This window comes from Mustela erminea, chromosome 7, assembly GCF_009829155.1.
Source record: "Mustela erminea isolate mMusErm1 chromosome 7, mMusErm1.Pri, whole genome shotgun sequence".
NCBI classification, from domain to species: domain Eukaryota; kingdom Metazoa; phylum Chordata; class Mammalia; order Carnivora; family Mustelidae; genus Mustela; species Mustela erminea.
Window position 1 is genome coordinate 11,240,678 of NC_045620.1, and position 121,896 is coordinate 11,362,573.

General features: G+C 44.6%; 1 protein-coding gene across 1 annotated transcript; it reads left to right on the plus strand.

Moving 5' to 3' along the window:
• Positions 1 to 44,079: 44,079 nt before the first annotated feature.
• B4GALT5 (beta-1,4-galactosyltransferase 5) lies at positions 44,080 to 120,110 on the plus strand. Its single transcript, XM_032350382.1, has 9 exons — positions 44,080 to 44,443; positions 100,866 to 101,000; positions 109,887 to 110,000; positions 110,843 to 110,967; positions 111,956 to 112,072; positions 112,693 to 112,880; positions 113,582 to 113,704; positions 115,921 to 116,022; positions 116,957 to 120,110. Exons 1-9 carry the CDS (start codon positions 44,329 to 44,331, stop codon positions 117,102 to 117,104), a joined length of 1,167 nt encoding a protein of 388 aa, XP_032206273.1. The 5' UTR covers positions 44,080 to 44,328; the 3' UTR covers positions 117,105 to 120,110.
• Positions 120,111 to 121,896: the final 1,786 nt, after the last annotated feature.

Below are 121,896 nucleotides of genomic sequence, written 5' to 3' on the forward strand. Positions count from 1 at the left end.
CCTGCCCGGTCCTCGGGAAGCGCAGGACCCAGACGTTGGTCCTTTGGATGTGTGGGAGCAGGGCTTTCCGTTGGCTATCATTTAGTCTAAACGACGCTCCACCTCACTGCAGAGAAGGGTGGGACATGTGGTAAAGCCTCAGAAAGTTGTGGGTTCCGCTAAAAATCATTTCTTCTCTTAACAGTAAAGAGAAGGCAGGAACATGTATGGGGAGGGGGTCATTCGTAATCTTGACTCAAAGCATCTGACTCAGAGAAGCTCTGCAAAAGATACCTGCTATTGCTTTATTTATTAATTTATTTTTAAGATATTTTATTTATTTATTCGACACAGAGAGATCACAAGTAGGCAGAAAGGCAGGCAGAGAGAGAGAGGAGGAAGCAGGCTCCCTGCCGAGCAGAGAGCCCGATGCGGGACTTGATCCAAGGACCCTGAGATCATGACCCAAGCCGAAGGCAGAGGCTTAACCCACTGAGCCACCCAGGCACCCTGTTGTTTTATTTTTACTTTATTTTATTTTATTTTATTTTATTTTATTGAGAGAGACAACATGGGCAAGCCGGGGGAGGGGCAGAAGGAGAGACAGAATCCCAAGCAGACTCCCTGCTCAGCATGGAGCTGATGCGGGGCTCGATCCCAGGACGCCGAGATCACGACCTGAGCCTTATTCAAGAGTCAGACGCTGAACCGATTGAGTCACCCAGGTGCCGCCTCAGTAGGTATATTTGAAAGATGCCCATAAATGCTGGATGCTGACACCACCCTGCACTGGACTTTGGGATCAATACAGTAAAGTTTAAATTTTTATTCTCATGCCTTCCTAGGCTGTGCAACCTTGGATAAGTTACTTAACCTCGCTGAATTCTGCCTTCATCATCTGTCAAGCAGGGATAAGGGTATATTCCTCATTCAGAGTTTGGGAAAAATCAAATAAAGCTCAAACACAATGTTCAGCTCAAAGAGAGAGTTCAGTAAAGGGTCATTTTATCAATAAGAAATGTGTATGGTGGGTAAGAGAATGACTCGGAGATCAGACAGACCTGTGTTCCAATGCAGACTCTCTGCTTCCCAGCGGAACACATTATTTAAGCTCTCTGTGCCTTAGTCCTCTCATCTGTGACATGGAAGCGTTAACAACTGCAGCCCGCGGGATGGTTTTGAGGCTCAAAGAAATGGCTGGTGCCTAGAAACCAGCCTCTCAGAGTTACTCGGTTCCCATTCCCACTTGGAGCTTGTGGAGGAAGAGGGGAGGTCGAAATTTCGGCCATTGCTGCAAACATGTCGTGTGAAGAAGTAATAAACAAAAGACTGAGGGCCATATGATGCCATTATATGAAGTGCAAAAACAGGCAAAAGTAATCATCAGTGTTGGAAATCAGGGTCAGTGTCACTGTTGAGGGTGGTGGTAGAGACTGGAAAAGGTCTTCTAAGGGATTGGGAATGTTCTGATCCTGGTCTAGGGGCGTTGCCTTTGTGAAAATACTGAGCTGTCACTTAAGTGTGCGTTTTTCTGTACGTATGCTACATTTCAATAAGTTTCCTCCAAAAAATATCTGTGGTCTATTGGAATCCGTTACTGGCCGAGGGGCCAAGGGGCACAGGTGGGAGCATTGAGCCTTGCCGGCCACTGAAGTTTCTGTTTTGACCCGAGGTACCGGCATCAGCTTCCCTAAATGCTCCACCCCTGGAGCCTCTGGCCACAAAATTCCCCTTCACCCTGTGATGTGTTCTGATTACCATATCCGGGGCCAGTCCGGTGCCAGCCAGCCTGAATGCCCCTGTTATCAGCTCCTGGACTGCAGGACAGACTTGTTTCAGCAGGGAAATTTCAGTAAGTCACTGTGAACAGTAGCCTCTGATCAATCACTGATCTCACAAGTGGGATTCTTGCTCTTCATTCCTCCTTTCGTGAATTCAAACGCTTTTTGGGTGCCCACCCTGCGTGTAGCTCTAGCAAGTTTGTGTTTGGTACAAAGATGCTTTATTCATTCATCTGTTTATTCGTGCAATACATATTAACTGAGCACCTACCAGGCACAGTGCCAGGTGCTGGGGGTGCCTCTGTGTGCAAACAGATGTGGTCCCTGCTCTCTCTGTTAGTGGAGGTTTAGATGGTGACCAGTGTTATGGAGAAAAATTAAGCAGAGAAGGGTGTATGGAACGCGAGACACATTCGGGGAGGTTACAATTTTTGTTCAGGGAATGCCTCCTTGAGGAGGGGACATTTAAGCAACGACTTAAAGAAGGGGAGGACATGGGCCATGTAGGAGAGAACATTCCAGCCAGAGAGGAGAGTGCGGAGCTGAGATCGGAGAAGTTGTAGGACATGTGATCTCTCGGGTCCTCGTGGGCTAGGGTGAGGATTTTGGCTTTTCCTCTGAATAAGACAGCAGCCATTAGAGGAATTTGAGCAGGAAAGGGATGTGGCCTGATTCTATCTTAACTTGGGGTTTCAATTAGAGAGTAAGTTATTGGGGGAGGGGGAGGCAGTTAGACTAGTGACAAAGCTGCTGGAATAATCCCAATGAGAAATGATAGTGGTTTGGCCTGGAATGATGTCAGCAAAGAAGTGTTGATTCTGGATGTATTTTTATTTTATTTTATTTTTATTTTAAGAGAGAGGGATGGGGGAGAGGGAGAGAGAGAATCTTTTTTTTTTTTAAATAAAGATTTTATTTATTTATTTGACAGACAGAGATCACAAGTAGGCAGAGAGACAGGCAGAGAGAGGAAGGGAATCAGGCTCCCCACTGAGCAGAGAGCCCGACGCAGGGCCTGATCCCAGGACCCTGGGATCATGACCTGAGCCAAAAGCAGGGACTTTAACCCACTGAGCCACCCAGGTGCCCCTGAGAGAGAGACTCTCAAGCAGGCTCCACACCCAGCATGGAGCCTAATGTGGGACTTGATCTCACAACCTTGAGATCATGACCTGGCCAGAAACCAAGAGATCATGACCTGACCAGAAACGAAGAGTTGGACACTTAGCCAACTGAGCCACCCAGGTGCTCTGATTCTGCATGTATTTTAAAGGTGGTACCAAAAAGACAGGTTGGGCTGGATATGGGGGGCGAGGAGGAGTCCAGGATGGTGCACAGATTTTTGGCCTGGGCAAATAGGATGGAAGAGACATGAACTAAGATGAGGCTGGTCGGGTGAGGCAAATGTCGGAATCTGGATTTGGGGTATGTTCCTTTGGAGATAGCTGCTAGATATCTAAGTGGAGATGTGGAAGAGGTAGATGGAAACCTGTTACTGAAGTTCAAGACAGAGGTGTTGGCTGAAGACATACATCTGGGATGTCAGTGTTGAGATGCTATTTCAAGCCAGGAGTCTGGCTGGGAGAAGCTGTCTGCGGACTGAGCTGGGGGGCACATCCAACAAGGTCAGAGCTGTGGGGTACATTTAGCATGATCAAGGTCAGAGAGATGAGAAGCAAGCAAAGGAGCATGAACAGGAGCAACTGTCACTAAAATTATACTGGCCCATTGGGCTGAAAATAAAAGCTGACCTTGGAATGGATTGTACCCAGATGGGATGCACTCCAAGATACACCTTTACAAAAAAACAAGACAAATGTGTATATTTCTATGATCAGAAAATATGTTTTTTTAAAATTTTGTTTATTTATTCATTTATTTATGTAAGAGAGAGAGCATGTACGAGTGGGGAGAAGGGTAGAGGGACAAGCAGACTCCCACTGAGCATGGAGCCTAACGCGGAGCTTGATCCCAGGACCCTGAGATCATAATCTGAGCCAAAGTCAGATGCTTAACAACTGAACCACCCATGTGCCCTCAAAAAAAAAAATATATATATATATATTTTTATTTATAGGTATATATATTTATATTTATAGGTATATATATTTATATATATGATATATATATATCATATATATATATGAATCAGTCTGTTTTTATATATATATATACATATATATATATAATTTTTTTAAAAACCATCACAGACTGATTCAGGCAAAAATTAACAGTGAATGCTTTATATATATAAATATAAATATATATTAATATATAAATATATATCTATATATGTATTTATAATATATATATCTATATGTATATATTTTTAAACCATCACAGACTGATTCAGGCAAAAATTAACAGTGAATGCTTTATATATATAAATATAAATATATATTAATATATAAATATATATCTATATATGTATTTATTTTATATATATATATATATATTTTAAAACCATCACAGACTGATTCAGGCAAAAATTAACAGTGAATGCTTTGGGGCACCTGGGTGGCTCAGTGGGTTAAAGCCTCTGCCTTTGGCTCAGGTCATGATCTTGGGGTCCTGGGATCGAGCCCAGCATCAGGCTCCCTGCTCAGCGGGGTGTCTGCTTCTCCATCTGCCCCTCCCCTGGTTCACACTAGTGCTCTCAATCTCTTGCTTTCTCTCTCTCTCTCTAATAAAATAAATAAAATCTAAAGTTTTTTTTTAAGTTAATGTCATAAAAGACAAAGAAAAGCTGAGGAATCATTCCAGATTAAAGAAAACTAGAGACCTAATAACTAAGTGCAAAACATGGCCTTGAGCTGGATCCTGTCCTAGAGAGAAACAATGATTAAAGGACATTATTGCAACAGTTGACACAGTTGGAATATGTTGTATCAAGATAAATTTCCTGAATATGGTAACCATGCTTACTTATATAAAATAATATCCTTTTCTTAGGAAGTGTTTGCTGAAATTTAAAGGGTAAGTGGTACATGGTGTATATAATCTATTCTAAAATGGTTCAGAAAAATAATTATGTTTTTTAAAGATTTTATTTACTTGAGAGAGAGATAGAATGAGTGGGGGGGAGGAGCAGAGGGAGAGGAATGAACAGACTCTGAGCCTAGCACAGAGCCTGTTGTGGGGCTCAACCCCACCACCCTGAGATCATGAACTGTGCTGAAATCAATAATCAGATGCTTAACTGACTGAGCCACCCAGGTGCCCCCAGAAAAATAAACATTAATAATGAATACATATATTCACATGAAAGAGAGGGTGATAAAAACAAACATGGTAAAATATTTTGAAAATTGGTGAATCTGGATCGTAGGGATACTGCAATTCTTAGAATTATTCTTGAACATTTCTACAAATTTGAAACTATTTTGCGACCCACAGTTGTGGTGTGTCTGGAGGAGGGGTAGGTGGGGAAAAGAACAAGAAAGAAGAGAGATTGACTTTTCACCTTTTGTACTTTTTACAGATATGATCTAGCACAATAAATAAGTAAAAAGTGAAAAATAACAGAAGTTCATGTATTAGGCACATATTCTAGGTGTTGTGTGAAGTCACTTACACACGTGAGAGGATTCTCCTTTATTCCTTTTAATCATGCCCATTACACGGAGGAGGAAACTGAGGCTTAGAGAAGGAGGTGATTGGACCAGAAACAGAAATTAACACAGGTCAGTCTCATTTCAGAGGCCTTAAAATCATTTGGGCAGGATCTTTGCCCTTAAGGAGAGGAGATTTCTCAAAACCTTCTTCATTGTTTAAGAAATAAAAAAGCATGACTTTGGTTCTGCGGATATGCATTGTCCTCTATGAAGATTATTAATTTGGGGTGTAGCTATTTGCCCAATTAGTCATTCAGCAGACATTTATTGAAAATCTTTATTGGGTCCAAAGGCAGGTTTACCATGATTTATCAGTCCTGGTAGGTACTAGGAGTTATAGAGTGTTCTGGAGTCAGCGAAGGGCAGCTAGGGTACTATCAGGAGGCATTTCTAAATAATTGCTCAAAGAGATCTCAGGAAATAGGGTCCCAACTCATCAAACATCCAATAATGTGAGATGAGCTATTTTTTTCTTTGTCAATAAACACTTTTGTACCTATTTAATATTTACAGCTTTGTATTTTTTTTTTTCTAAAATTGCATGAACTTCTGGGCGCCTGGGTGGCTCAGTGGGTTAAGCCGCTGCCTTCGGCTCAGGTCATGATCTCAGGGTCCTGGGATCGAGTCCCGCATCGGGCTCTCTGCTCGGCAGGGAGCCTGCTTCCCTCTCTCTCTCTCCCTCTGCCTGCCTATCCATCTACTTGTGATTTCTCTCTGTCAAATAAATAAATAAAATCTTTTTAAAAAAATAAATAAATAAAATAAAATAAAATTGCATGAACTTCAGAACCCATAACCATCAAGAGTCAGAGAGGGAGCTCCGTGAAGCTCTGCTGGGGGAAGTAGAGGCACCGTGGACGGATGGTTCCTGAGCCCATGACCCAGGGAGACCCAGTGCCCGTCTCTTCCTCTTTCTTCACAGTTTGACTGGTGATGGATATTATTATTATCTGTTTTCTTGCTGTCTCCAAAGTGACATGGGGAATGAGATCGCTCAGCAGCACACGTGTGATCATAGTAGATTTTGTAACGACTGCTCATGGTCGGCTAGACATCCCTCCACATACTTCACCAATGGGACAGTCCCACGGGGGACATAGGACTGTTACTGTGACCTGCATAAAGCAGAGGATTGACTTGTGACTTTAAGGCTTTATGGAGATACAATTCACATACGATATAATTCACCCATTTCAAGTGTACGATTCAATGGTTTTTCACATATTCACAGCTGTGCAGCCATCACCCTAAGAAGAATATTTTCATCATCCCAAAGAGAAACCACGTCCCCATGATCAGTCACTCGCTGTTTCCCTTCCACCCCTGACCCCATCCCAGTCTCTGGCACTCACTAATTTACTTTCCATCTCTATAGATTTGCCCATTCTGAACATTTCATATCCATGGGATCATAGAGTATGTGTTCCTTTGGGGCTTTCCTTCACTTTGCCTGTGTTTGGGATCCATCTTGTGTCACAGTTTCATTCCCTTTTGTGGCAGAATAAGACCCCATTGTACAAATAGAACACTTTTTTTTTTTTTTTTAACCCATTCATCAGTTGCTGAACATTTGGGTTGTTTCTACTTTGGGCTATAATAAATAATGTCACTATAAATCTTCTTGGGTGTGTTTTTGTGTGGACATGCGGTTTCCATTCTTGGGTTTATTCCCGAGAGTGGAATTGCTAGGTGCTATGGTTGGTAATGCTATGTTTAACCTTTGGAGGAAATGCCAGACTGTTTCCCAAAGAGGCTGCACCCTGTCCCCTTCCCACACAGCAACAGACTCTTGTCGTGTGACTCACTTTTGCTGTGTGACTCTGGTAAGTTGTGTCAATTCTCTGGACTTTGGTTTCCCCATTTTTGAAACAGGGATGCTCTGTAGCGAAGATGAAAAAGATGTGAGGTTTGGAGCAAGTCTTCTCAATCCTGGGCCTCGGTTCCTCACCCCAGTGTGACATGGGGAGAGCCAAAGCATTTCCCTCCTGGGGTTCTTCTCAGGAGGAAAGGAGACTCAGCTGCTAGGGACAGGACACAATCTATAAAAGGTGGTCGTAGACCTGGTTATAATGGGATTCCCCTCTTTCCAATTGAACAAAACTGGCCTGAACATCGTGGACTATGTGCCCAGCTTGTCTCATAAGTATTAATGCTCCCTTGACTCTCAAGTTGGAATTCCTTTGCCTTGTGAAACTCTGGAAGAGTTCTTATCCAATCTGGGACCATCAGCTGACATTCAGGAATCCACAGAGTGGATCAGTAGGGTGACATGGTCTGCTGATGAATGACACATTTGCTGAGATACAGAAACTGTGCCAGGCTTGAAGCCAGAGAGTGTGAAAACCCCATGACTGAGTCATGATCTTGGGACTGGGATGCCCGGTGGGGAGGTGGGGGGAGGGGTTTGGGGCAGGGCCTGGCTAAATTTGCAATTCCCTAAAGGCCTCTGGCCTTTCTCTCTGACCTCATCACTTCCGCTCCCTCCCCACACAGTACCCGTGGGTCAGACTAAATCACTCACATTTTCCGGAACAAGCAATGTTCTCCAGACCTTTGGACATTCCATTCCCTCTGCCAGGTGTACCCTTTCTGTCCCTTTTCTCCCTGTCACCTGGCATAATCCAGCTCATTCCTGAGTTTTCAGCTTAGAGGTCAATGTCTCCAGGGAGCTTTCTATAGCGGGGGATCTTTTATCTTGCTTGTACAGCGTTGGTTTTTGCTGGATCAGAAAACAGCCTCTCCATTTCCTGTTAGGGAACCAGTCCCTCCCCCACGCTTATCCATGGGGTTCAAGGAGGAGGCCCTGGTTCTATGACTGAGCCTGACCCATGAGCATAGCCTCCACCCCCCACAATGGTTTGTCGCCATTACTGCAAGGAAGGAGGAGGTGCCCACTGGCCGTCTTTGCCAACAGGTGCAGGAAGCCTATCTGAAAGTTAATTCCAAACAGAGAAAAGCAGAGGACAGAGATGGAGAGAGAGAACGAGAGAGAGGAAAGAGAAGAGACGGAGATGTATGGTCCCCCCCCACCCAAGACTTTATTTATTTATTTATTTGACAGATGGAAATCGCAAGTAGGCAGAGAGGCAGGCAGAGAGAGAGAGAGGAGGAAGCAGGCTCCCCGCTGAGCAGAGAGCCCGATGTGGGGCTCGATCCCAGGACTCCAAGATCACAACTCGAGCCGAAGGCAAAGGCCTAACACACTGAGCCACCCAGGTGCCCCGAGATATATATTTTGACATCATTTGAGCCCCTGGATCCAGTCACACGTGAAGGCAGTCTTATGTCATGATTTCTCATAAACCAATGACTCCCCCCGCCAATTTATTTCACTACTTAGTGGGTATTCTGTCACTTAAAACCTAAATACACCTGACTAGTACTCTCTGGCCCCCCATAACCTCTGGGATGGAGTGGGTAACTTTCGGATTTTCAAAACAGCCTATTTCTCCATTTTCATTGCACTTAATAGATTGCGTTATAACGATCTCTTTGCTTGTAGCTCCTAGGACGCTCAAGGAGCAGGTGTCCCACGTTTACGGCTGTGTGGCTAGCACCTGGTCACGCCTGGCAGGTAAGAGCATCTCAATAAAATTGATTTTAATTCCTATTTTAAAAATTGCAAACAGTTCGTGATGGCATACATTCAAACACACACGAAACAATTCAAAACTTTTCTATGGACCTGCATGGATACATACCAAAGAAGTCTAGAAAGAGACCACCCGTGAGTCCCAGTGTGAGTTACCTTTCATTAAGGAGACAGTGCTCTTGTATCACTCATTATTAAAAATTAATTAAAAACAAAGCTGAACAGAGAAGCATGTGCTGTTTGTAATACTGAGTGCATACAATTCAAAAGAGTTACCTTGCCCCCCCCAATAATATGTGTTGGATAAAGGGATAAAAGGCATAACTATACAGAGTTGGTGAATAAATGATTGAATAAGGAAACAGCTCTGTCCAGACAGACTTCAGCTCAAGATGCCCCCCTTCTTCCCCCCAGCCCAGTGGGCCAGCTGGTTTCCCCGAAAGACTGGGCCTGAGGCCAATGTTTTATTTCTTTCTGGGATGGGCCCCTGTCTGGGAGTCCTTTTTCCCTAGAGCCTCGGAGAATGACTCATGGGGTTTTGCGTGAACAAGGAGTCTGCTAGTGACTGGAGGGTCACCTTCTGTTTCTTAAGCAGGTAGATTCTGAGTAGATGCTCTAGGTTGTCAAGGAAAGGGGGGGTTCCTGTGTGTCTGCGTGGCCAGTGGCTGCTTGCTGTTCCCCAGGAAACAGTCTCCAGCAGACTTTCCGTCCCCAGTTGTAACAGTGGAGAGTCTACTGGCCCAGACTCTGGGCTCAAGGTTCAATCTTGCCAATTAACTTGTTGTGGGGCCTTTCCCAGCTATAAAATGAGGGAGGTACGTGGCAGACACTGATGGGTACCTACCTAATAACCATCCACTCCTTCTTTCTTGCTTATAGAACCTCAGTTTGAGGGTGGGGAGCACTGGATGGCCATGTGTTTAAGGGGAAGACTGGGCCTGTCTTCAGCCCTAATTTTCTGTGTCTGGGTACACACACCCATAAATCTTACACAGCCTAAGTGAACCACAACAACGCTATAACATCTACTTGCCAGTACTGGGTTTAGGCACATGATGACATTCTTCGCACTTCCATGCGGCTTTGGGCTTAATCTCACTTAAACTTTTTGGCCTCGGTTTCTCCTTTAAAATGGGAATGGTTCTTACGCGCCAATGTTTGCTGTGGCCCTTGAAAATAACCCAGCTAAAAGGCGCCAGGTACAGGAGAAGTTAGAGAGTAACAGTTCCTAGACACTCTGTTGGCTTCCTTCTCTGTTTGAGGACACCTTGGATTTTTTTTCCATAGGTACTCAAAGAGTGACGTTATTTTTTAATTTTTTTTTTAATATTTTATTCATTTATTTGACAGAGAGAAAGCACAAGTAGATGGAGAGGCAGGCAGAGAGAGAGAGGGAAGCAGGCTCCCTGCTGAGCAGAGAGCGCGATGCGGGCCTTGATCCCAGGACCCTGAGATCATGACCTGAGCCGAAGGCAGCGGCCTAACCCACTGAGCCACCCAGGCGCCCATGAGTGACGTTATTAACACAGTCTGCCCGTCCAGCTAATCCCATCTGCGAAATGTATGAATTAGTACAATATAAGCAGATTTTGTTTGATAAAAAAAGTAATTTCAAAACATTGGGGGTATGTGTGAGGCGAAAGCTGTTAAGGACAAAAGACAGGAGCCGTGGAATGCGGAAAGCCGCTGGTGTCCGGAAATTGTTGCTATCTGGAAAGCCACCTTGTGGGATACACAGCTGGTGGCTCCATCCCGAAAGGTTCGGCGCGATGGGGCTGGGATGGAGCCGGGACCTCTGTTAACGAGGATTGAATCAGTTGGAGAGTTTGGGACTCTTTCTGAGTTTGGGACTGTTTTTGTGTGTGTTTTTTTAAAAAAGAAGATTTGTTTATTAATATATTATTTTAGAGGTGGGAGAGGGGCAGAGGGAGAGGGACACGGGGCTTGATCTCATGATCCTGAGCTCATGAGCGGAGCTGAAATCCAGAGCCGGACGCTTAACCGAGTGAGCCATCCAGACACTCTGTGAATTGCTTGGTTTGGACGTTAACACTAATCCCTGACTTTGTCCGTTACCATTTAAGCAAGTCCTCCTGTTTCCATACCCTGATTTCCTCATCTGTAAGATGATGGTGATCTTATCAGCCTTGGTGGCTTATAGGACAGATTAACAATGGTCCTCAGATGGGGTGATTTTGGACCCCAAGGGACATGCTTTAATGTCTGGAAACATTGTTGGTTGTCACAGTTGGGGGAGGGTGCTACTGACGCCTGGTGGGTAACAGGCCAGGGACGTTGCCAAACATCCTTCAGTGTGCAGGATGACCCCCCATGACAGAGAATTATCCAGCCCTAAGTATTAATAGGACCAAGGTCAAGAAACTCAGGGGAAATGTATTAATGTGCCATGAGATTGGAGGCCAAGGAGACCATTCTATTGCTTTAGCATAAACACAGTTGCCCACACATAAAGGCCTTTTCCAGTGCAGGGAGATGGAGTTAAGTGGGTGTGTGGAGAAGGTTGGAGAGCCAAAGAGAGCGCCATTGTTCTGTGTTGCGTGGTGATGGGGGTGGGTTAGTGGCAGTGGTGCCAGAGTCTGTGTGTGACTCACTGGGAGAAGCCAGCGGGCTGGCAGAGGCTGCGGTATGTGTGTGATGAGCTTGAGTCCTTGTGTAAATGGTATCCACAGCTCCATGCCAATGGACGTAAGTTGCTTATTGCTATGCTTTATATAATATTAAGGAAACATCAGTGGTGCCAAACCAGGGGTCATTTGGTCTCCTAGGGGACATCTGGCAGTGCCAAAAACATTTGTGATTGTCACAACAGTGGGGGCCCCTGCTGGTATCAAGTGGGTAAGGGCCAAAATATGCTCCTGAACATTCTACAGTGCAAAGGACAGGACCCACCCAATATGATTTGGCCTCAAATGTCAATAGTGTAGATGCTGAGAAACCCCAGTTTATACTAGGATACTGTTGCCATTGGGGTCTACAACCACCCCCCAAACTGCCAGGGGATGATGGGGTTTGGGGGATAGAAGTGATAACTTATGTTCGGACAGGTTAAGCAGCCCCTGAGATCATTTGGGAGATAGAAGGGGGCCCTAGAGGTATTTCACAGTGTTTCTTGAGACCACACAACATGACATGACTTCTGCCCTCTGCTGACTACAAGGGCATATTAGAGAAAGTTCATCTCAGCTCTGAAGAAATGTCCAGTCAGCCAAATGACAGACACTAAGGATTCTGAGGGGTACAGAGTCCTGATTTTGATTCTGTGAGACCAGCAAGTGCCTTCTCTGTTCTGGTCCTTCATTTCTAGCTCCACAAGTCCTGGAGTCCCAGGGCTGAGATGATTCAGAAACAAGGTGGTAGGGTATACAGGATTCTGGAAGCTGGTCAGAGGTTCTGGCATCACTGGGGTTCCCAGTGGACGACCGAGAAGGTACAACAATGAGGACAGAGAGTAGGCAGAAGGCTTGGCTACCTTTTAGTCAAACAGGACGTGATGAAGGGAAAGAGAAGCTTGTTCGGAGGAGGAGAGAGCACAGAGGTTACACTTCTCCAACTGGAGTTAGGGTTTCAAGTGACATGGGGATGGCGGCATTGACCAGAACCCTCTTGTCCCAAATGGGGATGGTCGGTCACCCTGCTCCAACTGCCCATTTCCAATCTCCTGACCTGGCCATTGTCAGAACCTTCCATGAACACTGGCCTAGACTTCATCTCTTTGAGGACTTTCTTAGGTCTCCAAGGGTCAGTTTGTTCTTGCACACTTAAAATTATGGGCAATTAACGTTCCCAGGAGTAGCTCTCAGACAAGGACTAACAGGAGTTGGTAGTTAAGCCCCTCAGTGCCCTCAATCCTACAATGGGAAAGCTCCGAGATGCATGTTCTACACTGGCTCCCAGAGTTCCCTGATGGGATTAAGCTCCAGTTGCCCACAGTGATAACTTGTTCAAAAACATCTTGACCTCCTACATTTCCCTGTCTCATTCCCTCAAGCCCCTAAGGGTGCTACCTGGGATCATCTCCCAAAGAATGTACTTGCACTTGAAATCCTTGTCTTGGGGTCTCCTTGTAGGGAAGCCCAAGCTAAGGGATGCAACGATCTTCCCTGTTCCTAGGTCTCCATCCCTATATGCTGGAAGTGAGACTGACCCCACCAGGCAACTCCAGAGTTGCATCTGCCCATTCACATCACCATATATCTTTGGCTACTGCAACTGGTTCAGGGATCACTATATGACCCCAACCCCAGGCCAATGTCAGCTTCTTCCTGGACTTCTGGTGAAATAATTGAGAACAAGAACATCTTTCAACTGTTCAATTACTGGCTTGGGGGTTGGCGTTCTCTGCCAATGAAGCCACCTCAGAGGACAGTGGTCCCAAGATGAGGAAGAGAAGTCAGATCCCGGTGGCCATCTGTGCATCCCTGGTTCCAGTGCGGTGTAGACATAATTTTACATGTCATTTATTAGCATGGGATGTCCTGAGCGCTCCTGTTGCCCCACAGACAGACCAATTTCCCGTTGCTACAGAGGCGTACTCTCCCTATCTGGCCCCTCTGACAAGGTATGCAGTTCCTGGGTTTGGCTGGGAAATAGTTCTTGCCTGACTGTTTCGAGTTGCTTTAGCAACACTGTGGAGCAAGGGGCGTTACCAAAGCTTATGGTGGTGGAATAACCTGATTGAGAAACTAACTACTTTTCATTTCCTCCACTCTGGAGTCACTGGGAAAGAATGAAAGGTATTTCCCCTCCTCTTTGCCAAGAAGGTAGCTGGACTTGGTGATCAAAAGGTCTGGATTTCTTTTACCCCTTGTTAGGATAACAGACCACCCTTCCCCAAGGTCCTAGAGGCTCCGATGGTGGTGGGCAGGACCACCTATGTTAGGGGACTTGGAGGAGCTGATTCCAAAGTAGAGTTTCAGGTCCCAACCCTAGGGGGACTCAGTCTTTGGGGACCAGACCAGGGAACTGACCTTTCAAACACACTTCTCCGAAGGTTGAGAAACTCGTGATTCTTTTACTTGTAAGTGATAGAAAACAGATTTGAAACTGGCTTTCCGCAAAAGAGGCAATGTATTGGCTTAAGGACCAGGTGAAGGTCCTTAAGGACTGGGTGAAGCAACCCGAGAGCTCTGGCTTTAGGGCTGTCTGGATCCATGAAATCAAATGGGGTCGCCAGACAGTCTCTTGCCATCTCTTGCCTTGGTGTCTTGCCATCTTGACATCTCTTGCCACCTCCAGTGTCTTGGCTCCATCCTCAGACTCTACCTGACAAGATGGCAACCAGGAGCTCCAGGCCTCCATTCTGCCAGGTACAAGTCTGGTAGGAAAAAGGGGGTCATTTCCTGAAAACTCTGCTGTAGTTCCAGTATCCATTCTGATTGAACTAACTTAGGTCATGGCCTGTCTCTGAATCCATCACTGTCACACCAGGAAGGCCATGTTCTGATTGTCTAGGCTTGGTCACATGCCTCTGAGGTAGAGATAGCCTCTCCCGAACTACAGGGACTGGACCTGTGGAGGGGACGTTCCCCAGAGAAAGACTGAGTGGGCATACATGGGAGAATGAATGCTGGACAGGCAAGACAATGGTGTCCAACGTAGAGTCCCCGGTATAGGCCGTGTATCTCGAGGGCTCTGGGCTTCTTGGCACTCTTGTGGGTTTAAGTTATTCTTTGGTTCAGATCATGAGAAGAGAACCAAGACACTCACTCAGGAAACAACCAAAACCATGAAGTAGACTCTGTCGATGGCTTCATTCCCCTTCTTCCTTGCTATCAGAGCCTAATTTTGTTGGGGTGAGGAGCAACATGTAAGGCCCAGAGAATGAATATTTTAAAAGATTTTATTTATTTATTTGAAAGAGAATGAGGTTACAAGCAGGGCCAAAGAGTAGAGGGAGAAGCAGACTTCCCACTGAGCAGGAAACCCAATGTGGGACTCAACTCCAGGATCCCAGGATCATCACCTGAACCGAAGGCAGATGCTTAACCGACTGAGCCACCCGAGCGCCCCGAGAGAATGAATTTTGACTGATCTAAGCCAACCATGGCAATCCTTTCTCCATTTGTCCTAGTCTTGGGGTAAGCATGGGACCCAATTCTGGCCAATGAGGCAGCAGGGGTAGTTTGTGGAGGGCTTCCAGGCAGGATTTCCTCCCTGTTAGGAGAGAGATGTTTTTCGGGCTCCTTGCTCAGCAGAGAGCCTGCTTCTCCCTCTGCCTCTGCCTGCCATTCTGTCTGCCTGTGCTCGCTCTCTCCCCATCTCTCCCTCTGATAAATAAATAAAATCTTTAAAAAAAAAAAAAAAGAGAGAGAGAGAGAGATGTTTTCTCCCCCAACCCCTTTTCTTTCTTATATACATTTTTCCATCCTTTGGACATTGTTGTGCTAGAATGTGACCTTTGGAGCTATAGCACTTACTCTGAGGCTATAAGGGAAAGGCAAAAGGAATCCTCAAGAAGGGGACCCATTGCCCTAACACTGAGAGGTTGAAATAGCCAAACCTGAAACATCTTACTCATTGATTTATTGTTACCTGAGATAACAAGGATCAGCCTTTAAGGCTGTCTTGATGGAGTGTCCGGTTACCTGCTGTCCAAAGTGCCCTAACTGGTCTACCTCTAGACTACAAAAATGGAAGGCCAGGAAGGCAGAACAAAAAAGGCCACCACTTCTCTGAGATTTTTCTGGTTCTAAAGCCGATCACACTTCTCTCATTTGGCTCTTTATTCCATTATGAAGCTCTTCCTGCTGATAAGCATTAATAATTCATCAGGACCCAACTATTCTGGACTGAATTTTGTCAACTCCCTCATAAGTCCCAAAATTGCCTGAAGCCCTGTGCGAGCCTTTACCACGGAGAGGGGAAGACTGGGCTGACCTAGGAGCTTGGCCTCTAACATTTTAATTTTTGTTTTGAATCCTTTAATTTGTGAATACTATTAAAGATACAGAAGAGTTAGATGAATAAAAACGGGACAAAGAGGACCTCTATTCCCTTCACCTCAATGTGCCTATTGCTAACATTTTACTTTCTGTATTTTATCATTTGTGCTCACTCTCGCTGTCTCTCGCGCTCTCTCTCTGTTGACACACATTTTTGAACCGTTTGAGCATAAGTTAGGTATATCATGGTCCCTTACCATTAAGTACTTTTGGTGTATATTTGCTAAGAATAGGAAAATTCCTTAGAGGACCCCAGTAGTTATCAATATTGGTACTTTTTTAAAAAAAGATTATATATCTATATCTATATTTTCTAAGATTTTATTTATTTACTTGACAGAGAGAGAGCGATCACAAGCAGGCAGAGGCAGGCAGAAACAGAGAGAGAAGCAGGCTCCCCACTAAGCAGAGAGCCTGACATGGGGCTCAATCCCAGGACTCTGAGATCATGACCTGAGCTGAAGGCAGAGACTTTAAACCACTGAGCCACCCAGGCGCCCCAAAGATTATATATATATATATATATATATATTTAAAGATTTTGTTTATTTATTTATTTGACAGACAGAGATCCCAAGTAGGCAGAGAGGCAGGCAGAGAGAGAGGAGGAAGCAGGCTCCCTGCAGAGCAGAGAGCCGATGTGGGGCTCAATCCCAGGACTCTGGGATCATGACCTGAGCCGAAGGCAGGGGCTTTAACCCACTGAGCCACCCAGGCACCCCAAGATTATATTTTTTAAAAAGATTTATTTATTTGTTTGAGAGAGAGTAAGAGCAGAGGGAGGGGTAGTAGAAGAGGGAGACAAGCAAACCCCCCGCTGAGTGGAGAGCCCAATATGGGCTTCCATCCTAGGACCTTAGGATCATGGCTTGAGCCAAAATCAAGGGTCAGATGTTCCACCAACTGAGCCAGCCAGATGGCCCGCCCCTCCCCCCCACCCCCACCCCACAACTTGGTACTTTAACATTGATAAAATTCTTTAATCTACTGTTTGTATTATGATAAAATACAAATTTTACCAACTGCATACCAATTTTACTAACCGATCCACTAATGTCTTGAAGTGTTTTCTTCCCTCCAGCTCAAGATCCAGTCAGTTTAGGGCTCAATACTGCATTTAGTTGTCACGAATCTTTAGTTTCCTTTAATCTGGAACATTCACAGTCTTTCTTTGTCTTTTATTCTATTGACATTTTTCAGTAATACTCTCCTCCACCTCTGGTCTTTTTTAATTTTTTTTTATAATATTTCTATTTTGGAATTGTCTGGTATTTCCTCATGATCAGATTCAGACTGTAACTTCTCAGTCTGGCCTCTAATTTTGGTTCTAACAGAACCTGGCCCTAAGACCCCAAGCAATCTGTATTGCCTCTTTGAGCATCAGTTTCCCTATCTGTAATAAAAAAGAATTGGATTAAATGATGATTAGAACCCTTCCCTAAGGAGTCTACTATCATTTTTATATGACACCAGCCCTCTAAATTCTTTTCTTGCTTCTCAGGGCATGTGGGTGGCTCAGTCAGTTAAGCATCTGGCTCTTGATCTCAGCTCAGTCTTGATCTCAGGGTCCTGAGTCCAAGCCCCAGGCTGGGCTCCACGGACTGGGCATGGAGCCTACTAAAAAACAAACAAACAACAACAACAAAATAAAACTTTTCTTGTTTCTAAAAAGAAAAAAAAATGAATAAGAAGAATTAATAATAGAAGTAAATAGCTATTGTAGGGACGCCTGGGTGGCTCAGTCGTTTGGGCATCTGGTTTCGGCTCAGGTCATGATCCCAGGGTCCTGAGATCCAGCCCGACATGGGGCTCCCTGCTCAGAAGGGAGCCTGCTTCTCCCTCTCCCTCTCCCGCTGCCCCCCCCCCCGTTTGTTCTCTCTCTTTCTCTCAAATAAATAAAAATCTTTAAAAAAAGAAAAAAAGAGAGATGTATTATAGGAAGTGGACCACCCACAATTATGAGAGGAGTGAGGAAGTAAAGGTTTGGAGGAGGACTTGAAGGATCAGAAAAGAGTCACCAGTCAAACCAAGAAACCAAGTGTGCCCAACAGTGGAAGTAAGACTGAGTTGGACAGGTCATGTGACCTTTCTGGACCAATCATTGCTGAAGGGGAATGGGATCACTGCTTCTGCTTAAGATGGGTCATGATTTATCTGCTGGGGCTGGAGAGCAGTCCACCCTCCAAAGATCAAGCAATCTCTACCCCTTAGCTGAGCCCCAAATCAAGGGAGTTACTGGAGAGATCTATAGGAAGCAGTTGCCTCTGTGAGTCAACAGCCAAGCATCTGGCTATGGGCCTAAGATAGCTTTCGGTCAGCAGGACTAACAGGAGAAAGAACTGGAAATGGCATAGTGAGAGCAAAGACAACTTCACCAGTCATAAGAGCAGATAATTACAATCTAGTTTGATAAGGTTTTCTCTTTTTTAAGTTTATTTATTTCTTCTAGAGTTCTCTATACCCAATGTGGGCCTTGAACTTACGACCTGGAGATCAAGAGTCACAAGCTCTTCCGACTGAGCCAGCCAGGTGCCCCTTAATAAGTGTTTTAATAAAGGCTAGCATAAGGTACAATAAGAGATGTAGGGATTTACTGAATCCAGTCTAGAAATCAAAGAAGTCTTCCTGGAGGAGACAGCACTTGCGCTGAGGCCTGAAGAGTAAAGAGAGAGCCAGATGAAATGGGGGGGAAGAGTAGAGGAATTAGCACATGCAAACACCTAGAGGTGAGGTAGGATATCAGAGGACTAAAAGTAGCTCAGTCTGGCTGGGGCCCGAGTATGAGGTAAAGAGGGGCGGAGTGAAGGCCTGGTGCTTGTAGGTCTTTATAATGAGAAGTTTGAACTCTGTCCTGAGAGCAGTGGAAAGTCATGGAAGGACTTCCTGAAGCAGGAGAGAGGCAAGTGTCGAAAGCAGGTGTTAGCAATTTGAAAATGGGAGGATTTTCTGAATGCCTTCCTTCCTGGGAAAGTCCAAACACCTCTATGGGAACTCTGAGCTCCGCACCTTCAAGGGTTTGCCGGCTGTGGTTTCCTTCCTCCTCCTCCTCTCTTTCCTTCTAGTCCCCCCCCAGGGAATCTGGGTAATAGAGTATCAGTAAAGTGACCACATTGGGTGGGATATTTTCACCTGCCAGTGACAGCATGTCCGACTAACAGTGGGTTAAGCAAAGAAGAAATGTAATTATCTTTCATAACAAAAACTCTGGAGGTCGGCAGTTCCGAAGTTGTTGCAGTGGCTCGATGGTGTTGTCAAGGACCCAGGCAGGCTCTTCTCAACTTCCTGCCCTTCCTTCCTTTCTCCAGTGGTTGGCTTTTGGCCTCAGACCCAATATCCATCACAGCTATGGCGGCCTCACATGTCATTTGATCATGGGACACGATCAAAGCAGGAAGGAATTGATGGGGACAAAAGGCCTTCACCCTCTGAAACTCTATCTCTTCAATGAAATGAACTGCCAGATTTCCCCTGACCTTCCCTGGACAAGAGCGGGATCACGTGCCCATTCTTGACCAATCACTGCTGAAGGGGAAGGAGATCAAGGCTTTGCCAAAGACGGGTCATGACTTTTATCTGCTGGGACTGGAAAGCCACCCACTCTCCAGCGATCAAGGGATTTCTACCTCTTCGCTGAGCCCCAAATCGAGGTTCTTTGGGCATAGAAGATGTGGACGTGGGGTGGGAATGCCTGTGGGGCAGCTAGGGGCAGTGCGTCAGTTCATGCCCTCTGGGAAGCAGATGCTAGGATGGAGTGAGGTTTACAGGGGTAGGAGAGGTATTATGATTGTGAAAAATAAATAAAAATAAATATGAGAGAAAACAGAATTGATTGAAGGAGCCTCAGACTGCCATGCAGATCTGCTAAACCCTTGTCAACTCCATCGGGGCCCCAGAGCAGAGACTGTAGGAGCCCCATGTTGGGCGGAGATGGCCAGCCCTGGAACCCTCCCCTGCTCAGTCACTGATCTGGGGCTATTCTGGAAGAGCATGTTGTTGGCTTGGAAGCTGAGACAGATCCCAAAGATGCTGCAGCCAGGGGCAGTCAGCTAACCGTATTCTTCACAGGCGAACAGTGGGTTCTTCCTAAAGCTGGCCCCTCCAAGACTGTCCTAGGGTGTCCAGCGTCTGGCCTGGCTATGCCCAAGGAAGTCAGATGTGAGGTGACAAATCCATTTCTGCCCAGGGCTAGCATTGAGTTTGACAGAAAGGTTAGAAGAACAATGGAAAGATGAGGCTCAATTCAGAAATTGAGTTTCATTTAAAAAAACAAAAACAAAACCAGGGGTGCCTGGGTGGCTCAGTGGTTAAGCCTCTGCCTTCAGCTCAGGACATGGTCTCAGGGTCCTGGAATGGAGCCCCACATCAGGCTCTCTGCTCAGTGGGGAGCCTGCTTCCCCCTCTCTCTGCCTGCCTCTCTGCCTGCTTATGATCCCTCTTTCTCTCTGTCAAATAAATAAATAAAGCTTAAAAAAAAAACTTTTTCCCAGAGAATACTTTTATTGTAGTAAAATTAGAAATTGCACCTTTGCAAAAAGAAGAAGACAAAAATCAATCATAATTCTTCCACCATCCATGAAAGACAATAATAACTACCATTTGTAGAATGATAATCATGTACCAGGCACTGTGATGCACCATTCATATTCATAACCTCATTTAAATCCCAGCTCTGCCACATGAATGAGTTACTTAGTCCCTCTATGCCTCAGTTTTCTCATCTGCCTTATGGGGAGATGCAATAGCATTGATCACGTGGGGTCGTTCTGTGGATTCAACGAAGTTAATCCATGGGAAGTGCCTGCAACATTGCCTCGCTCAAATAAATGCTCAATAAATAAATATTAGTTATTATTTTCCTTGCAAGCCCCCATTCCTTTATCTAAAATTATGAAAATTTTTTGCAAAAGCTGCGAAAACCAATAGTTTCCCCACAGTCTGGCACCAAAACTCATTTGGGAGCAAACCCTGACCTGCTCTGAGGTTATTTATAATCTTGTCAAGCCTTCTTCATGTGAATCAGCAGTCATGGGTTTCAAATCAATGTGTTTGATTATGGGATGTTCTAAAATATATGGCATATAAACTACATTACTTTTCTAAAATCCAGAAATTACTATATTTTGAAACACTGGTCATCCTCGTGACAGCTCTGTGAGATGGGTGCTATTAATATCTTCATTTTATTGGTGAGGAAATTGAGGGTCCAAGGCATTATTTGCCCAGGGCCCCCAGCGAGGAGGTGGAATCTTGAGATTTTGGACCCAGGAAGACTGATTCCAGAGCTTCTGTTTGGGGTGTTTTTTGTTTTGTTTTGTTGTGTTGTGTTGTGTTGTGTTGTGGTTTTTTTTAGGCAGTTTCCTTTATGGTAGGATTTTCCAGAGGCTTTCATCTGCTAACATGCTCTGTAAATCTCCAGTAAAGGACTATAGAATGCAGCATTCTCTAAACTCATGGACTTTGAATGTCAAGGTCGTTTTTTCAAGGCAAGCCTCCCAGTACTAACACTGAGACTCTGGGAGGCCTCCAGGAGAAGATAAGGAACCCCGGGCAAATCAGGAGCATGAAGGGGCCAAACCAGATACACCCAGGCAGGCAGGGGAGTCCTTGTTACTCCCTTCCGGTCATCAGTTAGACTTTGTATGACCTTGAAAAAAAGAAATCCCACCTCCTGACTTCTAAAACAGATGGCAAAACCATCTCTCAGGTCCCTTCGCTTGTCAGCAACATTTTCTCTACTGTCTTCAAAGAGGAAGCAGGCTGATGCATTTAAAACAGTCATTCAAAAGAATGTCAAGGGGCTGTGGCTGGTGTTAAGTTTCCTGGAAATCCTTTGGAACATCAGGCTGGGCCCACTGAGCTGCGCAGTGGTGGGAAGTTCAGGCCGGAAAAATTCTGACTGTTTCTGGAACTTTGCGTGCTGGGTCCCAGATCACCTTCCGACCCCTGAGTAACTGAACTTGTCAACATTTCTTCTTTTGCCATCCTAAAGGTTTCCCGGAGACTATTTCAGCAAGGGCCAGGCTTGTCAGATTAATTTTATTTATTTCATGCACATAAAAGAGATGTAAAACTCAATTGTTCCACTGACTTTTGAAGTTTTACTTTCTAGTTTTTGAAATGGGAAAAGCTGACTCAAGGTCAACAAAATTCGAGCAGAATAAAAATATCCAGAAAAAGTGAGTCTCCCTCTCATCGGCTTCTCACTGCCTTGTTGCCTCCCTCTCCCTGTCCCAGGTGGCGTCCCCCGATCCCACATCCCCTCCACGTAAACCTCAGATGTACATAAGCATAGATGTTGTATCTTTTGACATCTTTTTGGCTCTAAGTACAAAACAACAACCAACCTACAAATGAATGCCTTACTTGTAAGATGTCTGGGTGTCAGTTTCAGAGTTGGTTCATTTAGGAGAGCCAGGATATCATCAAAGACCCAGATTCCTTCCCTCCCTCTTCCAGCCTCCTTAGCAGTACGAACTTTGTCTCTGCACCTTTGTGTCTATGTTAGGTGAGTCAGTATGGAGGCCATAGGAGGGTTCTGGAAGCCACTGCTATGCCAGGACAGCAGGCTGTACCTTCACTGTGCTTGGAAGAGATGGACAGCTTCATGATCACACCCACTAAGCCTCAACTGAACAGAGTCCCCAATTTAGCTTATCTTTAGCTGATCCCCCACGTGCCCGTGGCTCCCCGATGCCACCTGATGCCGAGGCAGGGATGCGGGGGAGTTGTTGAAACAGCAGACTTGTTAATTGCAGTTACAATACTTTACTTTTGCAGGTATAACGGAATCATGTGGTCCTGTAGCCACATTGCCACACTGCCCAAATGAGGCACCCTGAACTCTCGTCTCCTTCACTTCATGGTATGTACACCTCTGGGTTTACAGGAAAGCCAGGCAGCACCGGATGTAACAAGTGAGTCAAAGAGAAATCAAGAGTGATTCTAATGAGCTTTTGGCTTTGAGCAAACATGGGTTTAGTAAGGGGGAAATAGATTTGGGGGGTTCAGGAATCAAAAGTTCGATTTTGACCACGTTAAATTTGAGATTTTTATTAGACATCAACAGGTAACAGGTGGACACTTGAAACAGGTGCTTATTACCTCCAGACTTTTTGATAAGTAAATAGTACATGTTTTGTTTTGTTTTGTTTTTGGTGCTTATAGCCAAAAACATTCTTAATAGATATAATATGTGCATATACATATACATATATATGCATGTATATATATATGTACATACATACATATATATATATATTCTATATAGGTATATAGGTATCTATCTTATCTAAAATTTACCTGGAAGGTGGGGTGCCTGGGTGGCTCAGTTAACCAAGTCTGGCTCTTGATTTTGGCTCAGGTCTTGACCTCAGGGTCATGAGATCAAGCCCTATGTCAGGTGGTGGGGAGTCTGCTTGGGAGTCTCTCCTCCTCTCCCCCTGCTCCTCTCCCCACTCACTCTCTACAAATAAATAAATAAATCTTTAAAAAAGGGAAATAAGGGGCTTGGGTCATGGTCCCGGGGTGCTCGGATCGAGCCCTGCATCGGGCTCTCTGCTCAGCAGGGAGCCTGCTTCCTCCTCTCTCTCTGCCTTCTTCTCTGCCTACTTGAGATCTCCGTCTGTCAAATAAATAAATAAAATCTTAAAAAATATATATATATAAATAAAATAAAATTTACCTGGAAGGTGATATATGAACCTAGTAACAGTGAGTGCATTCTGGGGGTGGGGGTACTGGGAGCAGTGGGGTGGGGGAGGGAGAGAGAATAATTCTGCTTGTAGGAGGAAACGGAGGCTCAAATGTAACTTGCCTAAAGCTACACAATCTGTGAGTGACAGAGCTGCCATTTGAAACAGAGGTTGGGGGGTGCCTGGGTGGCTCAGTCATTAAGCGTCTGCCTTCGGCTCAGATCATGGCCCCAGGGTCCTGGGATTAAGCCCTGCATGGGGCTCCCTGCTCGGCAGAAAGCCTGCTTCGCCCTCTCCCTCTGTTCTCTCTCTCTCTCAAATAAATAAAATCTTGGAAGGAAGGGAGGGAGGGAGAGAGGCAGGCAGGCAGGAAGGAAGGTAGGTAGGTGGGCTGGCCGGGCCCCAGAGCCCAGGCTTCTTCTATTCTGACAGACTCACTCCTAATGAGCCCCTCAAGGATAAAGCCTGGTCTTCTCACCGTCCTCTCCCTGGGCTGGCTCCTCTGTGTGTCTCCCTGTGGCATCTCCTATAGCTGAACATCAATAACTGCCTGAAAGGGTTCCTGTCTGTGGCTGGGAAAGGCTGTGTGCACTCTTCTCCCCTCTGTTATGGAAACCACAAATCCTGTGGCTACAGCTGCAAGTAAAAATCGTCCTGGAAGGCTCCCACCCTACACACCTGCCCCCAGTGGGTGACTGTCTCTTTCCTTTCTTTACGTAAGAATTAGGGCTGCTTGGGATTCTGGTTGAAGAGGCCTGGGTTCTAATCTCTGTTCTACCACTGCTGATGGAGCTGTGTGTCCTTGGGCAAGTTACTTACTTTCTCTGTGTCTCACTTGTCTCATCTGCAAAAGTGATATTAAAGACCTCAGAGAATTATTGTAAGGGTTCAATGAGTCAACATCGTACAGGAGTATATTGCTTGTTTCTCTGTCTGCCTGGCTCACCATTAGTCTACCTGCATTTGTCTTGCTTCACATACTCCTCCCTACAGGGCCTTAGCACATGCTCTTCCCTCTATCTAGAATGCTGTTCCCTTCCCTCTTTGTCTAATTAATGACTTTCGCTCCTTCAGACCCTCCAATCTTTGACTATCACCTTTGTGAAGGCAAGATCATTTTTGCTCTCCATAGTGGGCCCAACACCCAGCCCGAACACATCTGGCACACGGTGGGTGTTCAGTAAATATTTGTTCAGGAAGTGAGTGAACATGGACAAAGGAGTTAAGGGATCAGTTCAAGTTAAGTCATTCAACAAGTGTTCTGCAATGAGGATCCTAAGTACCTACTTCATTGTATCATCGTGAGGATTAAAAATGTTATGTAGTTAAGATATCTAAAGGGAAGCCTGGTAGTACCACGGAATAAGGATTACTATTAGCGCTCTTTTGTATTATTATGATGATTGATATTTCCTGCAGGTGTTCTCGAGGCTTCCTGGTGGGAGATGGCTCTGCTGGTCTGCTCTGTCTGGATGCTCCTCCAGGCCCCGCAGAGCCCCATCCGACAGCTGGGTCCCCTTGCTCCTGAAAGCCTCCTCAGCCTTTCCCCGGGGGCAAGGCTGGGTCTTGTCCTGAGGAAACAAATTCCTGGCTTCTGGCAGTTTCTGCGACTTGGCTTCAGTCTCTTTGTAACTTACCTCATTCAGGTACAGAGCACTGAGGACACATTATGTGGAGTCTGGCCAGCCCATTGCAACCCCTGGTTTTGCAACAGGTGTAGACGCCCTAGGAAGCCATGCTTACAACTACACAACCCTGCCCTCCAGCCAGAGTTGACTGGATGAAGCTGGGGACCTGATTAAATGAGTCAACCGCATCCTTTCTCCTGAGATTGTGGGATTATGATCTAGTGATTTTTGTCAGCTGTTGTTTAAGCAAGAGGTTGCACGCTTCGGTGCTGTGAGGCAGCCATATTTGGTCGTGGGCTTGGGGAAGGGGGGAGAGAGAAGAGCAGTAGAGATGAAGGAACCTGTGGGCTGAGTGATAAATGGACACAGAAATGGATGCCATAATTCCAGGTGACTTTTCAGATGCTAGTTCCAGAAATGTCTGAAGCCCGTGCACTTCCTGCCCTTGTGTTTGCCATGATAACAACGGCTCTCACAGGAAGACAGCTGGGTGGGCTAGCAGACACCTACTGTCTTCGCTTTTCAGGCATCCTGGCTTCAGCATTCAGGGCCTGACCACTGGGCTGGAGCCCTCGCCATGAGCTGTCTCTGTGCCTGAGACTCGCCCTGGGAATTCCCAAGCCTGTGGCCCGTCTGCCCGGTTACTGCAAAGGCCGGTCCCGCGTGATAGACTGCAGTGTCTCCTCAGATGGCCTCACAGGGCACCTTGCCAGGCCCTTTTTTCCTCTGGAGCCTGGCCTAGCTCACACAGGCCGCTCTGTGAGGCTGTGGGCAGGAGGCCTCTCTTGCCAGAAGTGTTCAGTTACTCCAGTGACATTCAATTGTTCCAAAGAGAAGAGGCCTGTATTTGGCAGCTCCTAGACCTGGATTCCAGGAAGCTCTGCCTGACTCCTTTCCTGTTTGTTTCCAATCAGCCAGTCGGCCAGTATCACTTTCTACCAGGTTGCGTAAGTCCACAAGCTGCTCTCACTGTCTCTCTCACTGTTGTCATACCACTCTGAGCTCACACTAGCCTGGGGGGAAGACACACGGCATATCAGCAGGAGTTTGGTGCTGCCCAGATAGACCCAAATTGCAGCTTGGCCCCGCCAAGTTTCCAGTTTCCAGGGATGTGTGACATACCCTAGAACAAAGATCCCAAGGTCTCTGCCCAGAAATGAGAGCCCTAGGATGGCATTTCAGCCCTACAGGAAGGACCCAGGGCCGTGTCTGTCTCCATCCTCTGCAGAGTAGTTTGGCAGGAGCGAGGAAAGCTGAAATTGGACATGCAACTCTGGAAGAAACTGCTTGAGAACTCAAATCCTGCCTTTGTCACTTATCAGCTATGTGACTTTCCACAAATGACTCAACCTCTCTGTGCTCAGTTTCTGCATCTGCACTCTAGAGATGATAACAAAACCTCCCTTATTGGACTGTAGTAAGATGTAAGTCATTCGACACATGCAAAGGGCTCGGTACAATGTCTGGCACATAATAAAGTCTGAACGAGCCCAAGAGATTATTATTATAATTATAACAATAACTATTAATATTAATATTCATGAAAGAAAGGTCATATTTATGCCCAAGGAGATATGGATAGTAATATTCATTGCAGCACAATTTTTAATAGTGACAGATTGAAAACCACCTGAGTATCTCCCAGTAGGGAATGGCTAAACCAATTACGGTACATCCTCACATCCCCACTATGGGTTTCTGTGCGGCAGTTGAGAAGAATGGGGCAGAGCTATATGGCCTGATATGAGAGGACTTCCAAAATATAGTGTTCAGCCAAAAAAAGCAAGGATACAAAGAGCATGAAAACTCATGTAAAACACAAAAATGCAAAACAGTCTATCAGTAACATACATATGTAAATACGGGGGGGACATCTAGAACAGTTGTCACCAGCCATATGTAGCTATTTACATTTAAATGTAAATTCATTAAAATTAAATAAAACTTCAAATTCAGCTCCTCGGTGGTGTTAGCCACACTTAAGGTGCTCAGTGGCCACATGGGGCCAGTGGCTGGGAGCTAGCATATTGGACTATCTCCAGATACATAGATGTAGACTGTCTCCATCACTGTAGTACATGCTGTTGGATGGTGCTAGTCTGGATGGTTTAAAAAAAAAAAAAGCCAAATTGAGGGAAAACTCCTGCCTAAAATAAGTAACTTGGAATAAACAACAATAACAACAAAAGCCAAATTGATAATAATAATTCCTTTGCCATGGATGGAGGAAGGCTGGCAGAATATTATTTATTCCTTTTTTTTTTTTTAAGATTTTATTTATTTATTTGACAGAGAGAGATACAGCAAGAGAGGGAACATAGCAGGGGGAGTGGGAGAGGGAGAAGCAGGCTCACTGCTGATCAGGGAGCCCAATGCGGGGCTCGATCCCAGGACCCCAGGATCATGACCTGAGCCAAATGAAGGCAGAAGCGTAATGACTGAGCCACCCAGGCACCCACTCATTTATTCTTTTCACAGGTGTTCATTGGGCGCTTGCTCTGTGCCAGGCACTCTCCTCACACTGGGACCTGTGCTGTGACTACAACAGACCCAACTCCCTGCCCTTTTGGAGTTGTTGTTCCAGTGGGTAGTACGTTTAGGAGAAATAGGGGCTTTGGTGGAAAACAGAGCAGAGGGTACGGATGAAGAATGCTGGCAGATGGCCCAGGGTGATCATTAAAGACATTTTTTACACCTACCTGCATTTTTTTTTTTTAAACGAGGAGTCTGCCTTATTTGTGTAATTAAACATTTACCAAAGGAAACAAAAGTACCTCAGCCCTGCAGAGAGGAAACCTGGATTCCCGCCCCAGTTCTGTTCCTAACTCCCGCACTCCGTGCCTCGCGGCTTGACCATTCCAGTCCTCCATTTCTTTCCCCTGATGCACATTCAGCAAGGGCTCTGAGGCCCCGCCAGCTCTCCATCCTGTAACTGAATGCCTCCCCCCACTTTGTGCACCTGTCCCGGAAGCCCGTGGCCCACTGGTTGGAGATATTTGGAAGAGTTAACAGGTAAAGACTCTGCAGGAAACGGTTGCGAGAATCACAACTGGGGTGCCTGAGTGGCTCAGCCGGGTAAGCATCCAACACTTGCCTTTGGCTCACATGATGATCTCGGGGTCTTGAGATCAAGCCCCACCTAGGGCTCTGAGCTCAGTGGGGAGTCTGCTTAAGATTCTCTCCCTCTCCCTCTGTCACTACCCTCTGCTCTCCTGCTCTTTCTAAATAAATAAGTAAAATCTTAAAAAAAAAAAAAAAAAAGAAAAGAAAAGAATCATAACAAAGTATGGACAGGGGAGGGGAGACTGGGAAGGGGGAGGGACAGGGGAGGGGAGACTGGGAAGGGGGAGGGGAGAGGAGAAGACCTGCAGCCAGCTTGAACCTCCATCGGTCTCCCCTGAGGGTTGCCTCTGGGCACCCAGGTTAAATCAACACAGAGTTTCTGAGAAGTTCTTATTAGAGTTGTGCAGACAGACACTTTGTAATAATAGCTAATATTTACCGAGCACTGACCATGCTCTTGGCATCCTACATACGGATTAACTCATTTAATCCTCACAACTTTGTGGAGGTCAGTATAATTTATCAACCTCATTTGGTAGGGGGAAAAAATACCGCGAGGTTCCAACAAACTAAATTACACTGAGTGATTAGGTGGGGAGGCTGGGCTTCAGCCCAGGGGCTAGCCTCTACAGCCCTTGGTCTTAATCACTGTGCTTCTCACCTGCTTATAGATAACTAGAATATAAAACTGAAGAAATAAAGGCTTTTGCTGGTTTAAAGCAGTTCGTGCATGGGTTCTGGGTGCACAGACCAAGGGGGCATTAATTCTGATTGAGGCTGTTGGGTCTTCTTGCTTTTGCTCTCATCAGCCCCTCTCTAGAATGCAAAGGAATCCTAAGTCAGACTATGGCCCTCAGCTCAAAATGCTCATGGCTCCCACCTCTTGTGGAGTAAAAGCCTTACTGTGATTCATCAGGCGTTCTGTGACGGCATCCCCCCCCCGCTCCCCCCGCATTACCTCTGCTCCCCTTCCTCCAGCTGCCTCCCAACTCCACTCCTCCCTGCTGCCCCAACTCACCACCTTGGTCCCTCCCCTGGGCTCTGAAGCTTCCTGGTGGAGGTCAAGCCAGAGCTGAGCCTGGCAGGTGTATAGGTGTGTGTGAGCTTAAGAGAGTGGGAAGGGCAGGGGAGGGTTTCAGGGAAACTGTGTGTGTGTGAGGGGGTGGGGAGATAGAGAGAGAGAAAGGCAGAGAGCGTGGAGAGAGAGAGAGAGAGAGAGAGTCAATGAGAGAGAGAGAGAAAGGAAATAGTTCATTCAAGCAACATAAAAGCAAACCACCAGTGAGATCCATGTTCCTGAAAAGAAACTGAGAGATCACAAGTAGGCAGAGAGGCAGGCAGAGAGAGAGGTGAGCAGAGAGCCTGATGAGGGGCTCCATCCCAGGACCCTGAGATCTTGACCCGAGCCGAAGGCAGAGACTTTAACCCACTAAGCCCCCCTGGCGCCCAACACTGTCATTCTTTTTCCTACTCTGCATAGTATTCTGTGATTTGATGGGTGACGTTTTATGCTACCAGTCTCCTCCTCAAGGACAATGGGGTTGTTTTCCTTTGTTGTTGTTTGTTTTGTTTTGTTATTCCAACCCATGCTTTCCATAAATAATTGCATATAAATGTCATCTCACTCTCATGCAGGACAAACTCGTGGAAATGGAATTGCTGCGTCAAAAAGGCCTATGCAAGTATTATTTTGATAGATTCTGCCAATTGCCCTTCAGAGCGGTTGGGCTAGTTTATACCACACCGGTATCAGGAATCCTGAAGGTGCCCTATGGCCTCAAACTCTTATCAGGCTTCCGGAACTTTGCGTGAGAGATGGACCGTGGTGGTTTACATTTGCATTTCTTAGAATGAGAGCAGAGGAGCGGTTTTCCCTTCTGTTTAACAGCCATGTGAGTTTCCTTCTTTATGAACTGTCTGTTTCCTTTGTCCTGTTTTTTTGCTGTTGGACTGTTGTCCATTTTTCTTATCTAAGAGCTCTTCTTATACAAAGGAGAATAGCTCTTTGTGGTATGAGCTGCAAGGATTTCTCTGTGGTTTGTCATGTGTGTTTTGACTTTGCATACAGTGGCTTTTTTTCTCTTACCCTGTTTTCGCCATAAAGGTGTTTTTTTTTTTTTTTAACGTAGTCAAATTTACTAATGTTTTCTTTTATGGCTTCTGGATATTTTTAAAAGAGATTTTATTTATTCATTTGAGAGAGCATGAGAGAGAGAGAGAGCATAGGGAAAGGCAGAGGGAGAGGGGGAGGGACTCAGTAGACTTCCCACTGAGCACAGAGCGGAGGCGGGGCTCCATCCCGCCACTCTGAGACCAGGACCTGAACCGAAATCAAGACTCAGATGCCTAACCGGCCCAGCCACCCGGGCACCCTTATAACTTCTGGACTTCTAATCATAGTTAGAAAGCCCTCTTTCCTATTTTCTTGTCATATTTTATAGTTCCATTGTTTATATGTTTTACAGTTCAGCCAAATGTTATCCTACTTCATGTCTCCTTCTGTAGCTTGCTGTTTTCTTGCCTTGATACATAGAGAAGCTTTAGTTCATTCACTGTCACCGCTGCATAGTATGTCATCATGTGACCAGTAAAACCGTATTTCTTTTCTTTTTTTTTTTTTTTGGTGTTCTGATTCTTTTTTTTTTTTTTTTAACCCTATTTCATTAGCTTATTCCTCTAATAACAGAATTTAGTTTGCCTACAAATGTTCACAGTCAGACTCAGGGCTGCAGTGAACACCCGGTATATATCTCCTTATTCTCACTTGCCGGAGTTTCTTTGGAGCACAGACGTACAAGTAGAATTTCTGTCAATCTTTGGATGTAAAGCAGTATCTGATTCTGGTTCTAATTTGCATTTCCCTGATTAATCTGGAGATGGAACATCTTTTCATATGTTTCTCATGCTCACAGAAATGCCTTTCAAATCCTTCCATCCTTTTTCATTGGGATGATTATCTTTTCTTTCTTATCAATCTATATGAGTTCTTTATAAATTCTGGATTTAATTCCTTTGTTTTAGTGGTTACGAGTATCGTCTCCCAGCTTGTCACTCAATTTCCCCCTTTGTGAGGACTCTTGCCATAGAGGAAATATTTCAATTTTGATGTACTCCTATATATTAATCTTTTCCTTTACAGTCTGTGCTTTTGGGGCCTGGTTGAGGAAATAGCTCTCTCTCCAAAGTCTATGTGTTCCTTTCATTGTTTTTAGAGTTTTTGAAGAGAAAACATTTTTTTTTTTTTTTATAATCTAAAATGATGCCACAGGAGACTGAGATGCTTTTATGTTTGTTGAAATGGGGTATGGGTTAAGAAAACCAAGAAACAGAGCTATAACCTCTGCCCATCCTGTGGCCTCTAGCTCTGGGCAGTATTACATTTGCTGTCCTGTGAGTTGATTGATGAGGGCCGGGCTCTGGGGTGTTAAGACCCTAGACTCAGATTTTCCCTCACTGTCTTTGATCAACACTCCTCTTTCCTGTCTGCCACTCTGGGGCTTAGCTGTGGCCATAGCTCCTTGCTTTGGCCCCCATTACTCTGCTCCGAGTACTGCTGCTAGCTCAAAGCCCTCCCCCGAGACTCAGAGGATGTGTAGGGGGAGGAAGGTGGAAAAACAGAAACAGCTGTTTTTCCTTCCTGAGACCATGACAATATCTGATTCTTCCAGACACCTGCTACAATGTAATGTCCTTGGCTAATTGGCTTTCCCTGTTGCTGTCATGGCCCTTCCTTTCCCCTAATCAGTGGTGACATTTGGAGCCCTGTCCATCTCTTGGGAGATTCCCAGCTTTGGAATGTCAGTGTTCTGGTCAGGACCCAGGCTGGACAGGGCAGCAGGTGGCTTGGAGATAGGAGTCCTGTGACCTTCCAGCAGGAACTTTCCAGCACCTTCCCCATCTGGGGCCACTTTAGGATCTTGCTGGGCTTTTGGCATGACTTTTTAAGGCCCACCCATATCCTATTAAGGATAACAAAATGCACTCTCATGACCCATTAGATACAATTAGATGTAATCATGTGAATTCAGAAGCAGTTGACTAGTTGGCCTAATATTATATTTTGTAGACATTTTAATTAAGCTGATTAATTTCCATTTTTGCAGCTTCCTTTTTATATTCTGGAGTCAATATTGTTTTTAGGTCTAAAACATTGTTATGTTCACTTGAAATATTTGGAGCCTCTGGCCTCGGGTGTCCATTGGTAAAACTGCCCAGTGCCCAGCTTTCCTTCATAAGGCCGGGTTTGCCAAGCCCACTACAGCCCACAAAATCCCCAAGCTTTTGCCAAGCACCCTCCTGTGTATTAAATCATGAACTACTTCCAGATCATTTTATATGTAACACTGGAGGATACTTACAGAGATTCTGTGTCCTCTTTGTTGAATCAAGGAGTATTTCCTGGACCCCCTTCATCTGTGTAAGATCTTGGAATGCGTTCTGAACCCTCTCCTACATATCAAATCGTGAGTTATCTGCAGAATACCATCTTGTACACAGTTATGGCCTCTATGCACTGCCTGCCCCCTCCTCATGTGGAATTGAGAAATATTTACAGAATTCCCTCCTATCTGTAGCAACACTAACTTCGTACAGATTCCTATGTTTAGGACCATGGAATATTTATAGAGCACCCCTATTTTTTTTTTTAAAGATTTTATTTATTTATTTGACAGAGAGGGAGAGATCACAAGTAGGCAGAGAGGCAGGCAGAGAGAGAGAGGGAGGAGGAAGCAGGATCCCTGCTGAGCAGAGAGCCTGATGCGGGGCTTGATCCCAGGACTCTGGGATCATGACCTGAGCCGAAGGCAGAGGCTTCACCCACTGAGCCACCCAGGTGCCTTGAGCACCCTTGTTCTAGGTAGAGTCTGGGGAGTAGATACTCTTCTCCATGTAGAATCATTCATTGTTTGCAGAGCCCTCTTCAGGATCACCAACAGGTTACAAAGTGTACCGGGAAATCAAGGAAGATCTACCTAGCCTTATTCTGTCTATAGAATTACATAATATTTGCAGTCTCCTCCTAGGTGTAAAAATCCTAAAACGTTTACAGAGCATTCCCTGTATCTGGAATTTTAGGGTGTTTGGGTTAACTTTTCTTTCCTGTATATAGACTTATGAACTGTTTTTGAGGAACACCCTCATGTATACAGAGTCACGGAATGTTGGCAGAGCTTCTTCTTGTGGATTGAATCTGATATGATTTTTTTTTTTTAAGATTTTATTTATTTATTTGTCAGAGAGAGAAGCGAGCGAGAGCGAGCACAGGCAGACAGAGTGGAAGGCAGAGTCAGAGGGAGAAGCAGGCTCCCTGCGGAGCAAGGAGCCCGATGCGGGACTCGATCCAGAACGCTGGGTTCATGACCTGAGCCGAAGGCAGCTGCTTAACCAACTGAGCCACCCAGGCGTCCCTGAATCTGATATGATTTATAGAACTCCTGCCTCTACAAAATCACTGAGTGTTTGCAGAACCTCTTTGCTTATCTTTATGGAAAGTCTATAGAGCTTCTTTGTCTGTATAGACATAAGGAATTTTAGCTGAACCCCCTTCTTCTGTGTCAAATCATAGAATGTTGACTGAGCACACTACTGTGTAGAATCATAGAATTTACTAAGCACACTCCTTGCTATACAATTTCAGATGTTTACATCCCCACTTACACATTGGAAAGAAGGAAGAGATACAAAGGATCACGATCACATCCTGGAGGGTCTTAAAGGTCAAATGAAGATTAGGCTTTGTTCTATAAGCTATAGGGAGCCACCAAAGTTTTTGATTACTAAAGCGACATGATGAAAATTATGTTCTCGGGGCACCTGGGTGCCTCAGTCAGTTAAGCGTCTGCCTTCAGTTCAGGTCATGATCTTGGAGTCCTGGGATCGAGCCCCACATGAGCAGGGAGCCTGCTTCTCCCTCTCTCACTGCCTGCCATCCCCTCTGCTTGTATTCTCTCTCTCTCTCTCTGTCAAATAAAGAAAGAAAGAAAGAAAGAAAGAAAGAAAGAAAGAAAGAAAGAAAGAAAGAAAAGAAAGGAAAAGAAAATTATGTTCTCTGACCTTAACATAGTGAAGGAAGTACATGAAATCAACTAAAGAGTAGTGGCTTAAGAATAATTTTTTAGGGGTGCCTGGATGGCTCAGTCGTTAGGCATCTGCCGTGGGCTCAGGTCGTGATCCCAAGGTCCAGGGATGGAGCCCCTCTGTGGGCTCCCTGCTCAGCAGGAGGCCTGCTTCCCCCTCATCCACTCCCCCTACATGTGTGCTGTGTTTGTCAGATAAATAGATAAAATCTTTAAAAAAAAAAAAAAAAGGAATAATTTTTTAAACCAGAGGTGCCTGGGTGGCTGCCTTTGGCTTGTCATGATCTCAGGGTCTGGGATGGAGCCCCACATCCAGATCCCTGCTCAGCAGGCTGTCCACTCGCCCTCTGCCCCTCCCCCACCTTACGTGCAGGGCCCTTTCTCTTCTCTCCCTCTCTCAAATAAACAAATTTTAAAACAAAGCAAAAATTAAAGTACTGATTGATTTTACTAACTGCAATTATCTGTAGTAAATACTCTGATAAAAATAAAGACTCATTCTCTACTGCAGGGATTAGCAAACTACAACCCAGAGGCCAAATCTGGCCCGTTACCTGTCTTTGAAAATGAACTTTAATTGGAATACAGCCACATGAGCTGTTGTACAATCACAGAATTAAGTGGTTGTGACAGAGCCTGCAAAACCAAAAACATCTGGCCCTTTACAAAAGAAGTTTGTTTTTCTGTGCTTTAGTGGGAGGAGAAACACCCTGACTTTTTTTTTTTTTTAATATTTGGATTTTTGAGGTTTTTAAAAATTTTCTCACAGCCGACTCAGTTGAATTCATAAAGTTTCATTTACTCATTCTTTTAAAGATCTACATTGTGCCAGGCCTTAATTTAGGCACTGGGCGGCAGGGGTGGGGGCGGGCAAAGGTAGATAGGAGACGCCGTTCCTTGCCCTCAAAGAAATGTATAATCTAGCCAGAGATGTCACATAATTTATAAGATGCCAGCTGTGTGACCTTGGACCTTTTTAGATTTCAGTTTCCTCATCTGCAGTTGAGGACAATGATAGTACCTGCCTTGTTTTTGTAAGGGTTGAGTGAGTTACTGTGCATTAAGTGCTTTAGAACAGTGCCTGACACTGAGTAAGTACTATTTAAGTGCTTCCTCAAATATGTGCACGTCCTTGAACAGACGTCCTTGTGTATACATACATGTAAAACAGTGTGACTAGTGCTGTGATAGAGCCGTGTAGAGTCACTCTACACAGGAGAGCTGTTCACTTGTGATATGTGTATGTCTGTATTTATGTTATACTTCAGTTCTAAACAAAACACAACAGGGGTGCCAGGTGCTCAGTGAGTTAAGCATCCAACTTTTGATTTTGCCTCAGGTCATGCTTTCAGGATCATGCACTGGTGTGGAGCCTGTTTAAGAGTCTCTCCCTCTCCCACTACCCCTCTCCCCCGCTCATGCATTCTCTCTCTAAAACAAAACAAAACAAAACAAAACAAAACAGGAAAACCTTAACAAGTACAAAATCTGGGGGGTAAAATGATGGCCACCAGGGCTAACTGGATTTAGGATTCAAATTATGTCATTAGGATTCAATTTCTTGTTGTTTGCATCAGTCTCTTTCCATATGCCAGCTTCATTGCCAGGCTCCACATGTTGATAAAATGGCTGCCATTGCTCCAGCCTCACAACCTTTCATATTTAAGTCTAGCATGAAAGAGAAAGTTGGTTTCTCCAAATGCACACATTTAAATATCTAGGAGTTGAATCTCATTGGCTCTGACCAGTCTGTCCGACCCCCAACGGATCACTATTACCAGAGGAATACAGTGTTCTGACTGACCCAGCGGGCTCATTATCATAACAAGTCTGAGGGTGGAAATGGAGTCAGCAACCCCAGAGAACCACAACCAAAAGAAGGTTGTTCTTTTGTGGATAACAAAAGCTGTTCTGGAAGGTGAATGAACATTAAGTAGCTAAAAACGTTTAACAAATGCCTGGTACCTAGCCCTCGTTCTCATCATTTCTGGTAGCATTTATAAAAATGCCTGGCACATAGTTTGGTACTTGATAAACATTTGCTGAATGAGAAAATTACTTTTTGGCACACCTGGGTGGCTCAGTATGTTGAACATTTGAGTCTTCATCTTGGCTCAGGTCTTGATCTCAGGGTTGTAAGTTCAAGCCCCTCACTGGGCTCCACACTGGGCATGGATCCTACTTCAAAATAAAACAAAACAAAGCAAAGCAAAATAAAACAAAAAAAGAAAATTAGTTCTATCAGCTAATACTTCCCAGGAGCAATGCTTATGCCTTAGGCCTTCCTGTCCAGGACAGAAAAGACAGTGGCAGAATTTTTAAAAGGGGTATAAATCAGTCTTTGATGGCAAAGACATTTTATAGCCCTCTCTAGAATCAACATTCTTGGAAGACTTTTGCTGACTCTTTTATACCAGTTCCTCATATCTTTCTCTCTGCAGAGGAGTTTCACGGCAGAAGAACAGAGCCTTGGAAAAGTCGGATCATAGCAACTGTGGGTGAGGCAGGAAGTCACAGGAACCCTCACTCACTGCTGCGGGGAGTGTAAATTGGTACACCCATTTTGAAAAACAATTTGGAAATAGTTTAGTAGAAGATGTGCAAACCCGATTACTCAGTAAATCCACTCTCATATGTATGTGCTCTGGAAAAACTTGTCTACATGCACAGGATATGTGTAGAAGGGTAATATCAGGGGCGCCTGGATGGCTCAGTGGGTTAAAGCCTCTGCCTTCGGCTCAGGTCATGATCCCAGGGTCCTGGGATCGAGCCCCGCATCGGGCTCTCCGCTCTGCAGGCAGCCTGCTTCCCGCCCCTCTCTCTCTGCCTGCCTCTCTGCCTACTTGTGATTTCTCTCTCTGTCAAATAAATAAAATCTTAAAAAAAAAGAAGGGTAATATCACTGTAGAACAAACCACTCTAAGCTTAGTGTGTAAACAAGAACTATTTTATTATGCTCATGGATGTGGAAAGGGCACAGCAGGGACAGCATATCTGGGGCTTCAGCTGGGAAGACGGGTCTAGGGTGACTTCACAGCAAGGGCCTGGAATATCTAAAGAGTCATTCTCTCTCATGTCTTGGGATTGATGCTGACTATTGATCAGAGCACCCATCTGTGGCCACTCCATGTGGCTTCCTCAGAGCATGGTGGCTAAAGGTTCCAAAGGTGTGTGTCCCAACCAACAAGTCAGAAGCTGTGTAGTATCATTTCCACGTCTTTTTATTGGCTTGTAAGTGATTCATAATCCCACCCAGATTCAAAGAAAGGGGAATTAGAGAAAGTTCTAGAAGCGCATGAAGATGGGAAATATTGCTGAGACCATCTCTGGAAAATGCACTCTGCCACAGAGGTCCATTGCAGCAGTGTTTGCATTAGGCCACAGGCCCTTATCCAAATCCCAGCGGGCCAGATGTGCTTTGATATTGTGAAGGTCACAGAATTTTGAAAGGTTATACGGTACATACACTGAATATTTATATAACACCCCTTGAGAGGGATAGGTCAGTCTGTAAACAAAAAATCTACATATTTCCTCAGTGGAACGTATGAATATTCACACTGAGATAAAGATTATAGTTAGCTTTCTGTCTATTGAGGTCAAGTTTCACCACTGAAGATGTTTAGGCTGGGTCAGGTCTGGCTGCTGAATAAATTATGAAAAGCCTTTTAGTCTTAGGTTTTTTTGGATTTTGAATTTTAGCAAAGGACTGATGGGCCCGTAATAGTAAAAAAGGAAACAACCTGAACAGATAGATATCATCATGGAAGAAGAAAAGTGTGGCCTTGTTATGCAGTGAAATGCCACATACTAGTGCAAATGAGTAAAGTCGAGCTACTTGCTTCACTGTGGTTATAGCTCATAAAAATAATGTTGAGAGAATGCGTGTTGCAGAGAAGTATATTCATGATCAGTTAGGGTAAGCCATGATAAGCCGCAGTAGTAAACAGCCCCTGTATCTCAGAGGCTTAAAACAAAGCTTTATGTCTTGATCAGGATGGGGTTGGGGGTGTTTCCTCCTCACCCTGGAACTCAGCTGGTGGGGCATCAGCTCTGCAGAACATTGGTGGTTACTGTGGCAGAGGGAAAAGAGTGGCAAAGGAAGTACTGCCTGGCTGAAGGTTACTAGGGTGAGCCCCCCAGTCAACACTCAGTCAACGGGCATTCCTGGTGCAGGAAGCGTTCAGTGCCAGGGTTCTCGGACACAGAGAGCAGTTACACACATGTCAATGATCTTTATCTGCTCATGCCTCTGGGAGTTTGAACTGAGATAGTCATTGCTCTGTGATGTTATCATACTACTGGTGATTAGTGTCGGTGGATTGAGCAATGGCTTCCTAGGGGCGGATTCCTGGAACCTCCAGTAGAGTCAGAGAGGGTAGGAAGGGCATGGATTCACTTGTGACCTTACTCTATGCTGTGGGTCTTTTTCTTTATGTGTTTGATTTGGGCAAGCCTGTTTACTGGGTGCTGACAAGCACACATGAGACCCAACTTGTGCTCTCTGGGGTTTTTCTCTAGGGACCTCCCTTTCTTTAGGTTACTCCCCTCCTCCAGAACCTTCAAGGGCTCCCTATGGCCCACAGGAAAGAGTGTGAGAACAGCAACAGTGACTGAGTACCTGCCGTGTGCCAGATGCTTTACAGATACTATCGCAAATCTTCCTCGTAGAAACCTCTGGAGGAAGGAATCAGATGTGGAAATGGAGGCTCAGAGAGGTAGAATGACTTGTCCAGATCATAGGGTGAGAACAAGGAAGGGGCAGGACTGGCTGGTCGCCAGATCTTTCTGACTCAGTGCCCCCTGCTGAGCCACAGGGGTCAAGGCACCTCCAGCCTCACCCCTTTTCTTTCCCTTGTCCTGGGGCTGACAGGCTGCTCCAACCATGCGCACCTCCTCTCACTGCTCCTTGAGGCAGCCTGTCTCAACTACCCTTCAAACACCATCTAGAATCTCACGGAATGCCTCCCCCTGACTGTTGGCACGGGTCCTGTCCCTACCATCTTGTACCACAGTTACCTATTCTCCTGTCGGTCCTGCCACTTGGACTCCGAGAACCTCCTCTTGGGCCCCTGTGGACCCACCAAGGCCAACATGCTCAGAGCACACCTGTGATTTCTTCATTCCTCCAGCAATTATTGCCACCTACTAGGTGCCTGGCACTAGGTGCTAGATGCAAGGATATAGCACAAAAGGAAACAAAATCCCTCACATCATGGAGCTTATATTCTGATACAGGACACAGAAAACAAATAAATAAACAGATACATGTATAATATCATGTCAGGGATGAAAAGTACTATGAAAATTAAAAAAAAAAAAAAAAGCTAAGTAAGGGGAGAGAGAGTTCTGGCATGGAAAGGTATTTTAGAAGAAAGGTCTCTTCGGGGGGTACCACCTGAGCAGAGACCAGTATGCAGTGAACTTGTTTGACCAACGGCTGAATGGGAGAGGAGGGAACGAATGAACGGACGCATGTTTGAGCAAGCTGGAAACCTAACATGAGACAAAAAGGTTGAAAAAAGTCCCAATCTTTCTCAGTACCGTGTTATTTCTGATAGGACAGGAGTGAAGATTGGTCATCAGTACCTAGCCCAGATGTAGGAAGGCTTCTCTGTCTCTTTTTATAGGGGAACAGCAGAATTCCATGCCCGCCTAGGCTAAATTGGAGGCCAAAGGTGAGGACATTTGCTTTGATTTGGTTGCATCTCACAACTCCCCTTCCTAACTGGAGCCCATTTTGTGAACTCCAGAGGGGCCAGACCCTCTTTTTCCTCGTGGGGTCAGAAGTGTAGAAGTCCCTGAAATATTTCCAGACCCCACCCCCCAGCCCCCATGCACCGAAGAAGGCGATCCTAGGAGTGCCATTTTATGGATGGGGAATGAGGGAGTGCCGGAGTGCCGGATTCCAACGGAGTCTTTCAAAAAGTCAGGTCAGCCTGCTCTCAAGGCTGGAAGTACCTCTTCCCCTAGGCTTCCAGAGCACTCAGTCTCCCGGCTTTGCCTCCTGCCTCTGCGTCTGCTTGGCAGAGTCACACTTTCCTACTACTGTGCCATTCAAAGAGGGACTTCCTCAAACCTTGGAGGCAGCTCTCCCTCTCTTCCTCAGAACCACGTCCCACAGATGGTTTCAAGGTGTGCTTTTCCTTTGCATTTTCAGAAGCTTGAAGCAGCTTTTCATTGGTTTATTGGCCATTTAGATACCTTTTTTTTTTTTTTTTTAAAGATTATTTATTTATTTATTTATTTGTCAGAGAGAGAGCGAGCGAGAGCGAGCACAGGCAGAGAGAGTGGAAGGCAGAGGCAGAGGGAGATGCAGGCTCCCTGCCGAGCAAGGAGCCCGATGTGGGACTCGATCCCAGGACGCTGGGATCATGACCTGAGCCGAAGGCAGCTGCTTAACCAACTGAGCCACCCAGGCGTCCCATTTAGATACCTTTTATGAAATGCCTGGTAAAGTCTTTTTTTTTTTTTTTTAACTTATTTGGTTGTCAGTCTTGTTGTCTCTGTAAGTCGGTGGGTTTTTTTTTTTTTTTTAAGATTTATTTATTTATTTGACAGACAGAAATCACAAGGAGGCAGAGAGGCAGGCTCCCCACTGAGCAGAGAGCCCGATATGGGGCTCGATCCCAGGACCCTGGGATCATGACCCGAGCCGAAGGCAGAGGCTTTAACCCACTGAGCCACTCAGGTGCCCCAAGTGGGTGGGTTAAAAAAAAAAATAAATTCTGTATGAGTTCTTATAAGCTATGTATTTCTATTTCTTTTTACAGTGCTGCCTGTCATCTTCCTTACTGGTGCCTTTTGATGATGAGAAATTATTATTTTATTTTATTTTTTTAAAAGATTTTATTTATTTGACAGACAGAGGTCACAAGTAGGCAGAGAGGCGGGCAGAAAGAGAGGGGATAGCAGGCTCCCTGCTGAGCAGAGAGCCCCATGCAGGGCTCCATCCCGGCACCCCGGGACTATGACCTGAGCTGAAGGCAGAGGCTTTAACCCACTGAGCCACCCAGGCACCCTGAGAAATTCTTATTTTAAACAGCCCTTTTTATCAAAATTTCCCCTCTGTTTAGTGTTTGGTCCTCTGACAAATCTCTGCCCACCCCAAAGACATGAAGATATTCTTCTTCATCTAAAAGCTTTTTTGTGACCTTTCGCATTCAGATTTACAATCCATCTTGAAATGATTTTATGGATAGTATAAGTTAGGAGTGAACAGTCTCTCCCCCCCCCCCACGTGGAAATCTAATTGATCCAGCACTGGTTCAGTTAAACAAAAACATTGCATAGTGACGTACAGCTGTTCATTGTATCATTCGTTCAAGTTCTCCATAGGTTAAAAAAATGTTTTAAATAAAATGTTGGGAGAAATTATGAAAAAAAGGTACAGACGCTGCTGTAGGTAAATAAATACTATGGGAATAAGTCCAAATGCAATGGATAAGTCTTAATTTGATATTGTTGAGAAAAACAGCTATAAAAGACATCCTTCAGGCAATTGGGGAAATTTGGGAATGCACTGGCTATTTTGGCCTATTACAGTGTAATCGTTCATTCTCGTAGGTGTGATATTATTATTGTGGTTATGTAGGAGAACGTAATTTTTCGCTGAAGGATTTCTGCATGAAATACCACCAGTAAGGCAACAACTTACTTTTAAATAATTTGGGAGTGGGGTGGGATCTGGACTTAGGAATATAGAGAGATAAATCTGGAAAAATGATAACACTTGCTAAATCCAGGTGGAGAGTGTACAGGTGCTGCTTGTACCGTTCGTTCAACTTCTCTGTATGTTTGAAAATGATTACTACAGACATGGCGGGGTGGGGGGGCCATGGTGTGTGTCCAACAAGAAGTAGTTGCTGGTCAGATTATTCCAGCTACTTTGACACTTCTGCTTGAGGGCCTCAGCTCAGCGATTTCATTTATTCTAAATCATATGCCTGCGGCTGTGGGCAGCACTGGGTCCATTTTACAAACAATGAATAGAATCTGAGGGGTAAGTGACTTAGCCTAAGGTCACACAGCCAGCTGAGACCAAGCCAAGATTTGAACCCCAATGTGAGTCAAAATTCTCTGCTTTTCTTTTTTGTTGTTTATGCTTCTTCTGGCCCATCCCACTTCCTAAGGGTGTTGGTCAGGTGAGAGCCAAGTGCATTTACTATGTGCTTGACTCTGTGTGTATTACGCAAATCCTCACAACGACCCCATGCAGTTATTACTAATAATAACCCCCACCTTACTGAGAGGTACAGAGAGGTTAAGTAACTTGCCTAAAGTCACTCAGCTAAGAACGGAATAGCTAGGAGTTGGGGAACCTAGACGGCGTGGTTCTAGAGCCCTTGCTTGAAGGGCAAAACACCGTAAAAAGTAGAAATCACTTTAGGAATAGAAAGCAGGATTATTGTTGGTTCTCAAAGAATCCTGAAAAGTCCTCTCTCCTCCTGACAGCTTCTGCCATTCCAAGACAGCCTCTTCAGGTTTGAAATGTGCCTACACAGGGAATACTTTCCTTCCCAATTCAGCTGGGAGCTTCCTGAAGCTGGGGCTAGTTTTTCTGGCCCTCACTGTGAGTTTGTAGAGACTGACTACTGTCTCTGGAGGTCTTCTGGCCTGGGGCTGATCTTAAAGCATTGCTGTGGTTGTGCTCGCACACTATTCTATGGAGTAGGATGCCAATTTACCTGCAGGATGAGAATTAGGAGCCCCAGGGCATGCTGAACTAAATTACCACCTAGTGGTCGCAGGTCGGGTGGCCTTGGGAGACAGCTCAGTTTGGATGTGATCCCTTACTGCTTCTCCGTCTATAACAAGAATAAGAAGAGCACACATTTTAGGGCTGCTGGGGCAGTTTAATGAGATAAGTGAAGACCCGCGTCTTTCAACCCAAGCGTTCACGTTGATAACTGTTATCATTACACTCCTTATGGTTCCGCGGGATGTGGACCTTGCCTTGCCTAGGGATCTAATCTCATTCCCACCGCACTGCTTTGCCTCACTAGATTTTATCTATCCTGGCCTTGGATAAGCGGGGACAGAGGAAGCTCTTTAACCTCAGGGCCTTTGTGCCCGCCTTTCGCCCTTTTACGTCTCATCTCAGGTCACCTGCTCAACGATGCCTTCCTTGACCACGCTAGCCTGCCTCCAAGACATTCTCCTATTTTATTGCGTTCATATCATTTATCAGTTCCCGATACTATGAATTGATTTGTCTCCTTTTCTCCTCCCATTTGAGTGTAAGTTCACGAGGGCAGATTTTGTCTATTTTGTTCTTTGTAGCATCCCCAGCACCAAGAACAGTGTCTGGTCTATGTCTGGCCTTCAATAAATGGTGAAATGAATGAACGAATGAATGAATGAGTGAGTGAAGGTGTATGCCGAGCCCCTATGCCTACAATCTCCGCTCCACTGCCGCAGCAGGAGACCAGCCGCGTCCGACATTGCAGACGGCCCCTTGGCTCTGGGGCTGGGGGCGCCCACGAGCGGAGCCGACCGGCATTTGAGCGACGCTCCCCGAAAGCCTGGGCGGTGGCTGCGCCAGAAGAGGGGCTGTCGCCATTTAGCGACGTTCCCTGAGGGCCGCCGCTCAGCCGCGGGAGCCGGACCGGGGGGTCCGGCCGGCAGCGCGCGCGCCGGTCTTTTGCGACGGTGCCCGGCGGCGCTAGTCCCGCCCCCGCCCCGCCTCCCGCGCTGTCCGCCCCGCCCCGTCTCTGCCGCTGCGCTCGCTTCGGGCCGCTCAGGCCCCCCGCCCGCTTCATGTGGCCCGGCCCGCGGCGGCCGGCGGCAGGGAGCGGTGAGGCGGCGGCTGGGAGCGGCTGCCGGAGAGGCCCGGGAGGTGGTGGCCGAGGCCCAGGCAGCGGCGGCGGCCCAGGAGGCGGCGGACGGGGAGCGGCGGGAGCAGGCCCGGCCCGGCTCGCCAGCGGCCGCCCGGCTGCAGCATGCGCGTCCGCCGGGGGCTGCTGCGGCTGCCGCGCCGCTCGCTGCTCGCCGCGCTCTTCTTCTTCTCGCTCTCGTCCTCGCTGCTCTACTTCGTCTATGTGGCGCCCGGCATAGGTAGGAAGGGAGCCTGGAGTCCTGGTTGGGGTCTGCCGCTCCGGCCTCGGCCGGGGGGGGGGGGATCCCGGGAACCCCCCCCCGCCCCACCCTGACGGAACTCCGGCCCTCAGAGGACCCCGGCCCGAGCCTGGCCCTCAGAATACTGCGGGGACCCCGGCCCGACCCTCGGGAGACCCCACGCCCGACCCTCATGGGACGCCGGGACATTCCCGCTTTCTGCACCCCGACCGGCCCTGGAGCCCACACCCCCACCCCGCTAGCCTCCCACGCATCCCCCGGTCCTCCTAACCCCATCCCCTGGCGAACCCGACCGTACCTCCACCCCCGCCCCCCGGGCCGGGACTCCCCCTTTCCCGCCCTTGCCTCGCTCGAGCCCCTTTTCCAGCTGCTAGGCTCGAGAACTCCCGTTCCTCCTCCCCCGGGGTCTCCCGCGCCCTGGTTCCCGGCATTCCGCGGACCCCTGAACCTCTTCGGCCCGCCTGCTAATCCTCGCCGAGCCCAGGGGCTCGGGGCTCGAGGTGCCCCACCTCCCCGGTTCCCATCCATCCTTCCCCTCTCTCCTCCCGGGTGAGTTCACCGTTTCCTGCTCCCCCTCCCTATCCTTTCTTCCCTCCACTTTCCTGTTACATCCACCTCCAGGTCCTCCTCCCCAGCATACACATTCTCTCCTCTTCTTGGCGGCCCCTTTCCTCACCGGGTGACCCCCCCCCCCCCACCTTATAGAGGTCCACCCCCATTCAATCTAACCCTTGAGCGACCCAGGCCGTCTCCCCTGCTGTCTCCTTCCTCCTCCCCCAAGGGCACACCCTTGTTGTTACCTCCGCCCCTGTACCTCTTTTCCTTCCCCAAATTCTCTGCGCCCCTACCCCTCCACCCCCACCCCGCTCCGTTCCTCGGCCACAGTTTCCTCCTTGAACGAAGACTTGGGGAAAGGTTTGTCTGGATGTTTCCACGCTTTTACTGCTTGCCCCCCCCCCCCCAGTCTCAAGGTAGAAGGTGGCCCTTTAGTATCCTACGGCTCCTGCTCAGGGACCGAGAGGACATGTAAATTGGCCCTAGAGGAGAATTTGTGATAAGAGCCTTGGGGAAATGGTGCCAGGTGGGAGGGAGGAGCATGGAGAAAAAATGGAATGGGAACTCATTCTTCTCGAAGGCTTGTCCTTTAAAGGCAAGGCAGTCTCTGGGGAAACTGAACACTGCCCACAGATTTTGTAAGACCACCGATCGGACATTTAGGACGTGAAGAAAGAGATTGGAAGGAAATACAGCATGAGGGTTAAGGTCAGAGGACACTGAGGTCAGACTTGGATTCAAATCCCTGTCCTTTATGACCTTGGGCAAGTTAACAGGCCTCAGCTTTTCTCCTCTGTAAAATGGGAGTGTTAATCTTAACCTCATGGAGTTTTAAGGAAGTGAATAAATTCCCTTTTAAAGCACTTACAGTGCAGAGGGAGTGTTGTGTGTGTGTGTGTGTGTGTGTGTCTCTGTGTTTTAAAGCAGTTACATGTAACTTTTCAGAAAGACAGGAGTAGATGGAAGGATTAAAGAAGGTATTTGTCTGACATGGTGTTACCACAGGCTCTAGAAAAAACTTCAGTTCAGGGTGAGGAATGACCAGAAGATGCTGTTGGAGCTGGGGCAAGGAGAGTGAATTCTGCTCTAAAAGTTCTGGGTCATTTGGGTGTTAGGAAAGGGTTGATGGTTTAACTATAGGGGAATGCCCTTTAGGATTGTGGTAATGCCTAGTGCCATTCTCTGTTGACCTGTCAACACTGAACTAGCTGAATAGAGAAATTTCCAGCTAGAGCAGGAGATTCTCTCCTGATTTTTTTTTTTTTAAGAGCATATTTCACGTAATGGTGAATATTGATGATCTATACTGTAAACTAGATCTGGGAAGGTAGAAGAGGCAACATCAGATTGTCCTACAGTTCATGAAGTATCTAAGGAAAAAGGATTCCTCTGGGAGAGTACAGTGTGTGGTCTGACGGATCAGATGAGGAGATAGGAATTTTGGCAGAACAAGAACAGGTGCATAATTAGTGGAACTAATTGAGAAAAGAGGTCATTAACATATTGGATCTCAGACTCCATAACAATGGGTGTGAAATGATAGATTTGGACCTCAGTGCAGTCAGTTCTTGGAGCCATAACCACTTCCAGTGATGGTGGTTATTTCTGTTGTTTGTACATAAATCAGCCGTATCTACATGCAGAATAATCCCACTGGGATGGTGGTCACCCTTTAGATTAGAAAGGTTAGAAGCCAGATTCTCCAGCAGAAATGGAACTTACCACCTTACTTAAAATTCCTCAAGGATAGATTTAGGTCAATGGAACCCCAGTGTAAAGTAATGGGCACCTACTGTGCTTAGATTCTTCTATCACTGATAAGTGAAAAAGTTGCAAAGTACTTAAATTTTCACTAGTTTCTACTTAAATGGAAGTCTTCCAAAGGGCAGATCTACTTAAGATTCAAATTTTGTTAGTGGGAAAGGCAAGCCATAAAAAAGATGTGGAATGGCTTTAGGGCTCCTGCAAGCACAGTTATATTCAGTGGTTTGGTGTTTTTTTTTTTTTCTTTTCTTTTTAAAATCTTGGCTTTCCTGTTAATAGACTTAATTTTTCAAATGACCAGCTTTGGACAGTGGGGTGGCAAATCTTTCCAAAGGTTAAGGCAGTCTAGAGAAATACAAGGATTTATGTGCCTTGGGTTGTGAAGACCTTAATTTGAGACAATTATTGAAATAAGCTTAGAAAATAATATTAGGTTGAACCATATGAAATTTCTGTTTTTGCAGGTCAAAAATGGTTTGTACAGTGGCAGTGTGATAGTAGTTCAACCTAATTCATTTCCAGAGAATGACAATTCTGACTTCTGGCATAATGGAAAATGTTAGACTTACATTTCCTTCTGGGTTTAATTTTTTCTAGTCTTGCTTCTGATTTAGTTTGTATACCTTTTGACCGTGTTTTTTGCTTAAGGGTCTAAAGAGAAATAGTCCAAAGAGCGTGTTACAGTTGTATTCAGAAGTAGGTAGACTTGAATTGAATTTGAGATAAGAGAAAAGTCATGTCAGTTATAAATGTTTTAAAGTTGTTCATATATGATACAATCCAGTCCCAATGTCAGCCTGTCCATTAACTTAGTATTTTTTGGATCTAATGCCAGCTTTTAATATTGGTGACCTATAGTCTGAGAGCAAGGGAAATTTTCCTGGATTTGAGGGTCATCTGAAATGGGGTTAATGGTGCCATTTGACTTAGGAAATTGGATGTCAGGAGTGTTAACTAAATCTGACTGTAGTGTGTTTGTAACAAACAGAGGGCTCTCAATTAACTTTAATATCCCTATCCAAATCCAGTTAGGGATTACAGAGTACGGCTTTACTGGACATTACATTTTTGTTACTAATTCAGAAGTAGTGTCTTACATCAGTAGTTTGAAAGTAGGAATGAAAAGGATGGGACAGAAATGATGTGTGGGGGTGCCTGGGTGGCTCTGTCAGTTAAGCATCGGACTCTCGATCTCAGTTCAGGAATTGATCTCAGGGTGGTGAGTGCAAGCCCCAGATTGGGCTCCGTGCCCACTTTAAAGAAGAGAAAGAAAGAGAGATGAAGATGGTGGATTTGAAATGGAAGAGGAAGCCGAGGTGGTGATGAAGACGAGTTCATGCCTCCTCTCTTGCTCTTTCCCAGCCACAGCCTGATTCTCATTTACTCAGTCACTGTTTCACCTGTCCTGGTGAAATATCCCTATGCATTTCAGAGTTCTGAAGAAAACTTTGAACTTGTTTATATGATGCTTTAACTTAAAAAAAAAAAGAGAGAGAGAGAGAGAAAGAGATGTATCAGCTCAGAGTATACCCATATTCCCATCTGACCAGGTCTTTTAGAAGATAAGTGAACTATTTGTAGATATACATATGAAGTGCTGATTGGAAAACATCTAATAAGTTTATGATGCCCTCAGATGGGAAGGCTGTAGAGAGGTTAATGACCTTCACGAGTTGGTAAAACAGTTAACCAGTTTCGGGAGAGGTGCCTGATCCTGGTTAGAGGTACTAGTCTATTGATGAAATTTCATTAATTGAAGTTCTGCTACTTAAACTGATTTTCCTTTGCCCTTTGATTATTGAGGAAAGGAAATAGGGAATGATTTTTCCCTTTTGGTCTGCTTAGTTCCAAGAAAAGTTTGACTTATGGCTGGCTTTTGTAGGGCAGGAACCAGTAATTCTAATTCTGCCTGATTTGGCCAAATGACCTTGAGCAGGTCACTTGATTCTCTGATCTTACACTTGGGAAAAGCCCAAAACTGTTTGAAAAACTAGAAGTGCATCTTAACCAAACTTTTTTTTTTTTAAACTTAAATTTGAGATGGTGGGGGAGAGAGGGAGAGAGCACGTGAGTGCACAAGGTGGGGGCGAGGGGGGTAGGGAGAGGGAGAAGCCGGCACTCTGCTGAGCAGGGACCTGACATGGGGCTCAGTCCCAGAGCAGATGCTTAACTGACTGAGCCACCTAGGCACCCCTTAACCAAACTTTTATTTTTATTTATTTATTTTATTTTACTTTTTTAAAGATTTTATTTATTTATTAGAGAGAGAGAGAGCATGAGAGGAGAGAGGTCTGCGAGAGAAGCAGACTCCCTGCAGAGCAGGGAGCCCGATGTAGGACTTGATCCCGGGAGTCCAGGATCATGACCTGAGTGGAAGACAGTCGCTCAACCAACTGAGCCACACAGGCGCCCCTTAACCAAACTTTTAATGAGATGTTTTTATATACAGAAAGTTGATAATTCATTCACATTCTGTATAAATATTAGACTTAAGATTTTAGATAAGATACACGTTTTATGCGGTGCCTGGGTGGCTCAGTGCTTTAAGCCACTGTCTTGGGCTTAAGTCATGATCTCAGGGTCCTGGGATGGAGCCCTTGCATTGGGCTCTCTGCTCAGCCTGGAGCCTGCTTCCCCCTCTCTCTCTGCCTGCCTCTCTGCCTACTTGTGATCTCTCTCTCGCTCTCTCTGTCAAATAAATAAAATCTTTAAAAAAAGATACTTGTTTTATGTAATCAAATGCAACTTTTTTTTTTTTTTTAAGATTTTATTTATTTACTTGAGAAAGAGGCCGCTAGAAAGCGGGAAGGAGAGGGAGAAGCAGGCTCCCCACTGAGCAGGGAGCCCCACGCAGGGCTCAATCCCAGAACCCTGGGACCATGACCCTGGGACCATGACCCCGGGACCATGACCCTGACTGAAGGAACCAGCTGAGCTACCTAGGTGCCCTCGAATGCAACTTTCTCTAATAACTACAGGAAAATTTCAGATTCCCCACAGTTTAGTATGAGAACCGCCTTTTTTCTTTTTTCTTCTCACATGAAAATGCCCTCTAAATGCTAGTGCACATAGATAGTTCTTGAGCTTTTGTGGAAGGATATACATGTGGTGGAATGTGTGTTATTTGTAAAAAAGTAAAAAACCTCGTCCTGTTAAAGAACCCGACCTCCCACATGCCCATGAGCACTCACTCACTCAAATACTTTCTCAGTTGTGTCATTCTAGAAGGAAACCATGTTTAGGGAACAGGTTGAAGTTTTAAAACCTAACAGCACACTTTTGACCAGAACTTTGGTGATGTTTTATGGCTTCTTTGCAGAATTTTTCTACACTGGAAACAAGGTCTGGGTTTGGAGTCGAAATTTCTTTAACAGTGAAAGTATGCTAATCTTGGACAGTCTTTAGAAGCAGTATCAGTTACAGTTCCAGACCGTCAGTGGTGTAGCCAGTAGATGATTCTGCTCTAATTCTGACATTTCTCCCCGCCCCCCACAGCTTGACAGGCCAGTGGGAGCAGCATATATTAAATTACCAGGAAGAAGGGTCTCTGTGTTGCTATGATTCTTTAGAACTCTTCAGGAGAGTAGAAATTCCAAAGCTGTAGAAGCCAAAATGCTCTGGACTTGCCCAGTTTTGCAGCTTTTTTGATAATGGAAGATCTGTCGGACACATCTAACCATGTAAAGCAAGCAGAACTTGCAGAAGCAAGAAATAAGGAATGTGATGCTGCTGAGACCTGTCAAAGAAATAGAGAAAACTGGGGGTTAACACTGGCCAAGATAAAGGATAATCAGAGGCAAACAGATTGGGTGTGGCTTGGAAGAGGTTAATGGAGAGGTTTCGAGAGGAGAGGCAGGCCAGCATACGACTAGCATAAGGCCCTTACTCTTTAGGTTTCTAATAACACAGCTAAGTAAGTGTGGCCCTGCCTTTGCACAATAGGTGCATTTTTGTAGAAAATTGTGAGAAAATGAATTTGAGATCTATGGGTCAATAATTAGTATTCGAATGTCTGCCTATTATGTTACCAGCTGCGGGAGGGAAACGCATGAATTCTAGAATTCTGACTGCTGCTTTCGTTTTATAGATGATCACATAAGCCCACATGGAGTCATTAACTCACCCAAAGTTGAGAATGATAAGATATCCCTGAGGCATACAAAAAAATATGGTTGAAAAGACAAAATTAATCACAAGAAACAACTAGGGAAAAAACAGGAGATAGTTTGTAGTTAGTTGCTAAATTATATGACAGTCGTTCTTAATGAGATGGGAGTGCAGGCAGGCATTCACTCCTTTATTCAGCCTGTCGTTCTTTTGAGTGTCTCCTCTTGTCTGATACGCGTTTGTGTATGGAGCAGTCTAGAAATGAATAAAGCAGAATGTTTCTGCAATCATAGTGGCTTTTACATCAGCGAGAGGGTTTTGCCCTTATAGTGCTTTTATTCTAATGGGAGGCACAGCCAGTGCAGAGGACAGTTTCGGATAGTGGTGGGAGTGACTGAGTGTGTTTTAGAGTGAGTTGTTAGGGAAGGCCTTGTTGAAGAGGTGATACTTGCCTTGACTGTCGCTAACATGTCTTGGGGTGGTGGGCGCAGGGTAGGGGTGCACATGTAAGGGACCAGAGGCAAGGATGAGTTTGAGTGAAGGTTGACTGGATTTTTTCAATGATGGGAAGAGTGGTAAAAGATGAATTTGGAAACGTGGGAGGGCTCAGGTCATGTCAGACCCTGGACCGTGGGAAGGACTTGTAGGAGAGGGGTGAACATTAGCTTTGAAATCAGCCACACCTAGGTTTTAAATCAACCCACTGAATGGACAGATTTTTTAAAAAAATATTTTACTTCTTTTTAAGTAGGCTGTACCACCCAGAGTGGGGCTAGAACTCCCCACGCTGAGATTAAGAATCACCTGCTCTACTGCCTACCGCCAGGTCCCTCAGGCAAATTATTTTCAGTTTTCTTACCTACTGGGTAGAAGATACTATCTTCCACACGGGCTGTTGTGAGAAATGAGTATACATGTAAAGGGGTTTACGCAGAGCTTGAAGCCCCACGTTACAGTGATTACTGTTTTTTTTAAAAGATTTTATTTATTTATTTGACAGACAGAGATCACAGGTAGGCAGAGAGATAGGCAGAGAGAGAGGAGGAAGCAGGCTCCCCGCTGAGTAGAGAGCCCGATGTGGGGCTCGATCCCTGCACCCTGGGATCATGACCTGAGCTGAAGGCAGAGGCTTTAACCCGCTGAGCCACCCAGGCGCCCCTACAGTGATTATTTGTAAACAGAAGAAATCCTCTCTGGCCTCATGCTAGTGCGACACAGAGCTAGAAGGACCCGGGCTCCAGTCCGGCTTTACCAGTAACTAGATGGGAAGTGTTACCTCAGTTTTTTCTCCTCTGTAAACGGACATTGGTGACCCTACAGATTCTAGGGTCCCTTTCAGATCTGAGGTTACATGAATCTCAGCAAGTGTGGGTTGAATCTTGAAGTAGAAGAAGGTGTGACAACTTAGGTCAAGTTAAAGCACCCCATTTTTAAAAATGCAGGTGCCCCCTCCTTGGTTTCCCATCTTGGATGAAGTGCTGAGCCGTGGCTTCGGTGGCACTGCTGGAGGGATGAGGTGTTCACGTGAGTCTGCACACGGCCCGGTTTCACCCTTCAGGGTGATGGAAAAGTTTACACCCTGTGGTCTCTTGTTTGCGGACACTTGCCCTTAAAAGAATTTTTGCACTGAAGTCTGTATGTTTGAAATCACTATGACAAAAATTTGTATTGTCTTGGTCAAGGGAAAAACTAAAAAGAATTTTGTGGCAATATCTTCAGGATGTTAAGACCATTTTCCCCCCCTTTTTTTCTTTCCTTTCCTCCCCCCCCCCTTTCTTGTTTTTCTTTGTTTTTGGGGAAATCCTTTTAACTTTTAATCTGCTAAATCCGTCCTTTCCCTAACGTTTCACACTTTTGCTTTTAAGCATGAGAGCGAGCCCTGGACTCATGAGCTCCTGGCCCATCCTCCCTCTCCTAGGTAATTGATGTTAAGTGGAAATGAATATTACATTTTGACCCAGTAAATTCTTTTTTTATATTGTGGCTTCATCCAAAGAACACGCATGCCTCCTGCTGATCCCCTGAATGCAGTGTTTTCCCAGGCACAGGAGTCCCACCGGAATCTTTTAGAGTCCTGTCCCCCCCCGCCCGCCCTCGTTAGTTTGAGTAGGCAGTTACTAGACTGCGGTACTGTTCCTCCTCCTTCCCAGGTTACAGATACCAGGTACTCGGCGGCAACTAGAAGGGAAGCTGGTCATTGTTCCTGAGTTGCCTTAGTTACTGTCATCAATTATGAACAGTTCTCGGAGGCGATTCCACCTAATTATGGTGATGAAAATGCTGTGGGATGTCAGGTACAGGCAGGCGTGGATTTTAGGGAAGCTCAGTGTTGTGTTTTAAAACTTAAATTAATCTAGGCTCTGCTAGTGAGCACGACTGTTTATTATATTTATTAAAGAGCTGTAAACACATAGATACAAAGAGGGAACTGTGTTCTTCACCCTCCAGATGGTCCTAAAAGTATGATTAATAGACATTTAAACCTTTAGCTCAGTTCTCATTGTTGAACAACCGTGTGCTCGGGAAGATGGGAAAATAGGAATTTTTTTTTTTCCCTCATAAAACTGCTCATTATCCCATTTTGAGGAGTTCTCCTTCTAGGCGCCGTGTCTAAATTGTACTCGGGCTTGTGATGTTTATATTTTCTTTTCTCTCTTTTTAATATTTTATGTATTTATCTGAGAGTGAAAGCGTGCACGGGAGGAAGGGCAGAAGGGGAGGGAGAGCGAGAATCCGAAGCTGAGTCCCCGCAGAGCATCGGGCCTTAGCAGGGGCTCGATCCCACCACCCCGAGATCATGACCTGAGCCTAAACCAACCAGCCCAACTACAACTAAGCCACCAGCTGAGCCACCCAGGCACCACTATGTTTTCTGATTGGTAGACCATTGTCCTCTGAAGCCAGAAAATAGTATTTTCCTAATTGCTGTGAATGTGGTCACATTTGTGTATTTTTTTTTTTTTAAAGATTTTATTTATTTGTCAGAGACAGAGGGAGAGAGAGCGAGCGAGCACAGGCAGACAGAGAGGCAGGCAGAGGCAGAGGGAGAAGCAGGCTCCCTGCCGAGCAAGGAGCCCGATGTGGGACTCGATCCCAGGACCCTGGGATCATGACCTGAGCCGAAGGCAGCTGCTTAACCAACTGAGCCACCCAGGCGTCCCACATTTGTGTATTTAAAAAAAAAAAAAAAAATCCTTTATTCCAGTTTAGAAGATGACAAATTGGCAACTTAAAGAAGTTAAACCATGTGGACCAAAGATTGCAGTAGGATTTTTCATGTACTCGTTATGAAACTGTTTACTTTATTTATTTATTTATTTATTTTAAAGATTATTTATTTATTTATTTGACAGAGAGATGGCAGGCAGGCAGAGAGAGGGGAGGAAGCAGGCTCCCTGCTGAGCAGAGAGCCCGATGCGGGGCTCGATGCCAGGACCCTGGGATCATGACCTGAGCCGAAGGCAGCGGCTTAACCCACTGAGCCACCCAGGTGCCCTGAAACTGTTTACTTTAAATAAAAGCATTTAATCTTTTAACTTAAGAAAAACTCACTTTATCCGTATCCTCATAACCTATAGAGAGAGTAGTGATAGGAAAGTGTTCTGGGTTGTGATTGTGATTGTGATTTTCTTGTGCCAGGATAGTGCCTAGCACATTGTACGTACTTAAAATAGTTAATGAAATGAATGAGGATAACTGTTTGGCCAGCCAGCCTCTTCATTTTTGGGATTAGATTTACTCTGGGGGAAGGATCACTGCTTCTGTTAATCCTGAATCTGAAGTGACTTTGAATTCGTTTTGCCCCATGCTACTTTGGACTTGTTTTCCTTGCTGTTTCTTTGGGGTGAATACATATAATATGATGTTTGTTACGTATTTTGGTAATTTAAATGTGTAATTCTGTGGCTTTAATTATATTCACAGAGTTACGCAACCGTTGCCGATGTTCCCCAAAATTTCATCACCTCAAGCAGAAACTCTGTTCCCACTAAGCAATAATTCCTCATTCCCCTTTCCTCAGCCCCTGTTACCATCTGATCTAATTTTTGTCTTTATGAATTTTGTGCTTTTTCTAGGTGCTTCACATAAGTGGAATCGTCATACAGTCCTTTTTGTATTTAGCTTATTTCACTTTGCATCATGTTTTCAAGTCTCATCCATGTGAAAGCATGTGTCAGAACTTTGTTCTTTTTATGGCTGTGTAATACTCCCTTGTAAGTGTCTGCCACCACACTTTGTTTTTTCATCTGTTGATGAGCACGCGAATGGTTTCCACCTTTTGGGTGTGTGAGTAAGTTCTACTCTGACCTTTGGTGTTCAAATGTCTATTTGAGCCTCTGTTTTTAATTCTTTTGGGTATATATTTAGGATTGCAATTGCTAGGTTATGTAATTCTAGTTAATTTTTTGAGGAACTGCCTGACTTTTCTACAGGGACTGCACACCATTGTACATTCCCACCAGCAGAGGATGAGGGTTCCAGTTTCCCACGTCCTGGGCACACTTGTTATTTTCCTTTTTTTTTTTTTTTTTTTTTTTGGTTTTGTGTCTTTGTGGGGTTTGTTTTTGTTTTTAAAGCATAGGCATCGGGGCGCCTGGGTGGCTCAGTGGGTTAAAGCCTCTGCCTTCGGCTCAGGTCATGATCCCAGGGTCCTGGGAAGGACGAGCCCCGCATGGGGCTCTCTGCTCAGCGGGGAGCCTGCTTCCCCTTCTCTCTCTCTCTGCCTGCCTCTCTGCCTACTTGTGATCTCTGTCTGTCATAAATAAATAAAATCTTAAAAAAAAAAAAAAAGCATAGGCATCTTAGTAGGTGTGAAGTGATTGCTCATTGTGGTTTTGCTTTGCATTTTCTTCATGACAAATGATCAGCATCTTTTCATGTGTTTATTGGCCATTTGTGTATCTTATTTGGAGAAATGTCTGTTCTGGTCCTTTGCCCATTTTTTAAATTGGATTGTCTGTTGTTGAACTGTGAGAAACTCTTTATTTTCTAAATATTAAACCGTTACCACATGTATGGTTTGCAAATAACTCCTCCCGTTCTGTGGGTTGTCTTTTCAGTCTCTTCATAGTGTCCTTTGATGTGCAAAATTTTTAATTTTAATGAGATTCAGTTTATCTCTTTTTCTTTTGTTTGTACTTTTAAAAATGTACTAGTCTCTAAGAATCACTTAACTTTTGCTCCCTACAGCTTGCCTATTACTTCTTCTGCCTGTGAAGGTCTTACAGGCACTTCTAAATGCTTTTAAGTTACCAAAAGGCATTTCCTGCACAATCTACTACTGATCTGATTTATTGAGGAAGCAGGCATCAAGGGTTTTGGGTTTATCTTGCTCTTAACCTCTTTTAAGTTTGCTGCTGGTTGCTTGATTTCTCTTTGTCTTTAAAATGGTCTCTCTTCGGGGTGCCTGGGGTGGCTCAGTCAGTTAAGTTGGGTTTCAGCTCAGGTCATGATCTCAGAACTGTGAAATGGAGCTTGAATTGGGCTCTGCATGGAGTCTGCCTGAGATGCTCACCCTCTGCTCCTCCCTCTGCTTGGTCTGTCTTTCTCGAAAATAAATAAAATCTTGAAAATGGTTACTCTTTGTCACACTTGACATGCTCTGTGGATTGTGTTAACTATTTCAAGTCTTAGAAGGGTCCTAGGACTTTCTCTGATAGAAGGGGGGCTGTCCATATCTTATTTGATGTTTTTTGTTAATTATTTTGTTTAATAGGACTGAAGCATACATTTCTGCCTCTAGTTGCAGTTCTCTGAAAGCCCATGTAAGGCAAGGCCAGATGTTGAGACACAGATTTTTGAGGTTGGGGACAATACAGTTTACTGATTAAACATACCCTGTAGAGGGGCGCCTGGGTGGCTCAGTGGGTTAAAGCCTCTTCCTTCGGCTCAGGTCATGATCCCAGGGTCCTGGGATTGAGCCCCCGCATCAGGCTCTCTGCTTAGCAGAGAGCCTGCTTCCTTCCTCCTCTCTCTCTGCCTGCCTCTCTGCCTACTTGTGATCTCTGCCTGTGAAATAAATAAATAAAATCTTAAAAAATAAATAAACATACCCTGTAGAAGAGAAATTTGGAAAAAATTATAGATTGGTGAACATAGTTAGTGAAACACTGGACTCATCATACAGAAATGAAAGGGGCTGCTGACTTTTAAGATAGGGAAAATTAAGTTTTTCTTGGCTTTTTTTAAAAACCCAAATCTCCATTAACCAGCCAGCACCTTTGTATTTTGTTATTTAGGAATGATGACATGAAGGTATGATTTTCTATTTGGTATCAAGCATGGGGTTTTGTTTGTTTGTTTTCTGTCTTCTGATTCGGTGAAAATTGGTAATTCCTTATTCACCAGAATAAGAATGGGCATTCTGTTTCCCCGTGCCTCCCAGTCATCGGCACAGGCACAGGGTGGCCCGTGGAGGTGAGGAATAGGCTGCCAGGACAGGCCCTGCATGACTGGGAGGTGTGTGATGCAAACCACAGGATTCCCCCTCCAACCGCCACCAACCCCGTTTCCTTCATAAACAGCATTATCAGAAAATGAACAGAGTGCTAAAGAATGAGGAGTATGGAAGAATCTAATTTGTAAAACCTGCTGAACTCCTATAACTCAAGGTAAAATACAGCAATTTTATTTTTTTGTCCTGGGTGCCAGCTGAATTGCAAATGGATTTACCTAAATGTGAATGATAATGGTAGCGATTAAAGACAGGTGGGTACTCAGAAAGGTTTATGTTGTGAGGCCTGTAATGAAAGAAAAAATACAGAAACTTGGCTTTTCATTTGCCTGATTTGACTATTAGAGCTAACTTCATTAACTTAATCATTATGATATACTACATCGCTACAGTGCGCTGGGGCTGGGGGTTCAGTGAGAATGAAGCAGACACCATAGCTGTGTTACATTTTAAGTATTCAGCTAGGGAGTACAGCTTCCCCATAGTAAGAAACACTCAGTTTTGAATGGTTTTATACTCCTAGATGGGTGTGTTTAATTGAAGGTCGGTTCAGTCCAGTTCAGCTATGGTGTTAACATTCCTTAATTGCAGACATACTAGTCAGTATGATATAACTATAGGTATTTAAGACAGCAAAAAAGCTTTTAAGAAATTCTTTTTTTTTTTTTTTAATGTTTTATTTATTTATTTATTTACTTATTTGACAGGCAGAGATCACAAGTAGGCAGAGAAGCAGGCAGAGAGAGCAGGGGAAGCAGGCTCCCCACTCTGCAGAGAGCCTGATTCGGGGCTTGATCCCAGGACCCTGGGATCTTGACCTGAGCTGAAGGCAGAGGCTTTAACCCACTTAGCCACCCAGGCACCCCGCTTTTAAGAAATTCTTGAAAACACATTTAATTTCCTACCCCATTGGGTCATTGGTTGTGCCAGTTTTTGGTGGTGGTCGTATTTACAAGGAATGTGTCTGCTGTTTATCTCCTGAGTGACCTGAAGTTTCTTTATAACACTAGTGCGCTCTGGACCAGTGGAGGACGCATGAATTTACATGCCAAGGCCTCTTCCCTTCTACCTTGAAGAGTGTCGGTTTTAGAATACAAGTCTGGCACTGAGTAGGTGCTCAGGAGGGATTTGTCAGACATGATGAATTTGTCTCCTACCCTTCAGTGGCTTTCATTACACTTGGGATAGAGTTCAGACTTACTGTTGTAACTTCCAAGGCCTTTCATGATCTAGCTTCAGCCTACCTCGCTGGCTTCATTTATGCTACTCCTCTCCTGTCCCTCCAGCACGGACGAGGTAGCTCTTTTCCTTTATCTCTTCAGTGCCAACTTCTGTACTCCTGCCCATCCTCAGACCTCTAAATCAGTGTTCAGTGAGCGGACTTATCTTTCTCGATCATTGTTGTATTCCTGTCTAGAACACTGTTTTGGCACACAGTAGGTGTTTAATCAATGTTTATTTGTTAAGTCAGGGAAGTGAAGTAGAGGTGGACAGATCTGAGGTGCTGAAAAATACAGTTAGCCCGTTCTGCTTGTTTGGGTATGTTAACCAGGGCTGTGCTAGCCGCTGAGATTTCAGGGTGAGGAACTAAAAGGATCAAATAAAAACAATGATTTATAGATGTGATTCATAGCATACTTTTAGATTAATTATGCCCCAGTGCAGTCAGATGTTTGGTGATGTGGAGGCCTGGTTTGTGGGCAGATGACAAGTAAAAGTTTCAAGTTTTGCCGGTTTTGTATTCAGCAAGGATTTGAACCCTTCCAAGTGCTTTGTGTCCTACATACTGTGTGTATGATAATGCTTTGCAATTGGAAGTCACAGATAAATTTATCAGTGTTTTCTCTGGTACCTAAACTTGACATTTAGATGAAAAAAGGATAAACATAGGAAAATAATCAGTCCAAATTTAGGATGGGGCAGCTAAAGTAATTCTCTTATATTGCTGGGGACATTGTTTCTAATTTTTTTTTTTTTTAAAGATTTTATTTATTTATTTGACAGACAGAGATCACAAGTAGGCAGAGAGGCAGGCAGAGAGAGAGAGAGAGAGGGAAGCAGGCTTCCTGCGGAGCAGGGAGCCCGATGCGGGGCTCGATCCCAGGACCCTGAGATCATGACCCGAGCCGAAGGCAGCAGCCCAAACCCCTGAGCCACCCAGGCGCCCCTTGTTTCTAATTTTTAATGAGGAAGATACTGAGGTTAATGGCTTTGGTATTTTCAAATTTATAAAAGTTATACCTTTATGCTGTGAATATGCTTGCCAGTCTTTAATTTGAGAGGTAGTTTTTGCCTAGGACATTAGAAATTGTTTTATATTTTACTTCATCCAGGGAGAGATGAAGATAAAAAACACTTTTCTGAAATTGGAAGTCCATGTGGATGGCTTGGAAAGTAAGACCGTTGTTCATAAGTAGTCCCTGGTGCTTCATGCTGCTGGATGGAAGATGGAAATGACCTTGCCTCTGTCACTAAGATTGTATTTTCAATAAAAGCTTGAGCTGATTAGTGCTAGACCAACACCCATCAGTTTCTCTGTCTGGAAGGCACAGCTAGAACCCTCCGTTGTGCTGTGTGTGTGTGTGTGTGTGTGTGAGTGTGAGAGAGAGAGAGAGAGAGAAAGCGAATGTATATGAGAGGGGAAGTGAAATGCTTTGCTGTTGGCTTAATTGCCTATTTCATCATTGACTTGGTTTGTCTGGCTTTTTCATTCTGGTTTTAAGTATTGAGAAATCTTAAGATTTGTGTGAGTTAGAAAATCTGGATTTATTTGAACTCTATTGAGAATTAACCTTAGGTAAGAGAGCTACTTTTCTGGTTGGCTTTATGTTTGAGATAACTTTTTTCCTTAATTATTTTACTACAGAAAATTTCAAACCTATGCAAAAGCAGAGTGAATAGTATAGTGGATCCCCACGAACAAAGATAATTTTTTGATGTGGCCTTTGTATTTATGAAAGATGTAAAGGGCCCAAAGATTCTCCTTTCTAAAAGAAAAGAAAAGAAAAGAAAACATGAGGATAGGCTTACACTAATTAGTAACCGGATTTTTAAAGTTTTTAGGTAATTTGATAATTTGATTTCATTTTTGCTCAGAAAATAAGCAGTATATAAATGCAAGATTATTGCAACCATAAAGGAGAGAAATTATCACATGTTTGCAAGTCTTGATACTAGTTAGCTGTTCACCAGTCCCTGTCCCCTCTCCCTTCCCCAGCCCCTTGATCCCAGAGCTCAGCTGGAGGAGGGACAGGAAGGGAAAGCGGGAAATTTCCTGCTGGGATTACCAGCTCCTCTGAACGGGTGCATAGTAGACCAGAGCTGAAGCAGTTGATTGCAGTGAAGTTTCTGGAGGATTTAATTTTTTCTGTTACCCTGTTCTTCATTTGAAACCTCAGAATTCGGTGCAAGAAGAACAAAGGTCAGCATGTTTGCAAAGGCTAAGTTTTTCCATGCTGTGGTGTTACCTGGAAGGTTCTGCTGAGCTTGAGGAGCAGGTGCTGGGGTTAAGGATGCTGAAGCCTCAGGGGCCCTTGGGAGCAGACCATTACTGCTAATGTGCCTGCGCAGGTGGTAACCAACCTGTGCTCTTTGGTTTCCATGACCTTTTTTTCTGAGACTGTATTGCTAATTTCTGTAGCTGTTTATGTCAGCCTTGACCAAAGCCAAGTACAAAGTTTGCAAAGGAAAGTGGAAAAAAATACCTCTTTTAGGACTCATTTTGGCATAGATTTTGTGGTGTGTGTTTAGTAACATCCCCTGAGATCCACAAATTAAACATTACTACCACTGATTTGATTTTAGTATTATTTGGTTAATTTAATAGTTCTAAAATTAAAATAAACAGCATAGATTGAGGCTATAGTTTTAAATTGTATTGTATGTGTGAAAAATTGACTCTCTTCATTGTGCTATCTGAACAAACTTACCAGTAGATTATTTATGTAAGTTGGTGTCACCAGAAACATTCCGGAATGAATCATGTTTAATTATAATCTCACAAATGTTACCACCCTTGTTCTGTTGAACAATATTGTTAAACTATTAAATCAGCTTCAACAATGATAAAATTACAATAATTTATTCATAATCATGTTTTCCTCACAAGTGTTTTCATTTCTTGGTTTCCTTCTGATCTTTATACATACTCAGATACTTGAAAATTTTGCACCTTAGGAATTGTTAGTCTGAGAGAGTTGATTTTGGAAGAGTGGTAGCGAGTTTTGTGCTGGAATAACCTTTCGCAGTTTCTCTGCTGTAACATCTTTTCCTGGTTGGTTCTGTGTTTCCCTTACTATAACTAACCATAGTGTCTTGCTAGAAGATTATTTCTGGCAAGGGAATTCTTGAAAGCTATAAAGAAAACATACTTGTTCTGTTTACTGATACGCGAAAAACTACACCAAATTGCAGTCCCTTTGGTGTCAAGTTGGTTTAATCTCATTTCTAAAGATTATTAGTAAAATTAAGTGGAAGAATTTAAAATTTCATGAAATCCTATACCAGTGTGACTAATTTAATGTGAAAGTATAGTATTTGATCTAGTTCCTCCTTTGATTGGATTTAGCAAAGTAGAAATAAACACTTTTTCAGAAATCTTGTTGTACTTCGTGATTATTTTTCTCCAGTCTGGTGTTTTTTCTCTCGTTTGTCGGAAGTAACTAAACTTTGACAGAGAAGTTTCTCAAAGGTAAGTCAGAGCAGATAAAACAAAGAGGGTCAGTTGGGCTGCTCTGGCCACTGCTGCTGTTATTTCCCTCGTGTTTTCAGATGTAGCTGCGCGATACGGTGTGCCTTTTAAATCTGTAATTAAAGGAATTAAATACGTAGTTAATTTGTGTGGCCTGCTCTAGGCTTTCTGGGCTTTTCTAGACCTTTGGAATATCCCATCTGGAACTATGAGACAGAATGAAAATTCAGGATATTCCTTTGCTTCCGAGTTGGTGGAAATTTAGGTTGCAACTAAATGTTGTATTTTCTTTTTCCACCTCTTTTCTGTAGCTAATACATACAGAATAGGGACATCATTGATAGCACGCAGGTTATTCTTTGTAAAGGTGGTTATACTAAATACAGTTAGTTCTGCTATAACATGACTTGAGCATTCCTAAAAATCCTCATGCTCCAAACAATTGTTGAATAAAAGCCATAGAGCTTATGGGAAAAATGAGTTTAGGTATGCGACACTTAAGAACTTTATTAGTGACTCATTTTTTAAAAACAGACCTAATGAAAAAGGAAACTAATTAAAACAGAGCACAGGTTTACACCTATTAAATGATTGAGAAATACCATAAAATAGAACACCTGACTTTGAAGAGACCAGAAGTTTGCTCACGGATGTGGGCATCAGGCCAACCAATCCGTGAGTTATTACCTGGTGGTGGAAGGATTATCTGATGCAGAACCAAATGTCACATCGGACGTGTATCGGACACCTGCTTGGTGAAGTCAGGTAGCTGGTAGATATTTGGGGTATGTGAGTGCGTGTATGTCTGCTCAGCTGGGGATAGTTATCTGGGTGTTCCTTATGGGTGAAATTACACATAAGCAAATGTGAAGTTTTTAGTTCTGCTCATTGTTGTCAGATATATCAGTTACCTTGGAACAAATGTGCACTCCCAAAATAAGCATCATAGGGGAACTGTCTATAAGACAAAATGTGATGTAATTGGATAAATGTGTGAGACTATTTAAAAATGATTTTTTTAAAAGATTTAATTTATTTATTTGACAGGCAGATCACAAGGAGGCAGAGAGACAGGCAGAGAGAGAGGAGGAAGCAGGCTCCCTGCTGAGCAGAGAGCCTGATGCGGGGCTCGATCCCAGGACCCAGGAATCATGACCTGAGCCGAAGGCAGAGGCTTTAACCCACTGAGCCACCCAGGCGCCCCCCGCTTTTTTAAAGATTTTATTTATTTATTTGACAGAGATCACAAGGAGGCAGAGAGAGGGGCGGGTGGGGGTGGGGAGCAGGCTCTCCGATGAGCAGAGAGCCAGATGCGGGGTTCCATCCCAGGACCCTGAGACCATGACCTGAGCTGAAGGCAGAGGCTTAACCACTAAGCCATCCAGATGCCCCTAAAAATGATTTTTAAAAACTTTGAAATCAGGATTCCTGGGTGGCTCAGTTAAGTGTCTGCTCATGGATCCCAGGGTCCTGGGATCAAGCCCAGCATCGGGCTCCCTCCTCTGCAGGGAACCTGCTTCTCCCTCTCCCACTACCCCTGCTGTGTTCCCTCTCTCCCTGTGTCTATCTCTGTCAAATAAAATCTTAAAAAAAAAAAAAAAGTTTGAAATCCCAAACTGAACAGAAAAGGTGCAATTACAGTACATCAACTTTTTCTTGAGCCATTTGGTGGTGTGATTTCCTATCACTCCCCAAATACTAGACTTTTTTTTTTTTTTTCAACAAATAAGCATATTCCAACAAAGGACCGTCCAACCATTGAAGTTAAGAAATTGACATTGATACCTTACGGTTGTCTAATCCTTCAGCCTCCATCAGAGTGCTGCCAGTTGCCCCAGTAATGTCTTCTATATCAAAAATAATTCAGGTCGGCATCACTGTTTTACTTTCTGCCATAACAACATGTTCTAGGCACTTTGTGCCTTCCATATCCCAAACCTGGAATCAGTTATTTCTCCAAAGAACTCTTGAGTCTTTCTAGTGGAGAATGGATATTTAGAAGCCAAGATCCAGGTGTTGAGGGCACTTATTGCTATTGGAGTGTTAAGGCTTCTTGCCTCTATGTATAAAGTTATGGGATATATATATGTATGTGTACATACATACGCACATTGACATCTATATTTCTACTTGCGTATGAACGGAAAATTGTGGAGTTCACCTTAGTACCTGCAATTTAAATCCATTGCTTCAGGGTTCATGCTAGTTTTCTCCCTTTTCATATTTATAACTCTTTTCTCTGACTGTGGAATCCTAGCTCCCGTTTTTCTTAATATATTTACTTAGTTGATCAATCCTTTGTATGTACCATGCTGCTTCGTCCCCAATCGCTGTTCATATATCCTTTTCACCTGGAACAGTTTAGTTCCCTTTCCTGGGCTTTCCTCCCTCCTCCCCACCCCCCCCCCCCGCCCCGCCCTTAAGCTCCCATACCCTGCCCCAGCCCATCTGCCAGCACGGGTGTCCTCTGCACCCCACTTGGGCTCTGACACCCTGGACCAGGCTGCCCCATCTCCCGCAGTAGACACTCCTCTCCCCCCTGCTCGGCCTGCGGCACCCCACCCTGGCATCCCCCTCTTCCCTGACGCTGCAGGGAGGGCAGCCGGCTCCTGCTGTGCTCAGGCCTCCCTCTGTGACCCCTCAGCACAGAAACCTCCCTAGGCGCGGCCCCACCTAATGGCTTTAGGACTGAATTGTTCTAGAAAAGGGGAAAGAGCCCATATAAAACTTTTTGATAAGTAAACTCACATTTTGAGGGGGAAGAATTGCCTGGGCCACGTCACCTAGTTTTGCATTCTGAAAATATAGTTACCATACCTTTCTGAAATTCTTTTTAGGTTATTTTCCGTGTCTCTCAATACACAGGATATTCTTGATTACTTCCTGTAAGGCTGCACATCTTTAGCTAACCAGAGTGGGTCACAAAGTGAAACATTTAACCCACATAATCCTCATGAGTCTTTTTCCCCCTTCTTCGATCTTTCCTGTAGCATAGATAGGAGCTGTAATGTCTGAGAAAGCCTCCTTCCAGAAGTGACTATCTTGTTCAGTAGATGGCATTTCTGTCTCTCCCCTTCTAGCTCGGTGCCATCATCCTGTGACCCAGCATGGCAGTGGCAGCAGACGCTGTTTCCATTAGCTGAGTCTTTTCTGTAGGTGTTTTGCATGTGTTATCCTGTTAAAACACTCTACCTCTGTGAGATGTTGGTCTTTTACGGATGAGGAAACCAAGGCTGGGAGGGGTTCAATAATTTGTTCAAGGTCACATAACTTGTAGGAGGTTTGGAGATGTAATTTTAATCCAAGCTACTCCCCCCCCCCCCCCCCCCCCCCCGCCTCGAGAGCCTATTCTCTTGACTATGTCTATGCTGCCTCTGTATGATTAGGATAAATTTGATGACACTGAGTTTTTAGTTACAGTTTTTGTTTCCTTTTGATTTAGGAAAAGGAAACCTAAGCTCTAGCGTTGGGAGAAGAATAGATGCTATTAGCTGTCTGGAAACAGGGCCACTTAGGCATTCCTGGAATGGGCCCACAGGAGTGGTCGGCAGAGAGGTTGAATAAGCCCGTTTCTCCCTGTGATCTGAGCACAATTCCACTCTTCATACAGAAAGGGCACTTTGAAGTACAAGGATCAAAACTTCTCCCTGGAAGCTAATGTGAATCCGGAGGTCTTCCGTGAACTACATTTACGATGTCTGATGTTCCGCAAGGAAGAGCAGTTTCGAGTTGACTCAGTGTATCAGCCCATCTCAGTCTTGTTACTTCTTAGAATGGCATGATGTGGCTAATTGCTCTGTTGAAAGTGGGTACCCGTCATGTGGTTTTGAGTTATTCTCGTGGTGCAGAGATGAAGTGTTCTGTGCCTCTGCCCCCTTCACGACGCTCTCCCTCATGGCTGGTGTCCGGTGTCTGCGAGGTGGCAGAGGGGCACTAGGGAGCTTCCCCCAGGCGACTCCTGATGCCAAGAGCATCTTTAAGCAGAGCTGCAGGCCTGCCCTGGAGTGGAACTGGCACCGTGACCTCATTTGCGCAGCCTCTGACCATGGGGCTGAGCTGATCATATCTCAGAAGAAACGTACTGTCAGCCAGGCTTTTGGAAAGTGGCTGAGGAAAGCAAGCTCGTTTCTTAATGATGTATAACCGTGAGAATAGTAAGGATATTTGTACTCAGGCCCTAGACTCCTCGAAACAAAGGTGTAGCAAGCTAGCTAGCTTGCTTTCTCTCTCCCTTCCCTCTTCCAGTCTGTCTGTCTGTCACTCATCTGCCTTACAGACCTTTAGAAACTCCCAAGTTAGACATGTACCGCGTTTGCTTTTTTGTTCAGGACAGAGGAAGTGTGCCTGCCCATAGGAGGGAAAATACCGCATTAGGCTGTGGAGCCGCACCTTCTGAGCTCATGTCCCAGCTCTCCAGTTTGCTGGTGTTGTGACTTGGGGCAAATTACTGAACCATTCCGTTCCTGCTTCAGCTTTCTCATGGGGTGATAAAGTTCCTACTTCCTAGTGAAGTGCTTAGGAGCCTCCTGGCAACGGTAAGCACGCTTGCTCAGTGAATGCTAGCTGCCCCTGTGACTGATACTCTGCCCTCTGGGAGATTATAATCTTGGATGTGCTTTCAGGACCTGGTTACATATACAGAATAGAACAGGCTCGAAGAATTACAGCGTAAAAGAGTGGGAGAGGATATTCAGGAGTACTGGAACAACCTCTGTATTTTACAGGTGGGGAAATGGAATTTTAGAGATGGTGAAGGATTTACTCAGTCTTCGGGGCGGTGCCAAGACCAGAGCTTACGCTCGATCTAGTTGTTAAACCAAGGGTTTTCATAAACTTACCTTTGGATGATGATGAGGATATGATGATACCAGGATTTTTTGTGGGTGGTGCTGAGGCAGAGAGAGGCTTGTGTATAAATAGAAAAAGCACACTCAACATGCCTATTGTTTTTATAATGCAGACTACAGTGAATAAGTTAAAAAAAAAAAAAAACTTGGCAGATGGGAATATACTGAAGGTAGTGAGAAAGCATGATTGTGGGGGCATAGGTTTGAAACAGTTGAAGTACCGTCTGCTGTCCTTACAGACGTGGGCTAAGTGGGAAAACCAGATTATATGCATCTTCGGGGTGAGCAGCAAGGATAAAACAGGTACAAAGGGCATTGTAGCTCCATAATCCTAGTGGGATAAGGATCATTTACAAGTCAGGCACAGCTGGGGTTTTGGTTTTTTCCCCCAGTAGTTAATATTTATTTTGGATTATAAAAGTAATACATTGAAAGTATAAAATTTGGAAAATAACCAATAATGACCATTAAGCAAAGCATAAAGAAAATAAGGGCAGCATATGATCTCATAACCCAAAGATAATTTACAGTTAACATTTTGGGGTTTTTTTTGTTTGTATTTTATTATGTGTGTAATTTTTCAGAAAAATAATTAAGCCCATATTGTATATGTGGTTTTATATATTAACTTAAAATGTTAAAGTACAGTCTAGAGCCAGTGTCAGGTTTTCAGTCCTCTGTGAAAGTGTGGACTTTATCATAGGCCATAGAAGCACATTCTTTGGAATGTGTTTTATATAGTACAAATGTCTAAGTCAGGCTGATAGTGCTGCCCCTTGGTTTTTATCAGGATGACTCACACTTCCCTGTCTGTAGGCCATCTCAGAAATTAAAATAATAAATTAATCCTCAAGTAAGTTTTGCCTGACTCAACAAGCGGTGTTTTGATCATTTACAGCTCTTACCTGTTAAATAATATCCTAGGAGCACAGCTCAGGCAGTCTGCTAATCTAACGTTAAATTAACCAGTTGCCCAATAAAGTGAGGTAGCTATAGTTCACAGCAGACGGAACAATCCATTCTTGCCAAGAAAGATTCGGTTTGGTCATACGCAGGAAGGAAATGCAAGTATTCAAGGAATTTAAATTATGGATAAAATGGAAATCCGTGGCTGAGGATTCGTCCTTCCCTAGGGTATTTTATGCTTCTATGAATTAATAAAAATAGAATTTCAGCAAACATGAATCCTTTATTTAACTACTGTTCTTAGTTGTTTAAAGGATTCATATGTTGGGCATACCAATCAGTGTGCCCTCTGTGGGGCTGAATATTACTACATTAAAAGGTACTGGTAGCAAGTTAACTGTTAGATTAATATCACTTAAAGGGGAATTTAAAGGAATTGTAGAAATTTAAAGGTGTCACACCAACTTAACATATATAAGTATATAAATTTAACTTTAGGAATGTGCTTTCATTTGATATCTTATAATTAAAATGATCTCTTTAAACATTGCTTTTCTAAGATTGATTCCTCACACCATGGACTCAAATATTACTCAAAATGCGTTTCTGAAAAAGAGTGGGTTGGAAATGACACTTGTTCTGGGAGGGAGAAATGAGTGTTGGGATTGACCAGAAAGAGACTGAGGAAACGTTAATATGGTAATGTTTCATGTCTTGATAGGGATTTGGGTTATGCAGGTGTGCAATTGTCAAAACTCAGCAAGCGCACACTTTCATTTTATGAAACTTTATATCCGAAGGGGAAAAATTATGCAAATATTGAACTCTTACTAATGATACACTGGAGTATTTAGAGATCAGTTTACTTGGAAATGCATGAAAAAAATGAGATGAATGGGTGGATGGCTAGATGGATTATTTGTGATAAGAAAAGAATAGAACCAAGATTGTGAGTATATGGGTTTTCACTGCAAATTTCCTTTTTTTTTTTTTCTTTTTTAAGATTTTATTTATTTGACAGAGATCACAAGTAGGTAGAGAGGCAGGCTGGGCAGGGCTGGGGGTGAGGGGGAGATGGGGGGATAGGCAGGCTCCCTGCTGAGCGGAGAGCCAGATGAGGGACTCTATCCCAGGACCCTGAGACCATGACCTGAGTCAAAGGCAGAGGCTTAGCCCACTGAGCCACTCAGGCCCCCCTTCACTGCAGAATTCTTCCAGCTTTGCTGTATGTTTGCAATCTTTCATAATAATTTTAACTTTAAATTGATAGATAACTAAGAATTGTTGGATTCTTGATCTTTACTATGTTAAGACTCTCAGGGCACGTGGGTGGCGCAGTCAATTAAGCATCCAACTCTTGGTTTCAGCTCGGCTCTGATCTCAGGGTTGTGAGATAGAGCCCCATGTTGGGCTTCATGCTCAGCAGCTCAGAGCAGAGTCTGCTTGAGTTTCTCTCTCCCTTTGTCTCTGCCCCTCCCCAAACTCTGCGCATATGCTTCCTGTCTCTCTCAAATAAATAAATCTTTTTTAAAAAGAGGAGAATCTCTCACTGTCTTTCTTACTGAGTCCTAGGATTATTGTTCTGATTATTTTACTTTTCCAGAAAAGTAACATAAACCCTGTATAATTGTCAAAGAGGTAGCACCTGTGTTCATTTCCACATACAATATCCAGTGGACACATAAACACTCTTTGCCAAGACAACTTTCTAAGGCTGATGCTCATCAGCCTTAGAAATACAAATCTGTATTTTTCTGTTCTTCTCTCTGGACTTCAATGTGGATATTTTTTATTGCCCTGACATCAAGTTCCACTAATTCCCCTTTTTTGCTGTATCTAATCCAGTGTTTTAATTTCAGTTACTGTATTTCTTGGTTCTGCAGTGTTTATTTGGTACTTTTTTATAGTTTCCACTTTTATGATGAAATTCTCCATTTTTTCCCTCATCTTTACTCTTTTTTTTTAAATCAGTAAACACAGATTTTTAAAAGGCACACTTTCATAGAGTTTCTTCACAGTGCTTCTTAGGAATGAAACAAATTTTGACTCACTAGTACACAGTGATATTAATGTATTAATATGTATGTATCATATGTATAATGTATATATCATATGTGTACAATATATGTAATACATAATTATTATATTTTTATATTTATAAAATTTATATATAAATATATTCATATTTTATATTTTATAATATAATTATAATTATATTAATGTATATGTATAATATGTATTAATAGTATGAATGTATTAAATTAATGTATTAATTGTATTAAATATATTAATACATTAATGTACCACTGTGGGTCTTTTCCTGTTGTCTGGTTCTTCTTTTGATATTCAGTCATTTGGACCAGTCTTTTGGCATGCTTGGCAATTTTGACTGAAAACTGAATGTTGTGTAAAAAAAAAAAGAAAAAATTAATAACGGCGGTCCTGTAGGATTTCATCCTCATCTGGAGTGGGCTTACTCCCTTTGCCAGGCAAATAGGGTGGGGACCTCTCTGTTCATCCTGTCAGGGAGTGAGCCACCGAAGGTAGGGTGTGGCTATGGTGAGGCTCCATTGACTTCTGGTGGCCTGTACTCTTAGGGAGTAGCCCTGTGGGAGTTCTTAGAACCTGGGGTGTTCAGCAGGATGTGTCCTGGACTTCAGTCCTTGTCTCCTTAGCACATGGAGTGGATGAACTCTTCTCTGTACTTCAGAGGCTTTCTGTTTGGTGTCTTGGCCTCCTAACCTATGCAGCTGTGGGGTTCTACAGATCTCCTGGGGGGAAAACTGGCTCAATTCTTTTCACTAGGATTCTGGTCCATTAAATCTCTATTTTTGTTTCTCCAGACAAGGAGGTGTTGCCAAAGTTCTGCTGGTTTCTCTGCCTCTTAGTAGTGGCTCCAGTCCTGTGCCCAGACTGCCTGCTCCCTTGCCTTATTCTTGGTACCCGTAATTGGCAAGTGCCCTGAATGATAAAACCCTTTGCAGTAAGCTGGCTCACTTTTGAGGGCTTCGCCCTACCCCAGGATCTGGTGCCCTAAAGTCCTGGTTGCCTCAGTAGCTCTCCTCAGTCTTCATACCTTTTTAAATCTGGCTTTTCTAGTTGTTCTCTGTGGGATCCCTGGTTTATAGCAGGCTACTCAGTCATAGAAGCAGAAGCTACTTTATATAACTCTTGTTCATGTGTTTTGTTTCTTATGTTGCAGAAAAGATTAGTGTGTGTTCCATTTATTAAAGAAGGCACATTTAGTTCAAAGGGAATTGGAAGAAATATGATGTTTATTAATTTAAAATGAACCACTATTATAAACTTAATTTGTACATTACTACTATGGTTTTTGTGTAACAGTTTAACAGCTAACTTAAAAGTAAGTTTTAACACAAAGTAAATGCAGAGTTTCTCAGTAAGGGCACTAGTGACTTTTTGGGCTGGATAATGCTTTGCTCTTGGAGGCACACTGCAGAATTCTAGCGGTGTCCCTGGCCTTTTAAAAACCACTAGATCCAGTAGTACCCTTCTCCCTGAGCTACAACAACCCACAACGCCTTCAGGTGTTGCAGCATGTCTCCTGGGGAGCAAAATCACCTCTGGTTGAGAACCACTGGTCTAGGAGTAGGCTTAGTTTTCCTAATCTGGCCTGGTGCCAGAGACGTGGAATGAAGTCTGCATTATGTAGGTCCTTGCCTTCCATCATCGGGTGGCTTTCCAGCTTCATTCTGGCCTGATCATTTGATGGTAGATACCATTAAGAGTACATGGATTTGTTCACTGTTTACTTGCCTGCTGTGAATGGGCAGTTGAAGTCACCTGATCACTTGCCCTAGAGTTGAGAGGACAGATTTGATTTCTAGGTGATGGGGACTGTTGCCACCTGTGGGGTATCTCCTCGGTCTTCTGCAGAGCACTGTTGTGCCAGTCTGTCCTCACTGTGGTCTGACTCACGTGCAGCCCTTAAGCTGACAGGAGCAAATGAACACAGAGAGATCCTCTTGGAGAATGTAAATAACCATTTGGAATTTCAGGTAGGAAGGACATAAAGAGACCCAAATTAGGCCCAAAACTAAGGGCTAAAAGAGAAAAAGATTGCTTAAGAAGAGAAATGACTTCAAGTGGACGTTTCTGAATGGTGTGACACTGCCAAAAGTGATTTAAGCTGCTTGCTCCTCTTTTTCTTACTCTGCAGACATTCTCCTGTTGTCCAAATCATTCTGCTTTGATGCCAAGGCTCTTATTACTAATGCATGGCTTTTTTATGGTCCTCCCTTTTCCCATCGTGCCTTTTGGGTGCTGAGTCAGAGTAGATTGCAGAACAGTATCCCAGCACTGGCAAAGAGGAGAGATCCCTCTGTGGTGCCCAGATGCTGCCGGTTTTCTTGCACAGGCATCTTGTAGCAAGCGTTCCACATGAGTTACTCTGATGCCTTGATTCAGATGATGCTTTCTTCCTACTCTTAAAAAATAAGGCTTTATAGGTACCTGGCTAGCTCAGTCTGTTGAGCATCCGACTCTTGATTTTAGCTTAGGTCATGATCTCAGGGTTGTGAGATCAAGCCCCACGTTGGGCTCTGTGCTCAGCCAGGAGTTTGCTTAAGTTTCTCTCTCATCCTCTGTCCCTCCCCTTGCTTGCCCTCTCGTCTTCTCTGACTCTCAGATAAATTAAAAAAAAAAAAAAAAAGTACCTTAAAAAGAATGAGGTTTTAAAAACTTCCCAGAAATGTCTATGACAGGAGGTTTTTAGAGTTCTTCAAAATGAGCCTGAAATAAGAAAAACGTTGGTCCAAATGTTAATGTGAATCATACTTAATTTCTGGAACAGTAACTTATTTTCCCGCTTTTATAGCTGTTGTCTGGACATGTGTCTTCTGAGTCTGTAATTTCTATTTTGTAAAATGTAAAATGGTATTTTTACATTGCCTTTCTGATAGGCAGCTGCTAGGAGTAAAACAGATACTAAGGAAGGAATGGGACGAACTCCTGTCTGGGCCGCAGACTGTTTCATTTTCTGGTAGGTTAGGAAATACTGTGTTGTGATCGGCCCTGCGGGGCGTATGCAGTGTTTTTGAAGCCTGGAGGAGTTGCCTGCTGAAGCTCGTGTTGAGAGGGTGTTGCTACGTCTGTGATGAGCGTTGTCGCCTCCTCCTCACATCTGCCTTTAAACATACTGTACGACACATCTAAACAGACCCGTTAAATTGCTTCTGCTCATGTGGTCTGGTGTGTTTCAGTGCTTCAAGTAGGATTTCCCCAGAGTGACTGTCTTTACTGTTGTCCTGGGTTTTAAAATTAGCTTAGAAAAAAAGAAAGAAAAAAAAATAGCTTAGAAATAATTTCTCTGTCTTCACAACCTGAATAACAATGTGGGTAAAAGTCATAATGGTATGGGAACTCTTTGTAATATAGCCACCGTTTTTCTGTAAATCTAAAATTATTCTAAAATCAAAGGCACATACAAAGAGTATAACTGTGACTTGCTAAAGGCCCACTCTATCCTAATCACTAACTCAGGGGTTTGACATTTGTTATTTCTAAGCCGCGCAGGACTGAGACGTTTATTCATGAGCTCAGGACCACAGGATCCTGACTCAGACCTTCATCTGAGCTGAAGGAAAGACGAATCGCACCCCATTCGGCTCCCTCTGTGCCTGCTGGGGAGTGGGGGTAGAAGTCTTCTTTGCTCTTCAACATGTGATTTAAGCTCACACGTATGCCTCGGTTTCTTTCTGTTACAGCACCAGTAACAGTGCGTGGTACTTAAGGGTGTGTACACTCCAGTCCCTGCCTTGTGGCCTCTGTCAGCTCAGGGACCAGCTTTTTCTCTCTCTCTTTTTTTTTTTCCCATTAATTTTTTAAAAAGAGTGTTTATTTAAATTCCAGTTAGTTAACATACAATGTAATGCTAGTTTCAGGTGTACAATTCAGTGATTTCTTTCAATAAATTTTGAACTAACACATGAGTGTCAGCCACATACAAGGCCCTGGTCTTTGAACTTTGCATGTGTTGCTTATCTTCCGAGCCCGCTGAGATAGGTGTTATTTGCTTCATGTTGTAAGTGAGGAAAGTGAGGTTCAGAGAGGCTAAGTAACATGGCCAAGTCTATGCAGACAGTGTATGGCAAAGCTTATGTTCAGGCCCAGGGCCTGCTTTTAGTGTCTCTGGGTCGTTATTGTTTCATAGTAGGCACTCCCATGTTGAAGGATGGTTAGTGGGGTGCCCCTCTGATGGGATGGGGGCCTGCGAATGCGGGATGACTTGATCGGGGATCCCAGTGGCACAGGGGGTGAAAGGATTCGCTTGAGGCAGACAGAAGTTGATCTAATAACACAGCAAGGAAGCAGCTGTCTGGCTGTCTTTAAAGGGGGCAGGTGAGGAGGTATGGGGACATAGGGACTTTTCCCTTTTTTGGGAACTTGTGCCCGGGTGTAAGTAGCCCATTGGTCAGTTAGGGCCTGTGGCTCTTTGGAGGTGGGTCACGTAACGAGCTGGTTCGTACTCAGTTCAGTGGTCAGTGTGGGGCCCTTATGGTTTGATGATATTTCCATTGCTCAAACACTTTGCCTAGAAGAGGCCTCTCTAGTTAGATTGATAATGTAAAAGTAACTCCTTAGAGTGTAGAAAACAATGAAATCTGATTTTATAAAAATATTTTCCTTTTTCAGTTTAGATCAGAGGGCATAAATGAGGGTTTAGGGCCGACTAAAAAGATTGTATTCTGTTAAGAGGAGACGGCCGCTAGGCTACTCAACACCCGATGATTCCATCAAGGTGGCGGGGTGGAAATCTTGCGCTTGTTTTTGCTAGATCTTCCAATACTTGGAGAGACTCTAGAACCTGAATTTTTATATGAATGAAAATAACAAGCATTTAAATAAATGTCCTTATTATGTTCTAGGTTTTCTTCTTGGTGTTTTACAAATATTAACTCATTTAATCCTAAAGGAAGTACAAATATTGTTGTCCCTATTTTATGGATGAAGAAACTGAGGCACAGAATGGTTAAGTAATTTGCCTAAGATCATTCAGCCAACTATGATTTAACCCAGGTAATTTACCTCCGAAATTGATCACTTTTTTAAAAAATACTTTTTTTTTACTTTTCTTTATTGGAGAGAGAGAGAGCATGGAGCGTGAGTGAGGGGAGAGGGAGCTAGAGAAGCAGACTCCCCCCACCCCCACCCCCGCCCCAAGCAGGGAGCCTGACGTCGCTCCATTCTAGAACTCTGGGATGACCTGAGACGAAGGCAGGTGCTTAACCGCTTAACTGACCAAGCCACCTAGATGCCCCCAAAATTGATGCTTTTAACTACCAAACTATTTACCTGGTAGTTAAGTCACAGTTTAAAGATAAAAGGAGGGGCACCTGGTTGTCTCAGATGGTAAAGCATCTGCCTTCAGCTCAGGTCATGATCTCTAGGTGCTGGGATGGAGTCCCATGTTCAGGCTTCTGGCTCAGCAAGGAGTCTGCTGCTTCCTCTCCCTCTGCTTCTCCCCCTCCTTCTGCTTCTCCCTCTCCCTCTGCTTCTCTGCATTCCTCTGCTTCTCCCCTGCTGTTCTCTCTGTTTCAAATGAATAAATAAAATATTAAAAAAATAAAGATAAAAGGAAACCAGAAGACACCTACTAGGCCAAACAAAATAACCTTTTTGTGTAGATACTTGGCAAATTCTCATCTGAACATTAAATATTTGTGAGATCAAAACAGTTTATTTCTAACATAACTGCTTCATTAATCATTAGTTGGGAATTTTTATCTGCTGTATCGAAGCTTGTTTTACTCTTCTGTATCATTTCTGTATTTTTCTTTTACAAAGGAATATGGAGTTACAGAAGATGAAAAAGTTATGGAAATGTATAATCATAGAATGTTAAAAGCCCTGCATAACCCCACCATTCCTCCAAGTAACTGCTGTTTAAGCAGCCTGGTACATACGTCTCTAAGCTTTTTTCTAAACATTAATAATAGTTTTTGAGTTCATTTCAGGTATATTATTCTTGTTAAATGTCAGAATTGTATTTATTAAGCTATCCCCCCTTAAGGCCAGTTTGTTACAAATTTCCTTGATGTTCTTGATTGTGGGGCAAAGAATTTACTACCATTTGTCCATCTTTGACTTTCTTGCATAATACATTTTTCTTCTTTTAAAAATTGCTTATAGAAACTAGAGTTACTGGGTGCCTGGGTTGCTTAGAGTCAGTTAAGTGTCTGCTTTGGCAAACGTCGTGATCATGGGGTCCTGGGATTGAGCCCAGAGCAGGCTCCCTGCTTAGTGGGGTCTGCTTCTCCCTCTGCCCCTCCCCCTTCTTATGCTTGCTCTCTCTCTCTGTCTCTTTCAAAGATAAATAAATCTTGAAAACAAACTGGAGTTATCCATTTTCTCAGCTCCGGGTTGGTGTGGTTTTTTTGCTAACAAACCTTTTCTTTAGCCTTCTTTGAAGCAAGAGGGGTTTTTCCCCCTAGTTCTGGTTGTTTCGGCTAAGAAGGTGGAATGAAAAGCTGTATTAATGGAAAACTGGAATGGAATGATAGGTTATATATAAATTAAGAAGTTGACTTTGAAGATTAAAAATAAATTCAGTAGAATATGAATAAATTGGAAAGCTAGAGCTTGAAACAGGTTTCAGATTATGAGCACAGATGGTATTTATTACTTAATTGCAACTCTAGACCCGTGTTTGATTTTTTAATTGAAAAATTTATCTTTAATTTTAGAGGTATTTGCCTATTCTTGGAATGTGCCATAAGCCAAAATTGTATTTTCAGATCTTTTTCAGTATGGATCCTAATTTTTTCCATCTCTTCTGTTAATCATTTAACCCTTCCCCCCATTAGAATCGAAATCTTGAATTTTTGCCTTAGGCTTGCTAGCCATACCACACATTCACTTTCAGCTCTAGGTAACATTTATTTATTGGGCTGCTACTGTATGCTAGCTACTGTACACTGGGCACTGGGATCAATGAATAGAAATCACAGAATTTTCTGTTAAGTGATCAGCGCTTTGGAGAAGGATAAACAGGAGAATGGAAGGTGCAGGTATGTGTTTCCTTTGCTGCGCTAGGCTTGTAATGTTAAATACAGTGTGGTTAGGGAAGGTCTCACTGAAGGGACAATGAATACTTTCAGGAGCTGAGCTGCCTTGCAGGCGCGAGGAGGAGGGAGCCCCTTGGGTGGTGGATGTGAGGTGGGAACTTGCTTACGGTGTCAGCAGGAAGGCCATTGTGGCTGCTGTGGGGTGAGTGAGGCTGAAAGAAGTTGTTGCTGCCCTTAGAGGGGGTAAGGACAAGGCACAGATCTTTCGGAGCTGCGGTGGGCAGACTGTGTGTGCAAAGGGCCAGCTGCACCTGTTGCCGGCGGTGCAGTCTCTGCCAGCAGTGCGTAGCCCCGAGCTGGAAGCAACCATAGACAACAAACACATGGGGCTGTGGCAGGGTTCCAATAATATGTCGTTTACAGAAACGGGGTGGGCAGGATTTGGCACCCCCCCCCTCAGGTTTGCTGACTCCTGATTTAGGAGACAGCCGTGGTCCAGAGTTTGACTTTTACTCCGAGGGAAATGAGAATTCCTTGGAAGTTTCTGAAAAGAGTGGACTGAGATCATCTGACTTCTGATCAAAAGAATGCCTCACGGTTCCTGCTGGAGGATGGCTGTTAAGGGGTGAGGTGACAGGGTAGGGTTGCACTTAAACCAAGACAGGAAGGCTGTAGGCGGGGCAGGTGGTGGGTGAGGACCGTGTTTTGGTTTAGACAAGGTGGGTGTGAAGAGACTGTTAGACATCAAGTGGGGATGTCGAGGACGCAGCTGGCCTGCGGACCAGTGCGTAGGAGAAGGTAAGGCAGGGCTCAGTCAGGAGCCTTCAGCGTCATGAGACGGGATGGAGAAGAGTGGGAGCCACTGGAGCTTTGTCTGGGCTGAGTCTGTGTTTTGGGAGTGTTGATTCTTTTCATTCTTTTTTCTTTTTTCTTTTTTTTCTTTTTTAAGTTGGGGAGAGGCAGAGGAGAGAGAGTCTTAGGCAGGCTCCTTGCCCAGCATGGAGCAGGACTCGGGCTCGATCTCATGACTCTGAGATCATGACCTGAGCTGAAATCAAGAGTCAGACACTTAACTGACTGAGTCATCCAGCTGCCCTGATTCTTTTCACTCTTAGATGGATTTGAAGTACAAGAACCTTCACGCCCCTTGGGTTAGGCTTATTATTTACCACCTCTAATTTTACTGATTGTAGCTCTTACATACAGTTTTTTTAAAGTTGTGGTAAAACTTTGGAAAACAGTGTGGAGGTTCCTTAAGAAATTAAAAATAGAGAAATTATAAATATAAATAAATAAATAAAAAATATATATATAAATAAAAAATATACATAAATAAAATATATATAAATAAATAAATAGGGAAATTAAAACTACCCTATGACCCTGCAGCTGCACTGCTGGGTATTTACCCCAGAGATACAGATGTAGTGAAAAGAAGGGCCATCTGTACCCCAGAGTTCTTAGCAGCAATGGCCACAGTTGCCAAACTGGAAAGAGCCAAGATGCCCTTCAGCAGATGAATGGATAAAGAAGATATGGTCCATATACACAAGGGAATATTATTCCTCCATGAGAAAGGACGAATACCCAACTTCTGTATCAACATGGGTGGGACTGGAGGAGATTATGCTGAGTGAAATAAATCAGGCAGAGAGAGTTAGTTATCATATGATTTCACTTGTGGAGCATAAGGAGAAGGAAAGGAAAAGTGAATTGGGGGAAATCGAAGGGGGAGACAAACCATGAGAGACTGTGGATTCTGAGAAACAAACTGAAGGTTTGGAGGGGAGGAGGTAGGGGAGGGGTGAGCCTGGTGGTGGGGATTAAGGAGGGCCCGGGGTTGCATGGAGCACCGGGTGTGATGCAGAAACAGTGAATCTTGGAACACTGAAAAGGTTTTAAAAAAATTGTGTTAAAATAAACATAACATGAAAATGATCATTGTACACATTGTAAGTGTGCAGTGAAGCGGCATTAAGTTCACTGAGAATACCGGGCTGCCATCACATCACTCCTGCGCATTCCTGGAACTTCTGCTCATGCCGGACACAAACTCTGCACCTGTCAAACCACAACTCCCCAGCCCTGCCTTTTCCTGCTCCTTGGTAATCACACTCTGCTTTGTCTATATGAATGTGCCTGTTACAGGTCCCTCCCATAAGTGGGATCATGTGGTATTTGTACTTCTGTTTCTGGCTTATTTCACTTGGCATAACATCCTCAAGGTTCATCCATGTTGTAGCCTGTCAGTGCTTTCATTATTTTTTTTTAAACCTCTTTGAATAATTAATACAAACCGCTTATATTGAGGCCTGTTTCAAAGAGGAGGTCCTTGCTTCTGAGAGGTCTCAGTGATTTAGCCTTGTGTTCCAGAACATTCCTGGTCTCTGGATCTGAGAAGCTGTAAGAGCTTGAGGACCGGTACCTTCAGCCCATGCAGCCCCCTTCTTCTTGTTTGTGTGACTAGTAAAATAGTGACCGTGATAATAAGTAGCTGGACGATTGCTTCTCTGACGTGATCTGGTGGATTTTCTGCTATTATGTGGCATTTTAAAATCAGGACAGGGTGGTCTCATTTGAAGTCGATAGAAAACCTGAAACAGGGACAGCTTATAGGTAGCAGGTGTGTCAGAATAGATCCTTCTGGAAATGGGATGAGAGGTATTTCTGGAGAGCATAATGTTAGAGCTTGCTCATTTGACAAATTGCTAAGGTTGGGAACAAGTCCTGCAACGTTTGCCTGTTGCTTCAAGGCATTGGTGGTGTTATTCGCCCTATCTCCTTGACTCTGTGCTAGATAGCAGCAGTATTTATGGCAGGGAGTGCATTGAGGGAGAACCTGGCCCTCCTTTCGGGTTCAGGAGTTAAGTTCACTGAAAGCTCAGTTGACAAGTGAACAAGGCGTTGTTTGTTTAAACAACATTCAGTCTCCTAGGCAAGGCTCAGTAATGTTCTTTACTGTGGTGGCAGAGAATGGTGGAGAGTAGAACAAAAACGAATTTTTAGTTTCACTTGAAGAGTGGCACTTGCAAAAAAAAAAAAAAAAAAAAAGGAGTTAAAAAAGTTTCACTATTTTTTGAGAAGAAAATTAGAGGCAAGAAGTTGTTTTCAGGACGCAGCCCTGGGGTGGTGGCTTCCGGTGGAGCTTTCAGGTCACTTCCCAGAGCTCATTGAGTCGTCCCAGCAGTGCTAAAAACCGTCCACGGCAAAGAGTTGACAAGAAAGATCAAAGTATCCATTGTTTTCTCCTTTTCAACTGTGGTTAGTTTGGGCTCTGGCTCTAGGTTTTAAAATTTTTTTTTTTCTCTTTTTACGTAACCACCTAGTGGGCGAGGGATGGAATGCACATATCTGGGAGATGGGAGGGGTCTTTGCTTCGGGCTCCATAAACGCTGAGAACTTTTCCCCTTTGCCAGTTAGCTGTAAGAGCAGCGGCAGCCTGTACTGAGTGAGGTACTTCCCGCAGGCCAATAGTAGCAAGCTTGGTGAGAGCTTGTAGGCCACATCAAAGCAAGTGTTTTGACTCTCCACTTGTTTTTCTATAAAATGGAAATAATGATACTTCATTGAAATTAAATGAAACCCCTTAATTTTCTTCTTGATGAAGGTTTGTGCAAGGAGGAAGTTTGAAAAGAATGTGGCCTTGTTATCTGTCAGCCTCACTGTGTCCCACCAAAGGCCCTGTGAGCCCCTGGATGGCTTCGAGGGCTCAATGATCTGTATCCTCTCCTGCATGCATTGCTAGGCTTTTTTAAAGATCCCCTGGCCAGCTGATTAGTAGTCTTGCCCTGCAGAGGGGGCATCCACACCATTGGGTATATCAGCTTAAGGACTCATGGCTAAATAGGAAGGCACTTACATTCTTTGAACAGTAGGCAAATCAGCTCAGGAAAGGGCCTAAACTCTTGTCCAGCCAAATTACTATCTACTTGTCGGGACTATAAATAATGCTGTGACATGCATTTAATCCTATTTGAGTTCCAGGGTTGGTTCTGCTTTTCTATCTTGATTCCCTTGGGCTGTCTCTGGGAAATTAGTAACCAAGTTGACCTTCATCTTTTAATTTGGCTCAGGAGCCCCAGGCTGTATCTGATTGGTATATCAGGAGGGGTGATATCTAGGCTCCCTTCCAATGTCATCTGATTTTCTACCTTGCCATTTTCCTGTGCTTTGAAGAAATAAAATTTATTTACTCTGTGTCTTAAGGTGGAGAATAGCTCTTTTAAAAAACCTTATTTTTTAAAATTTTATTTTTTTTTTTAAAGTGCTCTGCGTCCAGTGTGTGGCTTGAATTCACAACCCCAGCAGTAAGAATCACATGCTCTTCCCAACTGAGCCAACCAGGTGCCCCAAGATGGAAAATATCTTCTAGAACATGTGCTAACATATGACTTAAAAGATAATTTCAACTATCACGTTAGCCAAATCTTTGTGTAATTTTGCAGGACATGACTTTTATTTTGTATTGCATTCTGATTACATTTAAATTTTGTCGTATCCATTCAGTTGGATAATAAAAAAGCAGTTTCTCCCATTTCCCTATAGAGACAGTTCACTTCAGAAATCATAAATGGATTGAGTGAGAATCAAAGAAGCCTTACTTTAACATCATTGCCAAGAAGTATTAGGGGTCAGAGATCGGTGTTCACAGTCTAAGTGGTACGAAAGCGGATTAAAAAATAGGAATACTGGGGGTACCTGGGTGGCTCAGTTGGCTAAACTTCTGCTTTCGGCTCAGGTCATAATCCCAGGGTCCTGGGGTCGAGCCCCCGCATCAGGCTCCCTGCTCAGCAGGGAGACCTCTTCTCTTTCTCCCATTCCCTCTGCTTGTGCTCTCTCTCTATGAAATAAATAAATAATATATATTTTTTTAAATTAAAAAAATAGGAACACTAGTACAGATTAGCCCGAGTTGTCATAGATTAAAGAGCAGCGCGGTCCTGGAAGTGCGACCTTGGGAAACTGCTTTTGGGTGCCATGCTGGGGTGGGGTGGGGTGGGGGGGATGGTGCATGTTTTACCAGGCTCAGTGTCTGTGGTGTTCTGTTAGGGCCTGGCTCTGGGGAGGGAGATTCGGACTCTCCTCCTCAGGAGGAACTTGTATTTTAGTTGAGCGTGGGTCATCTCTGCACAACAGCTCGTGTAGTTATGACCACCTTTGAAGTCGTGTGGTTTCTTTCTAGCCCATGCTCACCACATGACATCAGAAAGTTGTAGTGCTCTCCGGCTAGCACTCTAAGCTTCTGAAAAGGCTGCATGCAGACAAGGAAGTCAGCAGAACTATAGCGCCTTTTAGAAGATAGGCACACACACCTCCTGGGGTGGTATTCGAATGCCTGGGTCTTGTAATTTGGGGATGATTATGCCTTTATGTAGCTAGAGGAATACAGAAGTTACTCTTCGCTTCTCAGAATGACTCCCCTTCATTATTACTCACCAGAAAGCAGCAGGCGCTAGTCCTCTAAACACAGAGGATGCATGCTGTTTAACCTTGTTCTTCTCAAGAGTGAGAACACTCACTGTGGAGGGCTTCCTTTTCCTCCCCCAGTGTGGACAGCTGCTCGCTGTCTTGGATCCGGTTGTGCTTCTCCTCCCTTCGGTCAGCTTCTTAGTAGTTTTGCTGTGTGCTGCTGTAGTCCTGGCACCACGCGGCCTGACACACTTTGCAGTCAGGGAGCATCTGCCAAGTGCAAACAGGGGTGCCTGTAAGAGCAAGGGGACTTCTTCTAGAAGGAGGAGATCACTTGACAGATACATCTCTACTGGGTCTGGAAGGTACCCGTTTATCCTTCTCTCTCTGTTTGACAAGGTTAGTATCTTCAGTCAATAGCTTAACTTTACCTCTGTTTTTATTACCACCCCCAAGCATAAATTATTTAACCAAATGCAGACATAATCTCATAAAATTACTCGGTGTTAGTGACCTGCTGTGAGCATTATTTTCTTGAGTGTGTTGTGCTCTAACCACAAATTAGCAAAGACATTTAAAATTTACTGTGAATCCATTTAGAGGGGTTATTGTAGTTGATGTTACCTGATTTTTTTTTTTTTTTAAAGTAGGCTGCACACCCAGTGTGGAGCCCAACGCAGTGTTTGAACTTAAAACCTTGAGATCAAGAGTCAGATGCCTAACCAACTGAGCCATCCACGCAGGCACTCCTACTTTTATTCTTATATAGGTCATAGCTTTCCTAGAACAATTTTTTTTTTTAAAGATTTTATTTATTTATTTGGCAGAGACAAAGCAAGAGAGGGAACACAAGCAGGGGGGAGTGGGAGAGTGGGAGAGGGAGAAGCAGGCTCCCCAAGGAGCAGGGAGCCCCATGCGGGGCTCAATCCTAGGACCCCAGGTCATGACCTGAGCCGAAGGCAGATGCTTCACAACTGAGCCACCCAGTTGCCCCCTTTTTTTGTTGTTGTTTCACTTTTTACCCCTCAAAAATTTCTCAGTTACCCCATCCATGGCCTGGCCATTTTATGAGTAGGGATCCAGAAAGTGCCAAGTTTTGGGGGCCTGGATTTGGAGGAGAGGGGAGGGAGTCTTTAACCAGAAAACTCTGGGCCTGTAGTCTTTAAGAATTGGGGTTTTTTTAGGGTGGCCTTAAAGATAAAATCACTCATCCCCTTAATGATTTGCCAAATTGTTGAAGTACAAGTCTAGAGCTAAAAATTTTGCTCCGTTTTAACAGTGATCTAATTGTGAAAATCACAGATGGCTACTGACAGTTTATGAACGTGAGGCATTTGCTGATTTTCAAAATAACAGTGGGAAAGGAAAAGCCAAGGTGAGACGAGAAACTGAAAATCATATAGCCACATTACTGGGCGTCGGGGTCTTCAGACAGCCGAATAAGCGAAACAGACTACAGGCATAGGAGATTGGCTCGTGATTGTACTAGTTAAAGTCCCGGCCTCCCCGTGCACGGAGCCCTTAGAGCATTGCTTGCAGCAGCTTATTGGTCAGGTCCCTCCGCCAACAAACCCACAGGGCCCTCCGCAGCTTGGAAGCCTGGGGAGTCTAGGTGTTGGGCGTGGTGGGAAATGTTAATTGGCCTCTGAGCGAACTAGCTAAACTGCTAGGATTCTTATCCCTTGATAAACTTACTCCCTCCGGCGGTCTTGTTAACATTTAAAAATAAAATGCTAAATCTATTACAAAGCACCCTAATTTAATTTTTGTGGCATTTCTGTGTTCTGTGGTTGTCAGCAGAGGGTCGTTTTCATAAAGTTTTTAGGCATACTGAGTTTTAACTCTTAACCTATCCAAGGTTGTTTTTTTGATTGTTGGGTGTGCAGTCCTAGGAATTTTTGTCTAAGAATAAGGTCGACCCAGGAATTTTTAGTCACTTTTCTTTCGGTTAACCTGCAAAGGTAATTTTGAAAGGGAGTGACAAAACAAGCCAAGCTAGGAATGTACGGAAAGAGAGGGAAGCACAGCTGGGTTTGGCGGTCACTGGCGTGTCTCCATTCCCCCTCCCTTTTCATCCTGAGCACGTGCTGTTCCTTGTGATCGTTGATTTTTCCTGGAACTTTTTCCTTGACTTTGTCTCAGGTTTTTTTTCTCTTTAAGTTCCAGGCGGGAAAAGCAGTGTTGTCTGAGATCTTGGCTGGTGGCGTGGAGTTGGTGCTGTTCAGGGAGGGTGGAACTGGGGAGTGGCAAGATAAGAAATTGCAGAGACAGACCAGGTTTTATGGACCCTGGTGAGTCATGCTATGCAAGAGGAGTTTGATCTTGACCTTGACGGCAGTGCAAAGCCATTCAAATATAAACTGAGGGAGCAACAGGAAAATTTATTTGTAATTTCTCTACAGTTCGCCTGTAAAATTATATGAAAAGAGTATAGGCAGTTCTTGGTTTCAGAAACAAAAAAAAATTTTGTTGGCATAGGATAGCCACCAAATGCTTTAGCTTCTTATGTGAACATTACTTATGTATTTACTCCCCATATTATAATTTTTGATCCATTTACAGGATTCTTAATACGGTATTAATTTACTTTAATTTAGATTTAGTTAGTAATTTAGATAACATCCAAAATCAAAACTTTTCGGGGCGCCTGGGTGGCTCAGTGGGTTAAGTCGCTGTTTTCGGCTCAGGTCCTGATCTCAGGGTCCTGGGATCGAGCCCCGCATCGGGCTCTCTGCTCAGCAGGGAGCCTGCTTCCTCCTCTCTCTCTGCCTGCCTCTGCCTGCTTGTGATCTCTCTCTGACAAATAAATAAATAAAATCTTAAAAAAAAAAAATCAAACTTTTCCCCTTCATTTTTATTATGAAAAAATTTAAGCCTGAGAAAAATTTAGGAGAGTAAACACAGTGTACATATTACCCTTCATCAGGGGTCAACAATTATTACCATTGGTTTATTTTTAAATTAACTGGAAAGAGTAACCCCCCAGCCATGTGAAATTAAACTGTAGATATAGCAGACATTTAACATCTAAATGCATCAGCACACATCTCTTAAAAATGATAAGGATTGGGATGCCTGGTTGGCTCAGTTGGTAGAATATACAACTCTTGATTTTGAGGTTATGAGTTCAAGCCCCACCGTGGGTACAGAGATTGCTTAAAAATAAAATCTTTTAAAAACATGATGAAGATGTTTTCCTGCATAACCACAATACTGTTAGTAAGATTAAGAAAATTAACAGTACTTTGAAAATACATTCTGATGTCCAGACCATATCCAGATTTCCCAAAGGGTGCCCAAAGGGTTATTTATAGCCACCCTCCCCTCAGATCACATACTATATTTGATTGTGTCTCTTCAGTCTCAGTCTGTAGCCGCCTTCCCGCCCCTCCCCATTCCCCTCATTATAGTAACTGTTCTAAGAGAATGTTCTACATTCTGGAATTGCTTGCTGTCATTTTGATGTGTTTTTTAAAAATTCCCCTGAATTTTTGTCAACTGGGAGACGGTTCTGATAGCTTGATTAGATGGAGGTTACAAGTCACTGGTAGAAATATTCTGAAGGTAAAATAGTAGCTTGTTCCAGTGTTAGCATGATCCCTTGGTCAAGGGTTGTCCGTCTGAACTCTCCACTGTAAATGTATGTTTTCCCCTTTGCAATCAAGTAATCTGGAGGAAGAATTTTTTTTTTTTTTTTTAATGTTTCAGGATAGTCTTAACAGTTTTGACCATGCATTATGCTTTCCAGTATTCTCTTGCTTGGCCCCTCTGTTTCTGTGGACTAGGTAGATCTTGAGCATTGCTTAAACAGGTGAATATCACTTAACTAAATAAAGAAATGCTAGTGTCTGATCGTTCTGGGCCAAGTGAAAGACAAAGCAATACAATAGATGAGAAAAAATGAGTCCAGCGTTTTGCATGGCTCGGAGGACCCCTTTCTAAGACTACAGTTTCATGTCTGCTAAGCACAAACCATCTGGTCTAGAGGAAGGGTTCATACCTCTAGGGTGTCAAGGGAAGATCTTTCTTTGTTAAGTGTGTATGCCGAGAGTCAAGATGTTTTCAAGTGCTTTCTCTGGTAATTGTTGCCTTTCTCTGGAAATGATGGCTCTGATTTCACGTGTCGTAACAGTGTAAGTATTAATGTCAGCTAGGATGATGCTTTTTGGAAACATTTGAATTCCTAAAGAGTAGATAACCCTATTAGTCTGTTATAGTCTTCTGGGCTAACAGTAATATGATTATAATATATTATCCCCATAGGACATGGAGAATAATCTCCTTTCCAAAAGAGGATCAGGAGGGCAGTCAAAGAACTGTCCGTGGATGGATACTTCGGGATCGTGGGCTAGGTGGAGGAAGCGTGCTTGGTGAGGTTTTAACTAGAAGGATTGGAAGTTCTAAGGTAATTTTGAATCATTAGGGTGTAGGTGAAGGTGAAGTAATGGTTTAGGATTGGGGAAATTATTTCAGTCTGCAGCAGTAGAGTGAAGAGCTACTAACGCAGAAGCTTGGTTGTGTTTGTGTACTGCCTGCTCCCCCCGCCATTAAAATCATTAAAATTATTGTTTAAAAAATGAAGAGAAAGAGGGGTGCCTGGGTGGTTCAGTCGGTTAAGCATCTGACTCTTGGTTTTGGTTCAGGTATGAGCTCAGGGTCAGAGATGGAGCCCTGCTTCACAGAGCTTGCTTGATAGTCCCTCCCCCCTCTGCCTCTTGCCCCTGGAGCTCGTGTTTGCGCACTTACTCCTCTATCTCATAAAAAGAATCTTGTAAAAAAATGAAAAGAAAGAAAAAGACCATGTTTGAAGGCAGCATTCCTAGAGTGTGTTCATAGATACTCAGTGGGTGCTCTGTGAAAAAGGGATTCTCAGTAACTCTGGAAACTTCAAAATTTGGGGTCAATTCAAACAGATTTGGTTACTGCAAGAACTTACGCTGTTGGAACAGAGAATTTCATTATACAAGGATTTTTCTGATGGCCATGGAATGCTGCATTGTAACAAAGAAAAGAAAGTGCAGAAACCCCATAATTCTAAGCAGAGATGCCACTGAATATTTGATGTACAAATTTTAAAACTTCTATATGTATATTTTCCTGTGTCTTTTTCTTTAATTCAGATATGCTGTACTATATACATTCTTCTACAGGATGATTTTTTTATTTTTAAAGATTTTTTAAATTTATTTGACAGACAGAGATCACAAATAGGCAGAGAGGCAGGCAGAGAGGGAGGAAGGAAGCAGGCTCCCTACTGAGCAGAGAGCCCAATGCGGGGCTCGATCCCAGGACCTGGCTTTAACCCACTGAGTCACCCAGGCGCCCCTACAGGATGATTTTTTTTTTTTTAAGATTTTATTTATTAATTTGACAGACAGAGATCACAAGTAGGCAGAGCAGCAGGCAGAGAGAGAGGGAGAAACAGGCTCCCTGCTGAGCAGAGAGCCCGATGCGGGGCTCGATCCCAGGATCCTGGGATCATGACCTGAGCCGAAGGCAGAGGCCCCAACCCACTGAGCCACCCAGGCGCCCCAGGATGATTTTTTTTAGATTAAATAATGATTGCTTAGATTTCCACGGTGTGACTTTGCCTTAATTTTTATCCCTAGTCCCTTTTTTTTTGCACATGGAGGTGGGTTTGTGGGTTTGCCTATATAAATAGTACTTCAATAAACATCCTTGAACATACAGATTTATCCAGTTACTTCTTGAGGATGAAAAGCTGAAGTGGTAGCTGTTGGGCTAGAAGGTGAGGGTTTCATTTTGACACGCATTGCCAGGTTGCCCTCTAAGGGTTGGTTATCCCAATTTATGTTCCTTCCATCAGGCATGAGATACCTATGTCCCCACATTCTCACCAGCATTTATTATTATCAGTCCCTTTCTATTTTTTAATTTTTTATTAAGTAGGCTCCATGCCCAGTCTGGAGCCCAACTCGGCGTCTGATCTCTCCACCCTGAGTTCAAGACCTGAGCTGAAATGGAGAGTCGGAAGCCTAAGTGACTGAACCACCCAGACACCCCCCAGTATTATCAGTCTTTTGAAAATGGAAGCAACTTCTCTGGCTTCATCCTAAAATCTTGGGTTTCATATTTGCAAAAGGGTAGAAGAAACTTAGCTGTAGGCAGATAGCATTTCATAGGTAAAGAGGTTCAGCTCTTTGCTATAGAATTGCATTCTTTTAAATCATCACTAAATCATAGTTTTTCACTATGATAAGAGGAAGGAAATACATAGACTTAGAAGCCCTTTTATGATCCTTGTTATTGTAGGTAGCTTCCGTGTAATGTCCTGCGGGGCTTGTTTGGAGAAGGAGCTGGCTCTGAGAATGTGCTTTCCCATCCATTCGGAGGCCCTCCAGTTTTATCATGAAAGGGCGCCGAGGCACCATTGTTACAGAAGTGAAGGCCAACAGTGTAGGACAGTCAAACCCTAACCAGCTGTGGAAAGGTAGAGGAGAGAAGGCAGATGAATGTTCCAAAGTGAAGAAAGGAGAAAACACGCTTAGAATTGTGAGATTTTGAATGTAAGGAGACTTGGCAGTTCAGTGATCCTCAACAACCTGAGGGAAGGGAGAAGAATCAGAATGTTTCCGTATTCTGTACTCTTACATTTTGAATGCATGTAGTGTAGTTCTTTCTGCAGATCTCCTGTGTCTCAGTGATGGAGGTTGAGGCTTGGTTGGAAAGATTGAGAAAGCTGCACACAGTTCAACATGAATGTTGTATAGATGGGGTGGCCGAGGCCCGGAAACCGCAGAGCCAGCCAGGGATGGAACTCCAACACTGGTATTGTTGACTTCCCCAGTTGAGGAGTTTCTTCTACACCATCTTCCTTAAAAGTAAGATTTTTATGTGGAGTTTCTTACTCTGCCCATCATACCTGTCTTTTGTGCGGTATACATCTAATCCACTTCCCAAGAGACAGAAAACTAGAACTCCTTGTCAGTACGTAAATTCCTGGATCTTGTTGACATTTCTGGTTCAAAGAAGCTCTCCTGGGCTTAAAGGCGGGGAGGATTTGAGGAGTGGCTGTTTATCGACAGCCTTTCTAGAACAGAGTGTTGATGTGGAGATAATTCAAGTATGACAGCTGCATAAACCTTACCTACTTGCTGCCCCCCACACCCCCAGCCTAACAGCTAAAGAATGAAATCACAAATGTTCTGTTTATTAATGTTTATTGTCAGATAATTTCAGTCTGGCTGGAGGAATCCTATGTGTGTGTGTGTGTGTGTGTGTGTGTGTGTATATATATATATATATCCTCTCTCTATATATATTTATTAATGTATATATATATATTAAACTGTTGTAAAGTTGTAGAAACAGGAGGTCAATTCACATACTGTTAACACCTAAGCCCATGGGTAACCTTGCCTCTAGCCTTCTTTTGCCTCATGCATATGCTTATTCTTTAGCACTTGTTACGATAATCTAACAGAACTTTGTTCCTGTTAAGTATAGTAGTCTGTGCTAGGTATTCTACATTTGTTGTGTCTCTGAGGTTTCATAGCTTTTTAAAGCTGTATAAGATTCCAAGAATTGTATGTATCACAGTTAACCTGTTACCTTATTGTTGCTTTTGAGTTGTTTTCCAAGTTTTTGCTTTTAGAAATCATTTAATAAAAGACTTAGTGCAAAGAATGTCTGCATATTTGGAATAGTTTCCTTGAAATTGCTTGATGAGAGGATATGAGCATTTTTATGGCTCTTTGTTGAATTTGCAAACAGTTTTTCCAAAGGGTTATACCAATTTACACTTAACACCAGCAAAGTTAGTCAAGTGTAAGTTTCACTCTGTCTGCCCTTTTCTGGCTGAATCTTTGTGGTGTGGTTGCAGAAAAGCGAGTACTTCTAGCTTTCAATAACAGGTCACCTCCACCAAACGACCACAACAGCATGCTGTGTGCTGAGCCATAGTTCATTAATTTAATAAATAGCTAAGTGTCTGCTATTAATCAGACATTATAGATGAAAAAAATAAAGAAAACAGTCCGTATTCTTACAACCTGCTGGAAGAGCCGTGCTCAGATGTGTGGGGTCGTGGATAAGACTTTGTGTCAGTGGGAAAAGAGCCAAAGTCATTCTAATCCTGGGGGGTGGGGTGATACCAGGAAAAGCTATGAAAGGGACCAGGACAGTTTCGTTGAACCAGGTTTCGGCAGAGCGCATTCACACGGAGGCGTGGTGGCCTGACAATGGGGAGGTGAGGCCCAAGGGCTGGGCTGAGCCTTTGTTTGGAGCCCGCAGCAACATTGTTTTCACGGCCCTCCCAGAGACTTCACTCCCTAGGGCAGGGGCTGTAGGCATTGTGTGGGCAGCACCAGGAAGGTAATTCCTAGTTTTTAATGACCCAGGGTTCCATGCAGGTTGCACAGTACAGAATTGGGGTATCCGTGTTGGCTGAGCCCCTCTTGTGGGTATGTACTTGAGGAGGTTGGGAATCACGCTGTTAAGAATTTGGGGGGAACAGCGAAAGCTGAAGTGACTGCCTTAGGCTGCTTGGCTAGTTAATACTTGTTCAGGCAGAATTTTCATTTTGAATCTCATGTACAGTTTAATAATTTAACAGATAATAGACTAACAGGTCGGTGGAAATGTTTACAGAGGATTTCATAGTTGTTAATTTTTACCACTTGGGTTTTTGGTTTTTGTTTTGTTTTTTTTTTTTTAATAGCTGGGAATAATAACTAGGGAGGGTGGAAAAAAGAACCTGTGATTGACTTGGCAGTTTTTCTGCTTCAGATGGGAAGAACCAGGAAAGAAAAAGACTTGGCAAGTGAAATTTTTCCCCCAAAATAGTTTTGGGGGTTCCTTAATCTCTTAATGTTTCCTTGCCAACACCCAGTTTTCTTTAAATATTTTTTGTGTGAAAATTGCCACACAGTTGCTCCTGAACATTAAAATAGATGTGCCAAAGGCTGTAAATTTGTTGTCAAAAAATTCCTTGCATTTTTTTTTTTTTTTTTTTTTTTTTTAAAGACAGCATGCACAAGTGTGGAGAGGAGGGGGAGCAGAGGGAGAGAGAGAGAATCTTAATTAAGCAGGCTCCACACCCAGTGTAGAGGCCCACACCGGGCTCCCATCTCACAATCCTGAGATCATGACCTGAGCCGAAATCAGGAGTTGGAGGCTTATGACCTGGTGCCCCAAAAAACTTCCTCGCATCTTAAAAACAAAAACAGGTTTATTTTCTTTCTTAAGTATGTGTCACTGGGCACCCACAACCTTGGATCTTAATATCTCTCAGTGTGTAGTATAAGCCTCCAACATTTAAGTAGATCTGAAATGCAGAAATTCAGGATTCACATTAGAGTTTCAAACTTACTACATTTTTGTAAAACTTAAAGTTTTGGGGACTCACCATACTATATATCATGAGCACCGGCATGGACTACTGAAATATGATATTGGAAGCCAATTGGGGGTATGATATTGACAGTGAAGATCCCGATAAAAGGAATCTGTAAGCAAAGTGTGGGAACACGAGCTGTGTATTTAAGGGATTTGTAGGCATTTGAGAACCTGAGAAGATGACGGAACATAGTATTCATTAAAAACTTGGACTCTCTAAATGAAAATTTTTTAATAAATAAATAAATAAATACTTGGACTCTGGAGACAAATCTTGGCTACACACAGTCAAGTTAATTTTCCAGTCCTGAGGCCCCTCATCTATAAAATGAGGGTGGTAACCTACCCTGATTTAATGTAAAGAGGGAGTGAGGTGACACAGGTATTTGGGAAAGTGCTGGCACACCGGGGCTCAGAAAATGTATTCCTTCTCCCAGGAATCCTCTTTATAAGCAGAATACTAGTGGATGCATTCTTTATACAATACCTCTGTACAGAGCAGTGAACATCGATGATCTCTTTTTTCGGTGGTGAGATCAGTTATTTTTTCTGGTTCTTATTTTTCTCAGAAAATATTGGTCAAAAAAGGTAGTGAACGGGGCACCTGGGTGGCTCAGTGGGTTAGGCCTCTCTGCCTTCGGCTCAGGTCATGATCCCAGGGTCCTGGGATCGAGCCCCGCATCGGGCTTTCTGCTCAGCGGGCACCCTGCTCCCCTTCCTCTTTCTCTCTGCCTGCCTCTCTGCCTACGTGTGATCTCTTGTCTGTCAAATCAATCAATCACTCAATCAATCTATCTATCTATCTTTTTAAGGGGGGGGTAGTGAAGGTTTTGCAGTACTCTCCCACGGCAAAATTCAAGTCCAAAACTCTGATGACACATCTCTGTTCTTTGTTTCCCCTACATTTGCATCTTATCTTATCTTGTGTCTCTTAATGTGTGGGGGAAGGGGGGAGAAAGTGAGCAGCCTTCCCTTTTCCTCTAGTCCTTCCTTTTCTGCTTCTGTTCTCTTTACATTCTCTCTCTTTCCCGGTTCTTTATTTTGAGAGCGTGGACATCTGAATGGAGTATAACCCTGGTTCATAAGATTTGTTGCAGGCATGTTTTCCTGCGTTGTATTTGACACTGTTATAAATCACACATTGCATGGTCTGTAGGGGTGGACAGAACAGAGATGCCTGGTGTGAGTGAACCCAGCGAAAGAACACGGAGTCTGGCAGCCCACTCGAATGCGAAGCAGCCCCTTGCTCACTCCAGAAGCCTGCCCCTCACCACAGCCCTCCCCCCCCTGTAGTTAGTATGAGTAGTCCCCAGGTTTCTATTTTTCACTCCATCTGCTGGCTCCAAGATTTGGCAGACAGAATGTTCCTCCTGCTGCTTCACGTCGAGTGAAAATATGGCCTTTGGTAAGACTTGGACACCCAACTTTTAGTAACCAAGTGGGATTCTGCACACGCAGGCTCAGTCAGCTCGTCCAAACTTTCTTCCTTGGATAAAGGAACTTAGGTCTAGATACTAAAAAATCAGTCCCTTATCTGGAGCCTATCTGAGTAGCGGTGAATTCACTTGCTTTGATGAATACCTGCTAGTTGGCCCACTGGAAATCTGATCCTGGACTATTTCTTCAATGTCAAGCCCCTAAATATAGCACATAAAGCCCTTTGTGATCTCACCGCCTCTGTCTTTCTAGCCTCCCTTCTCGTTTTTGCAGTATATACCCTTCAGTCCAGCCCTGCTGAACTGCTTTTTGATTCTCAAACACGTGTTCTCCCTTGATGCCCGTTGGTCCTCCTGGGTGCTCTTCTCCAGCCTATGCTGCACTCTTCTTTCCAGACCCGACCCTAGACTCAACCTCTTCTTTTTTTTCTTTAAAGATTTTATTTATTTATTTGACAGAGAGAGCACACACAAGCAGGGGTAGCGACAGGCAGAGGGAGGGGGAGAAGCCTCCTTGCTGAGCAGGGAGCCCAATGCAGGGCTCCATCCCAGGACCCTGGGATCATGACCTGAGTCAAAAGCAGAGGCTTAACTGACTGAGCCACCCAGGTGCCCCTAGACTCCACCTCCTTGAGAGTATTTTCCCGACCCTGCCTCAGTATGATTAAGAGCCACTCTCCTGTCCCTTGGACACATGACCAGTTACAGTTTCCTTGTCTGGGTAATGTACTACAGATAATCTCAAGGACTGCTCTATCATACTACAGATAATCACAAGGACTGCTCTATCTTATTTATAGTTAACTTTTTATCCACAGAGCAGAGGGCAGTTTTTGGCACATAATAGGTGTATAAGAAGTGTCTTACCTGGTTTGCCTTTTGTATGTTTCTTTTTATAAAAATGTATGAGTGTATAAATTTCACCTCATTGCTGAAACAGCACACGTGCGTGTGTGTGCACACAGTTAAGGCTTTTTGCTTTTTTTTCCATTTAACAAGATATCCTGGAATTCAGTTTACAGGTTTTATTTACTCTTTTGGGGGGGGGCATAAATTTTATGTAAATATACTTACTATTCACAAATAAGTAAACAGCTTGATGAGTTTTTACAAAATGAACACACTTTTGTATGCCCAAGAAATAATAAATATTCCTAGAAGCCCCCTTCAACCCCACCACCCATCCCAAGGATATGTATTCTCCTGACTTCTTAGGCTATACACTGGTTGTGCCTGTTTTCAGCTTGATTTACGCGGAGTGACACCATGTGCTCCTTGGTGTCTTTGTTCCTCATGATGTGTGAGAGATCGGTCGGTAGGGTTGCATATAGTTACGGTGGTTCATTCTGGTCGCTGTATAGTATTCCAAGATCCAGATAAGCTACAAATTTTTAATTTGTTCTACTGTAGAAGGACTTATGGGTTCTTTCCAGTTTGGGGCTATTTTTAATGGTTCCTCTCTTTTCTTTATGGCCTTGTAGTACTTCATCCATCCATGTGAGTGTACGAGAATTTATAGTACTCCCGCCATCCATGTGAACGTACAAGAATTTATTCAACCAGTCTTGTTTGGATAGACATTCAGGTTTTTCTCAGTGTTTTTCTGTTACAGGTAATGTTGTATAAGGTTTCATTTTGTTTCGTTTTTTTATGATGATTCATTTATTTAAGAGAGAGAGTATGCATGAGAGTGGGGAAGGGGACAGAGGGAGAGGGAGAATCTTCAACCAGATTCTTCAACCAGAATCTTCCCTGCTGAGTGGGGAGCCCAGTGTGGGGCTCGACCTCATGACCCATGAGATCATGATCTGAGCTGAAAGCAAGAGTTGGATGATTAACTGACTGTGCCACCCAGGTGCCCCTTTTGTATAAGGTTTTGAATAAACTTGCACATTATATTAAGAACATGGGGGGAGACAAAAACTAGACAACTTTGGGAGGAGGGGAAATAGCCAAGAACATTTTTGGGGGGAAAACCTAATCTGTTTGGCAGTTTTGCTCAATTGATAAAAAGTAATTGCTGAACTTTTCTTAGGAACAGGTTAGTTCATGGAACAACATTTGGGTTTTCTCTTAAAGGAGAGGTAGCTAATATAAGAGAAGGGCTTGGAGTCCCATATCTCTGCCTCCTTGGGCGCAGCCAAGTTCAGTGTTCAGTATCCTGACCGGCTTATTCACATATTGGTTGTGCATCTTCTGGGTTCAGACACACTGTTCTCGCCACCTGGGGTCTATCTCCTTGACCTCATGGAGCTCACATTCCAGTGAGGGAGGTATGCAGTAGACAAGACAAATAAGAAAATATGTAGTATATCAAATGGGAAGATAAAGCAGATTGGGCTGTGTGGGTACGTACATGTGTGCATGTTGGGGTGTTTGCTTTTTGGGGATAAGACACAGATCTTTAAGAGTAGTCAGGAAAAGAATGGCTTTCTTTTCCTCCTCGTAGATTACCAAGCCAGATGTAACAAACACGAAGAATTATACATGTTTAGGATAACAAATTACGAGCTCTTTAAGTATACAGGATCTTGTAATGTTGTCTTTTCCTTGGATTATTTTGCTTCTCATCTGGAATGTCAGATCTCATTATCTTGTAAGGAATTTTTATGAGTCAGAGTCATTTATTAATGTGTGTGTTCAAGTGAAAATCATTTACCTGATTCATATGGATATGGAGGCTGACCAGAATTCTAATGGAGAGGAGAAAGTATGTCTTCCCATTAGGAGACCCAGTGCTTTGCTCCCCGAAACGCTCCAGTTAAAGCCATGGCCCAAGGCTACTTACATTGGCAACTGGATGGAAATTTCCAATTATGCAAACCTGAATGGAGCTTACTTTTTCTCCATTGCATTCTGGTCATAAGAGATCCTTCAACCTAGGTACTGGGCCTCGATAATAATGGTTTCTCGTGAAAGCGTAAAAAAGTTACTAGTAAGCCTGAATTTGTAGTAAATGTTATTTTAGCATTTATCACCCTGCATGATAATTTCTTGTATGTGTCTGTACCTTACCCTGTGCTGTCCTATTCATCCTTGGTTCCCTGTGGCCTAGTACTGCCTGTAAAAAGTACCCAGGAAAGCAGGTGCTCCATACATAACTTGTTGACACGATGGAGGATATAACCGCTGTGTGCCGCTTTAAATTGGGTTTTTTAGCTGTGATTCAGTCACCATTGATCAAGACCATATTATTGGAAACTACTGTTTTCCCAAAAGCTCATCAAAATCTTAGGGAACACCTGATTTCACCCTCTTGGGTTTTTGACTTTGCTGACCATGTGACCTTGGATAGATGACTTCTGGAGGACTTGACTTCCTTATCTAAAATTAAAAAATCGTGATGATATCTACTTCACAAAGATGTGTATTTTATTTTATTTTATTTAAGATTTTATTTATTTGACAGAGACAGAGATCATAAGTAGCATAGAGGCCTAGGGAAGCAGGCTCCCTACTGAGCAGAGAGCCGGATGTGGGTCTCGATCCCAGGACCCTGGGACCATGACCAGAGCTGAAGGCAGACGCTTAACGGACTGAGCCACCCAGGCACCCCAAGATGTAAATTTAAATAATTTAGGTTGAAAGCAATGTGTGTGCCTGTGTACTTCCTAGCTCAGGACAGAGCCATACACACAAATTTAGTAACAGGACTTTAATAGGGACATTTGTAAGGTCCTCTAGTTGGATTTGTATAACCGTGAGCACAGAAGAGAAAAGGGGCAGCAGTGAGGATTTTTGACTCCAGCAAGCTTCTGAATCAGTAATGTGGTGTGACTGCTATTATCAGTGACAGTCCGCAGTTATCAGTTGATTACAGGTAATGGGAAATTCTAAATTCTGTTAATAAAACGAAATTTCCCAAAGTTTTGCGGAGAATCACTTATGTTGCTAGTTATGCGGAGGAAATGGGGCTAATTGGGGAAGTGGCCAGTTTTAAATAATTGAACATCTCTGTTGTAGAATTTCTTTGGCCTTGTGTTATCCTGCATTGTGAATCTCCAAGAGAGGCTCAAGTAGACCACTTTGTAACAGATGGAATAGGGTTGCTGGTGGTCCTGCTTGTTTCTGGGCCCATCAGACTGCTCCTGGACGACTCCGTCAGCATGGCACCTCCCTTTGTCAAGTGTAGACTGCTGGGCCTCTATCCAGAGGCCAGCAGCCAGGATGCAGAGGGGCGCACAAAGGAAGTGGGGCTGCCTAGCCTTGCGGGGCAGGAAAGGTTAGGTGGGTTGAGGTGAGGGTGGAGGGAAATAGGAAAGTGCTGTCCTCGGCTATCCCAGGTGGGGGAAAAGGATTTGACTGTGGCATGAGAACCAGTGGGTAAAGTGATGGGGAAACGTTTTTGGACCAAACCCAAAGTAGGATTTTCTTCGAAGATAACTGTGGCTTACATACTGACTCAGTCTTCCTGGAAGGCACAGTTTTAGGTTTGGTGTGGAAGCATTAAATGGTGATGACAAGTGTTCCTCAAAATCCCATCCAGTCCTGAGACTGTGAATTTATGATTATTTTCTTTTGTTTGGCAGAATTTATTTCCTCGGCCTTTTATTTTTTCGAATGTTGTGCTAATTCCTGTAGATAATCAGAAAAAGCATTAATAGGTGGTTTGTGTACATTTGTTAGTTGAATGTCAAGACCAACATGTGAGTCAGTTGCTAGCCAGCTAGGACAAAATATCAACAAGGGGCCCAGTTTTGATCATTTGTTAACAGTAGCACAGAAATTCCAGAAGAAAACTGAAGAAGTATGTAAACTGGGGGTTGAAGGATTAATGTGGTTTGCATGGCAGACAGGAGAGCAGAAGCCCCCGGATGGAAGGCTTTTGAACAGGAGCAGTGTGGATAAATCTGTTAATTACGGAAAATCCATCTGGCAGCTTTGTGGAGGGAATAAAGGTTGGAGAGGCTGGCTCCTTAGTAATCGTGTAAGCCATGTGGGTTCCTGAAATCTTTGAGGGAGAGGCTGTGGCTAGAGCATGGATGAGCAGGGTCTTAAAGCTCAGTCCTTTGAGTAGAGGCACACCTGGAGCCTAGACATGGACTGTAAATTGAATAGTATTACTTGCCTCTTAGGATAATTATGAGAATTAAATGAGATAAAGAATTATGTAATTAAGTGCTCAGCAAATGTTAATCATGGTTTCTTACGTAGCTGAAGTTCTCTAGAGCCATGGTTCTGGAAATATCCTCAGACCCCCCCACTTTGGTATCACTTGTGAGCTTGCTACAAGTGCAAGTTCATGGGCCCCACGTGGGATTCCAGATCCAAGAAAGGGAGAGAGGCCTCTGGGTGGCTCAGTTGGTTGAGCATCTGGCTCTTGGGGTCCTGGGATTGTGCCCTCCCATTGCTGTCTGTGCTCAGTGGGGCATCTGCTTTTCTCCCTCTCTGTCTGCCACTCCCCCTGCTCTCTCAAAAATAAACAAACAAATCTTTTTAAAAGGGAGGGGAGAATTTAAAAGAGGGGCCAACAACAGTGTCCTTTGCAGTACAGAAGATAAAAGTACCCCAGAAGACTGAAATTTAGGGGAAGGGAAGTAGTATGTTTCTGCAGTGCCCAGCTAACAGCCTTACATGCAATGTTTAGTAAATACCTGTATTCATATTATTTTTTTTAAGACTTTATTTATTTATTTGAAGGAAAGAGTACATAAGCAGAGAGAGAAGCAGGTACCCCTGCTGATCAGGGAACCCGATGTGGTGACTTGATCCCAGGACTCTGGGATCTTGATGTGAGCTGAAGGCAGCCACTTAACTGACTGAGCCACCCAGGTGCCCCACTGTTTTCATATTATTGAAGACAGCTTGCTTAGTATTATGTTGGGGATAGAAGGAAGGTTTCAGGGCAGTTATATATAATATGTATAATGTACATACTCTATAGCCCAAATGATTTAAAAAAAAAAAAACTTTGAAACCACATTAGAAATTTGATATTGTATGGAGTTTAAATCTTCTGTTCAGGGATATTTCTAGAATCCTGTCTCCTGTGACCTGTGCTGTCTGCTGTAGATTAAAACTGAGATGTGACTCTTGCTTTCAGAGGCTTCGCAGACTTACACTTTTTTAAGGATTTGAAGCTGGTCCTTTCCGATAACTTCTCCAGCTGTAGAGAATAAATATTCTATCTGATCTCTCCTCTGCCCCTGTCAGAAGTGAATGTGTGGTTGTCTTCCCATTGGTGCAAGGCCGACTTTGAAACCACCTCATTTCTGAAAGCATTACACTGACTTTTTTTTATTATTTTATGGCTCAGGATATACCTTAGAGATCATTTAAATCCTTTGCAAGATTTTATGTCCCTATTTAATGTGGGCCACCTTGGGTTTTCATGGACAATTGTGCCAGTTGGTCTGTCCCCATCCCCACCCCTGTCTCCAGTCCAAGCACCAAACAGAGTAGCTTGAAATAAAGTAAATTGACGTCTACACTTCATTCACTTCGTCGTTATTTACTGCCCATTGTGTGCAGGACACTGTGGATAATAATGAAGTGGTGTCCATAAAACTTGCCTAATGGAAGAGCCAGGACAGCCCGAGGCCTCGTGGATGAGTCTGGCGGAGTGGCCCAGGCTCTTGGTACCATCCCTGCCTGGGGCCTGGTTGGAGGGCAGTTACGGGCTCAGATGATCTCTCCAGCACACACCAGAGTTTGGAGTTGTAAATGTGCCACCCCTGTAAGACACCCCCCTTGTACTGTGGTGAAGAGAAAAGTGGGTAGGTTAGAATGGCTGGTTAAAAAGTTGTGTTTTGAGGGGCACCTGGGTGGTTCGGTCGTTAAGCATCTGCCTCCGGCTCAGGTCATGATAGCAGCATCCTGGGATCCAGCCGGCATCCGGCTCCCTGCTGGCTAGGAAGCCTGCTTCTCCCTCTCCCTCTCCCCTTGCTTGTGTTCCTGTTCTCCACGTGTGCTCTCTCTCTTCTCTCTCAAGTAAATAAATAAAATCTTCAAAAACAGATTGTGTTTTGAAACATGGTGTTTGATGACATGGTGTTTGAGATTGCAAGGGGGCAAACAGGAACCATACTCGCTCGTCTTTGTGACTCCCTAGTTTCACATCTCCGAGACACTTCAAAAAAGCACGAGTGGAGATCATTCCCCAGGAATGACAATGGGATAGTTAATCTGAGTAATTGTTAAGAATAACTTTCTTGTTTTGTTTTGCTTTTATTGAGGTATAATTGACAGATGGGTCACAGGTGTGCAAAGCGATAGTTAAGTATTTGTACCTTGGATCAAGTTGCGGGTTCTTTGCCCATTGCTTTGGGCTTTCAGGGTGGGGCGGGTGGGTGGTCAGACTGAGGACAGTCTTTCATTATCTTCTTGTCTCTCCAGATCCCCCAATAGACCACCACTTTCAGAGATTGCCAGGACCATATCTGGACCTAAATGTTTCTAGTAGGCATAGTTTCTAGTAGGCATAGTGGTTTCCTTTCTCGGAGTATAGCTGTTGAGTATTAAGAAGGTCAAGTTAAAGGGAGATGAGATCTTTTTTAAATGTTTTAATCCAATCCATAAAGGTCTTGGGTCATCACAGTGCCAGAATACAGATTGGATATTTGAAGAATAAATTTGGTGGAATATACTTCTAAAATTTATGGGTTTGTGTCCCTCCCCCACCCCCGAAACTGCAGAATATTGACAGAAATTCCCTTTAGTCCTACTGAGCTACCCAAGAAATGTTAGTGTCCTGGAAACGTAGACCCCAGTATGGAAAATAGAGTTAAGGCATTTGGGGAGTTTTAGAGCTGAAAGAAGTTTAAAAAAGAAAGAAACCCCAAGTATTTGTGTTTGTTTTGTTTTAATGATTGTCTTTGAATTCACCTCTTTCCCCCTTCTGTTCTCTGCAGTGAACACCTACCTCTTCATGATGCAAGCTCAAGGCATTCTGATCCGGGACAACATGAGAACAATTGGCGCTCAGGTCTATGAGCAGGTGGTTCGGAGTGCTTATGCCAAGAGGAACAGCAGCGTGAATGACTCAGGTATATTTTTAGTAAAGTGGTGGTCTGAGTAGAATGTCTTCTCCCGGGGCACCTGGGTGGCTCAGTGGGTTAAAGCCTCTGCCTTCGGCTCAGGTCATGATCCCAGGGTACTGGGATTGAGCCCCGCATCCTGCTCTCTGCTCAGCAGGAAGCCTGCTTCCCTTCCTCTCTCTCTGCCTACTTGTGATCTCTCTCTGTCAAATAAATAAAATCTTCGGAAAAAAAAAAAAAGAATGTCTTCTCCCCACAGAGGTGAATTTGGTTCGAATAATTATTTTTGATGGGAAAAGTTCATTGTAAAAGAAGGTTTGGCTGCATCTTCCCTGATTACAGAAAAAAAAAAAAAAGAGAGACTCTTGCAAAATGAATCCTTGTTCATTTTGCTGTCAGTATATTAAGGGTGGCCGAAAGGAGGCATGTGTTAGGACGCAAGCAAAAGAGGAGGACCAAAAGCTGTTTCTGGAAATACTTTTGATTACAAAAAATGTTCCACATGACCAGAGGTCCTTCACTTAATGATTGTATGGTTTCACACTTTGGGGTTGGTGGGCGTGTTTTGTTCTGTTTTGTTGCATGTGGAGGTGGTAGTGGTGGTCCACAGTGTATTCAAAGCAGATCTGGCCAGGGCGGCCGCACGGGAAGACTGGCTCCAGCTCTGTCTTCCTGTCGGACGCGACTCGAATTTGGTCAGTCCAGTGGGACTAGCTCACCTCGTTGTTTACCAAGGCTTTGAGACTCCACAAATTCCCATTTCAATGGGAATTGAAATGGGACATTCAATTAAATGGAGACTGGGACAGTTTCCACGAATCAAAAAAGCAATTTCTGGAAGAAAAGTTTAATCGTTTACCTGGTTTACCTTTGTGGTCAGCCGTGGTTTTCATCTGTGGTTTAGTTCCGGCTACGTGACGGAGTTTCTCGGTGGTAATCTCAGCATCATTCAGCTTTGCAGAAAGCTTTGCAGACTATTTAGCTAAAGATAGCAATGACAGACACAAGAGTGAACATTTCTGCCTTCTCAGTCTTTTACCTGTGGCTTTTATTATCTTATAAGCACTAATTATATAAAGAGGAAAAAAGAACACAGAGGTTAGATGGCTTGCCTAACATTATATTAAAAGAACTTGTTTCTGAATCATGATTTTGACTCTTAACTATTTTTATAGAGGCTAAACATGGTAAGTTCCTCACCTTTGAAAGCTGTCTTTTTTGTCTTCTTTTTAACTCTTCCAAAAATTGAACATAGAAAGTATTTCCAGTCGGTTAAATGGGACGGTCGTGCAGCTTCTCCTGTCTGGCCAGGGATAATTTTTATTTAAACAATAGATTCTGAGATATTATTTTGCTAAGCATTGATGATTTGCCTTTTATGTCTTTAACTGAGAACTAGTGTGCTTTCCTGTGGCTCCTTACCAATTTCACTCAAACCTAGTGCAGTATTATAAAATGAGTACAGTTTAAGAAATATTCTTTCCTTCAAATCAGCCCTCTTTTCTTCCATAGTAAGTTCTTCAACTGTCCAGAGCTCACTGTGGAATGTGAAATTGCTTTGCAAACATTGCAGATGAGAATTCTTTGGTGCTTGGGGTCTCAGGAGAAAGCATTGCCTCTCAGAGGGAAATGAAATCCTTAAAAGAATTGACCACATCCTCATTTATCTTCAGTCTGCCCTGCTGGCCAGCTTAGCAACAAAGGAGTATGGTTAGCAAACTGAAGCTTTAACACTTCCTTTCTTGTTGTTTGCAAAGAGCCAGTGATTGACTTCCCAGGGCTTTTCTGCCAGATTGTGGTTTCAGGGGACAGTTACCTGAGCTCTGACCCAGACCTGGAAGAGGAACCGGAACAGCACCTCAAGCCGTGGGAGAAGGCTGAGCGCACTTCTCTTTCCTCATTCATTGTGTGTGGAATTAGGTTTTGCAAATAATCCCCTCACACATTGTCTCCCTCAACTCCAGCAAGGCCCTGTGGGTAGGCAGGATTTTAGGTGACTTCCGTTTCTTCAGTAGTACAAATAATCTTGGTTTTTGAATGGCTAGGTCATGTGACTTTCCCTGAACCCTGCCCCAAACCTGCTTGTTGTCGTGTGATGAAAGTTGGGAGTCCTAAAAAAATCCAAACAGAGGGGCGCCTGGGTGGCTCAGTGGGTTAAGCCTCTGCCTTCGGCTCAGGTCATGATCTCAGGGTCCTGGGATCGAGCCCCGCATCAGGCTCTCTGCTCAGTGGGGAGTCTGCTTCCTCCTCTCTCTCTGTCCACCTCTCTGCCTACTTGTGATCTCTGTCAAATAAATAAATAAATAATCTTAAAAAGAAAGTAGGGAGTCCTTTGACTGCTTCTCCAGAGCTCTTTCTCCTAATGAGTCAGGAAAAAGGAACGTTGATGCCACTGGGTCATTTATCCTGTCCAAGTGTTCATGCCTCTCCAAGGTCACATGACCGCTAGGACTTCCATCTGGGCCTTTAGCGAAGTAGTCTGCTCTCTCTCAGAAGTTGGAGGAGCACAAGGAGGGCACAAAGTCTCACTAACTCCTCTAGGGTGGCTGTCCTTGAAAACTAAGCACCAACCGAGTTGTGTCTTGGAAGGCTTATCCAGGGACCTGGTATTATTTGACGTGGCATGTGTTTATTCTCAAATTATCATACACTGAAATAATTTTTCTCAGCATCCCTCTGGTTGAAATAATCATTCATTTTGTGTTCATGGTATCTGTTTCCCTTACAGATTGGAAGTCTTTGCTCTCAGGGGTTGTCTTACAGTGTGCTAGCCACTTGACTTGCATTGCCTCATGGACTTGTGAGGGACTCAGTAGATTATCTGCCGTGTCCCCACTTTAGGGATGAGAGGCTGGAAGCAGCCAGGAGTTACAGGACTTCATGTGGCTGCGGGGTTGGGCCTGCTGACTTCTGGGTCCGCGTAGTGCCTTCATAGCCTCTTCCATCCGTGTAGCCCCAGCACACGTACACTGCCTAGCACATAGGCCCTCAGGAAGTGGTTTTTGAGTGCATGAGTGAATAGATTTAACAAGAAAACATTTAAGTGTTGTAACCTAATTTCAAGATTATCATCCTAATTGGCTTCTGTTTTATTGGCACATCTAGGGAAGGGAGTGGGTATTAAAGAGGAAATACTACTTCATGGGAAGTGTATCGAGTGAAAACCACCATTTTTATTCATTTCAAAGCATTTCTCTGCCTGGCACCATTAGAGAGGGCACCCTGGACTTGAAGCTTCCAAGACAGTTGGGGGGACTGTCATTTCTGACCCAACCACTCTGGCCAGGACCCACCAGGGGCTTGACAAGGGTAGCAGCAGGACTGAGGTGGTCCCTGACCTCTGCTGCCCAACCCTGGACGCGGTGCTGGGGACTCACACCCACATTCAGTAGCCTTCGTGATGTTGAGATTAGCTGAAAAGTTTCATGCGACATTTAGGTAACGCTAGCTTTCTTTTCCCTTGAAAGCTAAAGTGGTGATCATCTAATAAGAGCGCACTTTAAGGGATGAGGACTGTGAGCCAGGAAATACACTTGATGTGATAACCTGGAGAAGTTTCTTGCTGTCACTGAAAGCCATGAGTGTATGAGATCAGGAATCCTACAGAACTTCCTGTGAGCAGAGGGGGAGATATTCAAAAGAACATTGGCATCAGAAGAAAATTCCCACTTAGGGCTTTTTTTGTTTGTTTGTTTAAAGTTTATTTATGTTTTTTAGTGATCTCTACCCCTGCCCTGGGACTCAAACCCACCACCTTGAGATCAAGAGTCACACACTTTTCTGACTGAGCCCGCCAGGCACCACCACCACCTCTGCCACTTAGTTTTATAGATAAGGCGAGCAGTTGGGTGACCTGTCCTTTCTCGTCCTTAAATAGGAGTTTGCAGGTGCCCTTCTACCTGTGACTTTCACCCGGAGGGAGATTTCTTACCTCTCTACCCACATGTGTACACACATGCACGCAAACCTTCCCACACCTCTGGCCCCAAGCCCCTTGTAGTCACATACTCAGATAAATGTTCTCTTGCCCACATTCTTGGAAACAGGACTGTTGACAGAGGCGAATAAAGTGAACCAAGTCATTGCTGGGGTGCTTTGTAATCTGTTCAGTGAGCTAGATATTCTTCCCCTCTCTCTCCGTGGTTTTTAGGCATTTAGTTCATAGTCTTCCTTAGGTCTACTCACCCAGCAGGTGCAGGGGTTATCCTTAGGCATGCTGACACATGAAAAATGCTGATTCTTTCATTTTACAGATACTGGTTCTGATGGCATGATTCTAGTATATATAAATATCCACATTTTTCAAGCAGAGGCAAGTGTTCGGTCTTTTCTCAAATGGAAGGGGAAGTTGGTAGTTCTTCTGAAATCTGTTGGTCAGCATTTCCCAGTCCCCGCTCAACTGGATGTGGTTAAGATAAAGGAAAAGGCAGATTTTAGCCACCCCTGTGTATTGGGGTAGCCCTGTCGACCCCAGTGCACATGGAAACCCTCCCCCGCCAATAAGGTGGGGCTTTAAAAAATATCAAGGTCTGTACCCACCCCCCCCCCCCGAGGTTCTTATTTCATTAGTCTGGGAAATAGCCTGGGCATTATTAGGATTTTTAAAAGCCTCGTAGATGATCTAATGTGCAGGCGTGGCTGCCGAACCACCAGTGTGAAGCAGGGTTGAATCATTATGCCATCTGAATTTATAGGTAGGAAGGATGTCTGTTGTTTTTCCATTTTATAAATGTAGAAGCAGTGCCTTCTTTGCCCTTCTACCTCCCTTGCTGGGAGAACATGTCCTGATTTTAAATAGATTACAGTTAAATTAAAAAATAAAGCCATGGCCAGAGAGGTTCAGCAGGCTTGCTCTATCCTCGAAGCCGCTCCCTCACGCAGTAGGGACGTGCAGAGGAAGAGGAAGGGGCTCCTGGCTGGCTCAGTGGGAGGAGCCTGTGCTCTTGATCTCCTGGTTGTGAGTCTGAGCCCCACGCTGGGTGTAGGATTAATTTAAAAATAAAATCTTAAAAAAAAAAGAAGAAGAAGAAGAGGAAGGAGCTGTCATTCGGACATCCCCATTTCTGGGCAAGCTGGCACCCCACAGTAACCAAGCAGCTTTATCAGGTCACAAGCAGTTAATTTCCTCTACATCTTAAGGGCTTTATCTGTGTCTTCACGCAAACCCCCAAAGGTAGGATCATTAAGGCTAGAAAGTGTCTTAGCCCTTCTGCACGCTAGTTTTTTGTTTTTGTTTTTACATCTTATTTCCTGTTTAGGTTGTAGTTCTTTTAAGACTTGGTTCTGTTCACTGCCCAGAGTTATTATTCTCTGCTTCTGTGTTTTGTATTTTTAATTTGCTTATGAAAATGCTATTATAATGCCTCTGGGAATTTCTTCTCCTTCAGAGGCAAATATAATTACTGTGGTGCTGCTCGGCAGCAGCTGCTCCCTCTGCACGTGTGCGTATCACAAAATACACCTTTTCTAGCACCCATGAAAACTTTTCTTAAAGAGAATCATTTATATATTTAAACACACACACACACACACACACACGTAATTAAGAAGCAAAATCAGAATTATCCAGAGTAATGATTAGAACTGGAGGTTCTTGACATAGGTCTTTGAAGTGTCGATACTTTCAGAAAGGATCGATTTAGGACACGTTTGCATGTACAGACTGGGGACTTTGGGGCTGATTTCTGTAATTTCTGTAAAAAACAAAAATGTAATCTTGCTGTTAGGGTTCATGCCGGCGCTGTTCATGTCTGTATAATGCAGGCTTGGTGTTTTTGTCGGGAAAGCTACTACTGAAAATGACAGAAAGCATTGTGTTCCTCGCTTTTCCTCTTAAGAGACTTCATTCTCTTGCAGTGGACTCTCAGAGTTGTGTCCGGTGGACACTTGCACGGTGGACAGCCTGTGCCCCTGTGAAAGGATTCCCTGTATTTATTAGCCGTAGATTCTTGGAAACCCTCTTAGTGTTGCTTGAAAAATACCTGAGTTGAAGGTTGTAGAATTCTCCAGTGCAAAAAGCGAGTTTGAATAGGAAGTTTTAATTTTCATAGAATCTGCATGAATCCCAAAGGGGATTGGCGAGAGGGATTTTCATACTCTGAAAAAACTGTGCAGCACGCTGGAGAGGTCACTAACCCAGACCTTAGTCGGGTCTCTGTTGTAGCTGTACCAGTTGTGTATGTGATGCCTTAGTTTCCTTATCTGGGGAAAAAAAAAAAAAAGTTGGAGGGCCCCTTCATACAGACTCCCTAGGAAAAAGGCACCCACTTCACGCTCTCAAGGCCCCACTAATGACAGTAAAGAGGGGGTGTGCGTGTTCTCATGTGTGTGGCTCAGTGGCACAAACCCCAAAGAATGAAGAGAACAAGGAGTTGGAAGTCGGAAAGCAGACAGACCAGTGATACGGGGCCCAGCAGACCCGAGAAAACGGACTGCTTGATGTGGCCGCAGGGATAGCCGCTATCCCCTAGAACCCTCCAGAAGCTTGGGAAGTAGCAGTATTGGGTACTTCTGCAGATGAGAATGAAAGTGACAGCTACGATAAAAATTGGTTGAAAAGTGCTTAAAAAGCAGTCGGTTCTTTCCCCATCCTGGCAGAGGACTAGAGACCTGATCACCCTCAGGGATGGTGAAACAGGGCCCCTCAGCTTGGGGCTCCTGGCTGGGCCTGAGTGCTTCCAACCCCTTTCTCTTTTTCTGTCGCAGTGTGCTTGTATTGTAGCGAGGACTGCAACTTTCTGGCAGGAGGTTAAGACTAGAATGCTCTGGGGACACCTGGCTGGCTCAGTCAGAGAGTGTGCGACTTGATCTAAGGGTTGTGAGTTCAAGCCCCACACTGGGGGTAGGGATTACTTAAAAAAAAAAAAAAAAAGCGTTCTCTGGGGAATCTGATTGGACCAAGAAGAAGGATCCTAAGATACTGGTGCTGGAGGCTCCCGAACCAGACTTCTGGTCAGAACACTCTGCAGTGGAAAACCTCAGCCCAAGCCCTTGCAGTTAGTGCCCCACTCTTAAATGTAAGCAGTGAAAGGAGCACTGTGCAGGGATCAGACCAAACAAGGAGCAGCAGATGGAGAGACACAGGCGACGCTGGGAGAAGAAGAATGCAAAACAGCTGCCACATCTTCTCAAGGGTGAGGGGAAAAGGATCGCAAACATGAAATAAAAGAGTATATTGTAAGAAATGAACACTCAGGAAATATAAATGACTTTTTAAAATAAAAAAAAATAGCAGAAATGAAAATTAAAAGAAGGTCTGGGGGGCCTGGGTGGCTACGTTGGTTAAGTGCCTGCCTTCTGCTCCTGGGGTCCTGGGATGGAGCCCCGAGTTCGGCTCCCTACTCAGTGAAGAGTCCACGTCTCCTGCTCCCTCTGCCCCTCCCTCCACTCGTGCGCACGTGCTTGCTCTCAAATAAAGAAAATCTTAAAAAAAAAAAAAAAGATTGAGGAAGTATGCTCCCCCCTGAGCAGAGAGCCCTATGCGGGGCTCGATCCTAGGACCCTGGGATCACGACCTGAGCCGAAGGCAGAGGCCTTAACCCACTGAGCCACCCAGGCATCCCCCCCAAAAAGATTGAGAAGACGAGAAAATCAGAGGACCAGGAGGTCTGACATCTAACTCGTGTTTTCTGTTCTCCAGAAAGAGAATGCAGAATACAGAAGGGAGGGAATCATCATCACAGTGATAACCTCTAGTCCTGCCCCCAAATTCTAGAACAGACGCATACAAGTTTCTAGACTGTAAAGGTCAAACGGTCAACACAGTGGGCAAGCATAGAACTCAGAGTAGAAATGTGACATTTCCTGAACCAGGACAAAGTTCTTCATTTCCAGAAAGAAATTCCCAGTCACCTTCACGAAGAGCCGGGATTGGAATGGCTTCCGATTTAATAGGTGTAGGTGGATTCTAGAAGGCAGTGGGGAGCACTCGCACAGTCCTCAGGGAGAATTTTTTCCAGCCAAGCATTCTGTAAACCCTGGCACCCTGTGAATCAAGTGAGAACAAAAACAGTCAGATGTGCAAGGTTTCAAACACTTCCCATCCCCCCCTGCTTAGGAAGCTACTTGCAAGAAGTTTTCCAGTGAGAAAAGAGGAGAAATGGAAGCCAGGCAGAGTGAGGTCTCCCGCTGGTGAGAAGTGAAGGGAGTCTCTAGGACGCCAAGGAGGGGAGACCGCAGGACGGCGTCTGCGCAGCAGGCACGGGGAGAGCCCGTGGGGATTGGAAGGCGCAGGACCGTCTCTGGGAAGACCGTGGAGAGAATGTCTCATGCTGGTGGACATCCTAAGAGGGGCCGTGGGTGGCAGAGGGCATGGCGTTAGTCTCGATGCCATATAAAACTAAGCAAACAAACAAAACAGTCACTCTAGGGAAAAAGAACAACCAAATTATGCAGGAAAAGAAATCCTAACTTGGCACATTTCTCAGCTATGAATGAATAGTAATCTACGGAGTAAAGACTTCAAGGTAAATACTGAAGGTGGGCCCCACAGTGGAAGTCTGTGGGTAAGGTGACGGAAGCATCTGGAACAGGCTGTATGGGAAGTACATACTAAAGTAATTGGCTGGAAGGAATGAAACTAGTTGCCATAGAGAGTAGGACATGGGGGGAGGCGGGTGCTGGTTGGTTTTTGTTTGTTTTTAATTATGTTGTTGAGTTCTGCGGCTGGACAGTGAGTACATATAAAGCTGTAAGACCAATAAGAACAGAGACACTGGTTTATCATCTGGTTAACCTTTTTATTGATGGTTCAAATTTTTAGCTGCAGCAAAGAGCTGGTCCAGAATCCTGATTTGCAGAAGATGATAGCTAAGAAAAATGCTTTGATAGGCCTCTGAGAATTGCAGAATTGATGACCTGTGCTGGTCTGAGCTGCCTTTTCTCTTCCCTGTCTAGATTATCCTCTTGACTTGAACCACAGTGAAACCTTCCTACAAACCACAACGTTTCTTCCTGAAGACTTCACCTACTTTGCAAACCATACCTGCCCCGAGAGGCTCCCTTCCATGAGTGAGTACAGTGCCCCCTGCTTTTCAGACTGAAGTGTCTGGTTTGTTTTTGTTTTTTTTTTTATTAAAATGAGAGAGAGGGTTCTCCATCTCTCAGGATGCCTCCCCTATGTGGAGAATAGAATGCCTCCCTGCCGTTGGAAACAGGAATTATAAAAGCTACTTGTGTCCTCACCCTTCTTCAGCCCTTCTGCAAGGTTGCCTGTGTTCCTAGTGTCATTTTCTACCATATTTCTCAGTCTTCCCTTTGCATGTATCCCCTCCTTGATGACTTGGGGCCTGTTAGGATGTCCTAGAGAAAGTACAGGCAACCAGCTTTATCTTTTAGTATAAATCCCGTGCTGATTATACCTGGTTTGGTAATACGGATGAACGTGACTTTCTTCAAGCGTTGGTTCAGAATTCTGTGGTCTTGTCCTTTTGTTCTTGCCGTCTCCTGTATAATCTCAAGCAACGGCAGTAAGTCCTTCTCTATTTTCGTGTGTTTGGGGTCTGGGCCGCATTACTTGGGATCACTGGGGCCCTGTGTCTGTGCTTGCCTCTGGAGCACGCAGAGAGGCTCCAAGTTCAGCCTCACTCTTTCCTCCTTCCTCTGAGAAGTTCAGCGGCCATTCCACGGAGTCTTGATTCTTAACTCGCCGCTTTACGCAGCGCTAGTGATGAGCTGAGACGCAGGGAGTTGCAGGCAGGGGAAGGGCCTCCCATCTCCGTGGAGAACACAGTCAACTGGAAAAAAGCACTGACCCTCCCTAGAGAGTGAAACCCTGGTCATACAGGGAAAACGTGCTGTCACTCTCTGGCCTCTTAATTCTTTTTCTCCCCCCGCCCCCACTCTCTGTTTAGAGGGCCCAATAGACATAAACATGAGCGAAATCTCAATGGATGACATCCATGAAATCTTCTCTAAAGACCCAGCCATCAAGCTTGGAGGTCACTGGAAGCCTTCAGATTGCATGCCTCGATGGAAGGTAGGGTGTGGGGCCATGCCCGAGGTGCTGGGAGGCCCGCCCGGCCTTGCCGGCCTTCCAAGCCACCGTGGGATTCAGACTCTGATAATTTGTAATTTGCACTCTATGACCTGTTGCAAAGTATCTGCACTTGATGGCAACACTTCAAAGGCATGGGTTTCCCTAAGAACACTGTAGCCCCAGAAACGTGCATCGTTCCTATGACTGTGCAGGACCCTTTTGTCTTTACAGGAATACTGGCTAAGTGAGGGGGAGGGTTGGTAGGTCTCTTGGGCCACATTGGTCAAAGTCATCTTCACAAATTTATTGCTTCGTGCCTTGTCTGGCATTGTTGGCTGTTGGTTTAGTGCAGCAAAGAGCGGTGCTCCCCAGCCCAACATTGACAATTGCTTAGTGGTTTTCTGCATGATGGTGGTCAGGGGGCCTCAGTGTGGACCGACCTGGCCCCTGACACTGGCCTGCGTCCATCCATTCTTGTAACAAGTATTTGTTCAGGTGTGGCTTCTGTGCCCGTCGTGCAGTGAGCAAGGCAGATCTGGACTAGACGGGCTTTTCCAGCCCATCACTGGGATGTAAGGTCAACTTAATGATCAGCACTTTTTAAAAATGTATATATATAAAAGACAGATACATGTCAGAGTGTACTGCGTGTTGTCAGGGGAGTACTGTCTTGCGGAGTCCATTTTAGTTGTGTGCTCGTATCTGTGGGCACGTGTGTGCGGGTCATGGTGTAGAACGAGTGTGTGCCTCTGGGTTGTGGTTAGAGTGACTGATTCAGCGGGCCGGCTGTGTTACGCAGTGTGGTGCGTGCTTATGCCCAAGGGTCCGCCTGCCGCCATAGCTCTCCATGGAGTGGAGGTGGCAGATAAGGCAACCTTCTAGAACGCCCCGGGAGCTAGCTGGTCACTAATTCTGTGGCAGGGTCCTGCCGCAAAGCCGATGTTGCGTGCGTTAACGGGACGGCCTGTTGTGCGGTGACCCTCTCCAGGTGGCGATCCTCATCCCTTTCCGCAACCGCCACGAGCACCTCCCGGTCCTGCTCAGGCACCTGATCCCCATGCTTCAGCGGCAGCGCCTGCGGTTCGCCTTCTACGTGGTCGAGCAGGTGAGTGGCCCGGCCTGCTCTTTCTGAGACAGCAGTTCAGGGTGGTTTCGGCCATTCGGCCTTGGCAGACAGAGCCGGTGAGACTGAACTCAGGACTGAGCCCCGCGGAGGTGAGAGGGAGCACAGAGCAGCTCCGGGCTTCTGGCTGGGGTGTTACTCGGCACCCGCAGACTTGAGGGAGTCCAGGATGGAACTTGGTTTACCCTCGAACAAAGGCCCCTTATAAGGTGGTTTAGCAAGAGGAGCTTGGGTGGTGTCTTGGGTCTCCAGACCCAGGAAATTCCCCTTCAGATAAGGAGCGGTGGGGAGAAATGGCCGTATTGTTCTTTCTTCCCTTTATGGGGCTGGATGCTCCTCCAAAGGCCTGAGAGGTCGAATGCCTGCTCTTACAACAGTCGTGGGAGAGAGGAGCCTGGGCCCGTTACCCTTCTTATTTCTAAGGAAATCGAGGCCAGATGTCAAGTGGCTTACAAGAGGCCGTGATGAGCTGCGGGCCAGGCCCCGCTCTGGCCGGGTGATCTGTCCCAGTTGGGTTCATGAAGCTCTCCTTCAGGCTGCGCTGAGGCAGTGAAGACGGTGCTCCACGAGTCCTTTTAAAAAGACAGTTTTGCTGCTTTTAGGTTGGCACCCAGCCCTTTAATCGAGCCATGCTGTTCAATGTCGGTTTTCAAGAGGCAATGAAGGATCTGGACTGGGACTGTCTTATTTTTCATGACGTGGATCATATACCAGAAAGCGATCGGAACTACTATGGATGCGGGCAGATGCCCAGGCACTTTGCAACGAAGTTGGACAAGTATATGTATCTGTGAGTATCATTTCCTCCAGAAGAGGTTGACTCTAAAGGTGCTGCGAGGCGCAAAGATGGCGAAATCCTGTTAGCTCTGCCCCAGTGCGCGGTGGCTGGCGGGCGGACGAAGGAGATGGAACACAGCCCCGGCGCGGGGTACTGTCGGGCAGGTAAAAGGAATGGAGCCCTGCCCCACGGGGCCGGAGGGATGGACCTTGAAAACGCCGCTGTGTGAAAGAAGCTAGTTACCAGAAGCCACATGTTGCATGATTGTGTCCCGTGACTTGTCCGGAATAGGCAAATCCATAGAAACAGAAAGAACAGCGGTTGCATCGGGTTGTGGGGAGGAGGGGAATGAGGATAATGGGTACAGGGCTTCTTTTGAAGGTGATGAAAGGTGTTAAAATGGATTGGTGTTCATGGTTGCACAACTCCACAAATATTCTAAAAACATGGAATTGCATGCTTTTTAAATGGGTGAATCATTTGGAATGTACAGTTATGTCTCAGTAAAGCTGTTACGAAACAAATCAGTTAGAGTAAGATGCAGTTGGCCACAAAGGTCGATGTGTTTCAGCGCGAGGGAGCGTGGCAGGTGGTTGAGGGCGGTAGGCGCTGTGTCATACCGGAAGCAGTTCTCCAGTGCAGTGGTGGCCCTCCCCAGGGGAAGAATCCGTCCTTTGATTCCCAGATGACTCAGGCTGTATGTCTCCTTCTAGGCTTCCTTACACCGAGTTCTTTGGTGGAGTGAGCGGCTTAACAGTGGAACAGTTTCGGAAGATCAATGGCTTTCCGAACGCTTTCTGGGGTTGGGGTGGAGAAGATGACGACCTGTGGAACAGGTACTCCCCTCTTCCGGTTTCCAGGGCCTTCTAGAAATGCTGCCTTGGGCTCCCCAGACAGCACCACACAGATAGGATAGGGTGCAAGCCATGTAGGTAATGTGATGTGTTCTGGTAGTCACGTTTAAAAAGGTTAAAAAAAGAACTTTGAGATGAAATTCATTTTAACATATTAATAAAACATGCCAACAGGATATTTATCACACTATATCAAAAATAATATCCACCCAACATATAATCAGTATGAAATATTAATGAGATATACTTCACATTTATTTTTTCTCTTACTATACCTTTGAAATCTGGTACATATTTTACAGTCAAAGCACATTTCAGTGAAACCTCCCCAAACCAGAGATCACGTATTAGTGACAGGAATATCCAGATTTATCTGTTCTGTTGGATAAGGCTTATATTATACAAGTTTGTGAGAATGATGCTATATTTGAGTAGTATAAACTAATCTCTTTACAGAATGAGTAAGTAAATAGTAACCTAAAAAGGAACAAGTAAGCAAAACAATCTCCATCTTGTATCTGTTGACTTTCTCAGTGGGTTTTAAAAACGGAAGTTACTTGTTGCTTTAATTACAAAGTAATACTTGCTGGTAAAAATTCAGATAATAAAGGTGCATAAACCAAAGGGTATAATTCTTAATCCCTGTCGCTGTGCTGTCTCGTTCCCAGGAAGCAGCTATTTTAACAGGGCTTTTCTTTCTCTACTTCTTTGTATTCAAACACAAACAACCCAGACCCATCCCTTCTCCTCTTCCAACCCTGTTAACACGGATAGAACCACTTTGTTATCTTTAACAATTGCGCGACATTCCTTTATGGAGATGCATGATATTTTATTTTAATCCTTTCCTCTTAGTGAACATTGTTCATAGTTTCGAACGTCCTTGTTCACGTGTGCAAATATTTCTTCAGAATTAATTCCTAGCTGTGGAACTACAAAGTCAAGTAAATGCTCTTTTACATTTGGATAGTTACCAGAGTTTCCCTCCAAAAGTGATCCCAGAAAGATTCCAAGCAGCCGTGCGTCAGCATTCCCGCCTTCTCACATCACCGCCCACGTTGGTTGTAGATAAGCTTTTATGTTTTGCCACATTTCAGCCCTTGACTGCTGTACTGGACAAAAGAGCTCCAGATAATTCTTTCTCAATCTGACAGGTAAAAATGGCATCTCATCCTCTTAATTTGGGTTTCTTAGGGACCTAGTAAAGATGAACAGCTTTTCCATAAACGTAACTGGTTTGACCGGTCCTTGAATCCAGTTGAACTCCCCCAGGACATCTGTCATAATTCTCCACTCGTGCTCTCCCCAGCTCAGCAGGAGCCCCGGGCGCAGGAACAGGGGACAGGAGCCCCGGGCGCAGGAACAGGGAAGCTGGTTCTCCCCAGTGCCCTGCACCCTTCCCAGAACTGTAGACCTCTCTGTATTTACCAAACCGGAGAGAGAACACGTTTCCCAAAACAAAAGGAGAGTATAATTTGGAGTCGAGCGGAGGGTGTTGAAATAATACTCTGCCAAGCTTTAAAATAGTGATGACGACCATGGATTCCATGTCGATACCCAGAGTCTGCCTCCACGTGCTACTTCTTACAGCCCAGTCAAGTGCCCAGCAAATCCAGCTTGGGAAATTCTGTCTTTATCACATGAAGAATAAGTAACTGGACACCTCCTTAAGTTCTGCTTTCCTCCTAGTATTGTGAAGTTTTACACGGAGATTAGAGGATGTCATACAAATGAGTTCATCTCCCTGACGATGGGGGAGTAGACAGTCATTAAAGTTCATAAGCAGGGACAACACAGTGCAACTCAGACTTCACTGACTTGCTTTGTGGTAGGCTGTGGACAGGAAAGGCGCTGCCCACCAGGGAGAAAAGCACTTTTGATAGGACCCAGACAAGCCGGCAGAGGGAGCGTTTGTGTGCACTCACCTACAGGGGAATGAACGCTCACTGTTGCCCCCGTCCCTGAGAGCCTGTCTCACCTTACTCCCAAGAATCTTGCCTTTTGCCTTTCAAAAAGTTTTGGTATCATAGACCTCTTTTCTAAAGCCGTGAACTTACGCAGGGGCATGGGCGATTGAACATTTAGATGGAGAAGTTGTTCTGCTTTTCAGCCTGGGGTTTCTCAGCCTTGGTGTGGGTGTGGTGGTCTGGGGTACTTGAACATGGAATCTGAAAGCCCAATGTCTTTGTCTGGGACAGAGTACAGAATGCAGGCTACTCTGTGAGCCGGCCAGAAGGTGACACCGGAAAGTACAAGTCTATTCCTCATCACCACCGAGGAGAAGTCCAATTTCTTGGAAGGTTGGTGCAGTTTGTTTGTTGTTCTTACACATCATCCTCTATACTTTGCGTTTGCAGATGTCCCAGAGCATATCATACTCAGCCCTCCTCTTACTCCCCGCCTTCTCTCCAGGGTCCTGGTCTGGCTGGGTTGCAGTTTCTAGATAGGTTTTCATGTACCTGTGAGGCGGGCGTTTGTGTGAAAGCAAGATTATCGGTGAACAATTTGATCACAGATCTTTGAAGGAAATCACTCTTTTGGCCTCTTAAGCTTCATGGTCTCCTCTGTAGCCTTCAGGGAGTTGGAGAAAGATCCACTCAGTTCAAGGTCCCATGTAGCTTACACTGACAGGGCAAAGCAGAGTTGGCTCCCCTTTCTGTGAGCTCCGGTTCCGGAAGGCTACCCCTGAGCTTCTGTTCATGTGGGCGCACTTGATCAGGAAGTTCCATTCTGGAATCATGGGGGCATGTGGATGGAGAGACAGCTCTGTGTTGAGTGCCTTTGTGTCTTGCTCACGAGGAGGAGGACTGCTCTCCGGACCACCAGTTCTGATTGCATGAGCTCTGTTGTCAGGGGCGTGGGAGGGCCCGGAATGCAGACCCGACCTTGCTCACCTGGTGTATTTTTAATATCTTACCTCCCGTTTCCCCGTTCCGTAACCTTACCTTGGGCCAACCATTGAACAACGGAAGCCTTGGTTTCCTTGTTTGCTTAAGGAGTGGTGCATTAAATGAAATGCGGTCATAAATAAAGCCCCTGGCATGAAGTAGGAGGGGTCTCCAGTAATAACCTTCAGCAGGGAGCAGCTGGGCGGGGTGGGCTTGTCCGCCGGCCGTGGGATGCCGGAGAGCTGCCCTGGGTTGTGACCTGTGTGTGGGCTGCCCTGCTCTGTCCTCCACCATGAGGGCGTTGGGCCCTCACTCAGAGCCGCCCCTCTGTTCTCTGCTCCAACAGGTACGCTCTGCTGCGCAAGTCCAAAGAACGGCAAGGGCTGGACGGCCTCAACAACTTGAACTACTTTGCAAACATCACGTACGACGCCTTGTATAAAAACATTACTGTCAACTTGACACCCGAGCTGGCTCAGGTGACCGAGTACTGAGATGAGGAGAGAACCTATGTTTGCTTGACCCACCGCCACCGAGAAAGCAGCCTGGGGAGAGGTCTTGGGGCTCCACACAGGAAGAGAAGAGAAATACGGCGTCTGGTGAAGGGTCACAGGGTTCAAGGAGAAAATGTGAACAGAGTACACGCACAAAACGCCTTCACTGGGGCTGGGAACATCCTTCATCAGGACTGGCTTTCTGTTTCCACAAGGCGGACGTCGGTCCCGCTGCTCGTCTCCCCCGGTCTAGAAGCCCAGCGTCGCGTCCCCGCCGGGATCTCCAGGATAGGAACCGATGTCCGCCGGAGTCCCGGCGCCGAGCCTGTTCCTACGAATGGCCTTTGGAGCTCGGCCTTCAGAGCAAAGAGGCAACCCCACCACAGGGCAGCTGTGTTTTAGGAAGAGCAAGTGAAACACCACACACCATTCTTCTCCCTCTCTGGTGTTCTCTTTGGTTTCTTCTTTTTTTTTTTTTTAATTACCTGCTTTGGGTGGGGATTGAGGGTGGGGGGAGGGAGGGGGAAGATAAGTAGACCTGTAACAATCACTTCTTGAAGAAGTAGAATTGTAAATAAGCCATGTAAAATGCCTTTTTTAAATTTAATTTTATAGCTGGCTCCAATTCAAACAGGATTTATATATTAGATCACTCACTTGGTTGGCAAATGCAGGGACTCCGTTAAAATGCAGTAGAAGGCTCTCACTTCCCAGATGTCTATCACTTTGGAGGGGAGTGGGTAGAGGGCATGTCACAAACAGATGGGGACGGTCCAGTCTGTCACTGGTCGCTGACTCCTGTCCCCTCCCTCCCTCTTCCAGAAGTCTTGCTCTTGACTTGCTGTGGACTCTGTCTTCCCTGTTGGGCACATACACTCTCATCCCAGGCTTCTGCTAAACAGGACCTCTCCCTGCTCAAAGCAGACCCCTTCAGGGGGCCTCCTGTGCACAAGCCCCTGGATCTCTGGACTTAAGTTTTTGTCCTTTCGTTACCGAGAGTGGTGGGGTCAGGTGGGTGGGTTTTCTGCCTCTTCTTCCCCAACCCCCCCGCCTTTTTTTTTTTTTTTTTTTTTTCTCTTGTGGAATTTGGCCACAATTCTGAAATCTGTGCCTAAATTATCAACTAACTTCAGTGATTCCTCTGAATTTTTCCCTTTTTGGTTTCTGGGAAGATTCTTCATCAACATTGTGAACTAGTTCATAGAACTAATGAGCGATGGACTGAAGCAGTCAGCCAGGGAGGAGGTGACACTTGGGTGCTGTGGCTCAGCTGGGGGCCAGGGTGAGGCCAGTCAGAGCTGTGTGGGTAGACAGAGCTCCAGATGCCAGGATCCAGGCCTGAGTGCTGGGCTCACACCCTGTGCACTTCTTGAAGTTAGATTCTAAATTGCCCTTGAAGTTGTGCCTCTCTGTTTTTGCCTGAGCCAGATCCCTCCATCCATAGTCCCTCTTGGCTTCTGTAGGATTCTGAACAATGCCAGTCTTTTCCTCTCCTTTTCCATAAAGCATATTTATATATTGTGATTAGGAGTACTTTCTGAAAAGTACTTCATATTTTTTTTAATTGCCTTGTTTGCCTTCAACTTCCTTAATTTTCATGGTTTACATGGATGTGTGTGTAGGGATATATTTGTGTATATACGTGTGGGTTTGGGGTTTTCTCCGTTGCATGTGTTGGTTCCGTGGACATATGATCCCCACAGGCTGTGGGAGTGATTGGCCAGGCCTTGTTTTTTGTTCATGCTTTTGTTCTTTTGAAGAATAGAGCGGTGTTGTAGAAAACCGACTTGCATTACAAAGCTCTTATCGGCTCATATGAGAGAGCAGGTTGCTGCCCTTGAAGATGCTGGTAAGTTGTATCATGTGTTTTAAAAGAATGTTGAGCATCTCATGCTTTAAAAGACCTTCATGAGGGAACATTCCACACAGGAGCTCACTTGGTTTTCCTTTGAAGTCTGGTGCACAGAGCAATAAAGATTTCTTTCCCCTTTTCTCCCGTCTCCCCTCAGGCCTGTGTGCTGGCCTTGCCTCTGCCCCTCTCTCAGCCCCGAAGGCCGTGAGCCCCCCCGAAGGCTTTCCGGGGGACACAGCCATGATGTCATTTGGAAGAATTTGCCAGAACAGAGCGATCCTTGGTTAAGGATGCCGTGTGTGTACACGGCCGTGTAGTAAAATGGTCTTGTTCGAAGCTTTTCACGAACATACCTGCCACCAAGAACAAAACGTTGGCAAAAGGCTACACAGCTGATTTTAAAAAGAAAACGCCGATTTGAGGCCAAAAGGAAGGTGTCTTTTCACTCCTTGAGGTAGGGTCACTGAAATTACTTTGCGATCATGTGTGAGTTTGTCTTATTAGTGGAGACACCCTACTGCGCACCGCCCCGTCGTTTACCTGCCAAGCTACCGTGTGGGAAACGTGGAAGTTGCAGACAGACAGCCAGGCCCGTGAGCTGTTAGTGGTGTGAGATTCTCATGTTTAACAACAACAAAAAAAGAAACGGATAATAAGAACCAAATGTGACCTTGCGTGTATTTTGGCAGCTGAAATTCTTTCAAGGCTACTGATGGGTGACCTATTCAGTCAGTCCCGGGTCAGCTGCGTGCAGGGAAACGTTTGTCCTTTCACGCTGGTTTTCTGAGCGAGGAGTTAACTGCAAAAATACTCCTTTTGACGTGACAGGGGCTCCTGTTGGAGCTCCTCTGTCTACCACAGTCAAGAGTAGCTGAGCGACAGCCGCCTGTCCCAGTTGTGCCCGCTCTCAGTGGACAATGGCATTGAACGTAGCTAGCTAGCTTCCTTCCATCACGACGTTTTTTTTGAGCTTGCTCTTATGTTTTAAGAGGTGCCAGGGGTACATTTTTGCACTGAAATCTAAAGATGTTTTAAAAACACTTTTCACAGAAATAGTCCTTTGTCATTACATTATTTACTCATGTGTTTGTACATTTTTGTATGTTAATTTATGAATGATTTTTTCAGTAAAAAATACATATTCAAGAACCAAACCTTGGTGGTCGTCTTTCTTGGTCCCAAACAGTGGGGACCAGGGTGGATGGTGTCTCTGATGGCCTGGGAGACAAGCCCATATTCAGGAGTGGATGCTGACGCCCTGGAGCGGAGTAGAGCAGCTCCCTCCAGAGAGAAGGTGGCCTTGGCCCCCCGCCGGAAAGGCTCCACTGGTAACAGCTGAGAAGCAGAGGGAGCAGGAGCAGGGCAGACATGGGGGGTAGGAGGAAGCAGCAGTGGGCAGGACAGGAAAGGGAAGGGTTCGAGGGGAGGGAGGGGTCCACAGTGCTGAGTGCAGGGAAAACATGAGGAAGGTGAGCCTTGAAACTATGGGGCATGGGGAGGAGGGAATGGGAGGGGGGCTGAGCAGGGAGGCAGTGAAGCCACTGTGAGGGCAGCCGCCTCTCCAATCCCATTGAAGAGAAGGCTGGAGCTCAGAGAGGGTTTGGATCCTGATTTTCCTTTAAGAGAAACCTGAGTGGCCTGAGCCATAGGGAGATGGGCACCGGAGAGAGAGCTGAATATCCAAGAAGAGACGGGGTAATTTAGCAAGAATGTTCCTGAACCACTGGCAGTGGATGAGACTAAACAAAACCCAGGAGAAATTAGGAGCCCTTCCCACGTCAGTTCTGATCGGCAGACACAAATAGCCCGTGAAGACCCGTGTGGCTGTTGAAAGAATCAAGGATCCCTTTCAGTAAGAAGTCACCAGAATTGATTCCTGATTACCACTTCCTCCCCACTCAAAAAAAAAAAAAAAAAAATTAATTTGGGGGAAGTACAGTCCTAAAAATAGTAGTTCCCATTTGTTGGGGTTTGTGCCACAGGCTGTGCCAATTAGTCTTCAGCCCTGTGAGGAAGACATGGCCCCACTTTCTAGAACAAGGGTGCTTAACCCTAGGCTCTTAACCTCTGGGGCTGGATCATTCTCTGTACAGGGAATGGGGGGTGGATAGCTGGACCCTTGGCACCCACCTTCTACAAACCAGTAACAGTGCCCCTCCCTCCCCAGTCGTGACAACTAAAATTGTCACCAGACAATTGCCAAATGACCCTGGGGAGAGCAAAATCCCCTGGTGGTAGCCGCGGCTCTAGAGCTGGGGAGGGAAAGCCACCAAAGCCGCTGTCTGCTGGAGGTCCTAAGACCAGCGCACAGAGACAGCCAGGGTCTGCCCCGACGTGAATTCTCGGAACCCCTAAGCTCCGTGTATATGTGTGTGTCTGTGTGTGTGTGTGTGTGTGCGCGCACGCGCGCACTCTTAAATGCCTTCTGTTTACAGACAGTTGATAAGTATTTTTATGGATAAACAAAACACATGAGAACAGCCTCACTGAGAACGTTCGAGATCCCTGACCCTCGAATCGTGGGATTTGCCTCCTCCTGATGTCCATCTACCCCCACATGCGTATGGGGAGATGAAGACACGTTTACGATAACGAACAACAGAGGGGCGCCTGGGTGGCTCAGTGGGTTAAAGCCTCTGCCTTCAGCTCAGGTCATGATCCCAGGGTCCTGGGATCGAGCCCCACATCGGGCTCTCTGCTCAGCAGGGAGCCTGCTTCCCCCCCTCTCTGCCTTCCTCTCTGCCTGCCTCTCTGCCTACTTGTGATCTCTATCTGTCAAATAAACAAATAAATAAATCTTTAAAAATAGGGGCACCTGAGTGGCTCAGTGGGTTAAGTCTCTGCCTTCAGCTCAGGTCATGATCTCAGGGTCCTGGGATCGAGCCCTGCATCAGGCTCTCTGCTCAGCAGGGAACCTGCTTCTACCCTCCTCTCTGCCTG

What these genes read in the sequence shown, in the direction of transcription:
- B4GALT5 (XM_032350382.1), top strand. Translation starts at nt 44,329, where the DNA reads ATGCGCGTCCGCCGGGGGCTGCTGCGGCTGCCGCGCCGCTCGCTGCTC. An exon ending in CTATGTGGCGCCCGGCATAG is followed by an intron (nt 44,444 to 100,865) that starts GTAGGAAGGGAG and finishes TGTTCTCTGCAG; the next exon opens with TGAACACCTACCTCTTCATG. An exon ending in CCTTCTACGTGGTCGAGCAG is followed by an intron (nt 112,073 to 112,692) that starts GTGAGTGGCCCG and finishes TGCTGCTTTTAG; the next exon opens with GTTGGCACCCAGCCCTTTAA.